Source organism: Prionailurus bengalensis, chromosome A3 (assembly GCF_016509475.1).
Source record: "Prionailurus bengalensis isolate Pbe53 chromosome A3, Fcat_Pben_1.1_paternal_pri, whole genome shotgun sequence".
NCBI lineage: Eukaryota > Metazoa > Chordata > Mammalia > Carnivora > Felidae > Prionailurus > Prionailurus bengalensis.
Window position 1 is genome coordinate 57,308,277 of NC_057354.1, and position 122,985 is coordinate 57,431,261.

Sequence of the window (122,985 nt, forward strand, 5' to 3'; positions counted from 1 at the left end):
ACGGAGCAGACCCCAGGGACAGGGGCTGAGGACAATATGAGCTGCCAGCTGGCTTGAAGCTATTCATTTTCATGTGCAGGTGCTGCAGTGTTGGCTGGCATCAGGAAAATGCAAAGAACTCAAGGTAGAGGAGGGGCAAGGTCAGTTCAAACGGAAAAGACTCACTCAAGAAGGAAATGTTATGCCTAACACTGCCACCAGGTGGTCTTTCCTGGGAGAGGTTTATTAAAATAAAAACAAAAACCTCCTCTGAGGTTTTATTTGCTAATGATCAGAATCTGATCAAGTCTCAGATCCAACATCAGTTTTCATGTCAAATGGCACTGGAGGATTCAATCAGACAAATCCAGAATGCATGAATCTTTAGGACAAATAAGCCACTTTCTTCAACAAATTAATGGCAGGAAGGAAAACAATGAAAGGGAGGTACTGGCAGCAGACAGAAGGAAAACAGAAACTACTTCAAAAGATACTTAAAAGATACACCAATAAAATGGACTCAGTGTGTGCATCTCACTTGGATCCTGATTCAAACAAATCAACCGTAAATATTTTGAGCTAAGCGAAGATAAGTGGGCATAACCTGGATGTCACATGATATTAAGGAATTAATGTTAATTTTGCTGATAATCGTCTTAAGGTTAATTTTTAAAGGACGAGAGATTAGCCAATAGACAGATAGAACGAATTGGTGAAATAATATAGTATTGGAGATTGTTTTAAAATATTCCTGAAAAAAAGTGGGGCCGGAAAGAGATGAAAGGAGATTCGAGGAGTGTTGGTTATCTGTGGAATCCAGAGAATGGACACATGGGTGTTGCTATACTGTTCTTTATACTTATACATTTCCCTTGGAAATTCCCTTGGATCAAAAGGTTTGTTTGTTTGTTTCAAAATATACTAATTTACAGAGAAAATTATTGATAATTCCAAGTGGCAAATTTTCTTGAGCTTACCACCGTTCTTGTCAACATACAGATACACATAGTTCCCATGTCACATGTGTTGTTATAAATACTATACATCAAATCCTACAAAGGAAAGTTGGCTTTTGAACCAACATCTTAATTAAGCAAAGTGTCCACAATTCCACTTTAAAATCTAACAATATTGGGAGCCCATCTTGCCTTGCTAAAGGCTTTTCTCAGTGAAATACTTTCAACTCTGTAAGGTATACATTCCCATCTTTATTCATTTCTATGACATGAAAAGATAGAAAATAAGCACTAAGATTTTATTTTTAATTAATTAATTTATTTGGGGGGAGTTAAAGATTTTAATTTTAAGTAATCTCTCCACCCAAAGTGGGACTCAAACCCACAACCCCGAGATCAAGAGTTGCATGCTCTACCAACTGAGCCAGCCAGGCACCCCTATTTTTCCCTTTGAAATTTTTACTCCTTGAACACATCTTCATATATACTGGGGAAAAGCAACCATTTTTGATGACAATATAAGAACATCTGAACCCTGAAAGTGAAATTAACATTTTGTAATTCAAATTGTATTTCATATTCAACTTTTTTATTGCACCCATATAATAAGCCCCATTTATATGTCAGGAGCTGAAACAAACCAGAGCATTCTCCGGAGATAGGGCACTAGTTAGGTTTGATTTTTCTGGTTTGAATTTCGTTAGGAACAAGAACTCCAAGCAGAGTGCAATCACTGGTGTACCGAAGGTTGTAAATATGAAGGACAAGGAGAATTTTCCAAACAGATAGAAATAATAAAAAGATTTTTTTACATTGAATTTTTGAAATTCTATTTAAAATATACCTACAAAAAATACTCTCTCCAAAAAGATTTCTTTGTTTCTAGTGCTTTATTTTTCCTGATGGTGGGCGGGGGTGGGACGTAAGTAAACCTAGGGAGTATGATCAGTGCAGTTGTAAGCCTCCTTGCTAAGAATGCTTTTTCTATTTGTATTTTTTAAATGTGTATTTATTTACTTTGGAGAGAGCACACGTGCAAATGGGGGAGGGGCAGAGTTAGAAAGAGGGAGACACAGAATCCAAAGCAGGATCCAGGTTCCAAGTTACAGCACAGAGCCCCACCTGGGGCTCGAACCCACCAAAGGTGGGATCATGACCTGAGCCAAAGTCTAAGGCTTGAGCCACTGAGCTGCCCAGGCGTCCCAAGAATGCTTTTTCTATTTCTAAACCAAGAAGACCACTTCAGGTAATTAAAAGGTGATTAAAAAATAATTGGATATATTTCAGTTTCCCCCAAATTGCCGTTTTCCTCAACTCAAGAGGGGGACTGTTTCTGCATCACAGCTGTCAGGAAGTCTGATCACATACTGATGCAGAGGGACTTGCCAGCCCCTCTCTCTGGTCTCTTGTTTAAGTGCGAAGCTGATCTATCCTCAGCCACAGGGCCGGAGCTCTGCACCACAGCCTGGGCGCCAGTCCCAGCTTGGAGATATACTGACTTGCTGAGCAGAGAAATTTCTTTTGTCTCCCATTTCCCTCCGGTCTAAAATGGGCGTAAATCACTCACTGTTGAGATCCGGCGGACTCTCTACCGTCAAAGTGCTCAGGGAAAATAACCGCACAGAGCATTCAGACGACCTGCTCACCCAGGCCGGCCCTGCCCACGTGCACAGGCACAAAGCAGTGACAGTCAGCCTCTGCCTGCCGGCGACGTGCCTTCTACCTGCCCGATTCCCAACACGCCTTCCATTCCACTGCCTAGAAAGCTTGTTCCAGCTCCGTTCCTTTTCGAGGCTTCACCATCAGCCCCTCGGGAAGCTTTTTATCCCCCTCAAATTAACCCCTCCGCCCCCTGAGTAGGCGAAGCGCCACTCAACGCCTCCTGAAGATTGTTGAATTTTCAATATGTGTTGGTGGGTGAGAGTGGTTTACTGAAAACTAAACACCACTCCAGTAGACTGTTAGTTTCAGCAGGGAAGGAGATAGTCTGTGCTATTTCACTGCCACACTGGTGTGCTTGGCACATAGTAGGTCCTGAATAAACATGAATAATAGCAATGTGCAGTCCCTGGAGAACACACCCAGTTTTACAGAAACCTCCCAGAGGGGCAGTCAATGATCCTGTGGTAAAGGTGCTGGGAGGGAGGCAGGTGTTAAAGGAAGCTCCAGGGGGGAAGTGCCTTCTGTGAAATTAGCAGCCAGTGTAGATACTCACAGAGATGCAGAAAGATGAGGACAATAAAGACCGCAATTGACTGATTACTTACAGTGGGTCTGGTCATCTTGTGCTAATTCTTTTTGTTGTTGTTGTTTACAGTTATTTATTTTGAGAGAGAGAGCGAGAGAGAGAGAGAAGACACCAGAGGGGCAGAGAGGGAGAGAGAGAATCCCCAGCAGGCTGTCAGCACAGAGCCCAACAAGGGGCTTGATCCCACGAACTGCAAGATCATGACCTGAGCCCAAATCAAGAGTCACATGCTTCACTGACTGAGCCACCCAGGCAGCCCCTTGTGCTCCTAATTCTTAAAGCAACCCCAAAGAATTAGGAATGACAATTATTCCCAGTTTACAGATGAGGCCATTGAAATACGGGGAAGTTAAATGGATGCCTAAGGTCACACTGCTAGTGAGCAATGGAGCCATTTGTGGACAGACTTGGGCAAATTGGGGACAGCTCTCCTTACCATGATGCCTGGCCACCCAACCCAGTACCTACAACAGCATCTACACCTCTATCTAGAGACACAGATGGAGAACAAGTTCAGTTCTCCCTAACTATAATGTAAACACTTACTTTGGGGGGTTATTTCTTTTAGCTTGTAGAAGAAGACTACATGTCAATAGGTGCTCGATAAAGAATTGTTAAATGATCAAATAGAAGGCTCTTACCTGCACTGGGTGTTGTATGGAAACCAATTTGTCAATAAATTTCAGGAAAAAAAAAAAAAAAAAAAAGAAGGCTCTTACCTAACATGCTACCAACTAGTTCCTGACATATCACGGCCAGGTTTCTATGATTATTATGAAACAGTTAATCAGTAAGAGTACTTATAGGAGTGCTCTTCTAAGAATTCTTATTGTTCTTTTAAGAATACTTCTTTTTTTAAAAATTCTTTTAACGTTTATTCATTTTTGAGAGACAGAGAGAGACAGAGTGCAAGCGGGGGAGGGGCAGAGAGAGAGGGAGACACAAAATCTGAAGGAGGCTCCAGGCTCCGAGCTGTCAGCACAGAGCCCGACGTGGGTCTCGAACCCACAGATCGTGAGATGATGGCCTGAGCCGAAGTCAGCCCCTTAACTGACAGAGCCACCCAGGCGCCCCAAGAATACTTCTAAAAATAGAAGCAGTGTAACTTTGGGCAGGTTATTTACCTTCTCTGTGCTTCAGTCTCTGCCACTGAGAAATGGGATCGCTAAGAGTCCCTGCCTTCTGTGGTGGTTGTGGAGGTGAAGTGACAACATCCGTTGACCGTGTGTGGCCCTGGCCAGCTACCACTCGATGCTGTACAGTCGTGTGCTAATACTGGTAGGCTAGCATTCGTCCACCAGTAGCTCCCAAGGACTGGGAGGGAAGAAGAGGAAGAACGTCGGAACATGGCCCTCTGGCTTTCCCAGAGAGCCCCGTCTTTGAAGGTCACCTTTCAGAGCCACACATTCTCTGCTCCCAGAACACAGGCAGCCTTCTTGCCCTTATATCCAGCTACTGCTACTTTCCTCCTCAGAGAAGAGGGGCTGCTCTCCCATCAAGTGACTGGAGCATTTTGTAGCTGAGACACACTTGAGGGGACTCAGAAGAAGAGAAACAAGGACACTTGCAGCAGCAGCATACAGGATGTACCTGTTAGAGTAGGAAGTCTCCTAGTGCCCGGAACTTAAATAAACGCCAGAGGAGTGGGGACCCCCATCCCCCATCCCCCTCCGCACTCCCCCCCTCCTTCCATCCCCCTTCCACGGCCACCCTTTGCCCTGCAAGACCAGTGCAGAGATCCTCAGCCTGAGATATTACCAGAAGGCAAGTCAGGCCCACGCAGAAGTAGAAGGCGGCCACAAGGAAGAAAAGCCATTTGGTCCGAGGCACTGGCCTGGCTCCAGCCTGGAGTGACTGTCCCATCTCCCAGTCAGGAGGGCCTGGTAAGCAAATCAGGCCTCCCGCCTGGAGGCAATTAGCTATCGACAGGCTCCTGGAATCTGTATGCAAATGTACCCAGAATGCAACCTTAGTTATTTTCCAAAGCCATAATTTTGTTAAAAAAAAAAAAAAAAAAAACTCATGCAGGGATAGAAATATCTGAGACAAGGTGGCCTCTGCTGACCACCAGGTCACCCTAGAGGTTCCTGGTCACAAACCACTATCCATTAATCACCCTGACAGGAGCAATTACAAAGCGGACGTTCTACAAAGGGAACGTGGCGTTTCCCTGCTACAAGTGCACTGATGAGGGAATGGATAATTGGAAGCATTTTTGGAAAAACAAATACTATAATCCCCTGTTCCCTTTAATTATGAATACAAGCAGGTATGTGTTTCCTCCATTCATTCGATAAATATTTATAAGACATGGGAGAGTAGGGGAGAAACATTTAAAAAATAAGAGTAGTAGAGAAACATTTAAGTGTGAGCATTTAAGAGAAAGAAAAAAAAAACAAACATTAAAAAACAAGCCCAAGACCTGTGTTCTGCTTCCAAGTGTCTTGCGGCTAATTGGGAAGATGCACGAAAGTACCAGCGCAAAGATAGACAGCAATACAAACCCATATGTGATAAACGTTCGGTAAATGGTTTATACCAGCAGCGGTCTAAGAGCGTGGAGGAATGGGATGTCCCCAAAGACCAAAGGAGTTTCAGGCAGGGCTTGGGACATAAGGGGCTTTGCGAGACTTGAGTGACAGAGAGGAGAGGAAATTCCACGTAGAAAGGAGTGAAATTTATTAAGAGAGTCGCCTGGTTTTAGAGAAGAAATTTCTCAGGGAATTGTGAGAAGTAATGTGAATGAAGAAGGCAGGAACTATATCAGGAACAGACTGAATCTCCAACAGTGTATCAGATCAGGCTCTGTTATTTGCTAACAAGAGAGATTGATTCTGAGTGTCTTGAATAAAAAGGAAAAGCAGACTCTTTATTGGAGGTTGTCAGGATTTCTTACAATGGGGCAGACATGGGCAGCCAAGGCCCAGGATGGGCAGGACTAGGCTACGTCTGGGAACCTCAGAAGCAACAGTTCTTACCCTTCGTGGGACTCAGTTTTCCTGACTTGAGACCTCCATATCTCTCCATCTCAGGTTTCATATTCCTTGGAAATAAGATCTATCTGCATACATTGGATCAGAAGCCCACACTCTGTGCCAACAGTAATGGCCAAGGGGTTGGGCCAGTGGCCCTCCTATATATCAGGACAGTCCCTGAAGAAGGGGGCCTGGTTGTGCTCCAGGCAACCACCCAGAGGAGTTGATTGTAAGTAAATATGTACTAGGTACCAGGCACTTTGCTTTGTGAGGACATCACCTGACTTATGAAACTAAGTCTGTGCTCTATGAAATGGGAAATCATGAAGATGTGCAGCAGAGAAGGAACAAAATACAAATATAGCTCTGGGAAGGGGATGCTATCCGTGAACTGCACTTTGGATCTAAAGATAGAACTGACTTGAGGTCTGAGAGGTATATGACAGTGACTCCCAACAAACTCCAGCGTGTACGTTAAAGCCACGTCTTCCTGGGCCCATGCTGTGATTCTGATGGCATGGATAGTGGATAGGGCCCAGGAACTGGTGTGCGGGGAAATTTAGGAGCATGCTCCAGAGACCCTGAGGGAGGAAACCAGACTAGTAATCCCGCCAGCAGGCAATGTGAAAGCAGCAGGTGAAGGAGACAGGGTGGCATTCGAAAATGACATTGCCAGTTCACGAATCTACCAGGATCTGGAAGACGGCGACGAAGGAGAAGTTGAGGGGAACCCAACCATTCGAAGCTTGGAGAATGGGCCAGTGCCATCAAGCAGCATTTAAAAGGCAGAAGTGATGTTGGACCATATAGATAATGAATGATTCTGCATTCATGTCCTAGCAGGACCCCTGAGCAGAGATGGTCAGGAGGCATTGGGGCCCAAACGAGATAAGCGCGTTATCTTTCTGGAGGTTAGAACTCATACATGGGTAATAATGGATGAACAGACTCTATTCAAAATGAAATTAAAATATTAAGATAATAATGAAATCTAAACAGCATTTCAGTGATGCATCTGGATTCAGGTTTAACTAACCGTACTCGGTGCTTTCATGAATATTTTTTATTTAACCTTCACAATTACCCTGTCATGGAACTGAGCCTCAAAGCTCTAAATTATGTAAATTGTTTGAAGTAACACACACGTGGGACTGGAGAAGCGAGCATCTGAGCCCGCACTTTCGGGTTCCTGAGTTCTTTCCATGACATCAAGTTACCCCCTCCCCAATTGAGAAACAAACGAAATTACCTATCCGGACAACGAGGAAATAGGACAAAGATTTATATGATTAGTGGCACTGTGAAATGTAGATAAATCTACCTTTTTAATATCCATATGGAGAACTGTTCTGCTTCTTAAAACTTGAAAATCCATGTGAACTACAAAGCTCAGAGACAACAATTCCCAGCATAGACACAGTGCGGCAGTCGGGGGCAGGGAATGTTTTCAATCCCTCTGTCATTGCTATGTCGCCTGCGTGCGATTTTGGTTCAAAGTCTTCTTTTTTTTTTTTTTCAAGTATTCTTTTTTTGTTGTTGTTTAACTGAAGTATAGTGGACATATAATATTATGTGACTGTCTGGTTTACAGCACAGGGATTTGACAACTAGGTACATTACGAAACGCTCACCACGGTAAGTGCAGTCAGCATCTGTTGGTTCAAGGTCTTTTATTTGGGGCTCAGCTCACTAAAATGCAGTTCCTTTCCTTTTTCCTATTTAATAATTCCACAGTGACACCTGCTGGGGAGAAAGGACCGCTCTGGTAGGGTCCCCCTGCAGGAGAGCTCCTCGGGGATGCAGAGAGGGGCGCTGTGCAGGGTGTGGAACAGGCAGTGGCTGCTTCTCCTAGTCCTTCTCCACAGAGCTGGTCCCACCTGACAGTGGGGCTCTTCCAGGATGATTAGCACCCTGGTTCTGGGTCCCCTCCAGCTGGGCTGGAGCTCCAGCACCAACTCCACCAAAGGACTGGTGAGTGAAGGGGACATCCTCCCTCCTCTTGTCACTCTGTGACCATTCTAGCTCCCTTTCCAGCTATGAGTTTCTCCGCGGCACCTGGTCCTCGACACCACTGTTTGTTTCTCCGTGGATCTCCGTGATACCGTTACTTAATAACAAAGCAAAATTGAGGGGAAAAAAAAGAAAAAGAAGTCCCCTGGCATAACTGAGGAGACGCCTTCCCCAGAAAGTGCCAAAATGTTTTAGAAATAGAGGCAGACAACAGAACCGTCGCGTATTTCACGAGGCAGGATAGTAATTTATGTAATGTATTTTTAACTGTGAGAAGTGATGGGGGAAACCACTTAAATATAATGTGAATTGAAGATTTGTCAGTTATGTAGTTCATGCGGTGGCAGATCTGGAAAATGTTATAAAAATTGAAGGATTACCAACAGAGAAATGCCTAAAACGAGAGCGCTCGTTTGAGTTCTGACTCCCCCTATCGCTGGGAATGTTCTGCTTTCTGGGAATATTTTGCTTTCTGGGAAAGGAATTGCAGTTATATACTGTCTGTCAAATGTTCTTTTTTTACATCGCCTTGCTTCATTCTTGTTTTTATCCCTCAGCTCTCTGTTTCGGCCCCTCTGTGATGCTGAGGTTGGCCTGACGTTAACTCAGGACCCCGTTCTCTCTGTGCCTGAATGGCACTGACATGACCCAGAGACACTCCCCCATTTGCTTTGGGTCCCCCCCTGTTTTAGGTGGGTGGGCCCTTTGGAACACAATGGACATTCACCCCAATCTGGATCCCCTGCACAGAAGGGTTATATGGGAGTAAACGGTCTTTCATTTCTCCTCAAAATATGTACTATATGTATTGAGGCCACAACAATCAGCAAAATACATCATCTTAAGCTGTGGTGAGCTCACACTTAGGCACACACCTTCTTCCAAAGTTATCCAAAATACAAGTCTCTCTTGTGGTATCCCACCCCCAACTTTAAGATGTGCTCAAAAAAGCCCTTTGGAAAGTTTTTGGGTTTTCCACGTGAAGACTTCTTTATAGATGAAACGAGCCCTCTAGTGGTCATTTTTCAAGTTACAGCCTCTATTTTTAGGACTTGGAGGACGCTGGCTCAGAACGTTTCTGCTTTCTTCTAAAGATGCACGGAGAGCTAGTTCTCACTATGAACCGATGTAAATTTTGCTCCTTGTTACTGCTTGCCTCACAACACAATTCTACTCTCCCTTTCCCAGTTTGTGCATCGCTAAGATCTTTCTTTTGTCTCATAATCTGGGCATTTCACTGCACCCCCCCCCCCCCCCCCGCCCGGGTGCCAGAGGATCTGTCTCACTAAGTCGCGGGGACCCTCCATCACCACACGCCGCTGTTGGGGAATTGCTGGCCTTATGACTTCAGAAGGTGCGTGCTGAGAATAATAGCACCATGCTGGCCATCTATCAGGTGGACTAATGGACACTAACAGAAATGTACTCAGACATGGGCCTCCTCACAGAGGATGTGCGTGATTCACAGTTTGGCCATGAACTATAGCTATGTTACATTTGAGTTTCGTGCTGTTTCGATATTTCAAAAAGTCATACAGTCTTCCGTGTCAGCCACATCTAACACCCACACTTCTGCCTGTACGGTGCTCCAAACAGACTGAAAAGACACATTTTGACTGGTCAGGACAGGGTGCTAGCAAGTGGTGAAGACCCTCACAATGGGTATGAGGCGGAGTTGCTAAAAGCAAAGCAAGCGGAAATCAGCGCAAACTCAGATGTGCTCCACGGTTGTTGCAAATTGCTCTGGCTCCTTTTGGTCTAAGTGTTTAAATCAACAGAGAAAATCCACACCGCTTTTTATTATTTATTTATTTTTTTAACGTTTATTTATTTTTGAGACAGAGGGAGACAGAGCATGAACAGGGGAGGGTCAGAGAGAGAGGGAGACACAGAATCTGAAACAGGCTCCAGGCTCTGAGCCGTCAGCACAGAGCCCGACGCGGGGCTCGAACTCATGAACCGCGAGATCATGACCTGAGCCGAAGTCGGACGCTTAACCGACTGAGCCACCCAGGCGCCCCTCACACCGCTTTTTAAACAGCTTTGGTGGTCTCTTGAAATCCTAACCAGTCAGAAAATGGTATGTAGTGAGCACCCACTGTTTACACCGTGTGAAACAAACACGGTTACAAAGGCAAAGAGAAGACTATCCTAGGGACCAAAGTATTCATGGCCAAGTGAAAAAGAGAGCAAAGCAAGCAGATGAAAATCAGTCGAGACCCCATTTACCAGAAAGAAGCACAATTACTACGGGTTACTTGATGCTATGTGGGGTGTCCCTAATAATGAATGCCTGTTGTACCACCTTCGGGAAGACAGTGGGTCCTTAGCAGCTGTTGACTTTTCTCTCCCCATTGTTCACATCCACAATGTATCTCAAATTCATCTTCTCCCTGCCGTTCCTCCATCAACGGGTGGTTACAATCTCATGGCCTCTCCACCTGCATAGCCGCGAGACCTTGGAGAGTTCAAATCCCTTACAGCCATGTTGCCCAGGAGCTATCGTCCATTCCCCACAAAGCCCCGGAACGGCTCCTACAAGGTGAAGCTGCCTCATCCCAGCTTTGAAAGTCATCGCTGACCTCCTGGTGTCCTCTACAACAGATTCCAAAGTGTTTTCGGGACTTTGATTCCTTGAGACGTGAGCACTGACAAATGAGAAGGGGTCATCTATTTGGGAAATGGCACACGTGTGCTGTGAATTATCAAGTGCGGCCGAGGGGACAGATGGAAACAGTACATAGGAGTTTCCACTCTGGCATCCTCTGGAAAGCTTTCTCCTAATTCATCTGCGGCTGAATTGAGTCCTTTCTCTGCACGTCCTTAACATGTTAGACATACGTACCACATGGCATAACACTAATGTAGTTATGTGCTTTGATACCTAGGCTCACACTCTAGCTGTCTGAAGTGATAACTGAGCATCATAATTTTCTGTTTTGAAACTTAAAATTTACTAAACCCAAATCACACCGGGGAACTGTAAACACAATGCCACCGACGGAGGCAGAATTGGATAATTAGGTTTGCCAAGGAAAAGAGAGTAAGACTTCGTGAATTTGTAAAAGGTCATCTGAAAACATTAATTAGTATTTCTTATTAATACCAGTTTCACTCAGATGGGATTAGTAGCCCACAAGCCCATGAAATTTTACTAGGAATTTCTTCCTCCTCAAATATAAAGACAAATGTGTCCTGTTCATTTCCGCATGATTTTATTCTGATAAAATGAAGATTTAGGTTAAGAGAGAGGACTGTCCCCTGATACAGATTTGGCAACAAGGCGAGAGGAGAGGCTAACTCTGGGGCAGGGGTCAGCTTTATGGTGAGTGATAACTGCAGTCATACAGGGCCCCGCACTTGGACCTGTGCTTGGATTAGTGCTCTGCTCTGGAATTTCTTAATAACTTTTCAACAAGGAGCTCCCATTTTCATTTTGCACTGGGCCCCGCAGATTATGCAGCCAGTCCTGCAGTGGGGAGATCTCAGGAGCCACTTGCTGCCTCCTTTAACCAGAAGCCCCTTCCCAGAAAGGCCAAAATCAGCCTGCACGCTTGGGTCTCTGGAAAGCGCGAGGGTGCAGCTAGAACCAAATCCACAGGAGGCGCTAACAGCCCCTCAGCCTAACCCAGTTGCTCTGCCACAGGGCATTGTGGGTCTTTTGCTCCGACCTCCCCACTGCCTTGGAAAGCACGTCCCACGAGGGGTGCTGGTGGTCCATCAAGGTGGCATCCCAACAGCTCCGGAGTCCGATAAATAAATAAACGTTTATTTAAAAATATTTAAAAAATAAAAGACCTCACGTTTTCAAAGGCAGAATCTCCACCCTGTTAACAGCAGCCAATCGCTCTACGGTCTAGCTGTAGAAGTTAATTGATGCTTTACCACTTATGTTTTTCTGTTCTCTAATTCAAGTTAAGAACAAATCATCTCTCTTATTTGTCTTACTGAGCAACTTTATACTTCTTGACACTTTTGGAATGACAACCCCCTAAAATGAAAAAAAAAAAAAAATCCACAAACTTCACCTTCTTATGCCGCACATTTGTTTTTAAAACTGAATTGGGTTGGAACTAATGTCCTAAGAATTCTCTATTTCGTATGAAAAAAATTAGAAACACCACAGGGTATCATAGAACTGGGAACGGAAACTACCTAAGAAGACAATTAACAGTGGAGGGAGGTACCGCAATAACACAGAGCTCTCATCTGTGGCTGGCATTCACGAGCGGGGTAGGCAACATATTTCAAGTAGATAGCAAGGCGACGCTAGGTTTATGTGTTGCTCTCAAGAGAGGTCCTCTGTCTTTAATCTGAGCATGAAATTAAGTACATTGATAATAAGCCGCGGATCTGAGAAGCTTGGAATAGCCATCATCCCCCAGGATTCCTCAGTATAAAGCCAAGGACTGCACGCCTTAGGTCAGAAGCCAATCCTGACATGATTGACGGCTGCCTTGTGTGTGGTGCAGAGGACAAGGCTGGGAGAGATGGGGTTCTCTTCCTGCATCTTACTCTAATAGCCATGACTTCCCCTGAGTCCTTTTACAGATCTGGAGTCCATGTCCTCCTCTGTAAAAGAAGGGGGGGGGGGGACAGGCAGACCAGGAATCCAGGAATCCAGCTTCACATCCTGTGGGAGCACCTCTGAACACTTGCCTTTGTCCTTGCTATTTATGGAACCTTAGGTATACCTAACCCTAGGTTATGTAACCTGTCTACACCTCCCTTTATCTCCGTGTAAAATACAATGACAAAATCATGGCACTTACCTCATCAGATTTTTGTAAGGATCAAATGAGAGCATTGTTTACAGCGCTTAGCCCCGTGTCTGGCACCTAGTAAGCGCGCAAAAACTTTCACCATAAAGAGATACCACCACACAAGTATTGGAATGGCCTACATCCAGAAGGCTGACTAAAGCAAATGCTGAAGAAGATTAGAACAACAGGAACCCTCATTCGTTGCCGGTGGCGCAGTGATGTGGGAGAGAGTACAGCCACCATGGAAGACATTTTGGACAGTCTGGAGAGGTTTCTTTTAAAACTGAACATTTTAAAATTGAACATTTTACCATATGATCTAGCAATCGTGCTCCTTGGTACTTACCCAACGAGCTGAAAACTTATGTCCACACAAAAACCTACACCCGGATGTTTATAGCAGCTTTATTCATAATTGCCAAACTTGGACACAATAAAGATGTCCTTCAGGAGGTGAATAGATAAATATATTACTACTACTACTACTAATAATAATAATAATAATAACTCTGGTACATCCACACAATAGAATATTATTCAGTGCTAAAAAGAAATGAGCTATCAAGTCACGAGAAGACCTGGAGGAAACTTCAGTGCACATTACTATGTGAAAGAAGCCAACCTGAACAGGCTGTATACTGTAGGATTCCCATAATATGACATTCTGGAAAAGGCACAACTATGGAGACAGTGAAAGATCGGGAGGTGCCAAGGATAAAAAGGGAACAGAGGAATGAGTAGGTGGAGCACAGAGGAATTTTAGGGCACTGAACTACTTTGCATGATATAATAATGGTGAACACATATTACATAGTTGTCCAAATCCGCTGAATGCACAATATAGTAAGAGTGAGTGCTTAGTGTAGACTATTGACGCTGGGTAATAATGACGTGTCAGTGTTGGTTCATCAGTTACAACAAATGTATCACTCTGGTGCAGGATGTTAATGATGGGGGAAGCTGTGTGTATGTGTGCATGGTGGATGGGGGAACAGGGTGTACATGGGAAATCTCCGCATCTCCAGCTTAATATTGCTGTGAACCGAAAACTGCTCTAAAAAATAAGATCTATTAAAAATAATTTTTAGCCGGGGCTATTTTTATCAAGGATCCTTTCTAGCTTCATTTTCTGATGGTATATGTAGCCGATGTGTATTTGTTGAAGGAAGTTACTGTTTACCCAGCATTTGTGTTATCCTGGCCTCTGGTGGTGAATTCGCAGACATGCTATCATTCTCGCTACTGCATTTCACATTTCCATAGCACTTTTCCTGATTTGGGTTTTCCCTGAACTGTTACAATTATTGAGTCTTTCCCAATCCCCACCCTCCACAATTGCTTTGTGTGCAGGTGATTGCTATTATTATCCTTAATTTCCAAAGAAGGAAACAGGCACAATGGGTCCTTATCTAGGAGGTGTTATTTCGGCGTAAATAATACCTCAGAGAAACAGGTAAGGCACAATTTGCATCTTGGCATTAAATTAGAAATAGACCCCAGGAATATTTTATTCCTGAAATAACAACCACCAAGTGGAAAAGCCAGAGTGATTAACTAATGTCCCTTGGCTTTGTAATAACTTGGTAACACACTCAGAGTTGGAGGCACCTGCTTATAGATTGAACTATTCTGGACCTGCCCAGGGCCCTGAGCCTCTTTTGTTGGGTGAACAGAGTGTCAAGGCAGCTCAGTGGACTGAGCATCCAAGAGCCTGGATCTTCTTTTTTTTTTTTTTTTTTAATTTTTTTTTAACGTTTACTTATTTTTGAGACAGAGAGAGACAGAGCACGAACAGGGGAGGGACGGAGAGAGAGGGAGACACAGAATCCGAAACGGGCTCCAGGCTCTGAGCTGTCAGCACAGAGCCCAATGTGGGGCTTGAACTCATGGACCATGAGATCATGACCTGAGCCGATGTCGGACGCTTAACCGACCAAGCCACCCAGGTGCCCCGAGCCTGGATCTTCTAACTCTGCACTGCTATAGCCATATAGAGCAAGTCCTTGAGAATTCATTGTGGTTTTTTTTTTTTTGGGGGGGGGGGTCATTTTTTAATTTGTGGAGTAGAGAACACTTTCTGATTTTTCTACCTCCCAGGGCAAAGGGGAAAAAAAGATAAACGTGGCATATGCAGATAAAGAAGATAACTCCCAAAATGGTGACTGGATCAGTGCTTCTTTCTTTAGGTGAGCCGTCACGCATAAAGGTCATCAATGGATAATCCTTCAGTTTTAGAGTTACAAACCTAGGCCAAGTGGGGTCAGGGTCTGACTTACAGATGTCTACAAGCAGCCACAGTGCTACCAGAGATGTATTTAGACCTATATAACTCCTGATGATCACAGACCATGGGGCAAGAAAGTAAAAAATGCAAACCCCATCACGGATTTGAAGCACTGAATTCTTGCTCAGTGCACGTACATACTGTTCAAACTATGTGTCTACTAAATTGTTAACACAAGCCTTGCAAGGCTCCTTGGCTAACTCAGGCCCTGTTCACAAAAATGGAATAAGCTGTATGTCACTGACTTAGCAGAGCCCATGTTACCCTCACCACTAATGGGTTAGATTAACATTCTGTGCCTCGTGCTTCTCGGAGAAGGGGACATCATCTCTGTGGTATTCTTTCCCCAAATCCATAGCTCCAATCTGTCAAAGCATCAGAAAAAACCGATTGAGAGACACTTGACAAGGTGCTTGACCAGTACTCTTCAAAAGCACCCAGGTCATGAAAAACATGGAAAAACTGAGGAAAGGTCATAGATTGAGAAGGCTAAGGAGACAGTACAGCCAAATGCAAAGTGGGGTCCTGGATCAGATCCTGGAACAGAAAAAGACACCGGAGGGAAGATAGTCGAGATAAAAAAAAAAAGGTGCATAGTTTTAGTTAGTGGTATAGTGCCAACGTTGGTTTCTTGAAAAAGTTATCTGTGGTTTCATGGGATGTTAACATTGGAGGTAGTAGGTGACAGTGTGTGTGGGGTTCTCTATCTTTCTAACTGCCTTGTAGGTTTAAATTTATTTCAAATTACAAAGTTTAAAAAAAAAAAAAAGCATGGCACTCAATTTTCCAGTCCCCATGCACAATTCCAGGGAGATGCCAGAGCCAGGACTGGATGTAGTGAGGGAGAGAAATGATAGCCAAGCTGTTTAAACTGATCCAACGGGTCAAAATTAACATGGCTGTTATTTCTACAAGAAGTATATCCATAATTGATTTATACTAGACTGTGAAAGAATAACAGAATTAGTTTGATGAGCTCCTGCCAGCATCTCTGATCCCTAACCCACCGCTCCCTCTCCAACCTTCCACCTGCCTGAGAAAGAAGAGCTCCTCCGTGAAATCATCACATCTTCCAATTTTTGTGTCAACCACGGCAAAGGCACCAACCCTTTTCTTCTTACATTGTTCTCGTGAAGTATGCCGTTAGGGGCTCAGAATAATAAAGACCGCTGTCATAATTAAGCTCTGGGATGTATTTCAAAAGACTCACAGACATTAGAAATGAGAAGGACCCAGCAGGTCATCCAAGCCCGTCTTCCTGCCAGTGCAGGATGGCTGTGTGCAATTTGGCAGATCCGTTATCAGGCTATAAAAATTCTAAACTATTCAAAAAATTGCCACATCGTATAAATTATGATAAAAAGTTTACCTTATTCCTGGGTGATTCTTGAGGGTAGGGAGAAAAAAAAAAGGAAGTCATGAATAGCTCCCTAAAAACAATTACTGTCGTCCTATTTAGAAAATACTTTCCAAGGTGAAAATGTGGTTATTTTCTGTTCAGTGTGACAGTCTATGCTTATTGTTATGCAAGAGTTGCCTCTCTGCATCTGATAATTCAAAATTTAGCACTGACCCCAGCTGTCCCTCAAATGATATTATGAATGTGTTTTGTAATGGTTCCAACTTCTTCTGGCTTATATTTAAAGTGCTGGACTTGAACACAGTTGTATATGCTCCTGCCTTTGGCTCTGACCTCCTAGCCCAATGTCTACATTCCTGGAGAATCAATTCTAGAGAGAAACCTTCCAAAGACCTTCCAAGAATAATACTCAAACCACCACACCTGACCAGGTTGGGTGAGGCCTTTTCCAATCAGAATTGTGAAATGTCTGTGGTGTATGATCTGACAGATAAATCCAATAGAAAAGGGGCAACAGCAACAAATACAATAATAATAACAAAAGGAAGTATTTTCGGTGCATGGAACTTGGAGGAAAACTGGAGAGAATCACTGAAATGAAGCAGTTAATTCATAGCCCAGAAATACAACCTTGAAATGTGTCTTGATTATGTACAAAATGGAAAGTTGGCAGAATAAAGGATGTAGGCAGATACAGTCCAATGAAATATGTGACCACTGTATCCATCAAGACCAGATGTTTGTCTGTCATTCTTTCAAGCTGGGCATTGGAAAACCAGGGCAAAGCCCCATGAAATATGTCAATATTTTTCATTTTTGTTGAGTTTTCACTACTTGGTATACACAGTTCACCTTTGTATAACACATAAGAAAATGTAGGTCTGTGTCCTATGAAATAAAAGGAGCATTGTATCAAAAAATATGCCTAGTCCTTCTTTCTAACACCATATTGGATGGGCACATCATGTCTATAATAAGTCATGGCAGAAACTCACGTTTAGAAGCATATCCCAAGAACCAGAAGTTCTACCTTCGAAACCCTTCTTCGCTCTTCTTTTAACATAACTGCATGGAAAATGTATGCAGATAGGATCCCCTTTATAAGTGGTTTGTGTTTCAAAAATTCATTTGTAGGTTGGTTAAAACTTAAAACGCACTTTCCCAAAGCTCCAGGGTTGTAAACAATAGCTTATTTCCCAGGGCAGTCTAGTGGAGTGTTCGAGCAAAATACACGGTGCAAGAAGGGAAAGTTACAAAAAGCCAAGAACACGACACATAAAGAGCTAGGCTACCTGAGGCTGGAGCAGGCGGCTAGGAGCCTCGGAAGGACACAGCAGTAAAAGCCTCTGGATTTCATGGAGCTATCTGGTGTTAACGGGACATGGATGGTAATGGGACCTGCTGGCAAAAATCTTCACGTGCTTTCTCATGGTCTTTGTCCTCCTAAGCCTTCTGACTGAGTATGGCCCATCACTGTCTCTACTGTTTCCATTACAACTGTTGACGTATCCTTTGGGTTTCTGCCTCAACTTCTTCCAAACATCTTTTGATATGTCTCCATTTAAATTCCGGGGAGGGCAGCGACTGGGGGACTAGAGGAAAAGAAAGAGGAAGGGGAGAGAAAGAAGAATCCAACTGCCCAACTTTTGCCCTGGGCTATAGTCATACGTATCGAGTGGATGGATAGGCGATGGACTAGCTGTCCTTGGGCCAGGTGCCCCACCTTGACACAATCAGCTATACTGGTCCTGTGGCATACACCAGGGACCTGCTTCCTAGGAAGTGTAACAGAAGCCAGCTCTGTGACATTATTAGCACCTTTTTTTTAATGAAGTGTATTTCAACAAAGAGCTCCAAGTAAATAAATTCTTAATCCAGCAATGCTCAGTGTAGGTGAAGGAACTAGCACTACCTGGTGAGAACCTTCAGCTACTATGTAACCTGAGCCTTGCACTTAAACTTCTCCTGCTGGGCACTGAAGGAATAATCTGCTAATTAGTGTACATTAAAAGGGGAAGACAGAATCTGGTGTGTCTGCTAACTTCTGCTCTGCTCCAGATCTTTAAAGGAATGACTTTTATTTTTATAAATGACCATAAATGGGTGACAAAATATTTGTTTAATATAAATATTTACATGCTGCCTCAGTTTCTCCTAAGTCATCAGTAAAAGTGACCTCGCTCTGGGCCAAAATTTCACAACAGCTTGATCCATTCATTCACTCCGCCATTCAGCCATCGTTTATTGTTTATTGAGTACTGTGGACACTCCATCAGGGAGGATCACCAGGTGATCACTCGGCAGAGTTAAGTACCGACGGGTCACCTAGAGCCAGAATCAGAAAGGATATCAAAAGCATGACCAGTTTTCCTGATGACTTTATCGCAAAGTAACATGTGACAACCTGAGAAATGATCCGGCTGCCTTGTTTTTCAAGCTCTCTAAATGACTATTTGTATTTCACAGACAGAAAAAAAGAAGTAATGCCTTTCCTAAGATTATGACATATATCAGCCATGAGTAGAGGCAGTGTCCTCATCTCCAATTGCCCATAAATACTGGCAATTCTAGGGGCGCCTGGGTGGCTCAGTCAGTTAAGCGACCGACTTCAGCTCAGGTCATGCTCTCACCGTTTGTGAGTTCAAGCCCCGCGTCAGACTCTGTGCTGACAGCTCGGAGCCTGAAACCTGCTTCAGATTCTGTGTCTCACTCTCTCTCTCTGCTCTTCTCCCTCATGCTCTGTCTCTCCTTCCTTCAAAAATAAATAAACATTAAAAAAAAATTTTTTTAAAAATACTGGCAATTCTATTGTGTTTTTCCCCCAGGGATAACCCTAATCCATGTGAACTGAGACAACTTTGATCATCCCTCTTTGATCATTCCTAGGGTAGGGATTTGATTTCTCTTCTCTGGGTTAAGAGCTGCACAGAGTCCTATCTCTTAACCGAGTCACATTCCAAAACATTTTTATTTCTCTAATCCTAAAACCACAAGTCACTGTTATCCAATGTATGTACTAGTCAAATCTTTATGGAGGTTGCTTGTCTTTCTTGAACATTATGTGAAATATAAATGTCGTATGATAGTGGAGGTGAAGGCTTGAATCTACTCTTCTAATACTGAACACTCAACCGCACTTCCAAATCTTGTCTGAGGCTGCTTAGGCAGGGGCAAAATGGTTTCTTTTCAAGAAACAATCTTCCAAGATCAATGATGCACAAAGTACTTTGGTTCGAAAGGAAGAGAGAGGAAAGCAAAGAAAAAAAGCAGCTTAGACTGGAGGGCCTTGAAGTTGGGGGACTTTTTGAAGCTGTTCACATATGCGGTATCTACCCTTGACAGGTCATTTCGTTCCATTTAGCACTTTCTCTTCTCCACGATTAGAAGCTCTTAGGCAAATGCAGAAGGGAGGAAAAGCTACCAGATCTGATAATACAGTGTATCGTACTGTCAGCCTAACTGAAGTTCCCCTGTGGTGCGAGCAAGACACCGTTCCAAAAAGAAATCACGCAAAAGAAAGGGACAAAAGGATCCTAGAGATCACGCCTTCACATTTAATTTCAGAGAAGAAGACCCGAAGCTGATTTCTGTTTAGATCAGTTGTGTACCAGTTGGAACACGGGCACCTAGCACTGCAGTGCAGTAATATGATCTGCGCTTTAAATAGCTGCCAAATAGCCATGTGGTGGCTGGCGGCAGGCTACGTGTTGCAAAGAGAGCGATCTGTTTCAAAGCGAAGCCGCATAACGAGGGGACGAGTAAAGCTGATGTGCGGGAGAGCAGTGTTTCATTATCTTTCTGTGTTTTCCTTTCATATTTATTTAAATGTATTCCCCATTTTGAAAGGGCACTAATTCAGTTTGGACTCTTTGGGTGGGGGAGAGGAGTCGGCCAACCACATATGGAAACCCACCCAAGTAATTTTGTGCTGACTCCTCTTCTTTGGTGGTCTGTTTTCTCTGAAGGGAACATAATAGCACTATTGTCGCTCCTTCCCCCAAGTTTTTCTGGCTCTCATCACACTCCTGGGAAATATTATATAAGCAGAGGCAATGAAATGGAAGATGTCCCTGGGGTGAATTTAGGAATAAGTGTGTGTGTGTGGGGGGGGGGATGTGTCCACTGATCTTTGAAAACTGAAAAGAAATCCGGGATCAGAAATTGTAGAAACATGGTAAGTCAGAACTATAATAATAACAATAACAGCAAGAGTGGGTAACATTTATTAAGCACCTGCTCTGTGACAGATGCTGTTCTAACTGCCTTCCACAAACATTTTACTGTCCTTACTTTGAGGGTGAGGAGACTGAGGCCTAGAGAAGTCTGTAATTGCTCAAGATCATGCTGCTATAGTGGAACTCAGATTTTTTTTTTTAATTTTTAAGCTTTATTTAGAGAGAGAGAGAGGGAGGGAGAGAATGTGAGTGGGGGATAAACAGAGAGAGAGATACAGAATCCAAAGCAGGCTCCAGGCTCTGTGCTGTCAGCACAGAGCCCGACGTAGGGCTCAAACCTATGAACCGTGAGATCATGACCTGATCCGAAGTCAGACACTTAACCGACTGAGCCACCCAGGTGCCCCTGGAACTCAGATTCTAACCCTGGCCATCTCTCTCTGTCTCTCCAGAGCCCTCTCGCTTAACTGGAAGGCCTCCATTCCCACTACCCTAACTGGCCTTGAGTGGGAACTCTGTTAAAAGTCAGCAGCATACCGGACGTCGCACTGGGGGTTTTGCCCAATTATATTGCTTGGAGAAAAATGGAGAGTCTCAGTATCTGAGGGCACACAGATAGGTTTTAGACTCAGAATCCCACTGTCTTTCCCCTGTCAGATAGCTGGGTGCCCTCTCCAACACTGTGAGCAAAGGCTTTCAATAATAAAAACGGGAAGCCATTTCTGTAAGACAATATCTGCTTTCTACGTAGCGGACTTTCTATTTTGTCCCCAGAGTGGCATAAGCCATTAAAGTGGCCTCAGACTCCTATTGCCTCATTCCAGATTCTAGGTCACTAAGGTCATCGAGCATGTCACGGGGACCCTGACATTCTGTACCATCCCATTTAATGCTTGAAGTCCAAAGACTACATCAAAGGGTAAGGTCCATGGAGGATTTTAAAGTAGGTTGCTTTGTGCAATTTGCTTTTCCATTCATGCAAGTAACCCAACACACATCTATTCACAGACATCTTTCTGTTTTTATTAAAATATGTTCAAAAACATTTCCCGTCCACTTTATGGCGAAGCCAGTTGGTATTACAGAAAGAGCATGGAGATTCAAACACCTAAAACCACATCTCCAACCCTCCCTAGCTGTGTAGCATTGGGCAAGTTATATACCCTTTCTGTTTCAGTTCCTTTAGTGCCCCAGTGGAACGCCGATAATGTATGAAAAGCTACTGGTACATAGGAAGTGCTCAAAAAATCAGAGTAACCGCCATTTTTAATCTTGTCTTCATTCTCATTTGGTGGAAGTTTAGAGAATACTCTTTATTTTCCTAATACAATTTTCAATTGTCCACAAGTATTTAACTCACAATAACCTAGGTGGATGGTCACTATTATTCCTCCATTTTAAACTGTGTCCACATAGAGAACAAAGAGCAAAGTGACTCCAAAACCAGTGGGCTCTCTAAAGTTAAAGACTCGAACACAGGCTGGGTTGGCATGCTTTTGAGCTGTGCTGGCTTGGCTGTCATTGAAAGAATGTAGTAATCTTTACTTAAAGACACAAATATGTTCAAGCTATAGCATTAAGTAAAAAACTAAGTTTACAAAACTTTATTCTCTATGACCTCCTTCTGGCTACCTATTAAAACTATTTACACCACTTGACTCTAGTGGTGGAATTATGGGCGAAATTTGTGTCTTTCTTTCTGCTTGTTTATACTTTCTGAATTGTCTAATGAATATGTATTACTCTTGTAAAGAAGAACAGCTTGGAGAATTAAAAGATTTCTTTAATGTCTGTTTTTTCTGGGTTTTTTTCTTCCTGTCCTATTGTGTCTGTGAATAGGCAGTGACAGACCTTGGAAACTGTATTTTTCTGAAAGCTTGATAGGTTGTGAAATTGTAAGCTTTGGGATTCACCATTTTATGATTAAGATAACAACATTATACAACAACCAGATTAATTTGGAAAATCTTGCTATCTATAAAAAATCATGTGGACAGATAAAAGTATTAGAAATCATAAACTGTATTGGGGTGCCTACATGGCTCAGTCGATTGAGAGTCTGACTCTTGGTTTCAGCTCAGATCATGATCCCAGGGCCCTGGGATCAAGCCCCACATCCGGCTTTGCACTGAGCGTGGAACTTGCTTAGGATTTAGGATTTTCTCTCTCTCTCTCTCTCTCTCTCTCTCTCTCTCTCTCTCTGTCTCTCTCTCTGTCTCTCTCTCTGTCTCTCTCTCTCTCTGTCTCTCTCTCTCTCTCTCTCTCTCTCTCTCTCCCCTGCTCACACTTTCTCTCTCTCTACAAAAAATAAAATAAAACATGAATAAATCATAAACTGTATTGATAATACTATTGACCACTCAAAAACTACAGTATCTATTGGTATAAGATGCAGCCCCTATTTCTGGGAGCTTGAGAGGTTTTACTGCTTGTGCTAGTGGTCAGTCAGGCCAATTACAGAAGAGTAAAACCAAATTCTAGACTCCCTTTATTTTTTTTTAATGTTTATTTATTTTTGAGATGGAAAGACAGAGCATGAGCAGGGGAGGGGCAGAGAGAGATAGAGACACAGAATCTGAAGCAGGCTTCAGGCTCTGAGCTGTCACCACAGCCTGACGCAGGGCTTGAACTCACTAGCCATGAGTTCATGACCTGAGCCGAACAGACATCCGACTGAGCCACCCAGGCATCCCTCTATGCTCCCTTTAAAAAATAAACTCTGATTTTACTACTGATGAATTAAGAAACACAAGAATGTCTTAGAATCCGAACTGAGTCAGTTTTAAAAATCCTCTTTCTGATCATTTATCAACCGTCTTTCACATACTATACTTTTCGTTTTATTTTGGGTATTTTCCCAGATCAGAAACGGACAACCTAAAACAAATAATGCAGAACCCAGATCCAGGGTTCTAGTGTAGTATCCGGAATGTGTTTTGATTATCCTTAAAACAAGAGGCCAAGGTTTTCCATCACACCAATGGATGGATTTCTGACAGTCACCAGGATTCTTCTAGACTGGAATAAAATTAATGCCATCAGATATAAACAAGAAATCTCCTTCTCAAATACTTATCTAGAGAAACAAGTCAGGGAGCATTTAACTTCACGAGCATGATGGAATCTTCTGGATAGTCAGCAACATCCTGACACACTCAGTCTATTCCTACTCAAAATTTTAACAGATCTATATTTATGCTGTGTTTACTCCCTGGGGCTTGATTCATATCTTGGCTGATAAGCAGTGAAGGGTATTACATTTGACCTATACAAGGTGATTTGCTCAACTTTCTGCAACCCCGATGCCTAACGTTGGAACTAGTGCTTGGTAAATGTACAATAGGAATTTTGTTTGTATTTGTGGGGTTTTTTTGGGGGGGGGGGAGGTGTTGGTTGGTTGGTTTTACCAACTGTAACATAGTGAGTGCTTTCTCCATTCTGGGCATCTTTAAATATATGACCCTTTTAAGGGGAGGCAGGTGCACTGTTCCTCCACATGTACATCAGCATGCCCCATGACCCCACCCCCACCCCCATCATGGTCCTTCCCCCACACCATCACCCTCTTCTCTGGACAGAATGATTTTCAAAAGAGGCAAACTCGCTCTCATTTTCCCAGGTCTTAAGAATGCTTTCTCTGGACCTCACACTCCCTTCTCTCCAATTCCATGACCCTTTGCCCTCCTTGAAGATAGACAGTCTTTTTCTAGAAGCGGCCCAGCATGCATTCTCCACATGCTCATCTCTCAGTGACTCCCCACACCAATCAGATCCAGCTTCTGTACCCACCACTATGCCAAGATTTCTGTCATCATTGTCAGAAACAATCTCCAAGCTTCCATGGCCAGAGGCTCCCTTTCTTTCCCTGTCACAGCCATCTTGCCAACAGTGTTGGGAAAGTACAAAACTTAGTCCCTTCTCAAAACATTCTCCCCACTGGCCTTTCCAAACCTATCAACCCTTCTATATCTCTTTCTGGCCTCTCTTCAGGCTCCACCTTCTCTTCACCCTATAAATGCTGGGTTCGCCAGTGCAAAGAGAGTTCCTCTCTCTAGCCATCCTCCCTCGCAGCCTCATCCTTCCCATGCTTTTCAGTGTGGTGACTTCCAGATGTGAGTCTCCAGCTCAGACTGCTCACAATTACTCTTTGCTGAATAAACGAGTAAATATTTTAGATGAAGCTACTGAGTGAAAGTAAAGTGGAAGAAGTTTTCAAAGTATAAGTTTAAAATCCAGGATTGGAATGCCGGTCTTCAGACACAGATTTAAAACTTTTGCCACCACACCAGAGGTGTGACCTGAGTCACCAGAGGATCTTCCCTACAGGTGACTCAGATAAGGAGTTCATGAGACACCCAGTTGGCTTAACCTTCTGTAAGGGCATTCAAAAAATGTATCAACCAAGGCATGCTGCTTTAGAAAGGAACTCTTTTACTTGGCAAAACTTATTAGTGTTACATAAATATTCACTAGCAGTTATCAATTGCTAGATATCAGTTGTTAGAAGGTGTTCAAAGACAAGGGCATTGCCATTAGGCATCCATACGGTCGGACACGACCAATGCATTGCACATGCATCATCACATATGCCCTGGATCCAAGGAAGAGAGGCTATGGGAGCACTCACTGAGTCTCCCCTTTATCCCCCACTCACCCCTGGGACAGGCTTGCTACAGCATAAAAATAAAATAAGCCCCCACTTCGGCAAACCTTACGAGACTGACAGACATTTGCAGAAGTATGTATGCACATATGAGAGAAACGTAGGCATTTATTATGTACATATATATATTATAGATGTATAAAATATTTCATAAACATACATGTATTATGCATCTATGTGTATGTACGTTCAGACCTGTCTATTGACAAATGTATATGCAGCGTTATCCAAATCCATATTTACACATGCATACATAACACATATATGCAGAAATAAAACCATACATAGGTTCATGGGTGTATGTTTACAAAACACACACATATAGGTTAATCCAGCTTTCTGTTTGACATCTCTCCAGGAATTTACACAAACCCATAAAATTCTTGAGGAAAAAGTTCTTGCGTTGGGGGGGAGTGAAGACAATATATCAGTACTTCATATAGTGTCTGTATATGCCGCACAAAAAAATAAGGCAACAAGCATTGTTCCTTATATATCACTCTTCTTATTATTCTTTTTAAAGGTATATTGTTCAAATACCTATTTGTTTAGATGGTTTGCAGTGACGACACAATCTGTAAGCATTGGTGAATTTTTTTTAACAGTGGCAGTCTCTTTTTAGAATAAATGGACAAAGAAATGCTAAGGAAAAAAACCCAATTGCCACACAAAGGGGGAGCTATCTACATTTTCAGTGAATTATGTCACAATAACTCCTAGACTCCCAGAAGAATGAGACTATTAAAATGTTTGCTGTATATGTATTTATGTTATTCCAGTGAGCCTTCTCTCCCCTACATTATCTACATAATACTTGGGATCAATACAGGATGCCAATTACCCCAAGCACACTTATTTCATAAGAACAATTAAGACTATTCCTATCATTTGTGCAAACAAGAAAAATTATTACTTGAAGAATTCAAAATCATTCTAATGTGTTTACTTACAGATAGATGCCTTATAAATAGAATCGACTGGTTAGACATAATATATGATTCTCTATATCCTAAGGCATATCATTTTAGAAAGTTCAACCCGCCAACTGCCCCTTCAATTGTTCACAGCCATGGGGACACACCTGTGAGAGAAATGACCCTTGAGAAGCCAGAGTTGGACTCTTAGTACTCCTCCGCTGTCATTTCAGACTTGTCCTCTCTAATACTTCCCACCCTCACACACTGGTCCAGGCTGATCTCAACGTTCCCAAAGACAGAGGTCCTAGCACTTGCCTTGATGGAGCTAGCTCAGAAACTCTAAGCTCTAGTAGGACCTTTGTTCTTTCTTTCCTCTTATCCTGCCAACCAGGTTAAGTGTGCCAGCTTGCTTTATGCTTACTATAATATGTATGACGTTTAATATTTCCTCACCCTCCTTGGTTTTTAACATCTAATACACTGTCTTCCTAAGTTTTTGTTGGAATTTCTGTACCTACTCTGGGTCATCGCCGAGGAAATGTCTCTATGTATTTAATTCTTTTGGACAATCAACAAAAAAATGTAGTTTCCATTCCATCTCTTTTGTATGAGCCCCTTCACTCCTGGTGGCCTTTCACCAAAATCAAATTGGGGACCTATCCTCTTACTCAATATATTTCTTTCCATGTAAGCCCAGTACTACGGGTCTTTCTCCACAATGCTACTTTCTTACAGATGTATGTACAGCTTATGTTTACTGGCACCTCATATCTGTCTAATCCTTATGACATTCTAAGCCTCTTTGTAAGCTTAATCTGGTTGCTTTTCATGAAAATATAAGTCAAATTATGTACTGAACTGAAGAGACCATCATCAATTGAGTAAAACAGTTAAAGTGGTACTCAGGGACATACAGCTATCTTACTGTCCCCCGAGAGAAACGGATTTGTAAAATTTTGCTTATCTCAATTATATTGATTTCCATCACTCACTTTATCTCTTTGTATCCAAATTTATAATTCTGGGTAGACACACACACACACACACACACACACACACACACACACACACTTATGTGTTGATGATAGATACACAGATAAATACCAAATGCTGACACCTCATCCACCATGCACTTTTCTAAGTGGATTTAATATTCAACTTCAATAAATACATTTCATATATTAGTCAAAACAGTGACTAAATGGCCAGGAATAGCACACCTAGTAGCATTTTTTTAAGTCGTACCCTCCACCCCCAAACTGAACACCATCATTCAGCTTCTCTGCACAGTTTTTCCAGCCAGTTCCAGTGCATGTACCACCTGCTGCCCGACCAAACTGAACCCCCAGAGCAAATACAGTATGGAAAGACAACAGCTTTCCCCAAGTCCAAGGGCGTGAGGCACTGCCCTCTTACTTCACTCCTTCCAGGATGGCACCAAAAAGACATCTCATTTGTTACACTGAAACTTTATGATGCAAAATCAACACACTTACAAAGGGTTTTGACATATTATTTGGAAGCTTCTGAAAATTAATCAGTACACCGAATAGAGGCAAACACACTATCCCAAATCACACATGAGGCTGTTACGAGAATATACTGCATATTTCTGCTATTTTAAAGTATATTTTACTTATAGACACAGCACACAGAACTCACCTTCCTTCCTTCCGCAGATTGCTGGTAAGTAGATGGGGAAATGCATCTGAATTAATGTGATTGATGCATTACAACTATGAAATACTTCCAAAGTGTGTATCTGTGTAAAAGTGTCATACACATCAGATATTCAGCCAATTGCCTTGTGATAAATATATGGTAGCCGCATAAGTGTATTAGAAAATGAGGATAACCATCTGAAATTTATAAATATTCAAACCTTTACTGAAAGCAGCTTGTATGTGAAATTTAAATGACATATAATACACTAGAAAAAAGGCTCCATTCCAAAGTTCTACAAAAAGGAATTGTATTTACAGATGACATGAACTAATCAAATACATCTAGCATCGTCTGGAAAACTTAATGGCATGCCATAACTTAATATCACAGCAAATATGCATAACAGAACCCATAATTATTTTTCTAATAATCAAGCCAAAAGCAAAGTAAACGGAGCAATATAAAAATGAAAACAGAAAAAGACAAAGGCAAGGATCACAAAAAACATTTATGATATAACTCAGATGGCTTGAGAAACCAGTTAAACCCCTGAAGCTTTTTTTTTGTCTTGTATTCTTGTATTTGGTTTTTATTGCATGCGAATCCTATCTGTCACTAAACATTAAAATGCCCTCATGATTCTGCAGATACCTCAGACGGTGGCGATCCCTCCAGAAATCCCTCCCACTGAAACAGGTTAACGGAAAGGATAGATGTGTAAGAAGACAGGTGATCTCTCCATCAGGGGGACGAGGAATGGAAAGCAATAGCCCCTCTATCCTACAGCATCTTCTCGGCGGTCACTCTTAATTTGTCTCTGAGTCCTGCCTTAGGTATTCACAAAGGCCGCAGAGCAAAATGCTGTGTCCAGAACAAAGCTCTCATACCACACAGGTTCTCTGTTCCCTCACCAACACCAAACTGCTCCTTGGTGGAGGTTTCCAAGATGCAAATTCAACGTGGGCTTCTCAGATGGATTTGATTTCAATGAAAATTAGTGCCAAACAAACATCTTTGATATGCAAAACATCTACATGTCTACACTAGCAAGTAAGAAAGAATTATTCACCAACCAGCACAAAGTTTTCTTCCAGGAGGTTAAAGGAAATAGCAGATCTGTAAATGTTAAAATACCTATTGTAAAGATGAAGGAACTGAGAGACAATAATTAAGGGAATCAAATTATCAGAAGAACTACAACCTAGAAAATCTTGGGGAAAGTTACTATTTCATGGTCTTTAATACAGCAAGGCTATTATTTCATGTGGAAATATTTTGAAAGTTTATAGCTAGTGCATATTAAAAGCACATTTCATCAATAAATTTTCACATGCTGAACATATTAGCCTATAATTTTAAATAGGAATTTTAAAATATCAAACAGAACTCTGAACTAAGCTAAGGTGCTTGGTTGTTACATATTTTCAGCCATGTTACATATAATTAATCTACTGAGCTCGTGAAAACCCAGTCTGCATCATATGTAATTTGGCAGTGCAGATTTGCCACTTTTAAACATAGTTTAAGGTTTATGTAAGCATGCACAATTAAGTAACCTAAGAGATTAAGTAAGTAACCAAACTACTGTTGGGGAGAATGTGGGATAAGCACACATTCTCAGTCTGGTTGTGGCCCATTTCAGCCGATGTGTTTGACTGATAGCACACTGCTATCTATTTTTAAGTCATAAATAATTGGCTCACAGGAGTCAGTGAATGTGTATGGGGATACGCATGTGTGTGGAGAAGAAATGGAGTAAGTTCTCTGACAACATTTGTATTCCGTTCTTAATTATTCTCCAAAGATTTTTTTTTAATAGCAGCAGAAGTGAACGCCAAGAAGGAAGCTTTCAATCAAAGCTTCATTGGCCCAGGTGGTGGTGTTATGCCATTAACAGGCCTTTGTAACCTGTGTGAGCTTTAACAGGTGCAATGAAAGGGAGGCCCATGTTACCTGCTCCTTACAGAACTAGGTTCTTGATAGCACCTATGTGAGATGGACACATGTGGCTGTTGGGAAAGACTCTAGGACCTTCCTATTAGGGGAAATCACAAGTAAAATATAAAAGTGAACTTCAAATAGCAACTAAATAGCTCACCAACTAATTCTATGCTGGGATCACCAAAACAAAATGAAAAAAAAAATTCTCTCTTCTAAAACCTCTCAAGAAAACATGGGTGGCAACAGTTTGATTAGTGATGTATCTGATTATGCTCAAGAAAACATGGGAGGCAACTGTTTGATTAGTGATGTATCTGAATATGCCGTCCAATAACTAGAAATAGTAATCCTGCTAGCAAAGAAAAAAATATCCCCGCTGGGGCCAGAAAAAATGACCAGCCATAGAGAACAGAAGGGGTGAACTCCAAGCAGTCTCTCATTTTCATGTTTTTGTAGCCTTCCATGTCAGCCACTGCCTGGACCCAGATGACATACAGCATCACCACCAGGGAAAACAGGATGCCTGGGAAGGACAAAACGAAAGACCTTTAGGCTTTATGAAGATGTTTTCCCAAGAACGCTAACCAATCATTTGCCTGATGATATGTCTCTAAAAATACAATCCTAGCCAAGTCACCTACTTTGTGTCAGACTTTTTATTTATGTGTTTTATATGCACATTGTCTATCTTTAATTTTCAAAGCATTGAGATGAGAGCTATGGTGACATAAGAACAATGGCAACAGCTGTCATGCATTTACTGAGTACTTACTGTATGCCAGGCTCTGTATTAGGCGTTTGTGAACATAAGAGTCAAAGATCCTGCCTGGTGGAATTTCTTCTAACATTTCCCATCTGTACTGTATGTCTGGTTTGGGGTGAGCACTGTAATATATTATTTATTGAAGTATACAATAAACTGGTAAAAATAGGTACCATTAACCCTTGGTTTTTAACTAGCAGTTTTCAGAGCTGATTTTCAGCTCAGGTCTTTCCGGCTGTTGTTATGTTATTACAACACAGCTGACTGGTGCTACGGGTAATTGTGTCAATGAAAACAGAAGCTGAAGTGAGTGCCAGACAAGAACGGAGATGAAAGCACTGGACTAATGTAAAAGAATATACATGATTCTTTCGAATTGAAATATATACGGTAAGATGGATCACGGCATAAAGGAAACATTGCCTGGAAAAAGTTCAGTGGACTATAAAACCACAGGTTTAAGAGCAAGTGCCTTACCAAACAAAAGAAAGGAAGTAAAAAGAATGTGGGGATGTGGGGAGGGAGCAATATGACAGGAGAGCTTCACGGATGCTAAAATTTGAGAACACCACAAAGCATATACTTTTCCATGTGGCAGCTACTGAAAAAAAAACAGAAGGGAGCAGCACTTCTGAGCTGCAAACCCAGGTGAGTCAGCTGGCTGACTCACTCACTAGTGACAGATCCGGAGCAGGATGCAGCCTGAGGGATTCAAATCTGTCCCTAAGCAAAATATACTTGAGGTCATTTGCTAGCTGTTCAAAAGTTCAATCCAAACCTGTCAAGGACCTATTAGTTTTTGAATTAAGGAACAGAAGCATCAGGCATCAAATCTCCATATTCTAATTGCCAGTCAGTCTGAAAGGTAAACATAACCCTGGGACTGAGAGCAGAGATGGTGGCATATTGGTAGGACACAGTAGCTTTCAGGAGCCTAGCCATTAATCACCCTTCCCCAGTTGATTGTGCTCCTACAGTATTTAGGATGCCCTCTCTCTCTTGGGCCATCAGTTGCATAAAGAATCTTGAGAAGCACTCACAAAAGAAGAAGGGCTTATAAATATGCCGAGGTGAGTCTCAAACTTTCTCATAATCGTGATACAAAGTACAGAGCAATGAAGAATCAACATAGATGCTTCACTAATAGGAAACATCCTTCACACTGTGGTCTGTAATGTAAATGCAAATATGGCAGCACAGAAGAGTGCAATTTAACCACCGAACAACAGCGATGTCAGAGAGAAATAGTAAAGTCATAGCCGCCGAGCAAACTCCTCGCAAAGCCGTACCTCAGATGTTGACAACAATATGGCAAGGCCATGTGTTGTCGAGCAACTCTGTGCATTTCAATACATTTTCCTGCAAATATATAGACACCGTTCTCTCCTAATGTAAAAGTTTGGCTTAGTTATTTGCATACCATTTGCCTTATGCAAACACACTGCAAACCTTTGTTATTATTTGCGGATATGTTTCTTTATCTCTCTTCCGTCATATGAATCTCTTGTGCTTTCAGGTATTTTTACTAAAAAAAAAAAAAAAAGAAAAAAAAGAAAACTGCCTTTGTGAAAAACTAGAAGTCTTATTTGTATATCCTTTCAAAAGTTACAAAACTCATTACTGAATTTAGAGTATTCAAAAAAACACATTGCAGGTAATCATGTGGAGATTTTTTATAAGGAAGAATTAACTTATACTTAAAATATACTTAAATATTAAAAAATATACTTAAAAACTGCTGTTATTCAAGAGCATTTGCATCCTGAAAGCAATGAAAATAGGCATTTCTATCACTGCAGTCTTTAACTTGTTCACCAACTGAGGATACTGCCCATTTAATTCATATCATACCAGCTTCTAATTATATCTTCCCATGGGGTAAGACAGAGTTTCCTTACCTATTAAAATTGCCAGTGTTTTATACCAGTGTGTGTATGTGTGCATGTATACACTTGCACATGGAGACAGAGACAGACAGAAAGAAAATGAACTAACAGACATTGAAAAGTAAGAATTTATGATGGAGAGTCTGCGTGAGACATCTGGCCAACAGAGGAATCAGGAGACTGTTACATAGAGATAGACTGATGAAACAAATAAATATATTGAGGTTAGTTGGAATCATGTTCTTCACCGCCTGAAAGGGGAGTTACAAATTTGGAAAGGGGGAAAGTTAGAATAAACTCTATTCTATTTGTTTGGAGTTAAATATATCAGTGTGAATTTATGGTTCTAGGTAGATAGACAGATAGATGATGGATAGATAGATAATAGATAGAGAAGTAAAAGTGTGTGTGTGTGTGTGTGTGTGTGTGTGTGTGTGTTAAAATATACCCGTATGTATATGCCTACATATATTACCTGGTTCTGTTCCCTGAGAGGGTCTGAGAGCAGTAACACCCCAGTAGCATGGAACATACCAAGTATCCAGATCTTCGCTTCTAAATATCAGACCCAAGCATCTCAAAGAAATAGTTGTATCCAGGCTGGGACAGAAAGTACCAGGTAAGTCAGGAACATCAGATGTGCTCAAGGAATTGTGGGAGTGTCTCAGAAGTGAGCTTCAGGGACTTCCCCAGACAGTTCTGAGGCAATCTGACTATCAAACAACAAATGATAATGGTACATTATACCTCACTGAATAAAACAGAAATCTGAGCCCACAGTGATATAAATAAATGAATAAATAAATTAGCAGGGAGACGGGAAAGCTTTTCCTTACAGAATGCTAACTTATAAATGTAGAAGGAATAGTTGAGTTAGAAATCGCCACTTGGCAATCATTTAAGTAATAATTCAGGCAAGAAACAAAAATGGATGCTAAAACTAGTAAATGAAATGTAGATGAGAAATAAATATTTACACAGGCTCAAAGTCTCTTCCCACAAGACACTTATCAATTTGTAAAGGGGAAAACAGTAATTTTATACTGAAGAAACCTAGCAAATATCACCTTATTCAAATGATCAAAGTGCACATCACCAGTGGCATGACATATTCATGTCACTAACAACCTTGTCAGACACAATGAGAATAGCACAGCATCACTACTGTGATGCAGCCAAAAATGAAGAGCCTAAATCCAGCCATAGGAAAACATCAGACACGCCAACTCAGGAACACTGTAGAAAATCACAGGCCTGTACTCTTGTAGAGTCAAAGTCATGAAGGTCTACCTAGGATTTATTCTGGTCTGATGGAGATTCGAATGACACAACTACTAAATGCAAAGCCTGTTCCAGGACTGGATCCTTTTGCTGTGAAAGACATTATTGAGATGGTTAGTGAAATGTGAATGGAGTCTCTGGGTGAAGAGACTTTCAAGTTCAATGTAAATGTGAAAATATTTCAAAACAAAAACCAAAATGAATGAATAAAAAAAAGTGTAGTGGGAATCTGTGGCTATGCGTGTTAGAAAGAGCATATATATGCTCTCTATATATGGGGGAATGGGAGGAGGGTATGTGTGTTCATATACCCAGCAAGATACATCTTCTTTCCACAACTTTATTTGTGACTATTACTGAACAGTAATATTACTGATCCGGTTCACCTACCAAGTGGAGAGTCTCATCTGGGAGAATACTAACAGCAAAATACTATGGAAAAATCTTAATTACTATCCCGTGATATCTTAAAGGACTCTCATTCATGAAAATATAACCAATAACTGTCTTGAGCAACAAGTGATTTGCATTTCAAGCTCACCTGCCACTATGATTTTAGCAGAACTAGAAAATATTGCTAGTATTTAGGTAATAATTTACTTCTAAAATTAAGTTAGATTTAAGTTTGGTCATATTTTGAAAGCATGATTTATTTCCAATTAAATTTAAAAATACCTAGTTTTTGGAAGACCAACAAAAATTAATAAAACAGCTCACTGGAGGCATAATCAAAGTAAGGTACCAAAACCCATGAAGATTTATAATAATAAAATCATGGACAAATAAGTCACAAGAACCTGTTGGTTCCCTTATTAATTAGCAGTGTGAGGAAGAGCCATTAAACTTATGATTTCATACGGATTCTCTTACGAAGTTGAAAACTTTTCCCTCTAAATATCAAGAATTCAGGGAATCTGGGTGGCTCAGTCGGTTAAGCATCCAACTTGATTTTGGCTCAGGTCATGATCTCATGGTTCATGGGTTTGAGCTCCACATGGGGCTCTGTGCTGACAGCATGGAGTCTGCTTGGGATTCTCTCTCTCTCTCTCTCTCTCTCTCTCTCTCTCTCTCTCTCTCCTGTCTCTCTACCCCTCCCCTGCTCGCTCGCTCTCTCTCTCTCTCTCTCTAAAAAATAAATAAATAAACATTAAAAAAAATTAAAAAATATCAAAAATTCTATTTGGAAAGCATTTTCTCTGAAACAAAAGTCACATAAAATTTAGTCACAAATGGCCATCAGGAACACAATTGCTAATGATAAACAAAATGGAAATGATCACAATGTGGAAAAAAATACAAAAGAACTTTCCCCAACACCAAGTCACAGACTGAAAAAACTACATGTCCTCAATATTTCATAGAAAAAAGTATGGAAAAATAAGACATACTATGAATATTTTGTATACTATCTTATAAAAAACAAATTTAAAAATGTAGTCGTAGGGAAAAGTTAGCCACAAGAATGGAAACTCTTCAAAAAGACAGGCAAATGTCAAACCCCTATATCCTTGCCTAGAAATAGACATATTTGTATTAAAAAACAAAAGCCTTTTGGAGTTACTGAAAAACGATAAGCTTGATCTTTAACTGCTTAGATGTAACTGAACTGCCTTGAAATGTGTTTTAAAACTTCTTTTTTTAATGTTTATTTATTTTTGAGAGAGACAGAGACAGAATGCAAGTGGGGAGGGGCAGAGAGAGAGGGAGACACAGAATCCAAAGCAGGCTCCAGGCTCTGAGCTGTCAGCACTGAGCCCGACGCGGGGCTCCAACTCCCGAGCCATGAAATCATGACCTGAGCAGAAGTTGGATGCTCAACCGACTGAGCCACCCACGCACCCCTTGAAATGTGTTTTAACAACTTGAATCACAAGCAGCTATTGGTCACTTGGGAAAGAATCATAAACTCAAGATGCTTCTATTGGCCTCTCTGTGTCATGCTTCCACACAAATTCAGTGGCAACTCATTTCAGCTTTCATTGGGCACTGAAAATGTCACAGAATTCCGTAGTCAAAAAAAATGCATTATGTAGAAAGCTGAAGTGAACAGTAAAGTAGAATTAGAAAAAAATTGCCTTTTCTCTACCTGGAGGATGCATGTACTCTAGAGACAGGGCAATATTCAGCAAGGGAATCTACACAGAACTACAAAGTAAGCTTCAAAAAATTTTAGGATGGGGTGCCTAGTGGCTAAGTCAGTTAAGTGTCTGATTCAGCTCATGTCATGGTCTCATGGTTCGTGGGTTCAAGCGCCGCATCGGGCTCTGTGCTGACAGCTTGAAGCCTGCTTTGGATTCTGTGTCTCCCTCTCTCTCTGCCTACAACCCCCCAACCCGTGTTGTTCTCTGTCTCTCCCTATCAAAAATAAACATTAAAAAAAAATTTTAGGATGATAGCTTCAGCTTGCTTCTTGCATCTATTTTCAGAAGATGAAAATGAGGTCTGCAATAGTCAACTGCCACAAGGTCAAAGTAGTCTGTGGCATAACACAAATGGACACCCTGATACACCCTGATAGCAGGTATAACACACTAGCCTGAAGACATTCGAAAGACATTCTACAATATAGAGAAAATATTCCAAGGAGCTGGTGGGAGATGAGGTTACTTTTCTAGGTAGAGTTCCCTGGAGGGCAGGGAGAGGGTTCATGCTAATGACAGAAATGAAGAAAAAATCTGGAGTGTGGGTAAGAGTACAAAGGATAGCATGGCAACTGTGGATCTTACATGCCCAGAAGAAAGAACAAAAATGAAACAAAAAGCAATGTATTTACTGTCATTTTCTAAAAGGAAACACGGCAATTAATCAAGAAATACATAACGAATGCCTTCTTTGTTCTGCATAGGGACACTGAGAAGCATGACTGACAAAGTCCCCAAAAGGGGCTTTTGCAGAAGATCCATAAATAGTCTTCATACAAACATGTTTTAACTTATCCCGTACTCATATTTGAAAGTATTATATTAAGCCCCAATGGTTTGAAGTTTGTTCCAATGTGTAAAAAGCATTCCAGGCTCATTGTTTCTCTTTCTCATTTTTTTAAAACCGAGGTATAATTCACATAGAGAAAAATGTACAAATTTTAAGTGTATGGTTTGATGAGCTTTGATAAATGTAAACATCAGTGTAGCCACAGTCCATTGAAAACAGAACATATTCATCACTGTCACTACAGAAAGGTTCTTCACGCCTCCTCACACCCCTCACCCAAAGCATCTATCACTATAGCAGAGTTTTGCCCTCAGAACTCCACAGGAATGAAAGCACGACCGCATGCAGTTTTTGTCTCTGGCTGTTCATACTCAACATGATGACTGAGAATTCACCCACGTTGTACATGTGCTAGCCATTCCCAGCTTTTTACTGCTGAGCCCTGTCCCATTGTAGGAACAGACCACATTTTACTCATCCATTTATCTATGGGTGACCACGTGGGTTCTTTCTAGGTCTTGGGGATAATGAATTAAGCCACCACTATGAATATTTTGGTTTGCGATGCTCCAACTCAAACATAGAATCTTGAAGTGATGGCTACATCTCCTTAGACAAATGGCTTTGTCCCTTCCCTTTCATTATCTGGCCTCATGTTTTTATTTAGTCAACAAAACCGATACAATGTCTATCAGATTTCCCAAATATTTATTACTTTCTTAGATTGGCATGATCATCATAGGCATTAAACATTCTGCGTATCCGATAGTCTGTTCTCTCTCGAGAAAGAGTTATTGATACAGAATGATCATGAGGGTTTATCCATCCATACAAGTCAATAGGGATTTCATCCGGAAAGCGGTTTTCGCTTAACTCCATGGAAGTATTTACTCACAGTCACACTCACTAAGCAGCAAGCGGCTGAACAGTACAGGCCTGGATTCTGACTGCCCTGGTTTAAACCTGACCTCAAAGGTACACAGGTTAGAAAGCTTCAAACTTTCCCAGCTGAGCAACCTTGACAAAGTTCTGTACTTCTCTCTGTCTCAGGGTCTTTGCTGGTAAAATAGAGATGGTGCCAGTGCCTCCCACAGAGAGCAGTCATGGAGAATGAATGGAAGTAAAACACTTAGCAAGGTGTCTGGAACAGGACAAGCATATAACAGGCATGGGCTAGTTTGGTTATTATCATTGTTTTTATTGAGCTTTGGCATGAGCTCCCGCTAATAGCTAGCAAATATTATTCTCTGAAATCTTTTAAAGCATCAGAGCTTCTCATATGACTGGGCTATTTCAGGACTGGCCAAGAGGCAAGAAGATAAACTGCCATGGTGCCTTCCAGTTCTGAGATTTCAGAAGTGAGGGAGTGCCCATGTCTTATTAGAATGCTCCACCAGGTGGCACCAGTCACCCCACAGGCCCACTGCTGAATATTTCAGAAAGGGTAACAGGTGAATCCAGACTTATGCTCACTTCTATATATTAAGGATATTTTCTTTTTCTTTTTTTTCCCCTTTTTAAAAATTTTTATTTATTTATTTTTTAGTTTACATCCAAGTTAGCTAGCATACAGTGCAATAATGATTTCAGTAGTAGATTCCAGTGATTTATCCCCTATGTATAACACCCAGTGCTCATCCCAACAAGTGTCTTCCTTAATTCCCCTTACCCATTTAGCCCATCCACCCCAAAACCCCTCCAGCAGCCCTGAGTTTGTTCTCTTATTTAAGAGTCTCTTATGTTTTGCCCCTTCCTTTTTTTATATATTAATATCTTTTGCTTCCCTTCTATATATTAAGGACATTTTCTGCTTTAAGTATCCAGTTAGCAAACTTCTTGTCCCTCCCCAACAGCACTTTAGTTATAAAAATCTCTACGACAGACTCTTAGCATATGTCAGTCTGGTCATTTGGAGGAGTCTGTATCTAATGTGCTTCTCTTTCCTACAAGTAAGTATAAAGGGGGGAAAAGTCCTCAGAAAATACCTAAAAATTTTACTAAAAAAGGCAATATGCCTTTTTCATGCACTACTAGTTATTCTGAGCAACGTGACTATTTGGGGGAAGGATGTTGAACAAAACAGAATATTTGGAAAGAAATTGAGTCCCTCCTAGCTAAATTAATAACAGATGTTAATGATACACATACTTTAAAAAAGGAGAATGAAGTGATGGAAACTCATTCTGCCTTCCCACCATACCAAAATCTAACCCCACACCAGAGATGCCATTTATAAACAGGAAAGGATCTTGTCACCCTACACATCTGAAAATTCTCTTTTGGTGTGATTAATTATACTCCCAAAATACAATGACATGTGAGTAAAAGCATTCATCTGCCAGGCCTGTAGCTCTAGTTCTCAGAAGGAACCACACAGATGCATTTTTAAAAGGTTATGGAGAGCATTTATTCATGTTTGCAATTCAAGGTTTTCCAGAAAGTCCCAGTAACACTATTACTGAACTGAGCTCTCATACCCTAGGTTTATCTGGGCAGTAGCAGGACCATCACCCTGGAAGTCTCCAACGAGGACACACATACACACCAAGCTCAGGGTGGAGACTCAGGATCATAAGAGCTCTCTTCTTCACACTCCTCGTCCCTTCCCAGCCTTCAGGTGGCTGGGGTGGTGGAGATTTGCAGACCTGGGTCTCACTCATCCCTTCTGAACTCTCCTCTGGGGACCTCCCCCTTCACTCCAGCATCATATACCTACCACAGTGGTGCCCTGTTCGAAACTGAGCCAGGACACATCTGGTCCTAACAGCCTGTTACACACATTCCAATTGATAAGGCCACGTGGGAAAAAATAAACTTTCAAAGAAGTATCCAAGAAAGAAAAGTAATAAGGTTTTAAAGTATTCTTGTAAATAAAAATTCTTCAGAGTTCTTTCCTATTTAGTATCGACCAAGGTTGACTTATTCCAGCACTTGACGTTTACATGAAATGTCATAAAGAGGACATTTAAAATTCCACATCAAAATTTGAAGGGAGGCCTTCCCACATTATAATAGTATCAGTATCCAAAACAATACTTTTCCTGAACAAATTCCCAAATATTACAACTGAAGGCACAAATCCAGAGTACAAGGCAAGTACTTCTAGAAAGTTGTCACAGCAAGTACGAAGCAGGTACTTAGAAAGCAGATCTCATGTACTAAGCATTTTTACTGAGCAAAAGAGAAATCCAAGCTGTCATTCTGTATTTCATAAAAATCAGAGACACTAATTCTACTATAAGAAGTTCATCTGGCTGATGTATCAGTATCCTACAGTTTTCATTAGTCCCCCCTTCCTTTCCTCCTCCACTTGCCTCCAACAAAACACAGCTATGAGTAAAATGTTAAGTCCTGGACTTTGGTAAAATATTCTGTTCCCCACTGGGAGGTCATGTTTGTGATCCTCTCCTAAGAGCCTACCTCTGGTGCACTAGGAAAGACCCAGAAGCTCTAGAAAAGCCATTCTGGCAAGCATTTGCCGGTCTTCCAGGTCTGTTATGCTAACACAGAGGCCCCTTTGCTTGTCCAGGGTTAAGTGGCTGTTTATAGCCTGGATCTCTCACTATATAGACATGGAGACAGCAGGTGCAAGCAGGGAGATGCGTATGCCTGTAAGTTTAGAGCGCCTGCCTCTAGACCGTCAGCAATTCTTCCCTAATCCCTTCCTGCCCATGGTCTTCTGTTTCCTCCACATACTCTTCTCTTGCTCTGCTTTATCTGGAGGAAGACGTGAGAAGCAAGGAATGACACTGAGTACTTCCTGGAAGCCACGTGTTCACTGTCAGCCAAAAAAAAAAAAAAAAGAGAGACAGAGAGAGAGAACATCTGAAATATGCCCCTTGGCTTTGTGACCTATTTTTTCTAGGATTCAGGTGAAAAAGTATCTTGTAGTTTGCAACCATGACATCTATCTTATCTCATATAGAAATAAATGTGCTTAACTGATGAGCTACTACAAATTCCATTGACCTTTTGAAAGAAAAAGGAAAACAAACCACAAATCCGATTTAACTCTGATTCAGTATTTTATGTTGTATTTTGGATTCCGAATTTTATATTCCTTTCATATCCGCTCACCTTTCTTATGCTACTTTTTAAAAAGGGTTCGCATCACTACGCTTTTAGAAAGCACTGCCCTCCAGATCTGAAGGGAGCAGGGATGAGCTGTGGAGGGATGTGCTTCAGGCGTTTTATCCCACGTGACAGAGGATTTATACAATTCAGCCCAACTCACTCAGTTTGTATCCCTGGTGACCAGTAATATCTTGGGCAACAGCTGTCTAGGTAACTCTGTGGTCACAGAATGGGGTGGGAGTCAAACCACTACTTTGCCTCCAGGGGACAAATTGTTCCAAAGGGCCAATCACACTGCAGAGGTACCATTTACTTCCATTAATACATCCTGGGTCTACGAAAACAAAGGCTGCTATATTCCTGACTTCTAAGAGGTCCCCGTAGTCTCACCAGCCTGAGGGTCCCACAAGGGATTTAGTCAAGATTCAGAAGCTTTTCAGGCACCTCTACCCAGGAGGGACTCAGTCTAGCTCTACAATCAGCAGAAAAACATACTCCCACTTTGTCACTCAGGAAGAGGTGATTTCAATTATGAAATAAAAATCTTTGTACCCTAATATGCTGCTAAGATGCTGATCTCTACATTTTATGGCTTATCACCCAATGTCAGTGTCCCCGAACTTCCAGATCATGTCATTATTCTTTCCTGTTCACTTGGAAGTCTTACTCAGGCACAACAATTCCTGTATTGATATCACTTTGCCCAGGCACTAGGAATATTCTGTGGTATAATAATTTCCTCCATATAACCTAAATGTTTTGTAATGCGATGCCTACCCATTCTAACTTCTCCTGCATCTTTCCTATAACCTCCAATATCACAGGGTTAGGAGAAGACCAGTGTCAGCCCCCTTTGGACCTGAAAGTTCTCTGGGAGCCAACATTAAAACAAATTTCAGCACTTGTTTAGGCATTGTAGTGTGTATGATTAGACTCACTGAAACAGGTTCTGTAATATAACAATCCTGACAATTACCATGCACTTGGTTCATACCCGAACCTCCTTGGGGAGCACATGGCCAGAGACTGCCTGAAGAGGAATCTGCCCAGCTGTAAGGAGTGGCCACATATGTCCTCTAAGTTTTGCTCTGAGCCTGTTGACAGAGCAAGAATACCATGGACCCCATTCCTTACTCACACCGACAACTGTGACATCAGCATGACTCAGCTATGCATGGAATGCCCCAAAGCAATCTTCTTGCTAATGCCAAGGAGTCTTTCTACATACACACACAGCCAGCAATGGCCATTTGGAATTTGGGTATCCCCTGTCCTAAAGTCATCTGTCCAAATAGAGAGAGTGTGCAATCTTGTTTGTGGCATTGATAAAGCTGCCACGGCAACCCTGGGCCCAAGCTGCACCTGTCACTAACTGCCCAGCAGAGCACAGAGCATTGGCAAAGGCCAGCATGGGAGATTCAGGCAAGGAATGATGAGGCCCATAAAAAAAAAACAAAGACATTGTATAATACCAGATGCATGGAATGAGATCTCTTCATTTTGAAAATATAAAATCTGACCAAAGAAAGCATTATAAATTCAATTCTATTAAATTCAGTAGATGATTATATGCATGGGTCCATATTAAATGTGGTACACAAAAATCCGGCTGGCCCCAAAACCTAGTGTTTAGTACATATTTTCCTAGTGTTCATATAGCATAGCATGTAAGTTTCCATCTTCAGCTTTGAAAGGATAACTTGCTTATTAACATCACCTGAGAATGTCAATAATAGACAATTAAAAGGTTTTACAAATTCTTCTATCAAAGTACTCAAGCTTCAGGATAATTTATTAGCCCCATAACTGCCTTAACAAAATTGTGCTTCATTGTGGAAATTGCCACTGAACCATAAACTTTAGTTATTCCTGAGAACATCACTTTTTCTGCCCGACCTAATAAAATGAACAGTAGTATTTTGTCCCATCCAACAGAATATCTCTCTGTGTTTTGGGGAAACAAATATCCCTATATAAACACTAAAGAATTCTGCCCTGAAGAAAATTAAAAGTCAAATTTGAAAGGACGTGTCCTCATAATTGTCCAGTTCAGTTGCTTTCAGAATGGGTCCCAGAATACCATGGGCACCTCTCAATTCCCAGGGGCTATTGCATGAAGACTTGGCAAGGAGGACCTCAGCCCCATGCCCACATACAGCAAAGATTCATTGAAAAGAGAAAACCCACTGGTCATAAGCATAGGAGTATATATCAAATGCTTTACCTTCCTATAGAGTTCTCAGCCAAATATAATTCTCTGAATATATTATTTTCTTGTACAATTTAAAAATGACCAACTTTTTCTTTTTCAAAAGCACTAAACACACACAGAGACACATAATTCTTCCATCAGACTAAACCAAGGATCAGAGCACTTCTGAGTATAAAGCAACTATGCTATCCATAATATGCACTAAACTAACGCTATTACAGTTAACCCTTGAACAATGTAGCATTAGTAGCGCTGACCTTATGCACAGTTGAAAATCTGCCTATATCTTTTAACTCCCCCAAATTTATCTGCAGTTGAAAATTTGCCTATAACTTTTAACTCCCCTAAACTTAATGACTAATAGCCTACTCAACCAGAAGTTTTACTGATAACAGTCGATTAACACATACTTTGTATATGTATTACATATCGTATTCTTACAATAAAGTAAGCTAAGAATAGAAAATGTCACTAATAAAAACATGAGAAAGAAAAAATACATTTATAGAACTGTACTGTATTTATCAAAAAAAGAAATCTGTGTGTAAGTGGACCCAAACAGTTCAAACTATATTGTTCAAGGGTCAACTGTACATAGTTCCCTTATTGGAAAAGATTAAAAAAGAAAAGCAAGGAATGAGAAGAAACAAATATTTACAACCTCTAGCAGACAGCTGCTATTTCTGGGAAGACCATGGAAAAATATAAACCTTCACTAGATCTTTGAATAAAGCAAAGGTAGAATGTGGTTTTCCCTCCCTCCTTGAGGGAGAAAAAAAAATTTTGGCTCAGAAAATGGTCAGTTTTAAGATATATAAGGGGTTTAGTCTTATGGAATTATGAATGAAAGAAAGGACATTATAAGTTATGAGACTGAAATGGACCGACACAAAAGGCCACACATTGTCTGAATCCATTTATATGAAATTTCCAGAGGAGGCAAACCCACAGAGACAGAAAGTAGATGATTGTTTACTCAGGGCCAGAAGGAGAAAAAGAGGGGAGATGATGAGGTCTCTTTGTGAGGTGATAAAAATATTCTGGAATCAGAGAGTGGTAATATTTGCACAACTCTGGAAACATATTTAAAAACACTGCATTGTATACCTTAAAAATTTTTTAATTTTTATTTATTTTTGACAGAGAGAGAGAGAGAGAAAGAGAGAGAGAGAGAGAGAAAGAGAGAGAGAGAGAGAGAGAGTGAGCATGAATAGGGGAGGGGCAGAGAGAGAGGGAGACACAGAATCTGAAACAGGCTCCAGGCTCCGAGCTGTCAGCACAGAGCCGACCTGGGGTTCAGACTCACGGACCACGAGATCATGACCTGAGCTGAAGTCGAATGCTCAACCCACTGAGCTACCCAGGAGCCCTGCATTGTATATTTTACAAAGGTAAATTTTGTGAAGAAATCCAGGCCCTTGAAAACAAGGTCCTTGAAAAAACAGGAAAAGAATTGAATATAAGACAAAAGAATGACAGAATGGGTTAAACAGGACTCTGATTTGATGGGGTTTTTTCTTTTTTCTTTTTTCTTTTTTCTTTTTTTTTTGAGGTCTTTGAATGGAGGATCTGTATCTGATTATTCTTATTTTTATTCCCTCTACAGAATTAAGTACAATATTATGTAAAGAGCGTGCTCAAAGGAACTGTGAATTGACCATCGATTAAATGATGAGGGAACACATGAGGAGCTGTCTCTGAAATGATTTAGAGACAACAAAGCTATCCATCCTGTTTCTTTACTGTCATTACCATTTCTACAGAAACACTCTGTCCTTCTTATCTGACATTATAGTATAGCTTAGTCATGTGCAAGTTGGTCTTACTATAGTGAAGTTTGCCTAATTTTCTAGAACTGTTATCTTTACAAATCACCTGTGTGCTTATGTTTTCGGATTAGACTTCTGGCTGTTACTTCTCAATTAAATGAAAAAGATGGAACATTCACAAGACACACCTAGTCGATTATTTTTCTATTTGTGCTATGATCGCCATAAGCAGGCATTAAAAACACTAGTTGTAAAGCCGACTAAAACAAACGCAGGTTTTGCCAGGGAGAGAATGTGTTTCGCTAATGCCCATGAACCACAGTTAAGAAAACTGAATGGGGACATTGTAGAAAGAGATGTTTTTTACCTGTGATAAATAAATCATGCCGGTTTGTAATATCATCAGGAGGTTATCTCTTTTAAGATCACCCAGAAAAGTTCACCCACATCCTGATATTACAGATATGACCCCATTTTACAGAGAGAGTAAACAGGTTAATTTCCCTTCTAGTGCCCTCTTAATACAATATGGATACAGTGAGGAAAGGCTGTGGAGCATGTAGCAGGCGCTCAAGAAATACTGTATATAAATATCACTGTATTACCACTACTAGAAGCCTGAAATCTGAAACTAGAAAAGGAGAATATGAAGATATGGAGGAAACCCACGGCTGGAAATCACACCCTTTGCCCAGTGCGTACCTGCAGCAATGTACCCGCCTCCGCCGGCTTTATAGAGAACATGGCTCGCGAAGGGGGCTGCACAGATGATCAGAAAGCTTGCAGTCACCACGGCGACGACCCCCAGAAGCATCAGGACTGCCCAGAAACCACGGTAAACTGGAGACCCGGGGGTGGGGTGAAGGAGAAAAGAAAAACAAACTTAGATTGTGAACACCGCTTAGATTGTACCAGGCAGTTTCTTTCCTCTTTATTATTCTGATTTCAGCCATAGCACGGATGGGCACAATCCCAAACCACAGATCCTGAATTACAGTCCAAGGGAAACCTTATTAGGTAACTCCATACTCAATGATATCAACCTTCAATCAACTCGTGCTCGGTGTTTGCACCGCACACATGCTCAGTATATTCTAGGAGCTCATTTTCCGGACCAGATTTTCCATTTTAGAAGTGGAGATATTCCAAAATTCTGGAAAGAGTACCTTTGAGTAAGGATCTAATACCACAGATAGCGTTCCATACCAAATGTACAAAGACATGAAGATGCATTCACATTTACAAACATGGCCTCTTACTACCACTATAATCACTAGAAGGTAATAATCACTCCAATCCCCTAACAAAAAAGTACACTTCTGTTTAAATTGTGACGCCATTGGAAAGTAGTCTTCAGGTAATAAAAATAGAGAGCAAAAATAAAAATAAAAATTTGTACAGACTGAGATTTTAAGTCCAGTATATTTAAGGCATACTACTTTCTACCAATATTTTTCTTAGAAAGACTCAAAATGAGAAGTTAGAGTTGTCTCTTATGCATGGACCAGCAAGGCTGAATTAATGGATGCAGCTGGTGATAAATGGATTGTGCGTTTGGTGATACACAGTAATCAAATACAGAGGAATTCTAATGATCATTTTTGAGTGGGATAATTACCAATCTATTAAACAAATTCATCATTTCCCAAGGGATAAAACACTAAAATAAGTACCTTTTGGTATAAATGAGAGAAAGCTCTGTGAAACACATTAGTCAAGTTACCTTTTTTCATGAAAATATAGACTTTATATAAGAGAGCAAAAAAAAAAAAAAGATTTTATTTTTCTCCACAAGCTCATTTGGCAAAGAAAAAAACACGTCCATCACCTGCAATCTTACAGAAAAGAGGATGGGAAGGTGGAAACGTACAGGGAGAAGCCACTGCAGTTAAATGGGAAAGGCAGGCTGCACATTTTGTGTGGACACGTCTGAAAGCCCGGGTACAAGGCCGGCTTGTCCCCCACATGCCGTGCTATCCACCTGACAGTGGCTTCCTGGTCTGTGGTGTAGGAATATTCTGTGGCTGCGTTAAGGCTCCACAGGCAGCCAAGCAGTGGAGAAGTGCTGATCATATCTGAGTGTGGGAAGAGTGGCAGACTGTGAGCCAAACATGTGCCGTCCAGGTCCTACCAGAATTTGCCAGAGAATTGGCAAGCTTCACGGTTTACATTTTCATTCACACACACACACACACACACACACACACACACACAAATATTCCCTTCACATTGGGGAGCCTCACATTTTACATTTGTATTCACTTCATTTGCTTTATTGTCTATCATGTGACAGGTTCTGAGGCAAGTGCTAGGGGTGAAAATGTGAATTAGAGGCAGTCCAGTGAGTAAGGAGCCCATTCTGTCGTTCCCCTGATCACGACTAAAACGTGGACCCACATGGCAAACAACTATCTGAGGAGTCTGAAATGTAAACAGTAGCAAGTGGATTAAGGAGAGAAGTCTAGCTAGCCTTAAGGAAAGATAAAATTGGCTACAAAGAGTTTTCTGAGTTTTTCCTTTTTTTCTCTTCCTAGATTGGACCTGAAGGCAAGTCAGATTGGGAACTTTGTAAAAGTGTAAAAGGTGCAAACAGAAAACAAAACAAAACAAAACAAAAATCCCCATATGATCATCATTCTCACTAGATCAGCAGGAAAGGGGGCTGCTGTAAGCCAGAGTATAGGGAAAGTCCCCATGTTGAAGTCTTCTCTTTTATTCTCCCAGTCCTGTCTTCAAGGCCTCAAAAGTAGATCTGCACTGCTACCCGAGGGGAGGCATGGACACTTAAGATCCCAAATGACGATTTAACTCTTTTGCTATAAGAATGAGAAAAAGGAACCCTCAATTTTCAAAGAGTGAGGGAAAAAAAAGAGAGGTTTTCTCTTTTCTTTCACTGCTTTGCACTGTGCTACAATTGCATGGAACTGGGCCATGGCTCAGGAGGCCAAAACTCAGAAAACCTAATCTTTCCAGCCAGAAAAACTGGAAATGTGGGCCTTGGAAGCCTGAGGGTGTGGGAGAAACCCCACAGATGAGAGGGAGCCAGAGAAGAGAATCTCTAATTCTGTGTTTGAATCTACACAAGTGATGAACTTACTCCCCAAGTCGTGCATGCACAGAAAATGCCCAGAGAAGTGCAGTGAAGGCTCTGAGAACAAATTACAGCATCAAAACCACCCAAGTGCCAGAGCCCTGAGTGGCACATTACCCCAGGCAGACCCAAACAGCATAGCAAAGGCTTTGAAAACAGAATTGACCTTGCAAAGACTCCCACAGAAGAAAAGGACAGACGTGCAGGCGGATCACTCCTTCAAACAACAAATCAATATTCTCCAGAGAAGTTTTTACAATATGCAAAGTCTAGCAATGTATGTTCAAAATGTTTAGGCTATAATCCAAAATTACTTGATATACTAACATCCATGATAATCTGACCAATTCTCAAAGGAATGAGCAATCAGCAGACGCCAACCCAAAGACGGCTCAGATGTGTGAATTCTCATACAGACTTTAAAGCAGCTACTAGAACCATTTGCTATGAACTAAGGTAAACACTGTTGAAATGAATAGATAGAAATTCTTAGAAGAGAAATAGAGTCTTTAAAAAAAAGAACTAAAGTGAAGTGAAAAATATAATATCTGAAATTTAAAATCCATGAAATGAACTCAAGAGCAGAATGGAGATGAAAACGAGCAGGTGAAACATGAAGAGAGAGCAGTAGAAATTATCCCAATTGGAATAACAGGAAGAAGAAAAGTGATTGGAACCAAAAATAGCTAGGGTCTCAGAGACTTGAGAGACAATATCAAAAGATATCACATTTGTGTCACTGGAGTCCCTAAGGAAGAGGCAAATAATGTTGGTACAGAAAGAACATTCATAGAAATACTTCCCAGACTTGCTATAGATGACAGAAACTCAACAAACTCCAAAGGGAATAAACTAAAAAAAAAAAAAAAAAAAAAAAAAATTAGCCCAGAAACATAACAAAATCACTGAAAACCATGGATAAAGAAAAAAGTTTTGAATGTAGTCACAGGCAGGTGGGTGGGGGGGTGGGGGATGACATATTAAATGCAGGAGAACAATAATCCCAAGGACGGAAGTTTTTCATCAGATATGATGGAGGCCAGGAGACAGTAGAACATCTTCAAGGTGCCAAAAGAAAAGAACTATCAACCTCGAATTCTGTTTCTAGTGAAGATATCTTTGAGGGATGAAGGTGAATTTATCAAAGCAGAACTGTTCTGTAAAGACATGCGAAAATGGATTTCTTTAGGTGGAAAGAAATGACGCCAGGGTTCACTTGAAACTTCAGGGAAAAGGAAGTGAAACAGAAAAGGTGGATATCTGCATAAATGCAGTCTAGTATTTTTCTCATCTTAATTTCTTTAAAATATACTTGCCTGTTGAAATGCAAAAATATATTATCAGCAAAATATGGTAAAGAAGTAGAGCTTTTAGAGTATTTACCACTTCCATGGGATATAACCAGTTACTTAAGTTTCCTGACCAGTTACTTACTTAAGCTTTCTGAACCTCTAACTCTTCTGTAAAATACAGATGTCTGTATCCACCCTTTACAGTTACTGGAGGAATTATTAATAATGCATAGGAAGTGTGCAACACACAATAAGAGATCAATGAATGGCATTTATTTTGTGGTTGCTTTTATTCACATTATTATTTAAACTGTGCTAACACTATGCAGCGGGTAGTACTGTGTTCAATACTAGGAAAAGTGAATTACTTCCCTCAGAGATCCTTATATACTGCTTTTATGTACCATCGATGTTTGGAAATTCCTTTAGATTACTACACAGGATGCAGTAAAGAAGTGTTTGACAAAGGTCTCTCATACCGTCTTCCTTGGGAAGTTTTCTCATCCCCTAACCTCCAAGAAGGCATTGGGCATGTTTTATAACATGTAACTCTATTTCTAAATACCTGAAATACAAACAAATGGGGTCAGACACCGAACAAAAGACAGCTCAGACATGGTGACTTCAGATCCATGCCTTATGACCAACGTTTTGTAAGGATGAGTTGGGCTCATCAGTGTGATCCCTGCAGAACCGGAAAGCTAGAAACATGAGGTGATTAGTAGCAGGGTTGAAGTTGAAGGAAGCATTGGTCATTGGGTCCAAAAGAGCCACATGTGAACAAGAAGGCAGGCATTATGAATTGGGCCACAAACAGGGCGGAAACAGCAGGACATGCCTCCCCACAGAGAAGAGCAGAAGGACTGAAAGAAGGAGAGAAAGTACCTGGTGAGGGAGAGAGAGAAAGAGAGCAAGACAGAAATGCAGATAAATGCTCCCCAGAGTTGCTGTCGTTCCTGAGAGCTGCCAGTTCCTGTCCTGTCATTTGCTCTAACAAAATAGCCTGACTTTTAATTCTGAGTCCCGTGTAAAAGGCAGGAACAACAGATCTGTATTTAAGGGAAGGGGGAACCTCGCGCCTGGAGAGTTGTGAACATACAGAAATCGCTTCCAAGTGAGTTTCCTTATTGCAGTCACTGTGTGCTTTATTTTTCTGCTTGTGTTTCAGCATTCAAAAGTGCGTAACTTCAGGCCTATTTCAAAATGTTTTGGAACTTCCTGTTCCTTGGCTAATTATATTACCTTGTTTGCATATGTGGCACACTTTGATTCCAGAATTAAAATGTTCACTCGTAATTAAGAATCATCTCATGGAATTGGGTAGGGTTCTTTCACTGTCTGAAGTAAACCTGAGGCAATCAGAGAACCTTCAACATAAAGCGAATTAAGTATATGTGTTTTGGGAGTCAAACATGATATTGGGGCCCTTCCAATTACTAATTGTGTGACTCTGATAGACCACAGTTTTCTAAGATGGAAAATAATATCCTTCACATAAGTTTATAGAAAGAGTTGAGAAAATATAAGTAGCTGCATGCCGTAAGTACTCATATACATTTGCTATTACTAGTATTAATTAATACTCACCCTGTAATAAAATGTCAACAATATAGTTGACACATAAAAGACATCTTACTAATTTCATGGATCTAGGATGGACAAGATTTCAGTTGTAATATATCTATACCTTTTACATTTTGGCAGGGAGCATGTTTTTGTTTGGTCAGTAGTTTGTATTATTTAAGTCTCCTAGACTGTGAATGTTTCTCAGAGATCACTTCATTTGTTTCCTGGTTCCTTATATGAGCCCGTAAAAACTGTGAAGTTTTGTCTTTGAAAGCTTTGGACTGTGCCGAGTGAAAACATCTCTAAAAATCCATTTGAACCATTAAGGACAATTCAATGCTTAACTTAAACCATATTGGATTTCTACTAATTCCTATTAGAACATGAAGCAAGATGTACAATGTAAATAGATTTACATGTAATCTATATCATCACAATTTGGATTAATTAAAAGAAAGCTTCATCTGAATCTGTGAAAGTCCAGAATTAACAGCTATTTTCAAAGCAATGGAGTTCTGTTGATTCTAAATAAATTGGTGAACTGACCTAACAAAGTGCCCCTTGTTCAGGTGTTGTAATGAGGATGAGTAGTAATTAGTGTGACAACAGATGTTATAGGAATGGTTCTTCTAGAGTATTCAGCTTATTTTCCTTAATAGATGAAGCTTTTACCCTGACAGTATTACTTGCACCACCAATTTACTTAGTAACTCCATCTTCGTGGGTCTAGATTAAAAATCATCAGTCTCGGGTATGCTGAAATGTCATGTCACTATATCCTGTTTGTCACTTCACATTTTATAATATTTTCACTCACATATGATATTTTGTAGTTTTCATTTGAGGACTATCCTGTTGCTTTTTTAGTGGAGAAAAGAGACCAGTCATTAGAGACTGTCTAGGGTGTTCAATAAGAGTGTTATTTGGAATGCAAAACTATGTTCACAATGTGTTTTACTCTTAAAAAGTACATAACATAAAGAGTATTAACTGCATTGCAAATTCAAATTTCAGACTAAAACATGTACCAAGAGGAGCTCATATCCTGGGTATACCTCAAAGTCAAATTCCAAAATGACATTAATTAGGAACTGAAGGGAGACATCTACTAAGCATCCTTCAGGGAGAAAACAGAAAAATCACCCAAAACTGTAGGACAATGAAGGCCATGAAATAAAGTGGACTATTAACTGTGCACATCAGTATGTGTGCATATGTATGAGTGTGTGTGTGTGTGTGTGTGTGTGTGTGTACACATTTGCACTATGTGTGCAGGTTCCCACAGACCACAGACAGGAAGCTAATGGCAGAATTGGCATCTGTTCTGAATTCCGTCTACACGGTTAGTATTTTTTTCCACTAAGAATGTAATAAAATGCACTAAAACCCATTAATTTTGATGATAGAGCAACCTGAAGTTTTAATTCTAGATTCTTTTTTTAAGAAGTTCCATTCCAAAACATTCACATCCATCCAGTAATTCAAGCCGGCGTCTTACAAGGGACCGCAAAGAGAGACCCTGCCAGGCTTGCTTGGCGGATGGGGGTGTTGTTGACAACTATAAGTTACTTAATTTAGCAAACATATTTCTATGGCTCTCTAGGCACCAAAACCTGCTAGAGTAAGACACATTCCTTGCCCTCACAAGTTCAGTCCAGTGATGGAAAAACAAGTAAGTTTCACACTGTGTTGATAGGTGCCTCAGCAGAGGTATGCACAGAATATCATGGAGCCCGATGGACCACAGCCCAGAGAAGCCGCTATTTCAGGGCTGAATGGTAACGAGTAAAGCCCTACAGTTCTGATTCTAGTTGAACTGGGTCTTATTTGAACTGTCAGAAGGCAAGAGGGAAGGTCAGTGTAATCACAGTAGGAAAGAGTTCCACGGATCAGCAAACAGAAAACAGCTCCCTGCAGCTGCTTCCCATATGGATGACGGGAACAGAAAAAGAGGGATAGAAAGGTCGTCAAGGCCTTGTGTGCCACTCAGCAAGACACTCCTTGTCATACTGGTCCTAGGGAGCCCCTGAAGGTCAGTTATCAGAAATTATAGCCACACCTGTATCAGAATACCGCTCCTGTAGCTGTCCAGAGACAAACTGGCAGGAAAAAGAATAGAAGAAGGGAAACATAGAAGAAGGGAATAGAAGAAGGGAAACACAGTTAGGTAGGTGCCATAGTAATCCAAGTGGGGCCTAAAACGGGCAGTAGGGATAGAGACGAAACAAGCTTTAGTGAGAAGCTGTTGTTACAGGAGCTGAGAACCCAGCAAGAACAAAGTCTATCTTTATGGATTTTTCCTTTGCATGCCGGAACAGCGTGTTCTGTTAAGATAGTAACAAACCTCCTCTTGATTTTGTAATATTACAATGTACACATCAAACCTCCTTCCACACAGCGTGGAGAGGGAAAAGTCAACCCACACGATCACAATTCCAAATTCGTAGTGTTTTGATAGATTATTTTGTTGTGTATACAAAAATGTAAATATTGTATTTGCAGTTTAAAGATAAACTTAAGTGTTATTCATGTTTCAAAACTTGCTATCTTGCCTCAGACACCTCACAAAGCTAGTTCATAAAGCTAATCCTATGTTTCGACACATCCTCAAGCACACAGTGTGAAGTGCTATAAAATGTTTTATAAGAAGCCAAAACAAAACGCGCCACCCCCCGCCCCTCCACCATCGTCAGCAGCAAATGAGAACCTCCAGCATATGTTGCCGTTGCTTTAGGCAAGACGCTTCTGTTACACAGGCCAGCAAGCCTGTCCTGCATCTCCATACACTACTGGTCTTGGCAGCATTGGGCAGGTCTAAAAATACAGTCATCCCTTCACCAAAGCAGAAGGACAGGCTGTACAGTGTGTCCGCGTCTGAGCTCTGCAACTGTGGACGTGCCAAGTCACGTGCTCTGCATGGTCCATTGATTTTTTTTTTCCAGAACAAAAAGAACATTGAAAGGCCTGATGGAGTTTATTTACTTCCCTACTGTAAACACAGACAGTGAAGGAACGGCCGAGAGGGAGGAGTGTCTTGAGCAACCGGGGCAGAGTCCTCACCGTCCATGCCGGCTGTGACCTTGGGACAGTCCCCGAAGCAGGAGAAGCGTGGGTTTCTTCACATGGTTTCGTGGGCTTTCCAGGTTGGAGGGTGCGTCTATGGTCACTATCTTGTTTCTCCTCCTGACCATCTTGGGGGGTGGGAAGGGAGGCTTTGTGGGTGCTGGGCTTGGCGGTAGCAGAGGTAGAAGTGGTGGTGACCGCAGTGACAGGGGTACTAGCACAGTGCGGCTTGACCGCAGAAGCAGCCAGAATACTCAAGTCACAGCCAGGAGGAACTGAGGCACTCAGAAGTGAGGTGAAGGGGAATCAGAATGTGTCACCCCGAAATGCGCCACTTTGGGTAAGGATTATCTGAGCTGGAAGCGAGTAAGAGTCAGTGCATGCAGAAAGAAACCTGGGGGGAGTTTTCATCACCTGGCTTAAAGCAGAAGCATTTGAGACATGAAGTCTGCTCTTCGAGAGGAGTTTTATGGCCATGACAGAGACAGCAAGTCAGTACCAAGACGGGATGGCAAACACATCTACTAACGTACCCTTCCTGTCCATTAGTCTCTCCCGTATAGTTCCTAGTCACCGTCCCACCGTTTACCACCTCTAGCCCAAACCCGTTTCCTCTGTCTTGTCACATCACCATGTTCTTTGTTAAAAAGGCATATAAGCTCTCAGGCTTATCTGCTTCTTTGGCCCTTCTTCTTCTTCTTTTTTTTTTTTTAAGTAAGCTTCATGCCCAGAGCAGAGCCCAACATGGGGCTTGAAATCATGAAAATCACGACCCTGACACTGGGACCTGAGCCAAGATCGAGAGTCAGATGCTTAACCAACTAAGCCACCCAGGCAGCCCAGCTCTTCGTTTTTCCATGAAGGCCTCGATATGCATACAGACTAATAAATCTTTTCTCATCTCCTCTGTCTTTTTATAGTATAACTTGCAGGGCCACAGTCCCTGAACCGAAGGGGATAGAATAAAGTTTCCCTACAGAGGTATTGTATAAAAAGACACTCAGATTCTAATACAAGGGACCAGATTAACCTCCAGCTCCAGGTCTTGCTCTGACCCCTCCTGCCTCCAAGGGCCTAGATTTGCAGCCCCATCCCTGCCTGAGCATCAGAGCCACCTGCAGGTTTCTAATGTCATACCCAGGCCAGGATTCCAAACCAGCCCAATTAGGTGAGAATCTCTCTGGGTGGGCACATGCAATCATATTTCTTCCAGCCTCTAGGAGAATGGAATGTGCACCAGGTTGAGAACCACTGGCCTCTTGGGTCTCTCTGGAGCTGCCAACAGCATTGCGAAGGTGCTATATGCCATGAAGTGGCTCAGCCTTTCCAGATGTCCTTCCCTCTGTCATCAGAGCAATCCCTACTCTGTATTTTACTGATGAGGCTGGGGAGCTTAAGGAAAGTTCCAAAAATTAAAACAGCCACTAAATGACAAGGTCAAGATTTGAACTCAGGGCTGTCTGATCTCAGTCTGAGACACCGTTAGTCTCTGTGTTTCGGGTGTGTGTGTGTGTGTGTGTGTGTGTGTGTGTGTGTGTGTGTATGTGTGTGTGTGTGTGTGTTGCAAATACATTTCCACTGCTCCATCAGAACTTCTAGGTTCAAATCCTCCCACTTTGGTTCCTCTCACCTTATCCTCCAGAAATCCTGAAATTATACTGAAGTTTCCTGTTGGGAAGGGGGAATGCTGTTATGCCTCTAGGCTTTTATTTCCCCTCACGAGAATGATTAAACCTTCCTACTTGTCACTTGAGATCCGTTTAAACTGCTTCCTTCCTTGAAGGGACATAGTAGAGTTACTTCCTCACCTCCACCAAAAGGTAGGAGAGCCCTGAACCAGCTAGACAAAAGAGGTAGAATAATAACCCTAACCAGCTGTATGACCTTCAGCAAGTCACTTAGCTTCTCCGTGCCTTAGTTTCCTTTCCTAGAATGTGATAATAATGATACTTATGGTGTTGTAAGAGGACTGAAAGAGTGCCTGGCCCCCTACTCAGTCAGTGTTCTTAACACACGCCAGGCCTTGGACTTAGCACTCTGTGCTGTCTTCTCACTTCTCACATCCTCCTCCACTGCTAGACTGTGAGTTGCTTCAGGGCAAAGACTCAGTCTTGCTCATTTTTCTAACACTAGGGAAAGCTCAAGTTATGCAGCCAAGGCTAGGGGAATATTTAAGGGCTGGGGGACAGAATGAAGCAAACTCATTCAAAACAGAAAGGAATCCATGGTCTCGTCTCACTACCACAATGGCTGGGGAGCCTTTATTACCTGAATCCCTACTAGGGAGAAAGAGGCCCTTGAAAATGAAGAGCTGAGGAATCAAGTAATGAGACACTAACACCTGGTGGCTAAGTAAAGGTACCAAGGACTATGTGACTGCCCTTCCCATGCTCCTGAATACCCAGTACATAGAAATTAATTAAGAACATCAGGGATTCATGTAAGTTTTCCCACTCAACTCTAAAGATGACAGAAAAGAGACACATTTCCTTATTCTCTGAGTCCCTTAAAAAAAAATCTGACCTATACCTGAGAAGTCTTGTTATCCTTTATATTAAGCCATGAAAAGAACATTTTTAGAAACGCTTTACTCATATACTTTTTTTTAGTGTTTACTTTTGAGAGAGAGAGAAACAATGCGAGAGAGTGAGGGGCAAAGAGAGAGGGAGACACAATCCGAAGCAGGCTCCAGGCTCCAAGCTGTCAGCACAGAACCCGATGTGGGACTTGAACTCAGGAACCATGAGATCATGACCCGAACCAAAGTTGGACACTTAACAGACTGAGCAACCCAGGCTTCCCTATTCATATAGTTTTTTAACATTAAATTTGAACCTGCTTGCCAAAATCTTTTGTACAGACAATAGAAAATAATTGCAGCAAAGACTTGCTTACTTAGTTGTAAGTATTGTATTATTATTATCCTAGGACTCCTGAGTCTTCATGTTCTTATCTTTCAGATGGTTTGACTCCACAAATCTCTAACATCTTAGAACCACATTTCTCCAGGGAATTTTGTGATATTTTATCATATTGACATTATATATCTAAGAACCTTTTCTTAGAGATGTGACTCAAAAGTAGTTTCCACTATTTCCACATCAGGAAAGTTGGTTTAGGAATTCCATAGCAATAAAATGATTTGATATGTTCCCTCTATTTTTATCACAAAACACCCAACCAAAGAAGTGATTAACAACTAACCTGAATTCCACTCTTTCGCTTACCTATGCTCAGACGTTGATCGAAAAATATCTACCTTGTATCAGGCACTATGCTAGGTAAGCACTTACTGGTGATATTCCATGAATAAAAGTACAATATATGTTATCAAGCAGTCTAATAGGAGAGAATTGCACAATCTGATGGTTATTGGCTATGCCAAGTGCAAGGAGAGAATGCAATGAATGGTGTATTACACGAGAATAGAGTAAGGGTATTTGACCCAATCTTGGCATATTGCAGAGGGCTTCCTGGAGGAAGTGATGCTTAGAGGGCAGAGTTGGCATGCAGAAAATGGAGGCAGAAAGCACAAAGGAGACCAAGGCGGAATGCAGGTGTGTGCAAGGAGCTTAGTGTGAAAGCACAGAGAGAGCAAACCTTTGGTGGCAGGGGAAGTGGCTAGAGAAAAAGGTAGGAGGCAGATCACAATGGTCCATGTAGGATACAGTCATTTTCCAGCGGAATATTTTTGGCCCATGTTATGTAAAACTTTCCCTACAAATGACGTAAAAAATCACTGATTAACGTAAATCAAAATAGGCTTTTTGTCCCCACAAAGCTTCTGTCTATCAATAATCAAACCATTGGCAGGAGGTTTACAGTCTGGATTGTGGGGGGCAGTGTGTTCAGTGAGAAAGACAAAGATAAAAACAGAAAAACACAAACCCCTTTTCTTTCTTATAGAAATTTGTATTTTCCTGGTTTTGTTTTTCTGAAGGAGTAAAATATCATGATGCAACCACCAAAAACATCTGACCATACTTCTGGGAAACTAGCCTGCCCTGTGGCAAAAATTAAATGGACAAAGAAACCTTTTCAAGGAATTAGGATAAAAGAGAAATGAAGCAACCAAGTTTCTAGGAAGACAACGAAGGGATGAGAGTCACCACCATCTGCCGGGGTGACAGGATTCAGCAGGCAACTAGTGGCCTGTCCCTGCCAGCAAATGCCTTGGAAAACTACGTGACCAGCTCTGGAGAAGGACATGCGTGGTTCGGGATGGGAACCCCGCACACAAGGAGTGTTAGCACAGTCAGCGAAGGTGAGTGTCGCATGGGGACAGACGACATAGCTGGCAAGCCGCCAGCATCTCCGCAGGGCAATGCCTCCATTCCCTCCAGAACAAACGTTTGCACTTTGCTCCTCCATGAACAGACTGACAGTCGTATTTTCTCCACTTAGCAAGAAACACAACCTTTGGTGTTCAACGTTGGCATCCACCAAGTATAGTACATAAGCCCTTCTCGGGCATCTTTCAATGACTCGGCATCCTCTATGGGTCAATCTGAGGGAACGTGTCAGAAATGCTTACTGGCCTTGAGTTCTCACAGAACTGCCAACTATTTGTTGTGTGTGCCTTAGAAGCCAGGCACGTAACCAGCCTCCCTAATTTTCTGTTTGATTCTTAATAAAGAGGTAGCCATCTCAAGTCTCATCTCCAGCTCTTCCAGTTAGAGTCCTGGCAAGCATATGGTCGATATTTCCCTTTGATAATGAACTGCACAGATTGAACTTCCAAGTCTCCCCTTGAAAGGACCAGTCTTCCAAAATTGCCCATTTTAAGCAGAAATTCATCGAGAAGATCAAACATAGCATCCCCACAGCTTCTCTGTACATGGTCTAGTGGGGGATTTGGTTTTATTTATTTATTTGCAGTGATAGGATACATCTTTGGAAAACTTCCCTCTCTAGCTACTCAACATAGCAAACTGTTACAGCAAACAGCTGTTGCTCTGGAAACAAGTTAACCCTTTGCTTTCCATAAAACGTATCTATATCTTCCCTTAAAAATACTGAATCAATGCTCCGTGGGTGTGAAGAATAGCCTTGGCCACGCACAGCCCTGAAGCAATGAATTTGTGGACTAGGAAAAACACTCTAAAGATCAATCATATTTTAAAATAAATATATTTAAAAGTCACTTTGGTTTTACTTCTGTACCCCTAGACTTGTTTGTAAAGAGTAATAAGTAGTAAAAGAAAAACCGACATTAGCTCACCACACCAAAACTAAAAAGTGAAAGAACAGATTATGTAATTAAGCAATGGATTTTGTTTCAAAGTATGTATTGCTTGCTAGGTAAATGAAACATAATTTCTCCTACAATGTTATCAAGAAGGTGGTTATGGAGAAGCAGGCAGCTCATTGCAGAGCCTGATCTTTGGGGTGAGAAACTTAAACACTCTCAGTTTCCTTGGCTTTGAGATGGCAGCAATAAATCCTACCTCGCAGTGCTGTCACCAGATCCAGGGAGCTATCTATGTAATGTCAAGTAAGTGGGCGAGCACCAGGATGGGCTCCCCTCAATCCATTTAACTTGTAATCAGAAATGAAATACGCCATTCTGTTGTGATAAGAATGATTTTGATAAAATAAATAAAATTAATTATCTATTATACATTAATATTCATTAAGAAATCAATATTTTATTGATGCAATAAATAAAAATAACAAATAAAATGTTCCTTTAACATCTGTTAATAGTCTAGTGGGTTTAAATAAGCAGAAATAAGGAGAGAAACAAATAGCTTTGAAGGAATTATGATGGTGTCTCTGGGAAATGTATGGCCTCAATGACTGACAAATTCATTTGTTCTCATTCATGCCAGCACTGGAATTTATCAAGTAGTATTTGTGTTCATCATTCATACATCATCATTTACAGATGGAAGAAAGAAAAAAAAAGAGTGCAAAAAAATATATAATCTGTGAAAAGGGAAATAAGAGTAGTGAGCCTCAGAAGAAGGAAGTCCAGCTTGTGAAATAGGAGGTGAAGTTGCTGAGGACAGCCTGTTCAACCCAAGGGTCGGACCACACTGCATACCTGCCTCTACCCCCTGGCAGCATTTAACAAAACTTATCACTTCCTCCTCTGAGGAAAACGTAACCATGGAACATCCTTGGCCTCAGTCCTTGGACTGACCTTCTTTCTCACTACACTCACTCCCCCAAATGGTCTCATCTTGTCTCATGACTTTAAATACACCGCCACACAATGACTCCCAAAGGTACACTTCCTGCCCAGACTTCCACCTTTAACTCTGGACTCTGTGATCCAAGAGCCCACATAACGTCTGCACTAGGCAGCCTCAATTTAACACATCTGAAAACTTCCAAAGCTTCCTGTTAAAGATCAGCTCCACCTCAGCCCTCTGCATCTCTAGTAATAGCAACATCACCCCTCCAGTTGGCAAAGACAAAAGAGGGTCACCATCGACTCTGCTCTTTCCCTCACACCCCACACCCAATCCATTAGTCAATTATTCCTCCCTTATACAATCAGATATAGTGACCTTCTGCTTTTTTTTCAACCAGGACTAAAATCCCTGGAGATTATCTATGAAACAGAAGAGGATTCAGAAGGATAAATATAAGATGCAAATGTCAACGAGGGGGCTTAGAGCCCAAGTAATGGAACAGTGGGGGGGGGTTCCCTGGGTTTTCTTTTTGCCTCATTCCTCTCATACTTGACACTAGAGAAGTAGAGAACCAGAAAATGGCAAAAGCACAAGTCAACCTGGACAAAGTGCCAGGAAGGGGGCTATCTATCATGACAGAAAACGTTTAGACGGTAACTGTTCTACTGCACTCAAACACCACAGAAGATTTCAACACAGTCTGAATGAAGAGCCTACATTCCCCCTCACCAGACTACATGGACCACTTCAATACAGTGCTGGGTTGGTTTCAGGGAAGAAAGGGAGGTGAGACTTTCATCACCACCAGGTGGGAACATCCAGCTCCTATCCTGTGGTGTTTGAGGAGATGGAAAAGCCGGACACCCAGAAATGGCAACTATCATAGGCAAAAAACAAACAAACAAACAAACAAACAAACAAAAAACCCTAACAAAAACTGTTTATCTAAAGGACAAGATAAGGGGCTACCTAGTAAGGCAGGAAACTTTCAGGAAATAAGCATACTACAGTAGTAAAACTTGGGCTCCCAACCTTACTCTGATCAGCAAAGACCAAGAAAGGAGCCTAGACCTTGCCCCTTGATAGGCTGTAACAAGGTGCTCCAAACACTACTGCCTCTGTAATACACACACACACACACACACACACACACACACACACACACACACACACAAGGATGGGTCAAAGAAGGCTAAATAAGGAGTCAGGACTTTCATCTTTGCAGGGGTAATGAGGTTACCAATCACAGTGACAGGAGAGACCGTGTGTGGAGCCTGGACTTCCACCCCTAAAAGGTGAAAACAAGACATTCCTTCCACCTAGGGTGGTATCAGAGAAGGTAGAGTGGAGAGTCAGGACCACCCTTGCCTACTCTCCATGTCAGTGGAAGCCATTGTAGAGGCTGCAATGACTGAATCCTGCCCCTTCTGGATAGGATGGCATCAGGGAAAGCACAGTAGAAAGCCAGAACTCTCAGTACTGCCCAGCAGTAGAACAGCATCTCCTCCCGTCAACACATACTAAGTGGGGAACCTGGAATTCTGCTCCTGCCTGACTTTCCCTGAGAGAGTACCCATCCCTTCTCCTGCAGAAGCTGTGCCAAAAAAGCCAACCAAAACAAAACATCTAGAGTTTCATAACATAATACCCCCAAACTCCAGCTTTAGTAGAAAAAAAAAATGTCTAGTCATACCAAGAACCAGGAGAATCACCACTTAAATGAAGAACATCACTCAATAGATGCCAACAGACAGAGTGGAGATGGTAGTATTTGCTAATGAATATTTTTAATGAGCCATGATAAAAATGTCTTGGGGTGCCTGGGTGGCTCAGTCGGTTAAGCATCTGACTTCGATGCAGGTCATGATCTCACGGTTTGTGGGTTCAAGCCCTGCATTGCATTCTGTGCTGACAGCTCAGAGCCTGGAGCCCGTTTCGTATTCTGTGTCTCCTCCTCTCTCTGTCCCTCCCATGCTCATGCTCTGTCTTTCTCTATCTCTCAATAATAAATAAGTGTTAAAAAAATTTTTTTTAATGTCTTAAAGAAAATAGGGATTAAATTGAAGAGAAAATTAAATCTTGGCAAAGAAATAGAAGATATAAAGAAGAAACAAAAGAAAATCTTAAGAATGAAAAAATATAGTAGCCAAAAATAAAAACTCAATGGATGGTCTGGAAAGTGGGATAAAGTAGAAAAAGGGGATATACTCAAAAACACTATAGATAAATCAAAATGCAACGAAATTCTAAAAAAATTTAAATAACCCATAGTAAGGCAGGAACAAGAAAACAGAGAAATTAAAACAAAACAAAACAAAAAAAACAGAACTGAGATGCCTGGGTAGCTCAGTCGGTTGAGCGACTGACTCTTCATTTTGGCTCAGGTCATGATCTCACAGTTGTGAGATCGAGGCCCACACCAGGCTCCACACTGAGCGTGGAGCCTGCTTGAGATTCTCACTCTCTCTCCCTCTGCCCCTCTCCCCTGCTTGCGCTCTCTCTGGGGCGGGGGGTATCAAAGGTAAGAGAAAATAAAAATTTAAATGGCAGGGTTAATTCCTAACATATCAATAATGGCATTAAATATAAAGAGCATAAATACACTAATTAAAGAACAGCTTTACCTTAATGTGTATGTGCTTAACAAGAGAGTGCCAAATTACTTGAGGCAGAAACTGACAGAACTGAAAGAGAGAAGAATGGATCCACTGTTACAGTTGGAGACTTCAACTCTTCTCCATAAGAAATGGACAGCTCCAGCAGGTAGAAAATCAGTAAGGTCATAGCTGGGCTCAGCAACACCATCAATTAACTGGATATAATTGACATCTATAGACTACTTCACCAAACAAGATCAGAATACGTATTTTCTCAAGCTTACATGAAACAGTCACTAAGATAGACCACATTGCAGACCATAATGCACTCCTTAACAAATTTAAAATAGAGATCAAACTATGTCTTCTCTCAGACCATAGCAGAGTTAAATTAGAACCAATAACAAAGATAACTGGAAAATCCCAAAATATATAGAGATTAAAAACACACTTCTAAATAACACAGGGGTCAAAGAATAATATCAAGAGAAATGTAAAACATTTTCAACTAAATGAAAATGAAAACACAACTTGCCAAAATATGTGGGATTCGGAGAAAACAGTGCCTAAGGGAAATTTAAAGCACTAAATGCATATGTTAAAAAAGAAGAAAGATCTAATATCATTTATCTAAGTTTCAACCTTAAAAAACTAGAAAAAAGTTGAGTGAATTAAATCCAAATTAAGCAAAAGCAAAGAGGCAATATAATTATAATGAAAATCAATTAATTTTAACACAGAAAATCAATAGAAAAAATCAACAAAACCAAGATGGTCTTTGAAATGATCAACAAAATTGATAAGCCTCTAGCCAATCTGTCTAACAAAAAAAAGGAGGACAGAAATTACCAATATCAAAAATGAAAGAGAGAACATCAGTACATTTTGCAAGGACAGTAAAAGGGCAGTAAAAATAGCTGGATTTATCATACTCATCACTTCATAATGTTGAATCACTAAGTTGTACACTTGAAGTTAATATGACACTGTCAGCTACACTTCAATAAAAAATTAATAAGCAGCCAAAAAATGGGATAATAAAGGAATACTATGAAATACTCTATGCCTACAAATTTGATAATATTGAGGAAATGGACTAATTCCTTGAAAGACACAATCTGCCAATACTCAACGTATAAAGGCAAATGTCTATTAAAGAAATGGGATTAGCAGTTAATAATCTTCCTAAACAGAAAGGACCAGGCCCAAATGGTTCCCTGGTGAATTTTGCCAAATATTTAAGGAAAAAGTCTATCAATCTCTACAATATCTCAGAGGATAGAAACAGAGGTAGTACCTCCTAAATCACTCTAGGAGGCCAACATTATCCTAACACCAAAACTAAAGACCAATATCTCTCATGAACATGGATGCAAAAATTACCAACAAAATATCAGCCAATTGAATCCAACAATGTGTATAAAGAATTATGCACCATGATAAAGTGAGATTTATCCTAGGTATTCAAGGCTGATTCAACATTAAGAAAATCAATTAATATAATCCATGACATTGACAAGCTTAAAAAAGAAAAATCACATGATCATATCAATAGATGCAGAAAAAGCATTTGACAAAATCCAATAAAACATGGTCAAAAAACAAAACAAAACAAAACAAAACAAAACAAACAAACAAACAAAAACCTCTCAGGAAACTAGGAATAGAGGGGAAATTCCTTAAAATGATAATGTGCATGTACAAAAATCCTGCAGCTAAAATTATATTTAACAATGAGAAACTTGAAGCTATTCCACTAATACTCAAGAATGTTCCCTTTTACCACTCCTTGCCAAAATCACACTGGAAGTCTTTGCTAATGCAGTAAGACAAGAAAAAAAAAATAAAAGGTATAGGGATTGGGAAGGAAGAAATAAAACTCTCTTTGTTCATTGATGATACGATCATCTATGAAGAAAATCTAAAATAATCTACAAAAAACAAAAACAAAAAACTCCAGGAACTAATAACAACAAGGCTGTAGCAAGATTGATACACAAAAGTCAACTGATTTCCTATATGCTGGCAATGAAAAAATAAATTTGAAATTAAAACTAAAATACCATTTACATTAACACCCCTAAAATCAAATAGTTAGGTTTAAATTGAACAACATATGTATAAGATCTATATGAGGATAAGCAGAAAACACTGTTGAACAAAATCCAAGGACTAAATAAATGGAGATATCCCATGTTCATTGGTAGGAAGATTCAGTATTGTCAAGATGTCACTTCTTCCTAACTCAGTCTATAGAGGCAATGCAATCCCAATCAAAATCCCATCAAAATATTCTGTGGATATCAATAAACTGATTCCAAAGTTTGTATGGAGAAGCAAAAGACCAAGAAGAGCCAGCAAAATATTTAAGCAGAAGAACAAGGTTGGAGGACTGATACTATTTAAGTTCAAGATTTACTATGAAGCTATAGTAACCAAGAGAGTGTGGTAATGAAAAAATAATTGACATATTTAGATCAATGGAACATAATATTTAGCCCAGAAACAGATGCATATAAATATAGTCAACTGATCTTTGACAAAGGATCAAAGAATGGACAAATGGAGCAAGGAAAGTGCTACTGGAACAGGTGGACATCTGCATGCAATGAAATGTATGTAGACACAGAACTCACACCTTCATGAAAATTAACTCAAAATGGATCATAGACCTAAAAGTAAAACACAAAACTATAAAACTCCTAGGGGCACCCAGGTGGTCAGTCGGTTGAGCACCTGACTTCAGCTCAGGTCATGATCTCACAGTTTGTGAGTTCGAGCCCTGCGTTGGGCTCTGTGCTTACAGCTCAGAGCCTGGAGCCTGCTTCAGATTCTGTGTCTCCCTCTCTCTCTTCCCCATCCCCACTCATGCTCTGTCTCTATCTTAAAAATAAATAAAACATTAAAAAAAATGTAAACTCCTAGAATGTAGGAGAAAACCTAGATGTCCTTGGGTATAGTGATGGCTTTTTAGATACAACACAAAGGCACAATCCATGAAAAAAATACTTGATAAGCTCAACTTCATTAAAATTAAAAATTCTTCCGCAAAAGATGCTCAACGTCTGTCCTCATCAGGGAAATACAAATGCAAGCTGGTGCAGCCACTCTGGAAAACAGTGTGGAGGTTCCTCAAAAAATTAAAAATAGATCTACCCTGTGATCCAGCAATAGCACTGCTAAGAATTTACCCAAGGGATATAGGAGTGCTGATGCATAGGGGCACTTGTACCCCAATGTTTACAGCAGCACTTTCAACAATAGCCAAATTATGCACTTGACCTTAGCCAAAAGGCCGAGAAGCGATAACAATAGCCAAATTATGGAAAGAGCCTAAATGCCCATCAACTGATGAATGGACAAAGAAGATGTGGTATATATGTACAATGGAATACTACTTGGCCAAGAGAAAGAATGAAATCATGCCATTTGCAACAACGTGGATGGAACTGGAAGGTATTATGCTAAGTGAAATAAGTCAGGCAGAGAAAGACAGATACCATATGTTTTCACTCATATGTGGATCCTGAGAAACTTAACAGAAGACCAGGGGGGAGGGGAAGGAAAAAAAAAAAAAGTTACAGAGAGGGAAGGAGGCAAACCATAAGGGACTCTTAAGTACTGAGAACAAACTGAGGGTTGATAGGGGGTGGGGGAGAGGGGAAAATGGGTGATGGGCATTGAGGAGGGCACCTGTTGGGATGAGCACTGGGTGTTGTATGGAAACCAATTTGACAATAAATTATATTTAATAATAAAAAATTCTCCTGCAAAACACAATGTCAAGAAAATGAGAAAACAAGCCACAGAGTGGGAGAAAATATTTGCAAAAGGCACATCCAATAAATGACTGTGAGCCAAAGTATACAATGAACTCCTAAAACTCAAGAACAAGAAGACAAAAATCTCAATTAAAAAGTAGTCAAAGATCTTAAGAGAAACAAAGAAGATATAAAGATGGCAAACAAGCTTATGAAAAGATGCACCACAGTATTTGTCATTAGGGAAGTGCAAATTAAAGCAACAAGATACCACTACATACCTATCAAAGTGGCCAAAATTCAGAATATTAACAATATCAAATTCTAGAGAGGATTGGAGCAATAGGAAATCTCAATGCTAGTGAGAATGCAGAATGTTTTAGCCACTGTGCAGGAGAGTTTAGAAGTATTTTATAAAATGAAAGATACACTTGCTATGCTACCTAGCAGTCATGCTCCTTGGTATTAAAACTTGTGTCCACATAAAAACCTGCATGCAGATGTTTATAGCAGCTGTATTCATAACGGCAAAAACTTGGAAGCAACGGAGTTGTCTTTCAATAGGTAAATGGATAAATAAACTGTGGTGAAGTCAGCCAATGAAATACTACTCAGTGCTAACAAGAGATGAACTACCAGGACATGATAATAACATGAAGAAAAACTAAATGCATGTTACTAAGTGAAAGAAACCAATCCGAAAAGGCAACATGCTCTATGATTCCTACAATGTGACATTCTAGAAAAGATAAAACTATGGAGACAGTAAAAATATCAGCGGTTGCCAGATGTTGGGGTGGAGCAGAGGGGTAAATAGGCAGAGCATGCGGGATTTCTAGGGCAGTGAAATCATGTTATGTGATAATGTAATAATGGATACATGTCATTATACATTTTTCTAAACCCATAAAATGAACAACATCAACAGTAAGCCCTAAGGTAAAATAATGGACTCTCAGTGATTATGGCGTATCAATGTAGGTTCATCGGTTGTAACAAATGTACCACTCTGGTAGGGGGATGCTGATAACGGGCGAAACCTGAATGTGTGGGGGCAGTGGGTAAATGAAAAACCCCTGGACCTTCTCTCAATTTTGCTGTGAACCTAAAATTTCCCTAAAAAATTATATTTAAGTTGAAAAGAGATAGCTTAGCAGACTCGATTAAAAAAATCTTCCAACTATATGCTGTGTATAAACTCACTTCAAATATAATATTTAATATAGAAATATTGAAAGTAAAAAAAAATGAGCAATTACATACCATGTAAATACTAATTCAAAGAATTAAGGAGTGGAGATATTTTATCCATATCAGATAAAATAGATTTTAGAATAAGGAAAATTATTGGCAACATTAAATAATGATAAAAGGGTGACTCTACCAAAAAGACATAGCAACACCAAATGTGTATGCATCTGACAAAAAAGGAGCAGCATATGCAAAGCAAAAACTGCTACATATGAAAAGAGAAGTAGATAAATCCACAATTATAGCTGGGGACTTCTATATCCCTTCTCACCAATTACTAGAAAACCTAGACAGAAAATCAGTCAGAATATAGAAGAATTCAACAATGCCATCAACCAATAAGCTCTAACTGACATTCACAACACATTCCATTCAACAGCAGTACATTCTTTCAAGTGCCATGGGATACAGAGAAAAATAGACCATACCCTGGGCCACAAAACAAATCTCATTAACTTTAAAAGAATTTAAATTATACAGAGTATGGTCTTTAATCACAAGGGAATTAGACTAAATATTAATAACAGAAAGATTGAAAGGAAATCTCCAAACTTTTGGAAACTAAACAACACACTTCTAAATAATCTATGAGTCAAACAATAAAGTATCAAGAGAAATGAGACAACACAGAGTTGAATGAAAAGAAAAATAAAACATATCAAAAGTGTAGGAAGCAGCCAAAGCAGTGCTGAGAGTGAAATCTATACCCGTAAATGCTTATATTAGAAAAGAGGATAAAAGACCAATAACCTAATTTTTCATTTCAAAATGAAGAGCAAGACAAACCTACAGCAATCAGAAAGAACGAAATAATAAAGAGCAGAAATCAATGAAATTCAAAACAGAAAATCAATAGGAAAACAAAGAAACAAACAAACAAAAGCAGGATCTTTGAAAAGTTTAACAAAATTAACACTATTTTAACAATACTGACAAAGAAAAAAATAAGACACAAGTTACCAATATCAGGAATGAAACATGAGATATCACCACAGATACAGCATACATAAAAAATAATAAAGGAATATTTTGAACAACTCTCTCTCTATATATATTTTTTACAACTTAGATGAAATGAACCAATTCCTAGAAAAACACAAACCATCACAAATCACACAATGTTAACTACATAATTTGAATAGCCCTGTAACTATTGAGTAAAATGAATTTATAATTTTAAATTTCCTGAAAGTTAAATCTTCTGGCCAAGATTATCTCACTGGTGAATTCTATCAAACATAAGCATTTAAAGAGAACTAACACCAATTCTCCACAATCTCTTCTTGTATACAGAAGAAGATACTTCCCAATTTACTTTATGAAATCATTTTTACACAGATACTAAACCCAGAAAAAGGAGTTAAAAAAAAAGGAAAACTATAGACCAATATCCTTCATAAATACAAATGAAAAAATCCTTACAAAATATTAACAAATAGAATTCAGCAATATAGTAAATGAATTATTTATCATGACCATATGGAGTTTATTCCAATGGTAAGAGGCTGGTTCAATATTTGAAAATCAATAAATGTAATATGTGATATTAGTATGCTAAAGAAGAATAAAAATTGTGATCATATCAACTGATGCAAAAAAAATTAACAAAATTCATCATTCACTTATTATAATACTCTCAGTAAATAAGGAATAGAGGGGAATTTCAAGTTAATAAAGAATGTATGTAAAAAAAAAAAGGCCTATAGCGAACATCATACTTGAGGAAAAAATACTGAATGCTTTCTCCTGAAGACTAGAAATGAGGCAAAAGTGTCTTCTTTCACTGCTGCTATTCACCATGGTACTGGAAGTTATAGACCATGCAACAAAGTAAGAAAAGGAAATAAAAGGTATATAAATAAGCAAGGAAGAAATAAAACTGGTCTATGTGCCAATGACATGAATGTTTACGTAGAAAATCCAAAGTAACCTACAAAAAAACAAATACAAAACCTCTTAAAACTACTAAGTAAATTCAGCAAGGTCTCACTATACAATATACACATTAAAAATCAATTATATTCCTATTATCAATAAATATATGGAAACCACAATTAAAAGTATATAGCAGTTATAATTTCTAAAAAAATTTAAATACTTAGATGAAATCTAACAGCATAAGCTGAAAACTACAAAATGCTGGTGAAAGAAATTAAAGATCTAAATAAATGGAAAGATATACTGCATTCACAGTTTGGAAGGCTCAACATAACAAAATTAATTCTTCCCAAATTGATACAGGCAATTCTATCATCCAAGAAAGGCTTACTATAGATATAGATACAACTATCCTAAATTTTAATTTAAAGGAAAAGGATCTAGAATAGCTAAAATAATTTTGAAGAAAGAACTAAATAGGAGGAATCATTCACCCCAACTTCAAGATACAGCTGAAGTAATCGGGATGGTGTGGCTCTGGCAGAGGGACAGACACATACGTCAATGCAACAGAATACATAATCCAAAAATAGTCCAACACAAGTATGACCTACTACTTTTTAATGTGTGCAAAATCAATTCAATGGGGGTGCTAGGGAAGTGGGACACATGTTTGAAAAATTATAAATCATACACTTTATACAAAAAGTACCTCAAACTGGATCATAGATTTAAATATAAAACATAAAACTATAAAACTTTTGGAAGAAAAGAGACAAACTTCAGAACCTGGGGTTTGGTAAACAGTTCTCAGAGATGATACTAAAAACACGATCCATAAAAGAAAAACTCCATAAACTGAATTTCATAAAAATTCACAACTTTTACTCTGTGAAAGACCTTGTTTTCAAGGTCTTTTCAAGATGATGAAAAAAGCTACAGAGTGGGAGGAAATGTTTGGAAACTATGTATTCAATAAATGACATATCTAGAATATATAAAGAACTCTCAAAATTCACAGTAATGATCACTCAATTAGAAAATATGTTAATAATTACTATGTTTGAGAGTTTCTACAATAAAATACTTTTTTTTAATTAAAAAAAAGGGAAAATCTGGAATCCAGGACTGATATTTTAAGGTATATAGCAGCCTGGACATAAGAGTTTTTTTGTTGTGTTTTGCTACTGATACTGATAGATATTCTTACTGGTTCGAAACAATTTTAAGGGACCATGGCAGTTTCAAACAAATTTTCACCTTTTAATATCTTTTTATTAGCCATCTGAAATATAGAAAACCTCCTGACTAACTAGTCCCCTGATTCCACATTTGACTAGTCTGTTAACAATGCAATAATCGGAGATATTCTTTCACGACACAAATCAGGTCGAAATCATCCATTAGCCCCCTTCTTCTCTCATTCAGAACATGAGCCAAGGTCTTTACACTGGCCCAACCTCTCCCTGAACCCACCATCTCTCTGATCATCTCCTCTACTCTCCACTCACTCAATCTCTTCCTGCCATACTGGCTTCTTTTGTGCTCTTTGCACACATCAGCCATGTTCCAGCCTCTGGGCCTTTGCATCTCATGTTCTATCTGGAACACTCTTCTTCTGGATATCACACAGCTCACTCCCTCACTTTCTACAAGTCTCCACTAAATACCATTTTCTCAGAGCCAAGCTTTCTTCTTAGCACATTACAGAGTTTTTATCACCCTCACTTCTGCCAGCTTCTAGTCTCCAGCCTCTTTTCAGGTGTCATGCTTTTCCAGAGCACTTTTCATCTTCCAACATACTATAAAATTGACTTATTTTATCTTGTCTTGCGTGTCTCCCCTCTCAAGACTGTCAGCCCCACAAGGACAGAGATTTGCATCTGTTTTTGTGCACTGCTGTTCCCCAGAACCCAATGCCTGGCACATAGTATGTGCTCAATAAATATTTGTTGAATGAATTTTAATCAAAATTACTAGATAAAAAGTGACAAAGCTTGGCCATTACAGATGGTAATATTAAGTACCTTGTACTAGGATGAGGAAAGCCACTTTTGAAGCCCTTATTCTTTGCCAGAGCTCTACCAAATGCTTGATGTCACTGCGCACACACACACACACGCACATGTGTATACACACACACACACACACACACACACACACACACTACCCACAAACACACACACACAGTGCAGAGAGCCGGAGCATTTCACTAGGGAGAAGCCATGAGGAATTAATGTGCCCTCATGAGGACTTATCATCAGTGCTCTAAATTGGCATATTGCCCTAGAAATAGCTGACATTTATTGAGTACCAACTACATAGCAACTACTCTGCTAAGCATTTGTATTTTTACCTATTCTCATTTTAACAACTGTGTGAGTTGATATTATACTAATTTCCCTTTCACAAACAAGTGCAGGGAGTTTTGTTGAGATAAAGAAGCCAGAGGCAGGAAGTGGTGGCTTCAGGTAGTGAACACAGATACACTGACTGAAAGCCCAGCTTCTAACTCCCATAGAACCCTTACCACAAGCCGGCTCCACTGCTAAGTACTCTGTGCACAGCATCCACCTAGCCTCAAAAGAAGGACTGTGAACCATGACAGCTTAGCTGGATGACAGAGCCCCATTCAACCAGGGCTGGCCAACTCAAAACACACATCACCTTCGCTATGAGGCCTGTCACCTTATTTAATATTGAGGTTGCTTCCACACACACTATACCCCCTTTTATTTCTCCCCAAGTACTTAGCTGATTTATTTTGTTTGTCATCTGCCTCCCCCCATAATAAAAGTTCCATAAGTGTAAGTTTAGGGCTGACACTAAAGCCTGAAGAACAGTGCCCAGCCTACAGCAGTCATTCGATATTTTTTTCCACTGGATCTAGTAAATATTTTTTCTATGACAAGATCCACAACTTGAGTAGAAATGGTAATATTTAAAGATGAGAGAGACCCAGACCAGATCCTTGCTCCTTTTTTGGCTGTATATTCTGCATGGAAACAGGAAACTAACCATTATTAATGTGCTTTTTGAGTCCAGACTTGGAGCTGGGCACAGATATTTACAGTATAATTCTAAAGAAGAGCTTGGGTCCTCAGAAGTGTTAGGAATGAATGTCTAGAATGTTTCAGTAGTTCTCATGAGAGGTGATTTTGTGCCCACCCACCTCAGGACATTTGCCTATGTTAAGAGATATTTTTGACTGGCACAACTGAAGGGTGCTCCAGGGGTAGAGGCCAGGGGTACTGCTCAACATCTCACAATGCACAGAGCAGCCTCCACAGCAAAGAATTACCTGGCCACAAATGTCAATACTGCCAAGGCACCAAGAGATTCTCTACGATTGGAGAATATTTCTACTTCTGAGTGTGGTTGACATTTCAATAGCTATCACCAGAAGCCTCTGTAGAGGCTAGAGCCTGTCCTCCATGAAGGGAAGTCAAGCCACACTATGGTAAATAACCACACAGTCTTGTTTTCAGAAGGCAATCTCCCCGCATTAGTGCAGAGATGTCACATAAGCTGTCAATCAATCCTTAGATGTCCATGAATCAGTTGTAGAGAACACAAAACACCCTCTGAAAACGTGATTTTTTAATTACAGCTTTGATATTGGGACCTGGACCTGAAAGCCAACTGTATCCTCATGAGCTGCAGCTTTGGAAGATGGGGCGAGCTGCCCTATGAGTGCCCTGTGATCTGAATGCAGGGGAGCCTTCACTGGGTCACAGGTGAAAGGTCAGCCAGAAATCAGGAATTGCAGTCACCCCGTAATATCATGCTGTGTCTGTGGCTGTGTAATCCCAAATGTCTGAATGAATAGTAGGACATTGAGTGAATGTCAAGGTATTTCTAAATATCTAGGTACTTGACATTTTTGACCAAAAAACAAAACAAAACGAAACAAAACAAAACAAAAAAGGAACTGATTTCCATTATATTTTACAATGTATGTTTTTTTGCTATATAACTAAAGCAGAACAGAAGGAAATTTGGTAAATTTAAGACAACATCCAGATTCACCGTATTGAACATGGGAAAATTCGTAAATAGGACCCAGCTATGGAAGCATAATTGATCTGGAAGCAGGAGGTCATCCCAATGAAATTAGGTGCCTCAGGTGTGTTGATGTGCCTTCGTAGTTATGTGTTTGCATTAACTTTAGACTCAAATCTAAAATATTAAAGAAATAAAATTGTCAGATATGATGGTATTTATATTTTATTTTGCCTTGCATAGCAAAGCAAGATGGTGTGTGTGTGTGTGTGTGTGTGTGTGTGTGTGTGTGTGTGTGACTGTTTTTATAAGGACTTAGTATTCTCTGTAAATGTGTACTCTTGGGAGCTACTCCAAGTCCAAGTGCTGGCTCCTCACAAAGGTCTCAACGTGTTCATTGCCCATCCCCTAGCCACCCTGTATGAGGTTTCGTGCCCCCATCATTCTGTGGCTCTGCCCCTTTATGAGCATCACTGCTTTCTCACCTCTTCTCCTGGGACAAGTGAAGGAGGAAGAAGCCTGGGATAGGGCTAGGCCCTCAGGAGGACTGTTGGGTGACAAAATGTGCAGGAAAATGGAACGGTTCCTGGAGGAGAAAGAGCATTGCCAGGAAAGAGGGCAGGGCCCTCAGGTCCCATCTGAGGGAACAAGCAGTGAGCAGGAATGGGATACAGAGCAGAAGGCCTCAGGTCTCAGGCCAAACCAGCAGGGCATTGTGGGTTTACATTTAGAAAGAGATGCCTGTAAAGAGCCTTTGAGGGCCTCTGTAGCTGAGCCTTCAGTAGGCACAGCTATGAGTGGCCATGGGAACCCCTGCATTATCAGTATTATCCAGTTCCTTTCTGCTTCTGCATTTGTCACTGAGGGACACCACCTCCTTCCCAAGACTCTTCCTGTCTGCCCACAGGCCCCTGGAACAGTGTTGACAGCCTGCTCATCAGCTTCCTTCTCAAGGCTTCTTTCTCTTTCTCCTTTGTGGGCTGCCTTTGCTTATTTTTTCTCCTCCTAAATATAATTGATATTTTACCACCTCCTTTTCTATGATTTGTTTCTTAAAGATTATATCTGATATCAAAAACTACCTCTATGGAAGGCTTCCTTAGAAAACTGATGTATGGGGCCCCCAGGGTGGCTCAGTTGGTTAAGCATCCGACTTTGGCTCAGGTCATGATCTTGTGGTCCATGAGTTTGAGCCCCATGTTGGGCTCTGTGTTGACAGCTCAGAGCCTGGAACCTGCTTTGGTTTCTGTGTCTCCCTCTCTCTCTGCTCCTCCCCTGCTCATGCTCTCTTTCTCAAAAAATAAACATTTTAAAAAATTTTAAAAAAAGAAACAAAGAAAACTGAAGTATGTATTAGCTCAGAGAATGGGCCTGCTTTGTTAGAAAAGTGAAGGGAGGAGGGGTTGGGAAAAGAGGAACAGCATTTGGGGAGGAGGGACGGCAGGTACAAAGGCCCTAACGCAGAAGGACAAACACTGATTCTGAAGAACTCAAAGAAGGCCATCATGTATGCATTTGTTCCAACTCATGAAGGAAGGGACACATCATGTTCAATATATTCTGCTGAATAAGAAGGCCAAGGAATTTGTGCACTTAGTCATTCCATAGAAATATTTAAGCACTTACTAAGTACCATTCACTATACTAGGTTCTGGGGGTATAAATATGAGTATGTTACATCCTGTGTCTCTAGGGAGCTCCAACAAATAATAAAGAAACTAAGGTGAACAATTGCAGTTACATGCAATGAGGACTTTGATATAGGTGTGGCCACAGGCTATGGGGATAGCAAGAAAATTATTAATTCACTCAAGGGCTGAATTATCTTGAAAATTAATCTATGTTCTATACATCATCACCAAATGATACCAAATAAATGAATTGTTATTGAGTTTAATCATGAAGCAAACCAGAAAATCTAAATTCTGACAGATATCAAAAGGCAATAGAATTGTTTAAAGGATGTCAAAGTGGGGCATCTGGGTGGCTTAGTCAGTTAAGCATCTGACTTCAAGTCAGGTCATGATCTCACAGCTCATGGGTTTGAGCCCCACATCGGGCTCTGTGCTGACAGCTCAGAGCCTGGAGCCTACTTCAGATTCTGTGTCTCCCTCTCTTCTGCCCCTTCCCTGCTCACACTCTGTCTCTGTCTCCTTCAAAAATAAATAAACATTAAAAAAATATTAAAAAAAAAATAAAGGAAGTCACAGTATACAATCCTACCTCAAAACTTCTCTAGGCTTGGGCAACCATTCAAATAACTAAAGTTGAACATAATTGAATTTTAGAATGTGTACTTGAGACAAAAAATAAATAAATAAAGGAAACACTGAATTAGACCTGACTGTATACACAGGTCAGGATCAGATAGAAAAGGAGAGAAAGGCAACATAAATTTAAAGCTGCTCTTTTGTTGAGATCCAACTAAAAAACTCATGCTTAGAAAGATTTAACAGCAAATACTAAGACTTGCCTTTTCATTCACTGTAGTTTATAATAAGATTATCAATAAATAAAATGCAGAGACTTGGACCTTTGCATTAGTTCTGCCAAGGATCAGCTGTGTGAAAACCGAGTCACAAGGTTCCTCTGAGTTTCAGTCTCCATATTATGAAATAGAACAATTTCATCAGTAGCATTCAATGATTGTAAAATAGTCTTTCCAGAACAATCAAACACTTATTATTATTTTCACTGATTTCGACACTGGCTAACTGTAACTGCAAAAACTAAGGAAAATACAAAGCTATTTTACCAATTATATTTGCCAGGCTGGAATGCATCCAATTTTTACAAACAAGACTGAATTTACCCAAGATAAATTGGCAAATGTATAATGCCTGATAATTATGAGGCTATATGAAACCCAAGAGTACATATGGGGTCTGGTGAAGACTAGATAGCCTCACTAACTAGGAAACACTCACTTTTCAGTCAGATAAAACCCTTCTCACGATATCGATGGCCCTTCTCTTAGATAAGGGAACCATAAAAAAAAATCACCCAAATAAAATGTCAGATACCATTGTATGTTATGAATGTAAATGAAATGTGTATAAGCTGTTTCTTTGTAGGACATCCTTCCTCCCGTCTTGGTCATGTTTGCTAAAATGTTTGATAAAGCTGCTTAAAGTGAATAGGGAGTTACAATATGTGAGCCAAGGGGAGTGTGATCATTTAAAACAAAAAAAAAAATTGGAATATGGTTTTGTCATTAGATCCAAAAATGACACAGTAATTATATGCAGTGCTACATAATGATTCTAACTGTAATTGCAGTATAATTTTTGGGGCATGCACGTACACTCCACCTCCATCATAATTATTATGTTTAGATCATGTCACCTTGTGTTTCAAGTTCTCCGCTAATTCCTTGAGCTACAGACTCTTCAAATATGTAGATTCATTTAAACATATATAGCGCCCATGATACCTATCTGATCATCACAGGACCTGAACATATACATGAGTTATCAACAGAACACTAACAGCTATGCAAACACCTAATGTTGTGGAAAGTCAACCCTGTTCTACTCTGCTACTTCTTGGTCAATTTTACAAAAGTAAGAATGTCAGGGAAGGGATACCTTTTTTGCAACTTTTTGTGAGACAGAATAGTTTATACACTTTCCTATGTCATCTCGTCTCTTATCAGTGAAAAGGTCCATGTTACACAATGCAAAATGCTTTGACAAATGGAAGCGCCTTTTGCAGTTATTAATGGGAAGGAACATTCACACCGCTCGTTCTCAAGGCCAAAAGCCAGAGCCCTTTTAAGCACAAGTGACTATGATGGATAAGCATGGCTGTATGACAGCTTATCTCGTTTGCTATTCAGACCCCACTTCCACTCCATAAAGTGTCATGTTAATTGTGTGATATGAGCAAATGCTACATCCTTTGACAAACTTAAAATTATAAGGCATATAATTTGCAATGGTTAATTTTATGCATTAATATGGTTAAACTACCCATAATGGGGGTGGGCCTCATCTAATCAGTTGAAGGCCTTAAGAATAAAGACTGAGGTTACCTAAAGAAAAACTTCTACCAGAGTTTCTAGGCTTCAGATTCAAGACTACAACAGCAACTCTTATCCAGCCTGAAATCTTGCCCTATAGATTTTAGACTTGCCAGCCTCCACAATCACATAAGCCCATTCTTTAAAATCTCTCCATCAATCCATCCATCCATCATTCTCTCTTCCCAACCCCCACCCCTACCTATGTATCTCCTATTGATTCTCTGGGGACTACTAATATAAGTTTATTCAGAAAAGTAAATATGCTGCTTACTGTCTTTGAAAAAAAAACAAATATTTTTGTCTTTATTTATGACATTGGTAAATAACGAACCAATTCTTAGTTTTAAGATTACAAGAAACACCCTTTGTTAAAAACTTCATGAAACCAGCCGAGAATCAAGTTGACATATTGAGCTTTTGTGCTTTGTATAAAACTACATTTAAGTATATATGATATATTTTCCATACCAACTAAGTTTGTGTACCTTCCATAGGACAAAGAGGATGTAAATACCAAGGAACTCGGTAATCACGACTCTCAGTTAATGACATCTGACTATTCTTCTTTGAGATATCACATATAAGGAAGTCCAGTCATTTTGCAGGAAACCAGTAGCATAATCATATTCTTATGTGTAACAATTACAAAAACAATGTTTTTAAAGCAGGGTGTGGATTATAATATTTCCCATTATAAGACTAGCTTTAGGTCTGTTAAACCTACTAGAAGCAGTTATTCCTAATAAACATCATTATTTCCACACCAGAAGACACACTTAAAAAAAAATCTTTATAAGCAGCAAGTAAGTTACAATGGCTTTACTTTTAACTCTGAGCTATATTCTATTAGAGTTATAAATATTGTATTAAAAATGGTATTTTATTATTTATATATAACAGATTGATTCCAGAGAAAATGTTGAAATGATATATGTTAAATTAGTTTTTTTTTTCAGAAAAGCAAGTCTTTCTTGGAGGCATTCTCTAGACAAAGGTACTTACTAACAGCAGAGTCATAGGAGGTTGAATTGTGTTCCCCTCTCGTGAAGGGATATGGTGACAGGTAAGCGTGCATGCAGTTCTTGGACGGTGGCTGATTGGCTAGGAAGGAGAGCAAATGATGGTAGTTGTTATTGAGATGCTGAGTGAAGACTTCCTAACAAGAGACATACAGGACCTGGGACACACAAGCTAAATAAACAGTGGGTGGGAGCAACAGATTCAGAGAACTGATGAGTGGGGGGCGGGGGGCGGAACTCACATCAAGCAGCTCAGGGGACCTGGAAAGTAGATTCATCCAAAACATCTAGTTCATGACATAGTTCAATGCTGGGAATGCCCCTAATATCACCTTAAGATTAAAGGCACTACACTTCATTTATTTCACAGCCATATTCTCCAGTTCCCAACATGATGCCTAGCACATAGTATTCAAAAAGTAATTGTTTTAAAACTCTAATAAACTTAGATTTACCCATTGTCAGCTCTGATTAATAGAAAATGTATCCTATATTCTATTTTTAGGGAAAAGCTGGAAATGATAGGTCATACAAGCTAATAATTTAAATGCATTTTTAGTATTTGGAGAAAACACAAGAAAAAAACTTTTATGTTGTTGGAAAACTTGAAGCTTTCACTGTGTACCCTTTAAGGAGGAGTGAAATATTCTTTCTTTCTCTAAGTCCTTGGCAAAATCTTCCTCTTGCACAGTCTGACTTACTCTGCCAGAGTCTGAATGCTTTTCATTGGCAGATTCCATGCTCATTCTCCTCTCCAAAAGGACTACAAGATAGCCTACCAACTATTTCTTGCAAAATTCCATTTCATCATTACTTTGTTCCTTTCACATATGCCAACTTGCTGTCAGCTTGCTTACGTCTTGCAAGATCTCATCTCTTTATTATATATTATTTTATCATATAATCTTGACTAGTGTGTAAATGCCATATTTTGATATATCACAGGAGTATTGGATAAGGAGACTAATAATTTCAACCTACAATAACCTTGAGGGTAATAAATAGTTCTTTTATTGTTGAATGCAACAAGATAAAAGCTAGTTATTTTCAATGAATTTACTTTCAGAGATTAATATAATATAGGAAATACAGTGAAAAGAATGTACTGTATTTTTAAGAAGCTATTCTACATCAAAAAGGAACTCTCAAGTTTCTATGAGAGAACACAGACATCAGAAGCCAGGCATTTCTTGATAATTCCCACTACCTTGGTTAAAGCCCAAACAGTGTGCTTTCATCCACCGCTGCTGGTAAGTTTCATTATAAAAAACAAAAAACAAAAAAAGATATTTTTTAACTTTAAAGCCACCAATATAAAATATCTGATCTCTATATCTTAATTTTTAAATTTGACATTTAAAGGGTTGATAGCCAAAAATAAAACTAATTTATTTGCAACACAGCAATAACAGACACAGCAATAACAGACAAGAAAAATACTATAGTTAATACCTAGTTTTTTGTTGTTGTTAGGGTGAGTGTATTTTAAATATGAGTAAGGAAACAGAAGATAATTCAGTTTTGCCATAAATATTCAGACCCCTATTTTAGGTTAGAAAATAAAATAATTATTCATATAGCCATTTCTACTTACTGAAAAAGAATCACTTCATGAATCTTTTGAAGACATTCTATCAGGATTCTCCAGTTAAGAATCCAATCCTATCTTGTAAGTGATCTATACTAAATAAGAAGCTGCTCATTCTTATTTTAATGACGAGGGGAAATAAAGCTAAATTGCACTTACTGTACCAGAACTTCCAGATACTGGAATCGTTCTCTTCCGCAATCCCATTAAACCAACATCTCCAGAAGAATCCTTCATGGTGGAAAGTGACATTCTCTATCTGTACAGAACACAAAGAAAGTAATTTGCCATCAACACAAAGCACATAACCTAAATTATCACATCCAGGAAAATATTACAACAATGGATTTTATCCCAAATAATGATGGCCAGTAGCTTGCTACCTATCTCTTCTGTGAAGAAATAGGCACTCCACCACTATTCTCTGATTTCAAGAGGATACATAAGGCTACCCTCATCCCTACCAAGTACATCAGTATTTGGAAGAAGAAACGCACATTCTGTTCACCTGAACACTTCCCCACTTCAGTTGCAAGAAGCCAGTAATCCGATCCAAAAGCCACCAAAAAGAGTAAAACTCCCAAAGCACCAAAGAGAGCCCCAAAGAAGATGGCAATATTTAGTCTCATCTTCAAGCCACTGGTTTCCCTTTAAATAAACTTAGAAATTAAAAAAAAATGGCAGACACGTAGCTTCTCAATTAAAAAAAAATAAGAAAAATAAGAAAGATTTTTCGAGTAGGCAGGATCTTCTTTAGAAGCCTCTCCTAGCTCATGTTTTGGTGACTTCTCACTTGCACCCAGTGGGTGGATTTGTATTCCCTTTGCTCTCCCCTGGAGGGACTCCAGCCCAGCAGCTGAGAATGGCCAGCTATTTTAGGATACTGATTGAGGAGCTGTCTCTCTCCCGTGGGGATCAAAAAATAGCTGACCTTCCCCTGACTGTAGAGAGGAATATCAGGGGCTGGCTAGAATGACCATTTTTGCTGTTGGGTAATCCATAGAAGTGGAAAGAAGATGAAGTGGTATGAAGTCATTGGCAGTATTGGCCCAAAGTCTTAAGTGTCTGAACAAGCTCCTCAGTCTAGAATGACCATTACAACAGCAAAGCCAAAGACACTTAAGACTCTCTTTGAAGACAGATAAAGAACAGCTATAAGGAACCACAAAGAGTTTTCTTGGATATAATTAAAGTTGTAATTAATTTCTTAATTCCTTTTGGATACTTTAGGGATACAAAATAATCTGCGGGTCAAGTGGTCTAACGTATCATGGAGTACAGCTCAAGTGTATAACCTAGACATTCAGATGTATACTTAAAAGATCAAGAAAAAAGTAACACAGGCTATTTAAAGTACAAAAAAAGTACCTTCATGCTACCCACACTATTGACATAAAAACAGCACTTTCTACAGCAGCTCCAATATCTTGTACAAGTTACTCCAAATAACCATCCCTAAAGTGAACCGAAGAAAAACGAGTCCCAAAGTATATTGTTGTCTGGATTAAGATGAAAGAATCTGGTCTACTCTTTATTTTTGTTTCCTTCGTTTTAAATGTTCAACTTCGTCAAAACATCCTGGATTCGGATACAAACCACCTCATGAATCTATACTTTCTCCATGCCTTATCTCTATTGTTGTTTTCTTTTCATGTCTGAGTATACAAGAGAGTATTTTTAAGTACTTGTGTAGCATTTTAAACTTTGTACTGTCTCTATGGCTACTGTTTTTTGTTTTTCCTTCTAAATATATATTCTCAACAATAATGTGAGTTAGTGCACCTTCTGAAGAGGCATCAGCTCTACCAGCTTCCTTCACCACTTCTGCTTGGTATGGGACAGATCCTTAAATACAGATTCACGGAGGGCAAAAGATGACTCTTCAGTAGGGAGGCAGGGCCTTTGCCAGTTCTGGCTATATGTAGTCAGAGGTACCCGAAGCTCATGAATGGAATTCTAGGTCACAGAATCAGTGGCTGCGAGGGCTAAATGGAATTCAACAGAACAGCTCAGCTGATTCCTTATCTAATGCTCAAATCTCTTTTGTAAGAACCCCCACGGCATGGAGCCATGCCATCTCTAGCCTGCTGTCTTGAAAGACATCAGGAATGTCCACACAGCCCAACCTTAAGTTCTGCCAAAAGCTGCTTTCCTAAAGTTTCCAGTATTAATCCTATTTGGTCCTCTGAGATTGCATAGCACAGGTGTGCAGTCTTCTGTCATGTGACAGAATTTCCTGGTATTTTTCTGATGAAGAAGCAGTCATCTCAAGCCTCCTCAAACCAGAACTGCTACTGGACCCCTAAATTGAGGTCTTTTTCTTCTAAGTTAAACATCCTATTCTTTTAAACATCCCTTAGGTTGGCACAACTCCAAATTTCCCTGTTATTCTGGTTCTTTGCTACAATCTTCAAGGATTTGATTGAAGTGAGGCATAGTATAATCTTCTGCATAGAGCCTAGCACCTGAATACCACCACCTTTCTGATTTGGAGGCTGTGATAAGCAGAATAATAGTCTCCCAAAGATGTCCACACCCTAATCCTAACTGTAATCACATAATCTGTGAATAGGTTATGTAGCAATATCCTGGATTACACAGGTAGGCCCAATCTAATCACATGAACCCTTTAAAGTAGAGAATCTCTTCTAACAGAGTAGGCAGAGAAAGGAATGTGGCAAGAAAAAGAGTCAAAGAGTTGCTGGTTTGAAGGGGTCACAAGCCAAGTAATGTGGCTGGCTTCTAGTGCCTGGAAGAGGAAAGAACAGATTCCCCCTGGGCCCTTCCCCCACTAAGGAAGAAACATAGCTTTACCAACACCTTGATTTGGGAGGTTTCTGACCTCTGGAATTGTAGGGATAGTAAATTTGTATTCTTTTAAGCCACCAATTTTTTATTCATTTGTTGCAGCAACAATAAGAGACTAATACAGATGCTATTTGGTAATTAATGCAATATCAGATCAAATTAAGGGTTTTGGGGGGGGTGGGGGGAGAAAATACATCTTGAAGAAGTGCTTATTGAGAACTTGTGAGGGCCCAGGCATTTTGCCAGACATTAAGGTTACAGTACATAGGCCCTGACCTTGAGGAATTCATGCCCTAGTGGGAAAAAATAAATGATTCACTAGAATGAAGTACACAGAGGTTTAATAATGAGCTTTGGGCCAACCTGGACACATTCTCCTCCTTCCCAGCCCACCCCTCTCCCAGCGTCAGTGTGGTTGTGTAGTTGTGGTTGTGTAGTTGTGGTCGTAGACACCAACACTGCTCTTTGGAGAGGAGGAGGAATTTCTTCATGAAGATTTTATTTATTTTATTTATATCCCAAAGGTTTATGGTAAACATCCATGCATCAATACTAAATCTTTAACACACACACATTAACAAACATACACACATACAAACAACTAGATTTTTTTAAGTAAGCAGGAAGGAGTGTGGAACTTTGTCATTGTTATAATTCATGTCAATTTTGGTCTTTGTCACACACAAAAATCATCTTTCTGGATTAGGTCCATCAACTAATGACATTTTCTCACCATTTCTGGTTTATCCAAAAATGCATAAGCATCATTATAAAAATGTGTGTTTATTAAATCAATTATGAGTAAGCAATCTAATTATTTCCACCATTCATTTGTGTGCATCTATTTGATATCACAGAGTACTTCTCACGTCATGAAACTAAACTGCTTTAGCCCCATTATCCCCAGTGCTTATCACAGTGCTTGACATGCAACAGGCACTAAAATAAAATAAAAATCAATTTGTATTAGGACACTTGGCTGAGATACAAGTCCATGACCTTCTGAGCCATCCAACTGGTAATCCATCCCAGAAGAAAGCGCCCTGATCTGGCATGGCCTGTTCTTTGTGAAACCTGGAGGGATGGATTTTAGTGGGGTGTGTGTTTCCTCTTTTTGAGAATCGCCATTAGACTCTTACTGATAAATGCAATGAAACTTACTCTCCAGGGGTCAAAACATGTTTCCTTTCTTTAGAAAACTGGACCATTTGCTTGTCATTTGCCACTCCCCTAATTTTGCATGATTCTTAAAATATTTCCAAATACTTTTTTTAAGTTTATTTATTTTGAGAGAGAGCATGAGCCGCGGAGGGGCAGAGAATCCCAAGCAGGCTCTGTGCTGTCAGTGCAGAGCCCAACATGGGGCTTGAACTCACAAACCACAAGATCGTGACCTGAGCCCAAATCAAGAGCCTGATGCTTAACCGACTGAGCCACCCAGGCACCCCGTGCAGCTTCCTCAGGTTCTTTCAGCACCTGAACAATTTTCCATGCACCAGGAAGATGCCTAAAAAGCTGCTGGGTTCTTATCATCTCCACGGATTTGGGCAGAGGGCCTCTTTTTCCCTTCACACTCTTTTCTGGCGAAAGGCCAAGAGATGAGGAGAAACAGACATACTCAGGCACCAACCCCAACTTGTAATACCCTGTAATAAAACCACTCCATTGCCTATCCTTTAGGTGGATATTGAATCTATTTTTATGTTGATATGATTATCACACTGAATCTGCAAGGCCACAAAACTAAGCATGGTATCTCAGGTTTGATCCTGTGGGAAAGCTGGATTTTCAAAAATGTGAACTGAGGTCAAAAATAACAGCTGATATCCATGAGCATCTACCAGGTAGCAGATAGAAACCTAAGCACATTAATCCACTCAACAACCTTGAATACAGGACAACCTTCAGTAGACAGACTATGAAACAACCACTTTCTCTATGGGTGTCCACTCTCTTGAGCAGGAATCTTAGCATCTAAAAGTCTTTTTGGTGGTAGGAGTCAAAGATGGTCTAGGTCACATGAAAGATGGCCAGAGGTAAGCCAAGAGAGATTTGCTTGGAGTCTCACTGCCAAAGGCAATTCTCAATAATTAACGGGTTAGGTTTCTACGTTTGGACCCTAGAGGTTACCCCTTTGTTATGATGCTCAATTGTTCTCTGTGCCCCCAAGGCTAAATGAGGAGGCTAGATGGCTGAGTGCAGACTTAGGACCGGTCCTCCAGAACACAACAAACCTGGACACAAGAGCAGGAGCTGCAGGTACCAGCTCTCCCCCACTGGCAGTTTTCAGAATGAGGATTTCATTGAATTAAGAAGAGTGGGAATTGTCTTTCATAGAAGATGATTTGTGCTTGGGCAAATCACTCAAATCTCTGAGCTTTGGCTTCCCATATGGAAAAACAGGAACAATGCTTCAGAGGATAATTGGGGATATTAGGAAAGAGGACGTGTCAAATGAGTTGGTGGAATACCCACATTAGGTTTCTCTTCTATCCTGCCTTTACCTGAAGACCATTTTTTGATGAATTTTTTTTTAAAAAATTATAATACAAGATAAAACTCCCTCTGCTAGCATTCCAGATAGGACTCGGGTTTATTTCAACAGACTAACCTCTCAGCAAGTGCCCCTAGCCCTCCCCACACCCATATACATCATTCTCTCCCCTAGGCCACCTGCAGCATTTTCCCAAATCCTTGCCTATCCTGTTCCCTTCTGATCAGAACTCTCTTCTCTTCCACCTGTCTGATGAACTCTTCCTTAATCCACTCCACAAATACATAGCAAGTTCCTACTCTGTGTTACATGTTCTTGTGGGTGTTGAGTACTAGCAGTGCTCTCCAAGAAGACTGTATTGTACAACCTATAACACTTTCCCGTATTTAATTACACTCTTCTCTTCTATAGACACTTTTTGAATCCCTGCGTCTTGGGAAAACTTGGGTCAAGACATGTTTCCTCAATGAACAAATTAATAATGAATAAACAAATAAATGAAAGCCCCCCCATAAAATATGCCCCATTATTCTTCAAAATGTTATCAAGAATGTTAGCCTCTGTATCTACAGTGCCTTCTTATGAAGACCAGGAGGAAATTTCTGAATACTGAAAGAAGTTGTGTTTCCATAGACCACTGCTGTTATTTTTAATCTTAGAGACACTATAAATTGTATCCTTTTGATAAATATTTATCAAATGCCTGTTTTAAGGCAGATTGCTGTGTCCCAGAATGATGGTAGTGAATAAAATGTGCTCTCTAACCTCAATGAGCTTATATTCTTATGACACCAAGAGTACTTCTGTCTCCACCCGGGTACCTGGAAAGCTCAGAGACAAATGTACAAAGGTGATGTCCCAGCTTCCCACACCCTTCCCAAGGTGCCTTCCTTAGTTTCCTTCCTGTGTGCCCCCGACTTTCTCTCCCACACACACTTGTTCAACATGTCATTTTATATATGTTTATGTAAGCTGCTTCAAGTACTTTTGAGAACAACATAAAGAATAAACAAGGAAACAAACATAGACACTTTGTGAAATCAGATATTAGAAAACATGATGTAACTGCCCCAGCCAAGAAAGCTGGTCTGGTTTTATTGTTCCATTCAAAAAGCTCCCTGAACTCTTTGGTCATCCCTGCCTTTTTCCTCTCATCCTGATCATTCTACTATCACAATTTCATTTGGAGAGCCTCCTGACTTTGTGGAAATAACTTTCCTTTTGGAGTCTTTGTCACTTAAAGAAATTGACAAAAACCTTTTTAATTTTTTTAATTAAAAAAAAAGTTTAAAAATCAACCTTCTAAAATCTAGAGTAAAGGAAGATCATTAGCACTCCAAGTTAGGGTGGTAAGTTTCCTTCTTGTTTTTTACAAGTTAAATAAAACTTGACAACCAAAGACTGGACAACTAAATAATGGAAGGCTTTGATCCACTATTTTGATCCAATGTCTTTTTTTTTTTTAAGTTAACTGTGTTTTTTTTTCAATTGGTAAATACACTGAAACTTAGCAGAAATCTCAAGTCATGATAATGAGCAAACATTCTTTTTTCTAAGGTCATAATTTCTAATCCTGATACTGTAATACTCTTAATTATCTCAAAATATCTAATTAAACTAAGCATTTTGAAAACAAAATTAATTCTGGTTCCCTTTAGCTTAAAAATATTCAAGAATGACAATACCCAGGACCTAAACATGGTAAACAAATTTGTAAAGAAATATGGGCCTACTTCAGAGATATTGTGAGTTTGGTTCTAGACCATGGCAATGAAATGAACAAATAACACAATAAAGCAAGCCAAATGAACTTTTTGGTTTCCCAGTTCGTATAAAGGTATGTTACACTATACTGTGGTCTTGTAAATGCGCAAGAGCATCATGTCTAAAAATACAATGTACATACCTTAATTAAAAGATACTTCATTGCAGGGTGCTTAGGTGGCTCAGTTGGTTGAGCATTTGACTTCAGCTCAGGTCATGAACTCACAGTTGGCGAGTTCCAGCCCCGCTTCAGATCCTTTGCCTCTCTCTTGCTCTTTCCCCCTCCCCTGCTCACACTCTCTCAAAAATAAATAAAACATTAAAAAAATATGCTAAGATATGCTGATCATTACCTGAGATTTCACATCGTGGTTATCTTTTAAGTGTGTTGGAGGGTCTTGTCCCCATGTTGATGGCTGCTGACTGATCAGGGTGGTTTGCTGAAGGCAATTTCTTAAAATAAGACAACAATAAAGTTTGCCACTGGGATTGATTCTTCCTGTCACAAGTGATTTCTCTGTAGCAGGCGATGCTATTTGATAGTATTTCATCCAGAGTAGAACTTCTTTCAAAACTGGAGTCCAGCTTCTCAAACTGCGGCTGTTGCTTTATCAACTAATTTTATGTGATATTGTAAGTCCTTTGTTGTCATTTCAACCATCTTCACAGTATCTTCACCAGGAGTAGATTCATCTGGAAAAAACAACAAAACAAAACAAAACAAAACAAACACTTTCTTAGTTCATCCATAAGAAGCAACTCCTCATCCATCAAAGTTTTATCATGATATCATGATATTGCAAAGTTTTATCATTGATATACAATTCAAGTATAATAATAATGAAAAAGTTTTAAAGACTGTGAGAATTACCAAAATCTGACACAGAGACATGCAGTGAGCAAATATTATTGGAAAAATGGCACCAACAGACTTATTCGATGTAGGGTTGCCACAAAGCACCAATTTGTAAAAAACCACCATGTCGTTAAAGCACAATAAAGTATACTCCAATAAAACAAAGTATGCCTGTATATAAATCAAACTCTCACAAACTTCTATAGACTGAGAATCCATTTTCCAAAAAAAAAACTGGAATGGTTTTCTAGAGACTTGGGGTTGAATTCTTTTTTGTCATGGAATAATATAGATCCACAATATTTATCTGCCATTCGAAAACCTCTGAAAACCAAAAGCTGTTGGTAAAACAGACCTACTGGGCATAAGTTTATATATAAATTATAGTGTGAATTTCTCATGTATTTTATTGCAGAAGTATGAATGTGTTTGATTATAGGGCTCCCCAGCTTACAATGAGGGTATTAGGTAATATATAACATATTACTTTTCCCCAAAATTATGACTTCTAAACACATCTGGCCCTAAGGGTTACAGTAAGGGACTGTGGGACCACAGCCCTAAACATAAGACAACAGACCTGAAACATCAATTGCTTCCCTATGATCATTATTGAAACAGATTGTTACTGCCAGTGAAACATTGCCATCTGTCTCTGTGACTCTACTGACCTTTTTAAGTTCTGTTTTTATCATGGTTCTTGGTTCTTGTGTGTGTTCCTCCTGACTACTCTCCCATCCACCAAGATGACAACAGGACCACATCCTGTAGTTTTAAGAGATTATTCACAGGCCTTGTCATCTTACACATAGTATGTAACAACAAATAAACTCACTGGACATTATTAGTGGTTCTGTTTTTGTTTACTGCTACACCCCTACCAACTTGAGGTAGGTGCTCGGGGGAGAAACTTAACTAACCAAATAAATAAGCCAGCAATCTTATGGAGGTGAACTGAATTGGGTTGAACACTGCCATCTGCTGGCCACAGGTAAAATTTGCATTCTCTGGTCCACTATGGTCAGTTGTGGGAATTTTTATATAATACAAATATTCTATAATACAAATACAAGATTTGCTGTTTTCACAATAGTATTTGATGCTGATCAGCCTTTACTAAGATGGTTCCACCAAAGTACCAAGGCCCTGATGAACAGCCTACACTGAACGCAACTGCAGCAAGATCCATTGCCTCACTCACCTCAATAATTTGGGCAGTTAGTATTCCATTAAATTGAGAGCTACTTACACAAGTAACTCACACAAAGGGGATTATATTACAATGACATCCTCTACTTTGAAAGGGAGTTCACTGTCTAGCTTCATAGAGCTCCATAAGGAACTCTATTAGTGAACTTAAGTGCATCAGCTCCTGAAAGAGGTAAAAAACTGAGAACTTATTTGTTAAAAACCTGCCTTCAACTGCAATAAAAACATAATAAACAATTTCAAAAACAAAACAGTGGACTAAAGGGGAAATATTTTTGATTTGTAAAACTAGATATCAAACAGATATAACTTATCAGAATGCATCTATTATACAAATATACATCTTAAAGAATTGCTACCTTGAATTTACTCATCCCTTTGTTTCCTTGCAATTCTCTCTTGAGGGTACATGCTACACTCCACATGCCAGAAACCTGTGAATAAAAAGTTTCCCTTCTCCTGTCCCTCAGTTGTGAAAGTGCTTTCCATGAATCTTGTGTGCCATGATTTGAATCTTCATATAGAGAAAGACATGTTTGTCTTGGCTCTGGGGTGTGTTGCCTTGTCCTTCCACACCTTGGCCACTGGTCTTCTTTCTCAGTAAAAATGAAGATGGTCTTTTCATTCCCACTTCAGATGACTTTCCCAAAGCAAGAGGCTCAAATGGGTTCAGCGTCTGCAAGCCAGTTCTGTGCCCCAAAGGAAAGACAATCCAATCCAGGAGTAAGAGAGTGCAGGGTGGGGAGACACATCCATATGACCTTTGGGCTACCAAGTCTCAAAGAGGAGAAATAGCTGGTGTTGCATTGGTGTGAAAATACAGTCAGAAGCTGTCCAGGGAGAGGCCGCTGTCTGCAGCACTGTTAAAGGTGCTGGTGGTTTCTGCATGGAGGGCTGCACAGACTTCTCTTCATGTTTTGCTCAGCCAAGTCCTTTAAGTTCTGTAGATTTAATTCCATAGGAAGTATGGGGTAAGCACTTGAAAATCAGGACATATCAGGATACTCAAATAACACAACAGCTAAATAACAAAAATGACCACAATGACAAATTAATAGCACCCAGCACTTACGTAGCGCTGGCTCTGTTCTAAGCACCGTTCTAAGTGCTTATTAACGCATTTAAACTTCACAATAACCCACTGTAATAAGTGCTATGATTTCCCCTATTTTATCAATAAGGAAACTGAGGCATCTCTCCATGGCAGGGTTTCTTATTATGCTAGTTTGTGTGCCCCCCAAAATTCATATGTTGAATCCTTAACCCCATTGTGACTTTCTTTGGATATAGTACTTGTTAGGATAAAATGAGGTCATAAGGGTGGGACCCTAAAGTGTTACCCCAGAACATAAAACTAAAGCCAGGAGTTAGATGCTCTTTGCAGACTGCAGTTCAATAGCAGTTGTCAAAGAATTATAGCAATGTAAAAAAAAAAAAAAAAAAAAAAAAAAAAAGGAGTAGGTTCCATTTTCATCTTGGAAATGTAGAAACTGGAAGGAACATTCTGCCACCTTTTCTACAAACAAAAGGTTAGACAAACTTTAAATGAATAGCTTTTCTTGAACCCATGAGAGAATTGAGATCTCAGGTAAACAACTAACCAATCTGTATCTCTTGGGAAAGACACGTGCCTCCAGGAAGAAAAAGGACCCATGCATATATAGTGGATCATGCTGACTGGCATGTAAGTTAGCTACAAATTCCTTATGAATTGCTACAGGCCAAGTGTGCCTAGCATAAAGATCTACCCATACACAGGGGGATTCCTATCAATTTGTTTCCATCAACAAACTCTTCCAGGTATTTCCAAAGACTGGGGAGAATCTCCATCCTCTCCTACCTCAGTATTGCCTGAGGCATCAGAAAAGTAGCCACTGCCAAACTCTACTGACAACTCTCCTGTGGAACAAAAGCCTATATCCGAATGGAGAAGAGCAACAAAATTGTCACCTTAGGGCATTAGAGAAAACCCTTTGTAGCTGAGAAAAACAAAAGGGTTTTTTTTTGTGTGTGTTGTGTGTGTGTGTGTGTGTGTGTGTGTGTGTGTGTGTTTTAAGCAAGAAAAAAAAGGAGGCAAAAAGAAAGGAAGGAAAGAAGGAAGCAAAGAAGAAACTTTACCCCAAGAGAGAAGCAGGAGTAAGTAGAGTGTGTAGGATTGATAGAACAGTGAGGATATTCTACATGACAGTATAATGCTGGATACATGCCTTTATGCATTTGTCCAAACCCGCAGACTGTACAACACAAAATGTAAACCATGGGCTTCGTGTGACCATGATGGGTCAATGCAAGTTCATTGATTATAACAAATATAAACTGTGGCACAGGATACTGATAATAGGGCAGGCTCTGCGTGTGTGGAGGCAGGGGATATGTAGGAACTCTTTATGTTCCATTTATTTTTTCTATTAACCTAAAACTGATCTGAAAAATAAAGTCTATTAAAGAAATCTCTCTCCCTAAGTGAGGAAATAGAATATGTGGTGTCAGGCCTAGCATACAGCAGAATGAAAATGTGAACACTTGTGAAGGCCACACCCCAAGCCTCAGGTTCACAGAGCCTGGCTAAGACATAGTCAGAACATCAGAGAACGCTCTCCTCTCCTGCCAGCCACCCACAAGCTAACACGTGTCCAAGTAGAAATAACAGTGGAATATACCTAGGAATTCCAAGAGAAATATGCTCTCTGAGGGACCGTGCAAAGCTGGTCAAGAGGACAGCAGATATAATAGGAAAACCCTCTAGCAAACTATGTGGAATTTCAGGTAGCTCTAGAGTAGTGTTTCCTAACTTTGGCACTACTGACATTATGTGCTGGATCATTTTTTGTTGTGGGTGCCGTCCTGTGACGTGCAAGATGTTCAGCATTATCTCTGGTCTCTACTCACCAGAGGCTAGTAGCAATAGTCCCAGGCAGTCCCAAATGTCCCCCAGAAAGCAAAATCATCCTCAGCTGAGAACCCCTGCACTCAAGACCATGAAGTCTATGGTACAGAGAGGGTAACCAGCAAAGTAATTACTGAGGGTAACTGGGCAACAACAAACTTCCAGCTCAGTCAAGCTCCTGACTAGATTAACACACACCTTCACACTGAAGGATCAGCAGAAGGAAAGTTGTGCTCACCTCCAAGTATATAAGCAAAATGCACACATATATTTATATTTATCTCACTAACTAGTATCCTATACAACATGCCAAGCATTTAACAAAAATATTACAGAACATGTGAAAAGCAAGAAGAAAATGGAGCCTGAGTTCCACTTCCAAAGTGGCAGCTTGAGGAGCTCCATGGATCCATTCCCCAATAACACAAGCATAACTGGTAAAAGCTATTTAAAACACTCAACCATTTACAGTCTGAGGAAATTGTCCTAAAGGACAATTACATAAACCAATGTAGAAACATTTAGTCAAAAATCTACTAAAAATTTGATACAAACAGCAAGAGTTCTTGACATTTGAGACATGGCCCACCCCCTTCCTCCCCTTCTCACAAAATACACAAAAATTTAATTCACTATGGATCAAAGGCCTAAACTGAAGAGCTGAACTATAAAGTTCTTAGAAAAAAAGTGAGCATAAATATTCATAACCATGGATTAGGCAATATCATTTTAGATATTACAACAAAAGCAAAAGCAATTAAGAGACAAAAAATAAACTGGACATCCTCAAAGTTAAAAACTATTGTTCATCAAAGAACACTATCAAGAAAGTGAAAAGACAACCTGTAGAATAGGATATTAATAATACACATATCCATATGGAGATATAATAATAATCCGTATAAGAGATTTACACCTAGAATATATAAGGAACTTTTACAATTCAATGATAAAAAGACAACCCAATTTAAAAATGGACAAAGTACCTGAACAGACATTTCTCCAAACAAGATATACAAAGAGCAAAAAGGCACATAAAAAGATGCTCAACAGTGCTGACCATCAGGAAAATGTAAATCCACACAACTACCACTAACTAATAAATGTTTGAGGACACAGAGAAATTAGAACTTCGATCCACTGCAGGTGGTAATATAAAACAATATAGCCAGTTTGACAGTTCTTCCGATGTTTAAACATAGAGTTACCACGAGCAATTCAACTTCAAGAAAAATAGAAACATGTATATACACAAAAATTTGTACACAAATGTTCATAGCAGTATTAAACCTGTATTATCCCCAAATTGGAACAAACCCAAATGTCTATTAATCAATGAATGGATAAATAAAATGTGGTCTATCCACACAATGAATGTTATTGGCATCCATGCTACCATAAGGACAAATCTTGAAATCAATATTAATAGAAGCTAGTCACAATGGAACACATATTGCATAATTCTATTTATTATGAAATGTCCAGAATAGGCAAATACATAGAGGTAGAAAGTAGATTAGTAGCCTCCTGGGGCCTAGGAGGGTTGGGGGTTTGCAGGGTGATGTCTAAGATGTGCAGGTTGTCTTTTCAGGATGACTACAATATTCTAAAAGTAAGTTTTGTGTTTTTAAATTTATGTATTTATTTTGAGAGAGAGAAGGAAGAGCAGGGGAGGAGCAGAAAGAGAGGAGAGAAAGAATCCCAACCAGGCTCCTTTCTGTCAGTGTGGAGATCGTCCCATGAGCTGAAATCAAGAGTCGACCTCTTAACCAATTGAGCCACCCAGACATCCCTAACCTAAAATTGATTGTGGTGATGATTGCACTATCCCATGAGTATTCTAAAAGCTCTTGAACTGTAGGTGTTAAATAGGCGAATGGTATAATATGTGAATTACCTTTTAAGAATGTTGTTGTAAAGGAAAAAACAAAGTCTGAAGAGACAAAATAATCATCATAACCAAGCCCAGACATAACCCAGATGTTGAATCTATCATAATATGGAATTAAAATAACAGATAAATATGTTAAAGATTATAATGGAAAAGGTAGACATTTAAGACTTGATATATATCTTCAGCAGAGATATGTAAACTATAAGACAGAATTGAATGCAAATCTAGACATCAAAACACAGTAGATGAAGATTGCCTTTATCAAATTCATCAGCATACGAAACACAGCCAAGGAAAGAAACATTGAACTTAAAGACAGATCAATAGAGATTACCCAAGTTGAAACGCAAAAAGAAAAAAGAGAAAAAAATAAAAATAAACAGAACACACCATTCAAAGTCTGATGGGCAGTAATAAATGGGTCTATGTATCACTGGAGTCCCAGCAGTAGAAGACAGAGAAGGGGGCAGAAGAAATATTTGAAAAATAATGGCTGAGAATTTTCCTAGATTGGAGATATACCAAACAACAGATCCAAGAAACTCAGAGAATATCAAGCAATATTAATACCAAAATAGAAAAAAAAAATAGACCTACCGTATTCAAACTGCTGAACATAAAAGACAAAGATAAAAATCCTAAAGGCAGCCACAGAAAAGAAGGCAAATTACCCAGAGGTTTAAGAGTTACAACAACTTTTCATTAGAAAACACAAGGGATGAAAAAACATGGAGTGAAATCTTTTAAGTGCTGGAAGAAGAAAAACCCACATGCCATACCAGAATTCTATACTTTTTAAAAGTGAAGGAAAAGGGGCCCCTAGATGGCTCAGTCGGTTGAGCCTCTGACTCTTGATTTTGGCTCAGGTCATGATTTCACAGTTCTTGAGTTTGAGCCCTACATCTGTGCTGACAGTGCAGAGCTGCTTGGGATTCTCTCTCTCTCTTCCCCTCCCCTGCTTGCGTGCGCTCTCTCTCAAAATAAATAAATACATAAACAAACAAACAAACAAACATGAAAGAAAGAAACTAGCAAACAAACACGGGAATGTACTGTGAAATCCATTCAATAGGGTTTCTCAAAAACCTATGAACAGGATTCTAAGGGATGAAGTAAAATTTTAAAGGTGAAACAAACAAACAAGTTCTACTCCTTGAATAGGTTCAGAGTTAGAAATCCACTGGCAACAGGTCTACTTAAAGGGCATTTGGCTAAAAGGTGAAGTATGTGAGAAGTTACCAGAAATCTCCTTGGCTAAATTCCTCAGGGTATGATTGATCTAAAGGTAACAAATGTCAAGAAGCACCTTGAGAATATGTAGGAGATAAATTCAGAAGAGGATCATTTAAAATACAGTAAAGTGATAATGGGGCACCTGGATAGCTGTCAGTTAAGCATCCAACTTCAGCTCAGGTCATGATCTTGCAGTTTGTGGATTCAAGTCCCACATTGGGCTTTGTACTGACAGTGCTCTCTTTCCCTCTCTCTCTCTCAAAATAATAAACTTTTTAAAAAGTTTAAAAAATAAGTAAAAGGAAGGAAAGTTTTAAAAAGTTTAACAAATAAATAAAAGGAAGGAAAATCAAGCCTTTTCATACAATATAGAGAATTCAGTGCCAGCAGACCTACATTTATAAGAAATGTGAAAGGAAGTTCTTCAAGAAAAGAGAATGTGATATGGATTAGAAAATTGGTTTCAAAGAAAGAAATTAAAATTGTTCTTCCTTTAGTGTCCTAAAATGTTAAGCTTAGATTGTTGATTTTAGATCTTTCTTCTGATACATGCATTGAATGTTATAAATTTCCCTCTGAGTGCCACAATTGTTCTATTTCACAATTCTGAGAAGTTGCATTTTTATTTAGTTGAAAATATTTTTTAATATCTTGTAAGACTTCATCTTTGACCCATGTGCTACTTAAAAGTATGTTGTTAGGGGTGCCTGGGTGGCTCAGTTAAGCGTCTCTTAACTTTGGCTCAGATCCTGATCTCAGTTTGTGGGTCTGAGCCATGTCAGGATCTGCGCTGACAGTATGGAGCCTGCTTGGGATTCTCTCTCTCTCCTTCTCTCTCTGCCCCCACTCCCTCGAAATAAATAAATAAACTTAAAAAAATGTATGTTGTTTATTTTCAAGGGTGTTGAAAATCTGGTAATTTTGTTATCAATTTCTAGTTTAAATCCATTGTGCATACTTTTTTTATTTTTCTAAAGTTGTTAAGGTATATATTAAGGCCCAGAATGTGGCCTCTTGGTGAATGTCAATGCAAACCTGAGATGAATGGGTATTCTGCAATGCTAGATGAAGTATTTCATAAATGTCAATTAGATTCCCTTGAATGTCGTTGTTGTTCTTTGGTTTTCTGCATTTTTCATATACAGCTCATGTAGGGTTTTAGTATTTATCCTGCTTTGTGTTCTCTGAGTCTTTTGTGGTATGGTCTCTGTCATCCATTTTGGGAAATTCTAGACCATTGTTACTTCAAATAATAATTCTCTTTCTTCTTCCTCTGGTATTCCAATTATGCATATCACATACTTTTTGAAATTGTCCCAACGGTCTTCAATATTCTGATATATTTTTAAAATTCATTATTTTTTTATCTTTGCTTTTCACTTTGGGCATTTTTTATTGACCTATCTTCAAACTCAAGGATTCTTTCCTGAGCTGAGTTCAGTCTACTGATAAGCACATCAAAGGCAATCTTCATTTCTGTTATAATGTTCTTGATTTCTATCATTTCCTTTCAATTCCTTTTTAGAGTTTTCATCTCTGCTTGCATTGTCCCTCTGTTCTTGCATGTTGTCTACTTTCCATAAGAGCCCTTAATGTATTAATCATAGTCACTTTAAGTCCTCTGATAATTATAAGGCCTGTGTCGTATGTGAGCCTAGTTCTGACGCTTGTCTCTTCAGACTCTTCATTCTTGCCCTTTAGCATGCATTTTAAATTTTTGTCAAAAGCCAGGCATGTACGTATTGGGGAATAGAAGCTCAAGTGATTAGGCTCTTAAAGTGAGGTTTTATATTAATATTGCTAGGAATTAGGCTGTATTTAATGTGTTTATAGCTGTAAGTTCCAGAGGCTTCAGTTTTCTCCAGTTCCCGTGTTTTTTTGTTTTTCCTGCTATATTTGGGTTTCCTTAGAAAGTCCTTAAATAGGGTGTGTCTTACATGTTTCTCAGTTGTAATGCACTCTTACTGAAGGTTTGTTGGTATTTTCATAAGGTGTAGGAGAGGGAAAACATTCTATAACCTTATGATTAAATCTCAACGCTTTAGTGGGTTTGAGTCTTTGGATTATGACTTTTGGAAGCATATGTTGGCCCCCTTTTATTCCCCCCTCCTTTTGTGTGAAATAAAATGTTAGAGGGTACTAGAGTTGTTTAATTGTCCTTTTTCAAGTCAGATAAGGCTCTGGTAGCTTACCTTAGATAATAAACCTTTGTTATAGACAATGCCCTCAGTGTATTTCAAAATGGTTAATTTTCCTGTGTTAATTTTTAAATTTTCTCCTCTCCCTGCTGAAAACATACAGGGACTTTTCTCAAACCCTCACCATAAAAATCTGGTGTGGAGCTTCTGTTGGTAAATACCATGAGAGTATGGGTATCCCTGAGACTGGGCCCCCAAGATTTAACTGTCATGCCAGTCAACTGTCAACCTCCAATAATTCATCAAAATTACAATGGAAGTGTTCCTGCGGGTTACTAGTTCCAGCAGCTTCTGCTGGTATTAAGCTGACTGTGTCTGTATTAGGCTCTCTCCAGATTCCCAGGTGATGGCTTACCCTGTGACATCAATTTTCAGATGTCTCCATTAAAAGTTATTTGTTTCAATTTCTCCATATTTTTTTACTTATGGTAAGAATGGAAGTGTCAACTTCCAAGTTCTTTACATGTTGGAGGTGAAACAAGAGTTCTGTGAAATCTTTACATGAATGGAATCCTACATGTATTCCTTTTCATCTTATCTCTTCAGTCAGCATAATTATTTTGAGATTCATCCATATTGTGGTATGAATTCATAGTACCTTATTGCTAAGCAGAACTCTACTGTATGGATTTACCACAATTTGTTTAGCAAGTTCACCTTTTGATGGATAGATTGTTTCCAGTTTGTGGCTACTACAAATAAAGTTTGTATGGACATCTGTGTACAAAACTCATTTTGGATATATGCTCTCATATATACTGTGTAAATATCTCCGAGTATAATTGAAGTATACATGGTAGGTGTATGTTTAACTGTTTAACTTTTTAAAGAAATTGCCCATCTCTTTCCAAAATGGATGTGGCATTTCATATTCCCATTGGAATTATTATTCCATATCCCTCCAACTCTTTTCATCTGTAGCCATTCTAATGACAAGCAGTTGTGTTTCAATGTAGTATACTACAAATGAGAGTAATATCTTAACAATATTCAGTCTTCCAGTTCATGTTCATGGTATATCTCTCCATTTATTTAGGTCCATTTTCATATCTCTCAGTGTATAGGTCTTTGTTGGGTGTTAAGTTTGATCTTATGCCATTTAAAAATTAAGTTAGCCTATTACCATTTCACAGATGCCAACAAAAGACATGAGACCCCTGCATAAGAGACAAAATACTTTATTACTCATGACGCAACAAACAGCAAAAACGCCAGCATGTTTATGCCAATTTCTCTTGCTTCCATATTCCAGGAGAGTGATGCAGCAGACCCATATGGATTCCACACAGATAGTGTTTTTTAATCACAACTCAGAAACACTCAGCTTGTTGGTAAGGACAAAGTAAGCTTTTCCTTTGATAAGTGAAAGGACATTACCTCATCTTTCAAGGTTACCAACTGTATAATCAGCTCTGAGAAAATGACACAAATGAAGGAATGGTGGGGCGCCCAGGTGGCCCAGTCGGCTGAGTGTCTGACCTTGGCTCAGGTCATGATCTTGTGGTTCGTGAGTTCAAGCCCTACATCAGGCTTGCTGCTGTCAGCATGGAGCCTGCTTCAGATCCTCTGTCTCCCTCTCTATCTGCCCTCCCCTGCTCGTTCTCTCTCTCTGTCTCTTAAAAATAAATAAAGCATTTTTAAAAATAAAAAAATTTAAAAAAAAAGAAAAGAAAGAAAAGAATGGTTAGAGGTTTACCACCTTGATGTGCCCACTAAGAAGCACAGGAATTCAACAGGTCCAAAGAGGATTTCTCTCTGCACATTTTTAGTCAACTTTATCCTTATTTCATATTTAATGTTTTCCTAACGATTTTCTTTTTAAACTCTAGTTTCTAATTATTCATTGCTAGGATATATAAAGAAAATTCCTTATTTGTACATTGACCTTGTATTTTGTAATCTCATTAAGCTTTTAGTTCTAGTAGATTTCTTACAGACCTCTTAGTATTTTCTATATAGATGACCAGGTGGTCTATGAAATATAGACAGTTTTATTTCTCTCTATAACAAATTTGGATGTCTTTATATCTTCTACTTACCTATTGCCCTTGGTTGAGACACTGATGAAACTCAATGGGAAGCCACCAGCCAGTGTGTCCGTGGAAATGGCTAGGAAATTACTTGCTATGGCACCTGGGAGGTTCACCTGGAAACCAGCTGGGATGTCAGTGGAATTTGCTGCTTGCATTGGGTGGCACTGAAACTTGCTGGGGCTAAGCACCAGTAAGTATTTCATACTCTTTTGGCTGCCACATACCACAGAAACAAGAAGAGAGAAAAGCACATTAGTCCCTCAGCACCTTCTACTAAAAAAGATTAACATTAGACCATCTAGTAATGGAGAAATTTTGACAGGGTTCTGCTCTAGTATCACAGAGCAGGACAATTATATGTATATTTGGGTTTGGAACTGAGATCAATCAATAATTTTGTCCATCCTTTGTCCAAATACATCCTTCCATTCATATTTCAGTTTCCATATAATTTTCCACCCAACAAAAAGGACACAGTCTCAACATTCACTGTATCTATTACTGACTATATTAATTGCTCCCCAATTTTAGTCACAATCACATTGAATATTATGCTACCTAAAGACTAAATTGCAAGGTTAACCTCCATCACTCACATATATAATTATCCTTGGAAGAAGACAGAAGGATAGCATATACAAATAATCATAACAGTCCTCACATCTGTAACTGGACATAAGGTCATAGTTGATATGATATCTATGGCTTTCTTCTTTGTGTCCTGTACCTTTTTTTTTAACTTTGAAAATATTTTTTTAAAGTTTATTTATTTTGAGAGAGAGGGAGGGCACAAGTGGGGAAGGGGCAGAGAGAGAGAGAGAAGAGAGAGAATCCCGAGCAGGCTCCACACTGTCAGCGTAAAGTCTAACACAGGGCTCGATTCTATGAACCATGAGACCATGGACTGAGCTGAATTTCATTTGCCCTCTGCTAAAACATCAACTGGTCAGTTATTCACCTCATGCAATGATGCAAGTCTTCATCAGTGAAGGGTCTGATTCTGTAATAGTTCTATTTTTGTTTGTATGTTGTGTGGTTTTCTACATACAGTCTTTCTTCATGCCATTGTACAACAACCCAATTTCTCCTTGGTAATCAGAATCGATCCATCACTCTAGCCAGTAGAATAACCCCTTCTTCTTCTTGGGTTAGTGGCATAAGGCCAAAGTGGCCAGGTGGTGGTCTCATCTTCTAATTCAACAGAACCTTTGTGAGGTCCCATAGTGGAAGCATTGCCCTCTTAGGATCAAAGGCCTCAAAACACAGGGTTCAAAGTAGCTGAGATGGCACTAATGGACTAAGTGAGTTACTAGGTGCAAGTGAGAGGAGTTATTCCCACTTTCACAATTTGATTCCTAAACTATGTCTTCTGGATATGGGGGAGACAGCACCATATAATGGTCTCTAATTCAAAGCAAATACTATATGCTTTAAGACAGAACTCCATTCTTTTAGGGTATCTAACACTGTAATTGAACCTTCAATAAGACATTATTTATTCAATTAGGCCAGCCTCTTCTTGGCGATGTGATATGTGCTAAGATCAGCGAATTCAATAAGGATGACCCCATTGCTTTACTTCCTTGGTAGTGAAACAAGTACACTGATCAGGAGCAATACTATGTGAAATACCACAAAGGAAGAGAAGATATGCTGTGAGGCCATGGACAGTGGTGTTGTCAAAAGCATCATGAACAGAGAAGGCAAATACATACGTAGAATATCAGTTTATTCCACTAAGGATCAATCTCTGCACCTTCCATAATAAGAGAGTTCTGATAACGGTCAATCTTACAGCAGACTGATCCCCCAGGGAATGGTAGCATAGCGGGAATTAAATGTTGGTCTTTGCTGTTGGCATATCAGGCATTGAAGATGCATCGAAGAGTAAAACCATGCTACTGAGCCTGTGTATAGCCTCCATCTTTGCAACTCTTGCTACTTTGCCATGGACTCTTTCTTCTAGGGTTTTTATGGTTTCATGTCTCACATTTAGATCCTTAATCCATTTTGAGTTTATTTTTGTATGTAGTGTAAGAAAATGATCCTGTCTCGTTCTTCTGCATGCAGCTGTCCCAAGGGACAACATTTTAAGCACACCTTTCAAAGGATAACAGGCCTGCTATGTTAACTCTTCTCTGCACAGTAGTTAGGGTAGTTAGGTGATAGATGGGCACTAAGTCTCTAACGATCTCCCCTGGTAAACATTTCATACGTGTCATAACTCATAACTGGAGAAATTAATTATATCCTGTGTGACTCCACTGGGATGGGACACTTGGAGGTTCGTTACTATTTTCCTTTAGACTTTGTCCCATGCAAGTCACTTTGCTGATTTTGCTTTGTGTCATTTTCCTGTAATAAATCTCAGCTATAGGTGTATGACTATATACTGAGTCTGGTGAGTTGTCCTAGAAAATCACTGCATCAAGTATATAGTACTCAGGATTACCAGTACAGCTCCATTTTTACTGATGGTGCACAGTGGCATTTTGAGCTCCGATGAATTAGTGTAAATCTGAAGCCAGTGTCTAATAATTCTCCAAAGATCTGGGTATTTCCTTTTTCATAATTCCCATTCTAATAACAGTTGCAGGCTCCACAGGGGAAAGTTTGGAGGAAGACTTATGGTATATACTCATGTGAATGCTTCAAGATTCCACCTAAGGTTACCTAGACTCCCCTTGAGTCAAGGGGCTCTGTGAATTGATTTGTGTCTAGTATTGGGTAAGAGGCTGTGATTCTCCTATAGCAAATCAAGTTAGGATTTTGGGTACCAAATCTAGAGTTTTTTTCTGTTATATAACATAAGCAATACTCTAGTAGGTTATTTCATTCCTAGGGATATTACAGTCAACTAGCCATAGTAAAAGATTCCTGAAGGCCAAGGCATTCTGATCACTGGTACATGTTACCTCTTACAGTAAATGTGCCCACCTTGTCTTTGATGTCAAAGTGGTGCCATCTGGCCTCTAATAATCTGGGATCTTATTACCTCCGTTTAAACTAGGGATATCACCTCAAAAGCAGTATCACCCATAGCTACACCCAGCCTACAAAAGAGAGCAATCACAAGCCTCTTCAAGAATATTAAGTGTGGGGCTCCCAGTCAGTTAAGCCTCTGACTCCAGCTCAGGTCATGATGTCACGGTTCATGGGTTCGAGCCCCACGTCAGGCTCCATGCTGACAACGCAGAGCTTGCTTGGGATTCTCTCTCTCTTCATTCTCTCTGCCTCTCCCGGAGTCATGCTTTGTCTCTTTCTCAAAATAAATAAACTTAAAAAAAAAAAAAAAAGAAAAAGAAAAAAAGAAAGAATGTAAGTGCTTCTCCCACTAACATAGTCCTCAATGCCTAATTAAGGTAGTGCCTTCCAGGCATTCTTATGGGATGTATTTGGGGGTTAGGCATGCAGGTCATACATCATAAATCCACTGTAACACTCTTATTTTCTCAAGCTTTGGACTCCCTTCTTCATATTATGCCAGGAAACCTCTGACATCCCAAGATAATCAAATTATGCCAAGAAACCTCTGAGTCCATGTTTCAGTCAACCAACCAGTTAAACTATGAAAGCTACCTCTGGCTCTCCAAGCAAACACATTCCATCTGGAACCTAGTAAGTGCATTCCTATTGGTGAATTCTGCCTAATCTAGTGTTACAGTTTTCCCTCCTTAATCTGACACACTTAAAATTTTCTACCCTATACATTTCCAAGGTATGCTGATTATATATTAGCAGTCTTTCAATTCTTTTGGTGTGTAAGCAATTTTCTCTGAGGTCACAGTGTCTACCTGCCCCCTGGAGTATGCTGAGATTTTACCCTCATTATCTATCTAGTGAAAAGTGAGTGGTTTCGATGGGTCTTGAGAAACAGGAGTATTCCTCTTCAAAGCACCTACCCCAGATGGGTTAACCACGCAAACTTCAGGAAGCACAGGAAGGCTAGTTTCCTTGTATACAAGAAGGCAAATTACTTCTAGAGGCAAAGAAGGCTCAGAGTGACTTGGGTGGGGGGCTCAAGCTTGTCAGATTCATCTGGTTCCAACCACATATCTCCACTCTAAATTTCAGTATCTCATTCTTTCCTAAACGGTGCCCTTTCACACGACAAACTTTGCAAGATCAAATCCAACAGATGTAGCCATTTAGCAACCTGCACAACTAAATTAAGATTTTTCATCAAAATCTCAGACCGAGAGAGGAGTAGGAACTGAAATAAGTTTCTAATAAGAGGGGCTAATAACCATAATTAATATTAAGTACTTACCATATGTCAGTCCCTGTGCCAAGTGATCGATATACACACTATTTGGCGTCATGCACTGCTTAATTCCTTTCATTGCACTCAAAATAAAACCTTAAAGCTCTGCCAGGGCCTTTTAGGTCCTGAATGATCGATCCTGCCTCCTGCTTACCTCCCTGATTACTCAGTTTGTTCAGAAAGTTTCCGCCATATATATATATATATATATATATATATATATATATATATATATATATATATATCTCCTCAACTTTCTCAGTCCACATGCCACCTCTCCCAAGCTTCCAAAAGAGCAGCTCACTCCCGGCCTTAGTTTTCATCTGGAAACAGGGCCTTTCTTCTACCACTTGTCACCGTATTATTTTATTTATCGTGTTCTTCTCTTGTTTATTGTATGTTTCTGATTTATCACGTTTATTTATTACATGCTTATTATTAATTATTCCAGGCAACTGTAACCCCCCCCCCCCCCTCGGGCTCAGGAAGCATTTGCAGGATCCTCACAGCTCTCTGAGATTAGTCTACATTATTTCCGCTGCTTTTCCAACGGGCAAGCCGAAGTTTGGAGGGGCCAGAGGAACCTACTCCACGTCACTCAGAGCCCACTAGAGCCTAAGTCTTGAGTCTCCCAGGCTGGGCAGCCGCCACCCGGGGCGGGGGGGGGGGGGGCCGGAGGGCGGCATACTCTTTGGTGAAGCTCTTTACTGAACCCTCCCGTCCATGGAAACATAAAGCATCATCATTACCACAACAAAGCTGGCTCGTCTCTCACGCTCCACGGGCGCGCGCCGTCAGCTCCGCGTCCCGGGCCCAAACTGCGCCTGCGCACGGGGCCCGCCTCTCGGGGACCACCGCCCCGCAGCCTCGTGGAGCTACCCTCTGCGCAGGCGCACGCCGTTCGCTTCCGCTCGGGGCGGGGCTGGCGTGCGGGGGCGGTTCCCGGCAGCGGCTGCGGTGGCCGCGACCCCCAGCCAGCGTTCGTATGGAACCTGGGGGTCGCCGCGGTCTGGCCTCGGCCGGGGGGCTGGCCTCGGCTACCCGGAAGCCAAGGCAGGAGCCGGGTGCCGGGGCTGAGGCGCGGGCTCCTGGCGCCGGTGCCCTCAGAGCCCGCCGCTTCCTGCTCTGCCTTTACCTGGTGGGCTTCTTGGTGAGTTCCGGGGCTGAGGTCGAAGGGCTGCGTCCTGGACCTGGAACCCAATTAGGGGTGGTTTTTTTCTTGAAGCTCGAGCGGTGGTAAGGTTCAGCCAGGGCTGGGAACCTGCGATCCGCCTGGTGGTGCTTCCTTACTTTTCAAGCCTCCTCTTGCTCCTAAACCCCTTCGCTCTGCCAGGCCATATTGCTTTATTGCCCCTAAGCGCTTTCTAGAGGGCCCAGTTCGCAGCTCCTGTGCCCCTCTTGCCCTCTGAAAGGCCCCCAGCACCAGCCTCAAGTGTGATCTGTGATCCAGCCGGGCTCAAAGGTGACCCCAGGTGTTAGATGCTGTGGTAGGTACTGCGCATGCAGGGTGGACAGTAAGGGCTGGTGGGCAAGCTTGAGGAAGTCCAGTTGATCTGGTGTCTGTAAATGTGCTAGGAATACACAGGCCTTTATGTCAGGCCAGGTGGGGGAAGTCTCTGTTGATGACCCCACTTGGAGAGAATTAGGCACATTTACACTAGGATTCCTGGTAGACTTGAGTGTTTAAAAATGCAAACCACAGTCTTTTTGATTGCCGAGTAATACTCCATTGTGTGTGTGTGTGTGTGTGTGTGTGTGTATATATATATATATATACACATATATATATACACTATATATATATATACACACATCTTCTTTATCCATTCATCCTTTGATGGACATTTGGGCTCTTTCCATATTTGGCTATTGTCGATAGGGCTGCTATAAGCATAGGGGTGCATGTGTCCCTTCGAAACAGCACACCTGTATTACCAACCAAAAAAAATGCAAACCACAGTGAATTATACACATCTGCCCTTCAACAAAGATTGGACAACGCAGATTTGTTTTTTTCATGATTTGTGTGTGTGTCCTGGTTAAATAAAGGGCAGTTGTTATGATTTCCAATGTAGAATGGAAAGCTTAGAAAGATGAGTGTAGGATGGAGGAAGTCATCCATACATCCATCCATGTATTATTGATAGAATTTCAGAAAAGCTGCTATGTGGTAGATGCTTTAGAGCTCCAATCATTGTAACACATAGTCCCTGCTGGGAAGAATTTAACTGTCTTACTAGTAAGCTTGTGTTGGTAGTTCATGGGCCATTATCTCCAGGAACCCGAGATCCAACTCTTTACTCCTCTCTTTCCAAGTCTAGACCTGGTGCATTTGCTCTGGTTGTGAGCCGATCCATGTTAGGGGACAAAGGTCCAGTAGGATTTCCTCTTTGCTCCAACTCTTTACTCCTCTTTGATCCAACTCTTTACTCCTCTCTTTCCAAGTCTAGACCTGGTGCATTTGCTCTGGTTGTGAGCCGATCCATGTTAGGGGACAAAGGTCCAGTAGGATTTCCTCTTTGCTGAGTCTGTATCTTGATGACAAAAGGAACTAGTCAGGTTAAACATCCCTGGGAGAAGACTGCCTCGGCCGTCAACAGTCCCCAGTGTCACTAGGTCTTGGCAAAGAGGAATTATCGTTTTCTGCCCAGATGCAGGTTAAGACCACTGCTCCCCAGTATGATAGAGTCTGGATGCTGAGCCATGCTCAGCTAGGAGAGGAGCAGGAAGGCAGTCTCCCTGCCCCCTCCTCACTGCAAGGTGTTCATCAGCCTGTAAAGTTTTAATGTTGAATTAATAGTTAAGACAATGATGAAAGCATTTTCACCAAGTCACTGTAAACACAGAGCCATGAAGCACTCAGGAGGGCAGCACTTCACACAGAAACTCTGCCTACAGTTCACCTTGCCCACCCTACCCCGCCCCAGGCTCCGTGCCTCCAGTTCCAGAATGCCTCAGCTTGGCATTCCTTAATCTTAGTTCAGTTTCAGGGTGTAAATACCTCTTCCGCTTTCCATTCTAGTCACCCAGAATTCAAAACTATTGAGTGTGAGTGGTTCTGGAGATTTCGAAAGGGAGTTGGCTGCCATCCACCCTCTGGTAGGAGCTGGGTACTGTAAGCTACTGCTTCCCTCTCTCATATGGTACTGCCGTCTGGTTCTGCCAGAGGAAGAGGATTTGGGCCCTCCCCTGGAAAGTCTGGATTGGAGTTCAGAGAAACCAGCATGACCTAAAATTCAAAATTGTTTGAGTTTTTTAAATAAATTCACAGATCATTCATCACGGTCAGCGTCCCAACACAGATTTGAATATTCAGAGCTTCTCATACGTTGTGTATGCGCTGTGCACACAGCAAGTCTCATTTAGCAAGACTGATGTAAAATTTTAATAATTTGTTCAAGAGAATCATCAGGTCTCTAATATGTTCAGGGGAGAATGTAAGATTTCCCAAAAGTTAAAAGAGAATAGGGATTTTTTTTTTTAATGGAAAATGTAAGCAATTAAAATATGTGCAGCTTTGGGTATCCGTGAAGGATCTAATGGTTCTTTGTTAGGTAACATCTAAGGAATATTATACATAACTTAGTTATTACTTTTAATATATTTAGAGATGTAAAGAGCCCTAAGACTTTCGAGAAAATGGTTTTGGATGAATAAGAGAGGAAGGGAACAAGATTAAAGAAGTCATTTGCCAAAGTGTTCTGTTTTTAGTTCTCATCTGGGCTTCCGGGTTTCAACCTGTTTAAGAAGGAAGACCAAGAAGGCCCTTTGGACCCTTTTCGGTTACCATTCTAAGATGGTGCTAACATCTGTGATTTCAGTCCCTCTCCTCCAGATACACGGTGAGGTTCATATTTTATTTAATCAGCTGTAGTCAGGTCTCTTATTCTCTTATTAGCAATTTACTCATCACAAAATACTTTCAGGGTTCCTACCCTGAAAAAGATCCTGGACAGCATATTCACCGGTTTTGACAGAGATGTAGCTGTTCCCATGAAAGGTGTAAGCGATCCCCACTCACCTAATTTCCTTATAAATGGTTACAGGCACGTGACCAGTTGCAACATTCAAAGCGCATGCAATGTGGGTGGTTTTGAAGAGCGTGTGGATTCACGGGAAGAGAGAGATTGCCTTTTATAGTACAAGGGAAGACAGTTTTACAGCACAACTTCCCAAAAGAGCTAACACCAGCCTCCTTGGAAACAATATTTTTCAGGCTCACATGAGCCTATATTTTCTTATTACCTTCCATAAATCTCAACCTACTTAGTTATTTCTCTTCAATCCTTTATTTAGAATAACGCTTTGAAAGTTAAATGACAAGGGGCACTGGGAAGTTTTTGGAAAATAAAATCTTGTTGGACAATTGAGTTTCCTTTTCTGACAGATCAGAAAATTCAGTAGGTAACTGATGTATTTTGTGTCTTTTAAATGATATGATACATCAGTAGGCTGATGACACAAAGCTGACAGAAAACCCCACAAGACATTGATTCAGACCCAAAAGAAATTTTAAGTAATCTTAATATCAAAATAATAAACCGTAGTTCTTGTATAAATTTATGGGCTATTTAGGAACACTGGATAGTAACTATATGGCCACCTAAAGATGTCACCATGAAAAACGGCCACTGAAAAGTGCATTTAGAGATTCATGTTTCTAAAATTAGGTGAAGGTATAGCCACCAGGAGAAGAGGCAGGCAAAAGATTCATTGTGGCTCAAAGAAAAAAAATATTTTTCATGCATTTCTTTCTTTGTATTTAACCAGGATTATAACAAAAGGAATTCGGGTTGAATATAAAGAAAACTGTGTGTATGCCCAATGTACTTTCCTCCTTCTAAGCCAGTTGTAGAAAGTAACCAAGTGAAGTAGGAATGAGAACAAAACTTAAAGGAAAAATTAACAATCTACCTGTTCACTCAGAATACCTAGCAGGAAGGATCAGTACTTATCCCCAGTCCCGGAGAAGAGAAAAAATGTGTGAACTTCTATTGCATGTTAGACCTTTCTCATCCATTATGTCTTTAAATGTACATCATATTTCTACCGGACAGGTATTAAATTATCCCCATTTTTTACAGATGACAGCACTGATGCTTGGTGACATTCAATAACTTTCCAAGCACACATGCTTAGGAAGTGTTGGAGCTGGAACTGAAAACTGTCTGACCCCAAATCCCATGCACTTTCATTGACCCGGCTGCGAAACATTGGCTTTCCCCGCTACTCCAGCCGTCTTTCTCCTTCCTGCTTTGCTGAGACTTTCTTTTCAGATACTACCTTGTGAGGCTGTAAACCATGATTAGTCGCCTTCCCTAATTCTGGGAGGAAATTCATATTATTAAGCAAGGGATGCTTTGCCAAGGAATATGCATTATCCCTACTTCCTTTCCCACTTCATTACACACAAACATTTTTTTTTATTTAACTTCTGTCTCATAGCCTCCCTGAGTATTAAGGATCAATTACAGAGAAGCTGAGGTTGAATGATTCTAGGTTATGGGGATCAGGCATTTACACGTAGCAATTCTTATAACATTATCATTGTATTTTGATTCTTTGATAACTTTAACCTGATGAGTATAGCATGCTACAGATACAATTATGATTTCTTGTTTGCTGAAAATTTTAGGTATTGTTTTTATTTCTTTTTTAATTTTTTTAACGTTTATTCATTTTTGAGAGACAGAGCATGAGCAACAGAGGGGCAGAGAGAGAGGGAGACACAGAATCCAAAGCAGGCTCCAGGCTCTGAGCCGTCAGCACAGAGCCTGACGCGGGGCTCGAACCCGTGAACCGCGAGATCATGACCTGAGCTGAAGTCTGACACTCAACCGACTGCGCCACCCAGACACCCCTGTTTTTATTTTTTTTAATCAGTTTGTTATTAGGATTACTACTTCGAGAACACCTAAGCTGCAGTTTCAATCGGAGTTAATTAGTGTTTTATTGTTTAGGATTTGTTTGGTGTAAGCATGGTCGTGCCTTTATTGAGCCTTCATGTCAAGTCTCTTGGAGCAAGTCCAACAGTTGCTGGAATAGTAGGTGAGTGGTTAATATTGCACATTTTCAGAGTGCTGCATTTTCAATCCTCTAGACTAAGACCCCCCAAAATAAATCAGTCTTCTAGCTGAATATTCAGCTGAATATTATCCAAAGGTAAATTGAAAAGGGGATAAAAGGAATTTTCAGAATACTTAAAAATGTTGCCCTGGAGCAAATGCAGTTCGTCTTTTCCTAGATTACCTGTGTTCAGAAAGGTTTCGAGGTTTAGCATTATCCCCTTACCCTTACCACGAGTGACATTACAGGTACTTCCTGAGCCTCTCCAAGGAGCTGGCTGTGTATGTTAAAGGATAGGTATAGACTCCTGCCTGCAGGAACCTGTAACCTAATGCGAGGAACCAGAGAAACACAACCTACAGAAATCAAGCCATGCGGCAAAGGGATTTGGGGTGAGCCCTGACAAATTGGTTGCAAGCTTCCTGCACCACCACCGGCATATCTTAGGGGGTTGTTAGGGTCCCTCTACCTGTGCAGCATAAAAACTGCACATCTGCAAGTCACTGACTCACCCAAGAGACAGGAAATAGGGCTTGGGATTGTGCTAATGTACAAGAAATTGTTAAGACTGAGAGCCCTTGGTAATTCACAGGCTAGATAAGCAAATGTTTGGGGACAGCTTTGTACAAAATGTTTGGCAAGTCCTCCTTGCCCTGATTTGTACTTCCTTGGAAGGTGGAATCATACTGGACCACACAGCGGCACGAAGGTATTTATGTAGAGCAGAAGGGACGTGTTATTTGACATAATGGGGGTAAAAGCGCTCTGTAAAACATTGTCAGTTCTTTATAAAACTGGAATGTTGGAGGCATAGGAGATAATACAGCAGATTAAGACTCAGTAGAATTCTTGCTGATTTCAGATTTCTACTCCCCCCAAGCACTCTCTGTTCAGTCTTCTCAGCTGGGGGTGCACATCCTCACAAAGTGGGAGAAGGCCTCTCTCTCAGAGTCCCTGCGGGTGGCCCTTACCTTTAGTCTCTCTTTTGCTTCCTTTAGTTTTATTTTTGAAGGTCTTTTATTAAAAATTGTATTGCTTTACTCTTCCAACTGAAAAAAAAAAAAAGGGTAATTTCCTTTTAAAAATGGTCCTCCCTCCACCCCCAGTGTTTTTCTGTTAATTTCTTTGTAATTGTTACCATATTAATACATTTTTTGTGATGGGTCCCTCTGATTTTATTTATTTACTGATGTCTTTTGTAGGCTCCTCCTATGGCATTTTGCAGCTCTTTTCTAGCACATTGGTGGTAAGTTATCTCCCATCTGGCAACATATCTGGGTCACATTTTGGGGTTATTTCAGGGCACCTGCCTGGGTGGCTCAGTCGGTAAGCGTCTGACTTCAACTCAGGTCATGATCTCACCATTCGTGAGTTCGGGCTCTGTGCTGACGCTTGGAGCCTGGAGCCTGCTTCGGATTCTGTGTCTCCTCGCTCTCTGCCCCTCCCCCATCATGATCTCTCTCTTTCTCTCTCAAAAATAAATAAACTTTTAAAAATATTTAAAAACATTTTGGGGGCATTTCCATAGTCGTGGTGGACCTGCTGTGTTCCTTGCTTTCCTCAGGGCTGCTGGAGTGATGTGGTTGGAAGACGGTCTTCCTTGCTGGTGTGCATTCTGTTCAGTGCCCTGGGTTATCTGATTCTTGGAGCATCCACCAATGTGTTCCTGTTTGTCCTTGCTAGAGTCCCTGTGGGTGAGTCCTTGCCTTTGTGTGTGTGTTCACTCAAAATAAGTCAGTTACATGTATCTGTAGAAAGAGACTTCCCTTCTGGTAATTGCCTTCTTGATGAGAGCTTATGTAAAAAAGAAAATAATGACAACAGCAAGAATGAGTGCAACACCAGCCGCTGCTGGTGGCGGAGCACTTCGTATCAGCCAGGCTCTGCTAACTTGTGCCGAGCTCCAAAGCTTGCACGTGACAGTCTGAAGCCCTTGCCGTCTGTCGGTGTGAATCATCACACGGCTGCACAGACCTGTCTCCTTCCCATCGATCTGATCTCTGTACATTCAATCAGTAAGAATTCGTTCAACGTCTTTGGCCAGCACTGTGGTTACTGTTCTTTCTCTTGGCGAGCTGATGGTTTTGAAATTGGGCTTCCTGACTTCAAGTGGAGATTTACGGCTATGGCTTTCCCACAGCCTTCTGTGAGTCTGGCTGCTGCTTGAGGGAGAGACTAGGATGACAATGTAGTGGCTCATGGCTCATGGGTTGGTTTCTGTTTCCAAACTAACGTTGAATGTTTCTGGCATTTTCGAAATAGCTTTTATTTTGTCCATTCATTGAAACATTTTGTCCTTTCTTTGAGACACCACTTGTGAATGCCGTCATAGTGTGGTGCGTAGGCAGTTCCTGTGGAAGCTTTTTATTCTCTCTTTGCCTTTCTCAGTTGTGAGAGCCCTGGAGTTTCAGTGTTTCTTTCTCCCCTTACTCAATAGAGCACTGACAGACTGCTGCCCTGTGGACGAGTTTGCAGCACTGGACCTCTGCCCGTATTCAGTGAAGCTGCTTGTTTTTAACTAACACCCCAAAGGAACAGAGCATAAAATAAGTCCTTTTGACATGCAGTTAATGATCACCTTATTTGGGATTTTCACCCCATTTCCATCACATACGTTCTTACTCTTCAAGTCTTTTGAGTTTACCCTCCAGGATTCATGCTGCGCCTTTCTATTGACCCCCCCCCCCCAAAAAAAAAAAAGTTTATGAAGGTCTTTGCTTTGAATGTGAACAGTCATTAAAATGTTTTTATTTAATATGACGTGAGCCTGGTTTGAGTAATGATAGTTCTGTTAGGTGAACGTCATACTCTTTGCCAACAGGAGAGCTATACATAAAAATTCTTTCTTGCTATGGGGACCTCTACAGTGCTTGGTGGCCCGGGGATGTGAGGGAGCCCTGGGAAGCCTTGCCGGGGTTGTGCCTCGCAATGTCCTGTGTAGATTCAGGTCCTTGTATCCTGAAGGTGAACCTGAGGGAGGTTAAAGTACCAGAAGCAGACCTTTGGTTTTCCCCTCCTCCCTCTGTCCCCTAGCCCAGCCTCTGAAATGTACCAGAAAGCTCATCTGGGTTTCTCACCGCATACTCTCACCACATTCCTCCTTCCTTAGGTATGTGAGGTGAACCCAACATCGGTATCATTTCAAAATAAACACAGTACTATAATCACAGGAACATAATCTATCAAGCCTCTTAGGAATCATCTTCCAGCCCTGTCCTTTCTCACATTCAAGGAAATAGGTCTAGAGAGAGTCTCTCTACCTAATTACCAAAGGGATTTAGAAGTTTGCTTCCCAGAGAGGCTGGTTATCAGGCAAACACCCTCTCTGATGTTTAGACACAGCTGGGTATAGAACCCAGCATCAGTGTGCTGACAGAGTGATGTGCGGAGTTAAACTTCTTTCAAGAAGATCGCTGGAAACTGTTGTGTTACATCACAGTTGCGAGAAAATTCAGGCAGACCCTGCAGGAGCCTTGATCGAGTGCCTGCTATGCATCAATCGACATCGTGGGCAAGCTGTGTTACCAGAATGCACAGTCTGTTCAGCGTATGGGAGTATGGGCACAGACAAGTCAAATACATCAGCAGAAGTAGGAGAAATATGAAGTTGTAACATATAATTGAATCTCTTATTAAGCCATGTCACAGCTTTCAGTTTGTTTAGTCAACCAATTCATAACCCTCTCGCTAATAGAAAATCAGTTGGTATTGTTTAGATGACCGTGTCATCATATTTTTATATTTTTACTCCCTATCCTTCTTGCCTGTTCTGTTTCTCTCTGTAGCAATTATCACCTTTATACACACACACACACACACACACACACACACACACACAGAGGCTCTGTAAAGATAGATACATTTGTGTCAAGGGTCAAAGTTAATGCTGCACGTATAGTAGGTATGCAGTGAATGTTTATTCACAGAGTGAATGAATAAAGAATGATACATCTCTGTAGAGAAGCCACCATGAATTGCACTTGGCTAACAGAGAGGACCGGAGATACTGGGATGTCAGGATGGGAGGTGGGGAGGCTGAGGATTCAGGGCTTCACCACCAGGGGTAAGTTGACCAACTAGGACCGTGGGGCTCGACCCGGAGTCCAGTCACGGAGGCATCAAACTGCAGAGCTTAGACATTCGAAGAGAGTGGAGACTAGAACTCTTGTCAGTGATAGAGATGAAATGCAAGATACTTTTGGTCTGAAAAATGTCACAGAGCATGTTTCTTGTCCCCTTACAGGTATTTTTAAACACACACTCTCCATTTCAAGAGCTCTGCTCTCTGATCTGGTTGCAGAGAAGGAACGACCCCTAGTAATTGGACAGTTCAATGCAGCCTCTGGTGTGGGCTTCATCTTGGGCCCCATGGTTGGTGGATATCTTACTGAGTTAGATGGTGGATTTTATCTAACAGCCTTCATCTGTTTTTCTGTCTTCATTCTCAATGCTGGTAAGTTGACATTTCATCATAAGAAGACTGTTTAGTTTATGCATTCACACTGATTTACTTTTATCTCCTTACAATTTGTTGTTCTTAAAATAGGCGGATTTTTGTTATTGTTCCACTCTAGTTAACATACAGTGTTCTATTAGTTTCAGGCGTACAATACAGTGATTCAGCCATTCTGTACATGACTCCGTGTTCATCCTGTTAAGCATATTCTTAACCCCCTTCACCTTTCACCTTAGAATAAGTAGATTTATAATTTGAAGTTGGACCACTTCATCCCCTGCTACAGACCCCCCCCGCCATGTCTTTCCATCATGCTAAAAGCACATATGTGTCTCATACAGCCAGCATAATGGTGAGCTGGCCCTGCCCCTCACTCTGCCTCGCTTCGTATGCGTCAGCCACACTGGCTTCCTGGTCGACCTCACACACACCAGGCTCATTCCCACAGGAGGGCACTGCAATTTGCTCTTTCCTCCGCCTACAGCATTCTTCCCAAATATCTTTACTGGGTCTTTCTTCTTATCATTCAGGTGTCAAATATTTTCTTCCTTGGAAAGGCCTCCCCTGATGATCCTGTTTAAAATAACTCCCATTTTCTTTTTTTTTTTTTTTTTTTAAATTTTTTTTTTCAACGTTTATTTATTTTTGGGACAGAGAGAGACAGAGCATGAACGGGGGAGGGGCAGAGAGAGAGGCAGACACAGAATCGGAAACAGGCTCCAGGCTCTGAGCCATCAGCCCAGAGCCCGACGCGGGGCTCGAACTCACGGACCGCGAGATCGTGACCTGGCTGAAGTCGGACGCTTAACCGACTGCGCCACCCAGGCGCCCATAAAATAACTCCCATTTTCTTGACAGCACTTCTGAAATTATATTAGAAATTTGTTTTCTTGCTTCTATTCTTTCTGTCCCTCTCCTCCCCACCTCCCCACACATACAATTAGAAAGTAAACACCACAGGCATAGGGGTTTGCTCATTGTTGTCACTCCTGCCCAGAACATGCCAGGCATAAAACTGAATTCAATAATATTTGATGAATCAAAGAATACTGACTGGACTGTGAGCCCCTGGATACAGGGTCAGTTACCTAAAGCAAAAAAGATGAACCTCTTTGCCCAGAGACTGGAACGTGGATGAGCCTTAGATGAACAACTTTATAAGCAAGAAGAGTGATTCACGTTATTCAGTTTTTCTTAAATGTAACGCTAACCTACTGCACCATTTTCAGTCTTTGTATTCAAGGCTCCACATTGAGTGATAAATTCCATGTTGAGCTAGGATTTCACACTCAGGAAGCAGAGTTCGTGGGTTCAGTGTCAGTCCTCACAGGAATACTTTATGATTTCCTGCCAGAAGTTTAACCTGCAACCTCAACCAGGGGGCGAGGTCTGATGGATTAGTGTAAATCTAGATAATACTTTAAGCACCTGACCAGTTGGTGTGGCCAGGTACCTTCCCACACGAAGGAATGTGATGAATGCGATAGCACTCGAAGTCAGAAGTCAGTGTGTAAACGAAGAACATGATTATGGAGTTCTGTTTTGGATTCTCCAGTAGTGCTGCTGTTTAATATTTTGCCCTCACCTAAGCCTGTGAATGGGTCTGAGTCAGTCAGGGATACATTCACCTGCAAGCGTTCTCAACCACGATGGCTAAAAAAAGTAATAGGGATTTATCTTACACTCTTAAGGAATGTGGAGGTCGCTGGACCAAGCTGATGCAGGAAATAGCAGAGGAGAGCAAGGTGGGGTGAGGGGCTGGAGAGCAGACAGTGTCTCACACGGGGCTTTGGCCTAACAGTGCATTGAACTCAGTGCACGGTGTTTGTTTTTGTTTTTGTTTTTTTTCCCCTCAACAACTTCAGCTGTTTTCCTCAACCTTCTTTACCCCTTCAGCTTCTCATATCCTGTGTCTGATCTGCCCCGTTGCCTGAGAAAGGCCTTTTATGTCTTTTTTCCACGATTTCTGTTTTCAGACAGAAGTCTAACAGACTTAGATTCAGATTCCTGCTTTGCCACTTTTTAGCGTGGGCCTTGGGTGGGTTGCCTCAGTTCCTCATCCGTAAAACAGGGTGACAACACTCCTGTGCTTGTTAGGACGAACACCATAGGCCTTGCACACAAGCAGCTCACCCCTCTGAGTCGAGTATGGGAAGCCCTCAGTAAATGTTAGTTGCTGTCATGATTATCATCTTACTATTATTTTAATTATACTCTTCCTCTCAGTCTTCCTCTTAATTATACTCTTCCTCTCAGGGACAAGCCTTTCTCATTTTTATCAAGATTCTATGAAATGTCTGAGGGCCCTTTTAAAGATCAGAAGAGGTGGAAAGTCTAGGCCTGCATTCTTGTGTGGTTAGTTTCCTGTCATAAATTAGTCCCTGGCTAATAGTCCACCTGTACTATATTTGGAGAAACCACACACACACAGATGTAGCTGCTGAAAACAGCATGAAGTGGCCTGAATGGTCACTGGTCCAAGTTGAATTTAAGTGTGGAAGGAGTGAGAACCCAACAGCATGAGTTTGGAAAAGATATCGTAGAATGGCAAGCTGGAATTCAGTTTTAAGACATTTGGGGGCATGGATTGGCCATACCAATAGGTCATTCTACTTGGATGGCATGGGATAAATAAAACAATCATGGCGGGAATGTGCCAGTCACAAGGGTGGAGGTGGGATTATCCAAATAGGAATGGAGTTGCTGTGTCAGATCATGCATCACGGTCCGTGAGAATGGCACCCCCAGAGATTTTGAGGTGTGACTCACGAAAGCACATGATGGCCTTGACTAGGGGCAGATCCAAGCAGGTGCTTTCTGATGGGTCCTGGGCGTCAAGCTGTCCCTCCCCGGCTGTGTCTGTTCATAGCATCCTGTGCTTCCCCTAACTTAGCACTTACCCTGTAATCCAGTTGCTTTGCTTGTCCAAACCCCCTTTTAGACTTAAATTCCTTGAGGGCAGGGATTGTATAGGCCTGGTCTTGTTGCTTAATATATTCCTACTATCCAGTACAGAATTTAGCATTTAGGAGGCATAAATATTCAGTATTCGAACGGATGAAATACAGGTGGTGAATGAATGGGTGGATGGATGGGTAGGTAGATAGTGGATAGGTGGAGAATTAGAAGGTAATGATGGGAAGAATTTAAACATACAGCATGAGAACTTAGATATTGCATGATATAGGAAACCAGCTCTTGAGATGGGAAAAAAGTGAACATTTTGTAGGTATAGTTTTTGGTTTTTTTAGGCGAATCGCAGAATTCTGCGATCAAAATGGGGTAGAAGGAGCTGTGGGAATAGTTAAAAACTGGATTCAAAAATACAGATGGGTAAACATACTAATACAGAAATACAGAGTAGCAGTCCCTTACAATTGCTCACCCCCCTGTGGGCGCTGTGGGATTCAGGGCGTGCAGCCTGCTGTGACCGATCCTATGCCTTCTTAACAGGGCTGGTTTGGCTGTTTCCATGGCGGGACGCGGAGCTCACCAGTACAGAGAAAGGCCTGCCAGTGGGTAAGAACCCCGCACTTTGGGGGAAGACAGACCGAGAAGTGCAGGAAGCGGCCGCCCCCTGCCAGAGCAGGGCCAGTGGGAAGCCTGCCAGGCCGCCCTGGGTGGAGGTCGCTTCCACCCTGCGGGACATGAAGAGCCTGATATTTTCCGAAATGTGGGACATCTTTATGGTGCGCTTGATGATGGCCGTGGCGGCCATGCTCTACTACAGTAACTTCGTGGTGGGCCTGCAGGAGCGCTTCGGGGTGCGGCCGCGGGCGGCCGGCTACCTCATCAGCTACAGCAGCGCCCTGGGCGCCCTGGCCGGCCTGGCGCTGGGGCCCATCCTGCGGCTCTACCGGCACGACGGCCACGCGGTCCTGCTGCACTCGAGCGCGCTCACCTGCGTGCTGCTGCTGCTGCACGCCGCCACCCACACGGTGGCGGTGGCCGTGCTCTGCGCCTCACTGCTGGCCGTCTCCACCGCCGTGGGCAGGACCTGCATCACCGACCTACAGCTGGCTGCGGGAGGGGCGCAGGCCAGCGGCACCGTCATCGGTGTGGGGCAGTCGGTCACGGCCGTGGGCCGGATCGTCGCCCCCCTCCTTTCGGGGGTCGCGCAGGAGGTCAGCCCATGCGGGCCCCCCAGCCTGGGGGCTGTCCTGGCCCTCGTGGCGATTTTCATAATGTCACTGAACAGACCCCGCTATGGGCGTGGGGGCAGAGACAAATTAAAAAGCGAGTAGAATGGAAGTGGACGGGCAAGAAACCAACTCCGAGGCTGTGAAGGAGGGATGGTTCCCCAGCGGGTGTGCCGTGTCGATAGACGTCCAGGTCCATCCTGCTGGATGATCACAAGTCATCTTTGTCAAAGGGGAAGGTATTAAACGTTCTGTAAAAGTCTCCTCTTCGCACCCAACCAGCGGGGTTAAAATTTTCCAGGGAAAGCACTACCAGCTTTGGGAGAGGGGGATGGTGGTAGGTTAACAGAAGGTGATATGCTCCCCTGCTAAGTAAAACTTAGGGTATCACGTTAATAAAGTGATCCACTGGGACACAGGTGTCATTTGAAAATGCGTAAACTAAGAGGGGACCTTTCTGCTATGAGAATCCTAGAGATGGAAGAAGCTGCTTTACTGAAACTCGCCTGTCACTTTCTCAAGTCATAACAAGGTTATGAGTTCTAGTTCCCCCTGGGAAACTGGGAAAACCAGATAGCTGGCCCCAGAGACTGATTCGGGGGGCCTCAGGAAGGCCCAGAAACCTGTATTTTATCAGCACCACTTGCACTTTCTCGTGGAGGCAGAAAAAGGATCATTCAGAGACCATACTGGTTTTGAGTCAAGTCAAAAGCCAGAAACTTGGTTGTGTTTATGAATAGCTAACCCAGTTCGAACTATTAAAATTAAATGATCACAGTGTGTGACATTTCCCCGAGCTCTTGGCAGTCATGCTCCATAATAGGAGAAACAGGTTCCTGGGCCCCGTCCCCTGTGTCCACTGCCTCTGAAGCCCCACGCTCTGCACAGAGCTGGTTGTTGTTAGTCTGGCCAGTTCTCCCTAGATTATTGGCCATGAACTGCTCCCAGAAGCCAGTGGTCCAGCAGGTGCATCAGTTGGATGGTGGTAGAGCCCAGTGGAGAAGCCAAAGCACAGGAATGCCTTTAAGATGACACCTCATGCAGTGTAAGAGTCAGGTGTCATGCCTCATCAGAGGGATCTTAGTTCTACAGCATCTTATGTTAAAAGTCATTTCCTTTATCTCTTTTTCGTATCACAACTGGGAATGAAAGAGCTGTGCTGATCTACAGGGAAATGTTTTGGTGTGCCTTGTCCTAGGCCCAAACTGCCATTCCAAAAGTAGGTCCCCAGGGTCCAGCCAAGAGGCCCAGAGTGAAGGGAAGGTTGGCACAAACTCACAAGAGCATCTGCGAGGCTCTTGCTATTTGGATGATGTCAGCCATTAATAAAAATTACTTTGGAGCCCCTTCTATTTTCCTCACCCAAGCTACCACAGTTCATATTCCCTTCATTCTTTTTAAGTGGTCCACTAGGAACTTATTCCTGTTCTCAGCCTAACACATGTACAATTGTAAATGATACTTTAATACACTAATCAGTTGTAACGTTAATAGTAGTATGTAAAGCAGAAAAAAAAAATGTTTCTCTATTTTTAGAAGTTGTGTGTGGGGTAAACTCATACCTTTATGAGAAAGAATTAATTGGATGTTTGAAGATTGTCCTTTCTCCTATCTGGCTGCAAAGAAAATATTAACTTTTTATGAAGTGTTACAATTGTGAACTTTTATACAAGCGCTAAGTGCTTTTGGTGAAACCAAAATATGATGTAAAATGGTGTTGGCCCTTAAGGAGCACACCAAATCATCATAGAGGTTAGACTCAAAAGACAAGAAGTAATCATGGGTTTATGCAATGAAGTAGAATTTCTCCGAAGATTATCCTTTCAGAGCACTCAGAAATAGACAAGTTTCTTAGGCACTCTTTAATATAGTCACTATTAAATGTTTGAAATCATAGGACTTTAATTTTGAAGTTAAATAAAGCCTACAAATTTATTAAGGCTTTACAATTAACCAGATCTCTGGAAATCCCGAAAACCAGGGTTGATCTTAGTACCGAAGAGTAGAGAAACATTTTCGTTATTCTCCACACTTATGTTTTTTTAGAGAAATATTATACAGGCATACTTTGTCTTATTACACCTCATTTTATTGTGCATCACAGATACTGTGTTTTTTACAAACCGAAGGCTTGTGGCAACCCTGCATCAAGCAAGTCTGTTTGCGCCATTTTTTCCAGTAGCATTTGCTCGCTTTGTGTCTCTGTGTCACGTTTTGGTCATGCTCACAATATTTCCAGTTTTTTCACTGTATTTGGTCTGGTGATATGTGATCAGTGATCTTAGGTTTTCCTCTCATAACTGTTTTGGGGTGCCATGAACCACACCCATATAAGATGGTGAATTTAATCAATACTTGTTACGTGTTCCAACTGCTTTACCAATTGGCTGGTCGCCTGTCTCTCGCCCTCTCCTCGGGCCTCCCTATTTCTTGAGACCCAACAGTACTGAAATCGGTCCAGTTAACAACCCTACCGTGGCCCATTAAGTGTTCAAGGCAAAGGAAGAATCAATCGATGTGGCAAACTTCCTTGCTGTCTTACGTTAAGAAATTGCCACAGCCACCCCAGCCTTCAGCAACCACCACCCTGATCAACATTGAGAAAAGATCCTCCAACCAGCAAAAAGATTACCACTCACGGAAAGCTCAGAGGGTGGTTGGCATTTTTTAGCAAGAAAGTATTCTTCACTAAGGTATGGACATTGTTTTTTTAGACATAATGCTACTGTAAAGTTAATAGACTACACTATAGTATAAACATAAGTTTTATACATAAGAAACCAAAAAAATGCATTTTACTCGATTTATTGCAATATCCACTGTATTGCGATGGTCTGGACCAAACCCACAGTACCACTGATATATGCCTGGAGTTCCTCTTACGTGGTCCAATGTATTGCTCTTCAAAAGTATGTTCCAGGAACCAGCAACGTCCACATCCCCTGGAGTTTGTTAGATGTGTAAACTCGTGCCCCACGACAGAGCTGCTGGGAACCACTCTCACAAGATACCCAGCTGCTTTGTATGTATAGTAAATTTTTAAAACCACTGGTCTAATGGACAGTATTTGTATGACTTATGGAATATGATCTCAGGGAAATTAAATCTGCTCAATTAAAGTTTGTGTTAAAGTTTGCGTTGTTTTGTTTTTAAGCTCTTGAGTAACTTGTGTAAAATTTCCGAAGTATGTAGGTTGAGCCACATGAAATTGCCATTTTTCTAAGTCAAAAATAACCGCAGTTTCACATGATTCAACTTAATATTATATGGAATCTTATTTTAGGGGCATGGAACTTGCCTGAGAAGTTTATAAAGGAAATGGCACCCTTTCACCATTATGCCAGCCACAACTTATAAGTTCTGTGACTCAGCCTCAGGGTTTTGGGTTCTGAATACTTGGCCTTCTCCACAGAAGGAACGTATACCTCGCCCTCAAGTCCAGAGAGATGAGCAAAATTCACAAAGGGAGCAGGGCATTCCTGGCCAGGGCAGTGACCCCTGCAAGGCTCCGAAACCCAGGCCGTATGGGTCAAGAGTGATGTCTGCAGCACACAGAAGGGGCTAGAATCAGTGCTGCATATTAGAGTCACCTGATGCCCAGAGCGTGCCCTGGACCTTGAGAACCAGACTCCAAAGTACCCCAGAGTTGAGAGTGTCTGGCTTAGATCATGGAGGGTCTTGTGTACCAGGCTCAGGAGTGAGCTTCATTCTCACAGATGGGGGTGAGGAGGGGGAGCCACTGAAGAATTCATGTTGGAGAATGCTCCCAGGCTTTATGTTAAAGGTCCCTCTAGGGCGGGAATCCAAGAGGAACATGAGGGAGAAGTGGTCATGCACACCGAGGGAGGCAGGTAGGGCACAAAATTTTCTGAAAGGCCTGGAGATTATCAGCTTGTGACCTCCAGGAAGATTCTGGAAGGGGCCGTGGGCAACATCCACGTGTCTGGTCCAGGTGGAGGTCAGGCACTGTTAGAAAGTCTGGTAACGAATGTTGAGCACATTGTGCCCCTTCTTATGTTAGCTGGCGGAGAACACGTGTGGGCATTTATGGAAGTTTGTTCTCTGCATGTTCAGAACATTAAGAAGGTGTCTTTTCCTGAGGACATTTCTATAAGAAATTTAGACATCTGTGGGGGAGGGGGAATGTCAATCCACTTAGGAGAAATTTCAGGCATTTGGGCACCTGCTACAAGAGAATGGCTTTTTATTTGGAGTGTGAGTGTAGCCAGCATGGTAATTCTCCATGTCCTATTCCTCCTGGAAACTTAAGCCTTTAAGAAGTCTCTGAAATAGGGGCACCTGGGTGACTCAGTTGGTGGGCATCCAACTTCAGCCCAGGTCATGATCTCCTGGTCCGTGGGTTCAAGCCCCACATAGGGCTCTGTGCTGACCGCTCAGGGCCTGAAGCCTGCTCAGGATTCTATGTCTCCCTCTCTCTCTACGCCCCTCCCCTGTTCGTGCTCTGTCTTGCTCTGTCTCTCAAAAATAAATGTTAGAAAAAGTTTTTTGTTTTTTTTTTAAAGAAAGTCTCTGAAATAAGAGATTCCACAATAGAGATAC

General features: G+C 40.6%; 2 protein-coding genes across 5 annotated transcripts; one reads left to right on the forward strand and one right to left on the reverse strand.

Annotated features, from left to right (window-relative positions):
- Positions 1-28,190: 28,190 nt before the first annotated feature.
- On the reverse strand, positions 28,191-104,672 carry TMEM182 (transmembrane protein 182). Of its 2 annotated transcripts, XM_043603053.1 has the most exons (7): positions 104,514-104,672; positions 99,507-99,713; positions 87,544-87,883; positions 80,284-80,383; positions 78,520-78,618; positions 45,555-45,692; positions 28,191-30,459 (listed from the first exon to the last, which is right to left on the reverse strand). In XM_043603053.1, exons 3-7 carry the CDS (start codon positions 87,739-87,741, stop codon positions 30,239-30,241), a joined length of 756 nt encoding a protein of 251 aa, XP_043458988.1. In that variant the 5' UTR covers positions 87,742-87,883; positions 99,507-99,713; positions 104,514-104,672; the 3' UTR covers positions 28,191-30,238. The 2 variants fall into 2 exon arrangements, with proteins under 2 accessions (XP_043458988.1, XP_043458989.1); XM_043603054.1 differs by lacking the exons at positions 87,544-87,883; positions 99,507-99,713; positions 104,514-104,672 and adding an exon at positions 80,622-80,943.
- MFSD9 (major facilitator superfamily domain containing 9) lies at positions 104,673-121,561 on the forward strand. 3 transcript variants are annotated; one of them, XM_043603052.1, is made up of 7 exons: positions 104,806-104,914; positions 107,476-107,606; positions 109,725-109,812; positions 111,033-111,076; positions 111,395-111,524; positions 114,074-114,283; positions 117,740-121,561. In XM_043603052.1, exons 3-7 carry the CDS (start codon positions 109,743-109,745, stop codon positions 118,528-118,530), a joined length of 1,245 nt encoding a protein of 414 aa, XP_043458987.1. In that variant the 5' UTR covers positions 104,806-104,914; positions 107,476-107,606; positions 109,725-109,742; the 3' UTR covers positions 118,531-121,561. The 3 variants fall into 3 exon arrangements, with proteins under 3 accessions (XP_043458985.1, XP_043458986.1, XP_043458987.1); XM_043603050.1 differs by lacking the exon at positions 107,476-107,606 and having other exon boundaries at positions 104,673-104,914; XM_043603051.1 differs by lacking the exons at positions 107,476-107,606; positions 111,033-111,076; positions 111,395-111,524 and having other exon boundaries at positions 104,674-104,914.
- Positions 121,562-122,985: the final 1,424 nt, after the last annotated feature.

What these genes read in the sequence shown, in the direction of transcription:
- MFSD9 (XM_043603050.1), top strand. Translation starts at nt 104,750, where the DNA reads ATGGAACCTGGGGGTCGCCGCGGTCTGGCCTCGGCCGGGGGGCTGGCC. An exon ending in TTTACCTGGTGGGCTTCTTG is followed by an intron (nt 104,915 to 109,724) that starts GTGAGTTCCGGG and finishes TTTATTGTTTAG; the next exon opens with GATTTGTTTGGTGTAAGCAT. An exon ending in TCTTTTCTAGCACATTGGTG is followed by an intron (nt 111,077 to 111,394) that starts GTAAGTTATCTC and finishes TGCTTTCCTCAG; the next exon opens with GGCTGCTGGAGTGATGTGGT.
- TMEM182 (XM_043603053.1), bottom strand. Translation starts at nt 87,741, where the DNA reads ATGAAATACTATCAAATAGCATCGCCTGCTACAGAGAAATCACTTGTG. An exon ending in ACCACGATGTGAAATCTCAG is followed by an intron (nt 80,384 to 87,543) that starts GTAATGATCAGC and finishes TGTTCTGTACAG; the next exon opens with ATAGAGAATGTCACTTTCCA. An exon ending in TATCTGGAAGTTCTGGTACA is followed by an intron (nt 78,619 to 80,283) that starts GTAAGTGCAATT and finishes TCTCCTTCCTAG; the next exon opens with CCAATCAGCCACCGTCCAAG.